Here is a 134,514-nt window from a genome sequence, read left to right as displayed (position 1 = left end):
CCAAAATAATATGACTCCAGAATAATAAGGATGAACAAAAGGAGGGAGATGTAGATTAAGTTTATGGTACTTAGGTCACTCTCTACCTTTCTCCTAAACATCTCTTATTTTCATTCTCTCCGTGATTGATGTCTCACAACCTCTGAAAAGAGCAGAACCAGACTTATGGAGAGAAGTCTCACTTGTTAAGTGCATTTCCATCGTCAAATTTCATATTTTTCTTAGAATTAGATGCTCAGGGATTTTGTCCCAGAATTCATAGATAATTCATCTTTATCCAATCATGTCCACCTGCACTCTACAATTGTAGACAAGACCATGGGCCCCAGGAATATAAGGCCTAATATTTGCTTAGCTCATTTACCAGCTGGGAGATAAGATTTCCCGCACAGAATCCAGAGAGAAGATGGCTTCTCTGATGATCCTCCTCTACTACTCAACTTGTTTTTATCCTTCATTTTTGAAGAGGAACATGACATCAGGGAGATGATGACAGGACTTGCTCTTGATTGATTTGAGTGAGGGAGGGCTGTGCATTCACTAGCCTCACTTTCTCCTTCAAAGCCATCTGGATCCAGGGGCCAGGTATTCACCAGGATGACTGGAGATAGCCCAGGATGCAATGGGAAACCCTGGCCCTTTTAGGCAAAGGTCTTTTCAGAGTCTCACTTTGAGTGATATGAACTCATTCAGTGAACAGGCCTTTTAAGTAGTTACTCAAGGAATGACTCCTTTAATCCAAAAAACAAAATCAAGCTGGGAGGGGAAGACCCTCAGGGTTCCTGGACAAAAGAGAAATCGTTACTATTTAGTGGTTTTCTGGATAGTACTGTTTGTACTGACATTTTACTAACTGTATCCATCCTTTGACCACTACAGGACTTCCTTCATGAGACCCACTATCCTCTAAAAGATATCATACTAGCCATCCATACAGGAAAAATAAAATGGATGAAGAATTCGTGTTGTCCAAATAGTGATGTGAAGTTTTATGGGCAGCCATTAAGCAAATTCATCTGCTGATAACTATGCTCACCCATCTTGGATTGGCACTCCAGCTGGAAAATGGTTCCAGAATCAAATAAGAAATTGGAATTGGTTTTATTAATGATCCCACTTTTTTAATATCAATATTTTCCTAGTAATGCTGTTTGGCTGCAAATCATGGAACATCATGTTCTCAGAAAAATCATAGTTGTAGGTCATTGCTAAATACAAGTAAGGAGTCTCAAGGAGCTATCTTATCCTTGATGACTTGAACATGAGATGTGTATAGTGTCAGATTTAGACTGAAGGGGACCTTTGAAGGAATCTGGTCACTTGTTAGACAGATTAGGAAACTGAGGCGCAGGGAGGTCAAGCAACTCAAAAATATCACTGAGAACATTATGAACAAGAAAAGGTTGAGGGGAGAGAGTATGAATGAATCATGACCTGCACTGGGGGAAGGAACAGCCACCCTAATGAGGCTATAGAGTCATGGAAGCACTTCCATTCATGAGTACACGTGACCTTTTCAACTAAAGTTAGTAATGGCTGTTGCAGAAAGAGGAAAACTGAGGCACAGAGAACCACAGAATCTCAAAATTGGCAGGAATCTCAGCACAAGAATCTTCTTTACATCATGCCTAACAAGTAGTCATCCACTTAAGTGACCGCCTCAAGGTTAATGGGAGATCTGACCTTGAACCTAAACCTCTTGACTCCAAGTCTGGGAATGCTTTCATTGAAACACCCTAGCTCTCTTAGAGATTTTTATGATGATATTCCGATCCAATCAGACTCACCGAGTATGAGAGTTAGAAATAAATCTGCACATGAAAACATTTTAATTAATTTATTTGTTTTCAGTTTTCAACAATCACTTCCACATGTCTTAAATTTTCTCCCCCTCCCTCCCTCCTCTCTCCCTGAGACAGCAGGCAATCTTGCATGTGTTCTATACATACATTCTTATTAAACACATTTTCACATTAGTCATGTTGCATAGAAGAAGCAGACTATCTTGTCTTGTGTTTTGTTTTGGTTTGGTTTTTCTCATGAAAGCATTTTTTTTTTAAAGTTCAAAATGTGGTCGCCTTGTCATAGAACTCTTCAGAAGTGACACACATAGCCTTGTTTGGTTAAATGTTTGCCGAGGCTAAGTCCTATCTGGGACCCATGAAAATAAGGGTAGAACCTAAGTTCCTTGAAAGAAAAGGTGGTCTCATATTTGTTTTTGTATCCCTAGCACCTGGTACAGGACCTGTAACATGGTAGACACTTAACAAATACTTGTTGAATTGATCGATGCATTGAACTGGTCAATTAATGGCATTTCATTCTTTCAATCAAAAACATTTTTTGCCAATTCAGCAACTAAAGAAAGACAGCGAGAAAATTAGCCTCCATGCAGGAAGTCTGATTTGTCCTACTTTCATATTGATTTTGTTTGTTAAAGCAAACATTTTCTCTTTTCAACATTGATCATTTTTTTTTCATTTACAGAAATCCTAAATACGAGTTTAAAGTAAGTACATCTAAAGATCAGATGTAAATCCATGTAGACAGAGATAAAAGTGGAGGTGTGACTTAAGCTGTTAACATGTGGCAACTAGATATCAATGGAGATATCGTGCATTTGTCCTTCGTTCTCAAAGAGGACCATGACATCAAGATGATGACATGACTTGAAGTTGACTTTGATTTGAGTGAGGCAGGGCTGTGCAAGGTCACCAGCCTCATTTCTCCTCTGGAGCCATCTGGGTCCTTCCTTCCTTCTATCAATGGAGGTAAGGGTGAGACAGTAAGTGGGACAACTTGGTGGTGAAGTGCATAGAGCCCTGGACCTGGAGTCAGGAAGACCTGAATTCAAATCCAGCCTCAGACACTTACTAGCTGTGTGACTCTGGGCAACTCATCTTACTTCTGTTTGCTTCAGTTCCTTCAACTGAAAAATGGGGATCATAAAAGTTCCTGCTTGATAGAGTTGCTGTAAGGATCAAATGTAAAGCACATAGTAGGCACTTAATAAATGCTTGTTTCCTTTTTTTAAATTGTGTCTGACAATAAATGGAGTGATTCCAAAATCTGATGGAAGCATAAAACAATTGTAAAGCTGAAAGACTTAAGAACCATGGACAATTCAATGACCAATCATGACTACAAAAGAATGATGACAATCATGCTTCCCACCTCTTAGCAAAGAGGTGGTGGACTAGGGGCACAAAATGAGATATACATTTTCAGATATATGTAAGGCCTGGGTTTATTTTGCTTTACTATATGTATTTGTAAGAAAGGAAATCTTTATCCTTTGTGGGGGTAGGTATGAGGATGTATGTATCAGGAGCGTGGAGGGAAAGTTGTAATAATTGAGCCAAAAAATAAAGAAAAGAAACAAAAAAGCACCAATTAAACATTTTTAAAATACACAACAGAAATCAGAAAGGAGTTTAGAAAGGGGAGTTCATACTTTTGCTATTGTTGTTTAGTTATTTTCACACTTCATGACCCCATTTGGATACCATTTTCTTCTCCATTTCATTTTATAGATGAGGAAAGTGAGGCAAACAGGGTTAAGTAACTTGCCCAAAGTCACACAGCAAGTCTCTGAATCCAGATTTGAACTCTGGACTCCGGACGCAACACTTTTTCCACCACACTGCCTCACTGCCCTATGGTTAGTACCACCATGTTTAATTGCATATATATACATACACATATATTTATGTCTATTTAAAAGGAACTGTCCATAAGAGATTCAGTGTTTCTGTTCTTTTTATATGAAAATGTTCATGTTTGTGGATGTCTGTCAAGTTCACAATAAAAATGATATTTTTAATAGCATGAAACAGTGTTTATGGAAAATGGCATATTGAACAGAAACCAAAAAATGGGAGATTTTGGCAAGAAGAGGAGAAGAGAAGAAGAGAGGGGAAGGAAAGGGAGAGGAGGGGAGGAGGGGAGGGGAATGGAAGAAGGGAGGGGAGGAGAGGAGGAGAAGGGATGCATCCGCCTTGCATCCTGGGCCATCTCTAGTTGTCCTGATGAATATCAGGCCACTGAACCCAGATGGCTGTGGAGGAGAAAGTGAGGCTGGTGACCTTGCACAGCCCTCTCTCACTCAAATCAAAGTCAGCTGATAGTCAGGTCATCATCTTGATGCCATGGTCCTCTTCGAGAATGAAAGACAAACACAACAACAACAGGAAGCCTTTCCTGATCCTCCTCAATGCTAGTGCCTCCTCCCTGTCACCTCCATTTTGTCCTGTATATATCTTGTTTGTACATAGTGGTTTGCATGTTGTCTCTCCCATCAGACTGTGACCTCCTTGATAGCAGGGGCTAGTTCTTGCCTTTCTTTGCCTCCCCAGTCAGCATTTAGCAATGCCTGGCAGATAATAGGTGCTTCATAAATTCTCAGGATAGCTGGATGGCACTGTAGTGCATAGAGTGCCAGGGCTGAAATCAGGAAGACTCATCTTTTTGAATTCAAATTCAACCCCAGACACTTACTAGCTGTGTGACCCTGGGCAAGTCATTTAGCCCTGTTTGCCTCAGTTCCCTCATTTGTAAAATGAGCTGGAGAAGGGAACAGCAAACCCCTCCAGTACTTGGCCAAGAAAACCCTAAATGGGGTCATGAAGAGTCAGACAGGACAGACACAACTGAACAACAAGCAACAATCAATTCTCATTGACCTGACTTTACTGCTATATTTGGTGCTCTATGCTAGGGCCCAGGGACTCTGAAGACAGATTTAACACAGACTGTTCCGGAGAAAATTACAGTTTATTGAGAAGGAATAAATACAGAAAAATTGTTATAAAAGGGGAAATGCGATAAGAGCAAAAGAGACAGCCATACAGAATGTTCTGAGAAATTTAATGGAGAGGAATTGTTTTAAAATGTATTTATTACAATGACAAAAAGAGATAACAAACATCAGAACAAACCCATTTACAAAGTAAATTCTAAGAAAATCCATTTATCTGTTGTTTGTTAGTAGAAAAAAGTGTCTAATGCATGGGAATTTTGAATCTACCTCATACAATTGTTGTGAAGAAAGTACTTTAAATCTTAGTGCTGTACAAAATGTTGCTATCAAATTATTCATTATAATTAGAGTATTAGATATTTAAATATTAATGATAATAAATCCTTCCACCTTTTTATTCAGTCTGATAAATGAGACATCAAAATTGAAGTTGTTAATAAACATATTATTGAATATTAGCATTGTTATTGTTTTGTTTTGAGGAAGAACATGTAATTTAGAGACTTTATTAGTCTCTGTAACTTTATCAGTGTCATAAACTCCCAATGAGAAAATCTCTTAGCAACTAATCTGCATTTTATAGACCAGTCATAGGGAGCACTGAGAGGTCACATGACTTCCCGAGAGTCACAGAGCCTGGATGTAGAAGACAATGAACTTGAACACAGGTGTTCCTAACTCTGAAGCCAGCTCACAACACTTGTTCCTAGCTAAGCCAGACACACCCAGCATAGAATTTGTATAAACTCCAGAGGTGGAAAATAAGAATTAGATAGGGGCATGTGTGTGCACGCTTTCATTGCTTTTGAAATCTATGACCTAATAGGCCAAAAGAGAGATGCTTTAGTATATTGGTGGTCAGGTTTAAAATGTGGTTTTTTTTTCAGTTGCTTCTATCCCATTGTCATCATTGTAGAGGGTAGGGAGGAGCAGCCTAGAAGTCTAGATATAGCACTTGAGGGAAAAGATTGAAAAGCCAGAGAGGGGACTAAGATGGGGTAAGACCTCAAATGTGAAGCCAAATAGAGATCCATTAAAGTGGATGATGGATGAAGCAGATGAAGTGCTGATGTTGATTTCGAAGAAGAGGAGAAACATATGGTGGTCATCATCTTCATCATCATCACTGTCATCATCATCACTACTGTTATTATTATAGAAATTTGTGTTGAACGATTTATATACGTTTCAAGGGCTATTCCACAGAAAACAGATTAGTCTTGTTCTGCTAGAAAGCAATGAAAAGAGGAAGTTTTGAGCTCAACAAAAAGAAAAACTTCCTTAAGAAAAAATAAACACAACTTCCTTCCTTACTTCCTGGCAGTTAGGTAGCACAGTAAATTGAAAGGTGGGCCTGGAATCAGAAACACTTGAGTTCAAATTGAGACTCAGATACCTACTAACCTAGGCAAGCCACTTAACCTGTTTGCCTCAGTTTCCTCCATTGTAAAATGGGGATTATAACAGGAAGGATCAAATGAGATAATATTTTAGCACAGTGCATGGTACACAGTAGGTGCAATTTAAATGCTTATTCCCTTCCCTAACAATTAGACCTATCCAAAAATAGAACAGGGGGAGTGGGCTGTCCTATACTGGTGACCTGCAAGCCATTGTTGGATGACCACTGATTGAGTGTGTTGAAAAGAAGATTCGTATTCATGTGAAAGACTGAAAAGATGGTCTCTGAGATTCTATATTTCTCTAAAGTCCAAACTCCAGAACATGTGTGTTCTTTCTTCCTACCCATGGTATAGTGGAAAAATCATTGGTCCTGGAGTCAGAAAACCTAGGATCCAAGTCCCAGGTCCAATGCCTACTGGCTGTATGACTACATTCACATGGCCTCACCCTTCTTAATCTGTAAAATAGGTATACTTACTACATGTCTAATTTTTTACTCACCAGCATTTATGTAGCAACTATTACTGTGTGCCAGGCACTGTGCTTTATAAGTATTATCTCATTTTACCCTTGCAACAACCCAGGGAAATAGGTGTTATTATCTTTATTTTGCAGTTGAGGAAACTGAGGTAAATGGAGATTAAGTGATTTACCCAAGGTCACATAGCTAGTAAGTGTCTGGGATGGGATTTGAACTCAGATTTACAGAGAAGTGATGAATTCAAGATGGAAAATGAGATGTACATTTTTGGGGCATGAACAATGTGGAAATTCGTTTTGCCTGATTATGCATATTTATTACAAGGATTTTGTTTTTCGTTTTTCAAAGAGAGGAGAGGTAGAAGGAAAAGAAGATAAATAGTTGTTGATTGAAAACACAAAATTAAATGGAAATAATTAAATAGAAAACACAAAGGTAAATGGAGATAATTAAATCAAAATGGAAGTACTCATCCCTGTAGCACCTACTTTCTTGAATCGGTCTGAGACTCCAGTGAGGGGCTTTGCAAACTTTAAAGTGCTTGAGGATAAATATCAAATAACAACTAATATTTACAGAGCATTTCAAGCTTTTTACATACATGACCTCATTGAATTCTCATAATATTTTAATAATTATTAAATAAAAAATAATTATTGCTATTAATGAATTAAATTATCATTAATCTCATTTCTTGATGTCTTTTAAAAAGACTGCACTTTCACCGTCTTCCCTGAGAGACCACATGTCTTCTGGTCTCAATCCCCAAGCATTTTACTAAGCTCTGCCTGTGTGCCAAGCACTGTGGTAGGCGCTGGGAAAGCAAAGCCACAAGCGAAGCAATTGCTACCCTCAGGAAGCTCCCATTCCATCAAAGGTGGCTTGTCTTTGTGAATCCTCCTCGTCTGTTTCGCTGAAACTGACACTGGGCAGCCAGGGAAGGGAACTACGGCTTGCACACAAAGGGAGAGGCAGGCATGTGCCTCGTCCGTGTTCCTTCCGTTTATGCGGTTGGTTTACATACGATTAAACCACCCATCTGATCTGTAACTGCAGTCCTGCTGACACCGCCTGACCCAGGTTGACAATCTGGATAGAAATCGTAGGGCCGGCTGTTCAATGACTGTGACTTTCACAGCACTGCTTTGGGCCCGGAATCAATTCTCTCTGTTTACAGACCATTTCACAGCCCTTTGCCTGCAACATCACTTGTGTCAGTCCCATAAATACTTTGGTGTATATAATGCTTGAATTAGCATAATGGCCCAGGCTCAGGGCTTGCAGCACCAAGAAGGACATGTCAACATGTTCCCTTCACTTAAGCAATTAAGAGTCATTAGGCGGCTTCCCTGGAAATACCGTCAAGGTTAAAGACAATCCCAAATACCCCCTCTAACCTTTTTATTCTAAGTCTAATAAATGAGGCATAGAAATTGAAATGTTAGTAAACAGTACGACTTGCCGGCTCTTTCTGTATCATGTTTAATCAGAGCTTTCGCCCACGGTGGGCAACGCTAAGGGGTTCGGAGAGGTTCCTAGGAAATTCAACCATTGAAGGTCAAGGAGGGAGCCCTCAGGTTTTACTTCAAAGGCAGCATAAGCAACAGTTTCCTTGGGGAGAATTTCCTTCTTAGATGCAAGACTCTCCCGTGAAAGGGTAAGCCCAGCACCTCCTCACAGGACCATCGGGAGGATCGATGAACTAATGGGATACAAGGCACTTTGCAAACCTCGTAATATCAGATCACCATGAGTTGTTATTATCATCATCATTATTATATTTTGGGGGAAAAGAGACAGTATGGCATTGTGGATAGAGGACTGGTCTCAAAGTGAGGAAGATACAGGTTTAACTGCAGACTCTGATACATTCTATCCATGGGCAATTTTTTTTTCAGTCAATTCTCTAAGCTGATGACAAGGTATCAGGTTGCATTGGTCTTTAAAAAAAAAACCCCTCCTCAGCAGGAGCTCACTATATTATTAAAATCATGAATTCATTAAATGAAATCTATGTGATAATACCCTAATGGGCCAAGGGGTGTGGGTGTGGCTAGGAATGCTCTCCTCCACTAAGGGATCCTAGTTCTGGGTTGATGTGGAAAAAAGGAGCCTGTCCTGGAAAGCCTGGATTGTAAAGGAGGGGGTCAGGCACTTTTTCATCTCTGGTTCCTCATCTGCTCAACCCTAGTCCCTGAAGAAAATAATTTTTCACTTCAAGAAAATCACTTGGCTCTTGTTTAAAGTCTATCCAAAACAGAGTAGAAAGGTACTAAGTGGACAATATAAATCAGACATACAACAGCTATTTAGTTCCACCAAATAGAAGAAAGGGATAAAACACAAAAGACTCATAAGCATGAATTGAAAAAAACTTAAAACACAAGATAATAACTCATAACTTATTCTATTTTCCCAGGAGGTTAATACTTAAAATATTAAAATGTGAGGCATTTAGTTGAACAGATATAACCTTTACCTTATCTTTGCAAAGTACAAACAGCTCCTTCATTGTTCATGTTTCTTAGCAAACCAGGTTATAACTTGGACTCATCTGCATGTCAATGGTTATCATCTCTGAGAAGAGCAGAAAAGCAGAAAATTCCTCCTTTTCCTATCAGTCAGCTTCAATGGAAGCATCCAGAGATTTCTACCCTATAAAACTTACAAAATAGAAAGTTCATCTCAGGATTTCTATTCAGTCACCTATGCTCCAGGAAATAATCCCTAAACAAAAGACTCTCTGCTTCCTTATGGGAAGTCCAAAAGAGAAGCTCATGGAGTTCCAACACATTTGACAGAAACAGAGATAGCTGTAGGAGAAAGGCATTCCTTTGTGGTCCACTGAGTGGTATTCCCTTCCTGGCCCAGAATCCAGTCCTCTCTGACAAAGTTTCCTCCCCCTGATGCTATCACAGGGACCAAAAGTTGTTGTGTCATCCCAAAGTCCTTGAGTACTAAACTCATCTCCTAGGACGTAGCCAGTAGAGCTCAGTTCAGCTCCATACATATTCCATGGGATGCACTCAATGCTCATTACACTCATATTGTTTGGGAAGAAAGCTGTACATTTCTCAAGTTCTCCTAACGGGTCTTTCTAATTGTGATCTAGCTTGCATTGTAAACACAAGGAATTTTGTTGCCTTTTCATGATTCTCAAGTTTTGTCTTCTCTCTTAAGTAGGATTTTAAAATGACTTCAGTTATCCTAAAGTGGAATGGGTTGCCTCAGAAGGTAGTGAGATCCCCTTCACTGGAGGTCTCCAAATAAAGTCCGGATACCTATTTACTAGGCATGGCAAGAAATGGATTCTTGTTTAGATAAAAGTGAACTAGAAAGTCTTGAGGTTCCTTACATATTCAATAATTCCTTGATTCAAGAATGGTTTCGATAATAGATGGGAAGGGATGAAGCTTGAATTCTCTCAACTCTTGTTCTGACGTAAAATGGGTTAGACAACATTGGTGACTAATAACACTCATTACCACAAATGGATATTTTTCTAGATGACATTCACAGTCAAAAAGGGTTCAATACCTGTAGTAAATTGGCATCTTAGGAAGAAAGCAAGTGGTGTTATTCCACTAAGACTTGAACTCCATCCATCTGTCCTGGCAGAGTAGTACAGTGTGGGACAATGGGGAAAGCAGGCAAGTACAGCTGGAAGAGCTCACAGCTGTGTCAGAGAGCCTGGATTATATGTTTATTTTATAAACATATTTGTCCATTTTCAATATATTAATATATTCTATGTAATATTTGTCTATCTCCCTACATTAAGGTAGTATAGGATCATATACACAATGGATTTTATAAATTTCTGTATTTCTATATACATTGTTTTAAGGTAATATATATTGTTTTTCACTTTATTTTGCACTTTTGGTGGTGTTTTCAAACAATCCTTATCATTTCATACAATTACAAGATCTCAGTTAATATATCATCCAGTCCAACATCACAGGCCATGCAAGAATGCCTTCATCAACACCCCATGAAAAATTGTTGCCCAGTTTCTACCTGAATATATTTAGTGATGGGGAGTTCATTACTTCATGGAACAGTTCATTCCATCTTCCAAGAGTTCCAGTGATTAGGAAACTCTTCTTGATGCTGAATTCAAAAAGACCTGGGAGTTTAATGGATGGGAAGATCGCTATGACTCAACAACATGATATGGCTGCTCCCCAAAGTTCATGGTTGTTTAAATGCATTAAGAGAGAACTTGTTAGAGGGAAGTGAGATTCTTGCCATCCTCTCTCTTGATCAGAACACATTGGAAGGACAGTGTTCGGTTCTAGGTGCCAAATCTTAAGGAGACGGAATGACTGGAGAGCATCCAAAAGAGAACACCATCCTGGTGAAAAGAAATCAGGGATAAAGGATAGTTGATTGGTCTGGAAAAGAAAAAGCACCAGGGATACATGATGCCCATTTTCAAGTATATGAAGTGATCTTTCATCAAAGAGAGATCAGATGCTATACTGGGCCACAAAGGGTGGAACTGGGAACTGTAAGGGGTGAAATTTGTACCATAAACAATAACAAAGCTAGTAGATACATAGACAAAGAGAAAGACAGATAGATAGACTGACAAATAGATGGATAGGTAGATAGGTAGATAGGTAGGTAGATAGATTAGATAGATAGACAGACAGACAGACAGACAGACAGACAGACAGACAGACAGATAGATAGATAGATAGATAGACAGACAGACAGATAGACAGACAGGAAGACATAGATGAAGAGAGAGATGGATAGATGAATGGATGGATGGATTAGATGGACAGACAGACAGGAGCATAAATAGATAGACAGGAAGACAAACAGAGAAGGTGGGATGTATTACATAAAGAAAACTTCTGAAAAATAAAGGCAAGTAGAATGGTCAGCCAGAAATAGAAAGCAGAATTCCACCTCTCCTTGCCAAAAGTCTTTGGTCAAAGGCTGGATGCACACCTCTCAGGTATGTCGCAGAGGACATTCATGCTCAGGGACAGGTGCAACTGGATGATCTCTAAAGTTCCCTCCAATTCTGAGCTTCTGTGAAATCTATCCCTTGAAACATCTTCCCAGGCTCTAGTTCACCTGTCTATGGAACCATATAGAAAATATCCAATCCGTCTTTCCTATGACTTTCCTTTAAATATTCAAAGGAAGCCAAACATTTTCCCTCTAAATCTTTTCTTCTTTTAGCTACACATCCTCAGGTCCTTCAAATGATTTGCATATGTCAAGGGTCATTTTGTTTGGTTCTGTTTTTCTCAGTTCCTTCACCATCCTGCTTTCTTCTACCCAGACACTCTCTAGCTTAAAAGTGACGCTCATAACATGTGGGACCCAGAACTTAACAAAGCATCCCAGCTGTGATGTGGCCAATAGCAGAATACATGGGATCATTCTGTCAACAAATACCTATTAAGTGCTTAATATATGCAGGGGAGGATGCTACACAATATAGACTTCTAGACAGCACAGTAGATAGAGCACCTGGCCTGAATTCAGGATACCTATCTTCTTCCTGAGTTCAAATCTGACCTCAGACTCTTAGTAGATGTGTGACCCTGGGCAAGTTGCTCAACTCTGCTTGCCTCAGTTTCCTCATCTGTAAAAATGAGTTGGAGAAAGAAATGGCAATCACTCCAGTATATTTGCCAAGAAAACCCCAAATGGAATCACAAAGAGTCAAATGTGACTGAATGACAACAATAACAAATGGAAGATACCTTCCGTCAAGGAACTTACAATCAAGTAATAGTGATAATGACAATAATGGCAATAAAAATATGATTCTACAACCAACCACCTTTCCACTGTTTCTTTTCCACTTTAAAAATTCCTTGACTTTTCTAAAATACATAGAGAATTGAGTCAAATTTACAAGAATACAAGTCATTCCCCAATTGATAAATGGTCAAAGGATTTGAAAAGGCAGTTTTCAGAGGAAGAAATTAAAGCCATCTATAGACATATGAAAAAATGCTCTAAATCACTATTGATTAGAGAGATGCAAATCAAAACAACTCTGAGGTACCACATCACACCTATCAGATGGGCCAACATGACAAAACAGGAAGATGATACATGTTGGAGAAGATATGAGACAGTTGGAACACTAATTCATTGTTGGTAGAGCTGTGAGCAGATCCAGCCATTCTGGAGAGTAATTTAGAACTATGCCCAAAGGGCTTCAAAAATGTGCATACTCTTTGATGAGATACTCAGCAATATCACTTCTAGGACTGTATCCCAAAGAGATCATAAAAATGGGAAAGGGTCCCACATGTATAAAAATATTTATCACAGCTCTTTGTGGTGGCCAAAAACTGGAAATCAAGGGTATGCCCATCAACTGGGGAATGGCTGAACAAGTTGTGGTATATGAATGTAATAGAATACTATTGTGCTATAAGAAATGATGAATAGGCAGACTTCAGAGAGGCCTGGAAGGACTCATATGAACCGATGCTGAGTGAAAGGAGCAGAACCAGAAGAACTTTGTACACAGCAACAACCACAGCATGCGAGGAATTTTTCTGGTATACTTAGTCCTTCACAGCAATGCAAGGACCTAAAAAATTCCCAATGGACTCTTGAGGCAAAACACCTTCCACATCCAGAGAAAGAACTATGGAATTGGATCACAAAATAAAGAAGACCATTTTCTCTTGTGTTATGTTTTGTTTTGTTTCATGGTTTCTCCCATTCACTTTAATTTTTCTATGCAGTGTGACTAAGGTGAAAATGTATTTAATAGGAATGTATTGTAGAACTTATATAAGATTGCATGCCATCTCAGGGAGGGAGTGGGGGGGGGGGCAAAAGGAGGAGGGAGGAGGGAAATCTAAGATATATGGAAGTGATTGTAGAAAACTGAAAACAAAAAAAAAAAATAATTTTTAAAAAATAAAAATCCCTTGACTTTGATTTTCCATCCTGGCAAGACATCACAGTGAATACTATTGAGAAATTTTCTCTCCCTCAAAGCCTCAAAGTCCCGTACAATAAATGCCTAAGTGTCCAGAACTATTGGGAAATAGGTTTCTATGGTAAAAAGTCCAACACACAGTGTAAAGTAAACTGATAGTGAAGTGTCCATGGACTAGACATTGAAAGACCTGGTTCTTATCCTGAATCTTCCTCTTACTAGCCATGTAATCTTGAGCAAGTCATAAGAACTCAGATTTCACATCTGTAAAACAGAGGAGGAGGGGAAATTATATTTAACTTATCATAGGATTGAGGCACAACATGGTACAGTGGATAGAAGGTTAGCATTGGAGCCATGGAGCCCTGGGTTCCTAAGATCATAAGTTTCAACCCTGACTCATATTAGCTGTATGACCCTGGACAAATCACTCTCTAAGGTTAATAAGAAGGGTTGGACTCCAAAGACCCTCCTAGTTCTATGAGCCCAAGAAAGTTGGAATCTTCTGACCTAGACCTTTAGAAAAAATAAACATTCCTTCATGCTCTGTTTTTAAACATTACTGTCACTTCCCAATGACTCTCACCTACCCGACAGCTCATTAGAAGTGTACCTTGTAACAAATAATAGCTCATCATCATTATCATAGCTAGAATTCATATAGTATTTTTATGTTTGCAAAGGGCTTTATATGTAATCTCATTTGACCCTTACAACAGCCCTGGGAGGCAGTTGCTATTATTATTGCCATTTTACAGAAAAGGAAACAGAGGCAGATGAAGGTACAGTGACTCGCTCAGGGTCACCCAGATAGTACGTGTCAGAGGTCAGATATGAAATCAGATCTTTCTGACTCCAAATCCAACATTCTCTCTAGTGTGCCACCTTGGTAGCCCAGGTATCACCAAAACAAAACAAGTCAACATGTTGGCCACATCTGACAGTGTATTCCACACCTATTGCCTTTGATCTCTCTAGGAAAGAGCTCTTGGAAGCCCTAGTTGGTCACTGCACTGATCAAACTTCTGACATTATTCACCATGCAGAGGTTCATGTCTCTAGAGTAAAAAGGGTCCTTTCCAACACATTGGTCATGTAGTCCAGCCCAGAGATGTTCAAAGTGATTTACCCAAGGCCACATGGAGATTAAACATCAGAGGCAAGATTTGAACCCAGGTCTTCTGACTCTAGGACCACCCACAATGGTTCCCTTGAGCTGCTTCTTATCCTTCCCATCAATGTGCTCAGAACTTTGCCAAGCAAGCTATAAGAGACAGGCCCTCCATTATTCTCACAGCCCTCCCTAGCTGTTAGGTACATTTTCAAGTCATATTTGAAAATCTCTCTATCATGACGTTCTTTTCAACAAACTAGCAGCAGAGCAAAAACAAGACTGGGGAAAGAAATGTCAGGCAATGGCCAGTTTCCAATTTTGTGCTGCCAACTCGGAATATGCTCGTTTAGGGGGTTGGGGGGAGGTGACGGATTGTCCCAGGAATTTCCCCCTACACTATGTTTAACTGGAATTTCAAAATAAATCCATTCTGCTCCTTCTTAAAGACACATCACAAAATGATCATGGGGTCATTTTGTTTCACTCCCAGCTGGCCTTCGAAGAGACACCACTGTGAGATCCACTGGAATTGGAGCAGGGACGATAATAAGCAAACATTGCTGCTTGGTTTGATTTAGGCTAACTCTTGTGTAATAACTTTCCTTGAAGAGTGGGTTGAGGAACAGGTTAGAGGCCTGAGGCCACCAGCTCATCACATTCGTGTTACAAGTCGCCTGCCCTGCAGTCCCTGTACTATATATCAGAGGGCTGGCGCCGGCTCTGGGCTGATCAAGAGGGGAGCCCTCTTTCCTAGCATGGCTGAGCTACCCGAGACAGCAAGCACAAGTCTCGATTTCCCTTAGAAATATTCCATGAGGAAATGACAGGCATGGGCCCAGGAGAGGCCTAGGAGCCAGGGGAAGTCTGTATGACCTCTTCTCCATTCCCAGGAAGCACATTCCCAAAAACAATCGTCCCAGTGGAAAAGCCAGTGATGTCACTGAAGAGAAGACATGATGCCTGATTGCTGCTGCTTCTAACTCTGCCAGCTCCAGGACTGCTGGGACAGCTCAGACCCACAGGACTTTTTTAATGTCTTTTTTAATGTCTTTTACACACACACACACACACACACACACACACACACATACATATACACCCCAAGAAATCTCCTTATGGACTTAGATTGGTCCTACATTCCCCAACAGCAAAACTATACCTCAGCTTTGTTTAACTCTGAACCCAGATGTTGGCTCTGACTTGATTACAAGAGAGCTTTGGTGTTGTTGAGTTGTTTCAGTTGTGTCCAACTCTTGCTCACCCCATTTGGTGCTTTCTTGACAAAGATACTGGAGTGTTTGCCATTTCCTTTTCCAGCTCATTTTACAGATGAGGAAACTGAGGCAAACAAGGTTAAGTGACTTGCCCAGGGTCATATAGCTAAGTATCTGAGGTCAGATTTGAACTCTTAGCCAGGTGAAAAGAAAGTGTGCACCATCATTACTCCCCTTCACCTGCTCTACATTCTAGATAAACTGGCTCCCTTGCCATTCCCAGACAAGAAATGAGTTCTTTCCTCACCTTCACCTCTTAGGATTCCTAGCTTCCTTCAAAGACTAATTCAGATGCCAGTTCCTCCAGGAAACCTTTCTTAATTCCCCTTGTCTTTAGGACTCATTTCCCCTCAATTTACACTGTTTTATTTTATTCTGTTTCTCATCTGCTGACAAGCTCTATCCCAATCCACTCCCAAGGAGAATGGAAGATCCTTAATGGCTGGTATTGTTTTTACCTTGTGTTTGCATCCCCAGCACAGTGACTAGAAAACAGTAGGTGTTTAATACATGCTGACTGAACAGAATTGCTTTTGAATTAAATTAATCTGAAACCACCAACAGAATTTTATCTGACTGGTTAAACATAATAATCAAAATGATAGTCACCTCTGCTATTTCCTATAAAATCCAGAGGAAATGGGAGCTATGGAGAAAGCAGCCTGGCTGTTGACCTTGGCTTCCTCTAAGATTCAGTTCAAATGCCATCTGCTGCCAGAGGTCTCCTCCTTCCCTACTAGCTCCTTTTCCTCTCACATTCCCTTCTACCACCTTGATGGGGCTCTTGTCCATACCTAGATAGATGAATGCCTCTTCCTCCATTAGAAGGTAAATTTGCTGAGAAAAAGGACAGTTTTTGCTTTTTCGTACCTCCAAAACTTAGCAAAGTGCCAAGCACACAGTAAGAGCTTAATAAATGCTTATTGACTGATTCACCAAAGGATCGTCTAATAGCAGACAAATAATTCTAGCAGTGTGACCACATCAGAGGTCATGCTGGTAAGATCTCAGGCGATGAAGGAAATCGCTACTTATCAAAAGATGCAACCAGGACTTAATTCAGGAAATTATCAAAACAGTGGGACATTGTACTCCCAAGCCAAGAATGAGTTGGTTTCTGTCAATCAATCTATCAACCATTTATTAAGCACTTATTACGTGCCAGACATTGAAGATACAAAGAATAACTGTAGTGTACACTAAAGAAGCTTACATTCTAATGGAGAAGAAAACTTGTGCATAAATCAGTATATTCTTGATCCATGGAAGGTGACCTGAGAGGTAAAGGCACGTTAGCTGGAGACACTAGAAAAGATTTCATGAGAAAGGAAATTACATCGTAATAGAGAAGACAGTGTGTACATATGTAAGTATATTGAGAATATATACAAAATAAGTAAATAAGGGGAAAGGATGCTAGCTGCTGGGAGGATCAAGAAAGACTTCTAGAGGTGAAACTTGAGTTGAATCTTGAGGTCAACTAGGGATTGAATCCAACCAAGAGTGTACCAGTAAATCTCCTTCTGGGTAAGAAAAAAGCAAAGGGATGAACCAAAAGGAACCCAAGAAGCATCTCTGCTCATTATCAAGTTCTGGGAAAGAAACTGAAGACCTGAAGGTGGTGTTTTCAACAATGCTTTGGGTTCAAAGTAAACTTTCTACAAAAGAATGGATATGAGACAGGAAATTAACGGCCAATGATACTATGAGAAAACTACATATAAATCCTAAAGCAGATACCACAGAGAAAAGTATGTACAAAATCAGATGAAGATGATCAATAGAGGAGCCTAACAATTTTGAGGAGATAATTAATAAACATGTGGTCAGCAGTGAAACTGATCATTCATTACATGGTGGAGCAAATAGAGCTCTGGACCTGGAATCAGGAACACCTGATTTCAAGTCTGGCCTGAGACACTGACTAGCTATGTGACCCTGCACATGTCACTCAAACTCTATCTGCTTTAGTTTCCTTGTGTATATAGAATGGGGGTAATCATTAACCCCTACCTCCCCAAGGTTGTTATGAGGGTCAAATAATATGACATGTAAAGCATTTTGCAAACCTTAATGTGCTATATAAGTGCGTTATTATTATTACTAGAAATAATAACAAAGTAAAGTAGAGATAAAAGTTCAAGGAGGCAAATTAGACATCACAGATACTACTAAGATTTAGGAGAATATGGCTTAAGAGTGGTCTAAGGCAATGGAAGGGTATACATATTCAGGACAGCCAGATAAAATGGAAGGAGTGGTATTGTGTACAACAACAATAACAGCCAGTATTTCTGTGGCACTTTGAAGTTTGCAACATGCTCTATGTATATTATCTCATTTGACCCCCACAACAACTCGGAGAGGTAGATACTATTATCACCCCCATTTAATAGATGAGAAAACTGAGGAAGAGGGAGGCTACTTGGCCTTCTAGGTCTATACAGTGTCTGCAGAGAGTATTACTTGATAAATAATTTTTGAATTGGATTAAAACACTTAGCTAAACCTAATGAGATGAAATTTAAGTGTAAAGTCCTACACCTGGGCTAGAAAAACCAACTTCACCATTACAAAATGGGAGAGGAAAGCTGGACAGCAATTTTTCTGGAAAGAAAATCAGTGTTTTAGTGGAGTAGAGTGTTAATATGAGTCATCAGTGCAACATGGCAGCCCTACCCTCACCAAAAAATAAACACCTAATGCTATCTAAATGGCATGAAGAGAGCACAATGCCTAAAAGAAGTGAAATGAGAATCCTGCTGTCCTTTGCCCTGCTCAGAACATAGAGGGAGCCATGAGCAATACTGGACATCACCTTTTAGGAAGCACATAAATAGGCTGGAGACCATTCAGAAGAGAATGCCTATGATGTTAAAGAGCTTCAGCAGAGGAAGACCTCGTGAAGTTTAAAAAGCTGAGAAATATTGGGTTCCCCATGGGACTCCTAGTGATGTCCCCAGAGTAATAGTGGCATTTGGCCGATCTGCACAGGAGCTAAGGACAAACAAAGCAGCCTGAAGAAAGAAAGCCTCCAGACTATAGAAGAAGCCCCACACAGGAAGTTTGGCCATATAGAAGGGGAGTTACAAGGGTCCTCCACAAAGGGGGAAAAGAGCTTCCAATAATAAGGAACTATGAGATCCCTTTGCCACAAGAGGTCTTGAAACTTGACACACTATCCTTAGGACTCTGTGTGTACATGAAGGAGAGTGTGTCTCAAACTGTGGGGAGAATTTTTGTACCAATTCTTCTTGCTACGCAACCTTAGTAAAAATCTCAAACTAAAAGCTAAATAACTCTGGTTGGCTAATTGATATAAGCTGACAGCTAATGGGGGAAACATGCCAGTGAGTCCTCTTCAGTTACAGTAGTAGATAACTACCTCCCAGTCTCTCAGACTAAGCCCCTAGCATCATGAAGTCATAAATAGCCAGCCTTCTTCTGGGGACCCAGCGTTCCAGTGGGAACAAGAACTTGGAATAGCAGCCCCAGCATCTTGCTACTGAGAAACTGGCTTTCTTTCTTTCTTTTCGCCTTTCTTCCTTTCTTCTTTTCTTTCTTTCCTTCCTTTCTTCCTTTCTTTTTTGTTGCACAGCTAACTGATATGACAAATAGAACATAAATTCACAACGTAATAGGTAAATGGGACCTTGAAGACCATATAGGCAAATGAACCCATACCTGAACACAACCACACAACATACCTGCCATGTGCTCATTCAGCCTTTGGATTCTTCCAGTGAGAAGGAACTCACTCCCTGACATACAGAGGAGACAGTTTCCACTTTGGAACAACTTTCATTGTTAAGAAATCTTTCCTGGTGAAGCCTAAATCTGCCTGTAGGTAACTCTACATTACTGTAGAGTGCATAGGGGTGGGGGTGGAGGTAATATTAATAAAGATTGGAAAGGTAGATGGGAGTTAGACTATGAAGGACTCTAAATGCCAGGCTGAGTATTCTCCATCATCTGATGTAGCTCACAATCCCAACATGCCACAGGATAGAGATTCCCAACCTGCAGTTATTATAAGGAGTTGCAAAATCCATAAATAAGCAATCGTACCTTCTGTGGACTGAATAATGAATGAAAAGCATTGATTAAGCACTTCCTGCATGTCAAGAACTGTGCTTATAAATGATATATCTCACAGACATATATATTACTATTTTTCAAGTACATGTAGATGCTGTTACGAGTAGGAAAAGTACAAATTCATTTTAAAGTGTTCCTGGTTTCTCTGATAAACGTCTCATTTCTAAGATATATAGAGAACTGATTTAAATTTATAAGAATAAGAACCATTCCCCAAATGATAAATGGTCAAAAGATATGAACAGGCAGTTCTCCAAGGAAGAAATCTAAGCGATGAAGAGCCTATGAAAAAATGCTCTAAATCATTAAAATCAAAGAAATCCAAATTAAAGCAATTCTCAGGTTCCACCTTATACCCATCAGATTGCAAAATTGACCCCCAAAAGGAAACTAACAAATGTTGGAGAGGCTGTGGGAAAACTATTGGTGGACTTATAGCAATTCTGAAAATTAATTTGGAACTATTTCCAAAAATATTAAACTATGAGTCCCCTTTGACCCAGATATGCCAGCACCAAGTCTATACCCAAAAGAGATCAAGAGAAAGATAAAGGACTCACATATACAAACTTTATGGCAGCCCTGTTTGCAGTAGCCCAGAACTGGAAACTAAGGGGTGCCTCAATTGAAGAATGGTTGAATAAGTTATTGCATGTGAATGGGATGGAATATGATTATGTTGTAATAAATGATGAAGGGGACAGATTCAGAAAAGACTGAGAAGAGTTTATGAACTAATATGCAGAAACATGGGCAGAACCAGGAGGACAATTGAAACAATAACAATAATGTTGTAAGGGCACCTTTGAATGACTTAGAAACAGATCGTCTCAATGACCAACAACAATTCCAAAGGACTTCATGAAACAGGTTGCCTACCTCCTAATAAAAGAGGTGATGTACTCAGAGGGCAGATTGACTCATTTAAATATATATAGCCAATGCAGAAATTTGTTTTTCTTGACTATAAATGTTTGTAACAGGATTTTGTTTTTCTTGCTTTCTCAATTGAGGAAAGAAGAAGAGAAAGTAGGAAAGCAAGAAGGAAAGAAGGAAAGGAAGGGAGCTGACACCTACTATATGCCAGGCACTGGGCTAAGTGCATTGCAAATATCATCTTATTTGATGTTGACAACAACCCTGGGAGCTAGGCGCTAATAAAGTGGACCTTCATTTGAAAACATAAAATAAAATTTAATTTAAAAAATAATAGTCATGTCACCAAATTCATGGGAACCTTTTGTCATTATCACAGAATTTCAGAATTGGAAAGGAATTCAGAGGCCAACCCAGGCCTGAAAACAAGCATCACCATTAAAACACTTTCTACAAGAGATCATGGAGCTTTTGTATAAAGGCAGCCAGATGGCAAAATACAGTCTAGTAGCCAGGGAGATCTGAGTTCAAATCGAGCTTTAGAACCTTATCAGCCACTGCCAGTCCACCCCAGCAATAAACGGATGACAATGTAGGCTTGGTACAGCTCAGCAGATCAGTCAGAGCTCTATTGCTATCCTGGGTACATATTAACCAGGCCTGAAACAACGTCCATTGGAAGTCTTAAAACCTTAACCACTAGTTTTACTTCTAAAATTAAGTAAACTGCCAAAAGTTCTGATAGAAGTGACAATTTATATTTTTAAGTGGTACAACTGGAAATTTCCTATCACTGTAGACAAAGGAATTCTTCTCTCGATAAGTAGAAGAGCACCAATAAATTTAAGGTAGCTTATGCAAGTTAGGCACTAATGAATGTCATCTTCTGTTTTGTCATGAAAAAAGATCTTTCTCCTGCTAAAGGAGACGGATTTAGATTATGAATAGCTGTAGTGATTTGCAAAAATGGCTCCAGAGAGATAGAATGAGACTCCATATACTCAAGACACTTGAGGTTTCTGCCCTTTTTGTTGGAAATTAATTTGTCCTGTGGGTTATTGGATTCAAGCTCAGCCAATGTATATTGCTCAGTCATCACAAATTTACTTAAAATTTAGTGGCGCTCAAGTTCATTCAACAAGACAAAAGTCTACAGTTGAAAGCTTCTAAAAATCTTTTTTAAAAACTGGCTAACAGTGTAATTGAAAGTGCTGGAATCTAAGTAGATTCACACAATGTTTTGCAGGTATCAATATATGATCTTTTATTAGGTTAGAAAGTGATTTTTTTTTTCACTTGTTTTCCAAGAAGTCACAGAGAGAAGAGGATGGCGCTCTCCTGTTAGAAGCAACCTGGTCAGGGTGAGGAAATTTGGGTTTGTGTTGTATGCTTTAAGGAAAAAAAACACTAATCCTTCTATTTAGATTGAGTTTTTTAACATACAACAGTCATTCAACCTGTTCACATGAGACTGGGGGTGATTTTTTTAAACCCCTAAACAATCATTTTTCAAGTACATAGAAAAGGCAATAGCCAACATCCAGCAGATTCTAATAGATTTGGGGCAAAGAATTCTGTATTTAAATTTTTTATTTTTATTTGACAAGAATTTACTAGAGGCTCCTCCTTTCCAGCTTAGCAGAATGAGGCGTTGACATTTATGGTTTAGAAAGACCAGAGTAAAGGCAGTTGGCACTTTAAGTAGTGTTTAAGAGTGGAAACTATTCGTTTCTCAAGAGTACAATGGTTGGAATATAATAAACACCTAATAAATGCTTTTTCATTTATTCACTCATCCAAAAGGGGAAATATTTCACTACTCAAGTTCGTCCATGGGTGGGCAGATGTTAATGATGATTTGGGCAAAGAAAGCTTTTTGACAGGTCTTGGAAGAACAGAAAGGCTTTTGTTAATCCTTACAGGACAACAAATTTTCTTTAAAGTAATTTCCTTCCTGGAAGCCACACCTCTGAAATAGATTTGTAATCATTTGATTTTGAATCCTGGGTTTATTTTGTTCTCAGAAATACAAATGGATGCCACGAAACTTGCTTACTAACACACACACACACACACACACACACACACACACCAATATCCACAACTGGTTGCCTGTAATTAAGACCACTCAGATGGCTCATAATTAAATTAATCATTCACAGAACAGAATGTGCATCAATTGTGTACTTCTCATTTGTAGTGGTGGATTATTAGATCATAAGTCTACATTTCTATTCAACAGCTTAACGCTGCAAATTAATTAAGAATTAAATCTAAAAATGATCAGACGGAACGTGACACACTTCATTAAGAAAACAAACACTATTTGAGGCCACCCAGGCCTGGGTGATTGGACTGTTTCCTTTCTGAGTCGTGGTTCGAGCTTTGTTCTTGGCTTTGGAGTGGTAGCTGAGCCCCACTGGAAAAGTTCAAGGCAGAAACAGCGCTCGCTCATCATGTCTTTACTTGGGGTACAATTCCACGAAATGAGATCGAGAGAGCTAACCAAATCATGACACAATGGACTGGAAATTTTTAGATTAATAAACCTCTTTCAGTGGAGAACTAAATAACTTTTACAGTTTTATCTATGGTTATTTGTTTCTTTGAAGATTTATGGGGCTCGCCACCGATATGCATCTTCTCCCTCACTCTTCAGATTAAAGGGAGGTGATTTTCAACAGGCTTCTGACTGGCATAATCTGGAATTGCAGATGATCTCAATTTTTTAAAAAATGCTAAAAGTGAACTTGCAAGTCAAATGAGACAGGTTTTGCGCATGTCGAGTGTAAAGGCGCACACACACACACACACACACACACACACACACACACACACACACACACACCTGCATCTCGCTAAACAAGGCAGATCCCTGTTTACCAGGCACAGCAACCATTCTCCTGCCTCACATCATCCAGCTGCAATCCATGGGTGCTTAACAAGGAATTAAGACTCTTTGAGGCTGCTGTGGCTTTAATTGAAGGGTGCTCAAAGTTTAGAAAATAAAGCCTAACCAGCTATTCCACGGGGCGCCCTGAACCAAGCCTTCGCCTTTGAAAGCAAGATCTTCAATTGGAAGTGGCAGCTCACATTTTTAGGTTCCGAGCAGCTCTGTCATTCTACAAGGAATGTGCCTGCCACTTTACACGATAGCTTGAGCTGAAAGACATGTACTTGGAATCAGAGAATCAATAGAACACTTAATGGACAATTAGGAGAACAGCCGTAGAGCTGTCAGAGACCCATCTGTAGCCAGTACAAGCAGGCGAGCCGGACAGGGGATGGAAAACAAAGTGGACTGCTCCGGGGCACTGGCCCCATTACAAAATCTCCCTCTCATTTCCCATTTCATGTTAATCTAGTATTCTTTTCCATTACAAATTTTAACACGTGTAGAAAATTATGGAAATTGCCGAAGCCATTTGTCAACTTATATCATGCGAATTGATCAATAAATTTCACTACTTGGTTGTTAATGTAGATAAATTTTGGCATTTCATTAAGCTCCCGTGAAAATGTGGCCACTTTTAATTTCGGCAGATGCTGTCTTTTCGTTTGTAATCCATAACTACAGGGTAAATACAACCCCATCATGAGTTAGCACCAAATGTTTACGGACAACACAGCAATTCTGAAAATAGACACCAAAGAATTTTACATCGAAACAATTACTCTGCGTAAAATCTGAAATAGGTGGTGATGAACTCAAATGGAAAGCCGTGAAGCGAATTTTAATCTTGTGGCTCTACAAAAGAATTACGGATGTGTATTTTTCCCACTTATGACTCTGCTTCTCTGGATGATATCTATATTCTCAGAAAGCTCATTTCTACATCCTCTTGACAAAATTATCACAAAGGTTAAGAAAGAACCATTCTCAAAATGTATTTTAAAGCTTTTGTAAGCTTCCAAAGATTAAAAAAACCACTCGCGATGCATCTTCTATTTATTTTGACCAAATTTTTTTGAATTTTGTTGATTTTTTTTTATTGCTCCAAGGAGACAATTTTATTGTGATTGATTCCTTTTCTTCAACAGGATAAAATGTTAAAGATGTCTTTGATTTTTAAAACATAGCTTTGTATTTGAAGCTCAGGGTAGCAAGGGGATGAGATGTCAGACAATGGAAAGCAGGACTGAACTTTCTAGGCTCTTTCCCTTTGGCCTGAGGGGCCCCCAAGATGAAATCCCACTCTTGACAGCCAGAAGCCCTATAGCCTTAACCCTCCCCAGCGCAGTTTGACATGATAAACTGCCAGAGCTATTTCGAGGGGGGGAATGGGCTGCCTCTTGGTGATTTTGCAGGTGCCTTCGGGGAAAAGGGGGATGCGAAATCATAAGGCTGGCTGTCTTCACTGTGTAATCCACTCCCACAACTCGGATTCCCATCATTGTCTAACCAAGGCCTCACCAGCTGCACAAGGACTGAATTTTTAGCCAGAGAGGAGTACACTGGTCTGCACACGGGCATAGGACACTTGCACATGCCTATTTCCCTCTAGGGAATCAAAAGAGGGAGATTGGGAAAAATCAAAACTGAAACTTTGGTCTTTTTTTTGACACTTTTCACCTTAAATTGGCAGTGACTGCCAAGGCCTTTGGTATGGTCTGTTGTCCTGGCAGAGGGTGACGTGTTCAGATGAGACAGTCCTCTCAATTCAGACTTCATCAGAGAAAGCAGAGGTAAGCAGTAGCTAAGTGGAAAATAGATTTTTTTTTTCCTCCTATTTATTCTAAACTGGGCCTTCTTGCTGCAGCAGTCCTAATCATCCAAATTCACAGCAAAAGTTCTAACTTTGGTTCATTATCCTTTTTCAAATTTCAGCCTAATATATAAGTATATATGTGTGAATGTGTGCATATATATGTGTATATATATATTATATGTGTGTTTATATTTATGTGTGTACATATATATGTACAAATACATATATACACACACACACACACGCACACACACAGTTTGTATGTATGTGTTATTCCAAGGCTCCTGAAATGTAGAGTGGCTTTTTTCCAAATTATTGGTAGATGTTTATATATGGTCAAATTATACTATAATAAGCGAATATATGTTAAACCCCAAATATACATGTATGTGTACATATGTATGTAGATTTAGATGGCTGGTTCTTGTCCTTTGTTTTCGAAGAGGGTCAAAATGACGTCACCATGATAAAGTGAAGTTTCAGTGTGCCTGACTGTAGCTGGTCAGACCAATATGAACTTGGAATGCTCTACCACAGGTTGGGCACAGATAGTCCATATAAATTTTGGGGGTATAAAGAGACTAGAAATACATCAGCAACTACATCCAATGAAAGACACTAAGTGTTATAATTATTTTCCAATTTCTGAATATGTTGAGCTTCATAGAGGCTATATTCTTAGCATTCTCTACAGAGATAGTTATGTCTGTGTCCTTCTCTTTGGAGAAATAGGTATTGTAGGACCTTGTAATCTGTGATCACAGGATCGTAGATTTCAAAGATGAAAGGGACTTAGTTTTTCCCCCTCATGTTACAGATGAGGAAACTGATGTCAAGAGAAGTAACTTCACTGGAAGAGCCAGAATTCAAACCCAGGTCCTTAGATTTCAAATCCAGCATTCTCTTCACTGTAGGTATCACAGTGCCTCCATGGTCCAGGAAATGCTTAGACATTTGTTGAATTAAATGGATGACTGATCAGACTAATCTATATTGGGGTTCATTGAATATTCACGATGGTCATTTAAATATTCTTCCACTACAGTATTCCTTGGATTACACTTCATGATATAACAAACAGTGACCTAGGTTACCAAAGGCTACTCGACAAGGAGTAGCACTCACCAACTTTGTTAAACCCTACTGAGGAGTGGGAAAGTTCCCAGTCCTGGTCAAGTGTCAGACTGTGTGTCCATCATCTGAGGACTAGGTCCATTAAGTTCCAGGAGGTGCATGCCCAGCTTATCTGCAGAAGAATGGATTCCTCATGCATAGCAACTCTTTAAATGGCCTAACAGGTGTCAAAGCATTGTGTTCCATGCCAAGACAAGGAATACCCACGTGAATCCTTGCAATATCTCAAGTGCTAAGAAAATTCCCTTTGCCTTCGTTTCAGATGGCACCTTCTCTAGAATAGATCAGGTTTATATGGTATCTTTTTGTAGACAATTGGGGTTGAGTGACTTGCCCAGGGTAACAGAGCTAGCGTCTGAGGCCCGGATCTTTAACTCAGATGCTCCTGACTGAAGAGGATGCTGCATTCGCTGCGCTAGCTGACTGCCCTCAGGCGTATACAATATCAAAAATATTGAAATCCAGGGGGAAAATTAGCATTTTTAAAAATTAAATGAACTCTGGGTTTCCATCTCAGGTCCTCACCATATCACACTTAGTATATACCAATCAATCCACAGCATTAATTAAATGCATCCTATTGCCAGGTGTTTTGCTAAATGCTAAGGATACACGGAAAGGCAAAAACTGTCTTTGACCTCAGGGAACATATATTAAGAGCTGGAAAAGACCTTTAACATGATTTGTTAACCTGGAGACCATGAGCTTTTTTTTTAACATTTGAATGACTGTACTTCAATGTAACTGAAAGTTTCCTTTGTCAATCTTATGTATTTTATTTGATTCATTTAACAACATGACCTTGAGGAGTCTAGAGGCTTTACCAGACTGCCCAAACGGTCGCTGACTTAGTCCCCGACTAAGTCTCTCCTAGAAGCCCTTGAGTCAGTCACCAGGCAAGGACCCTAAAGACCAGAAGACTCTAGACACTTCCACAGGTCAGCTAGGACAGTGGCAGAGGCAGGATGTGAACCTACCATCTCCTCAGATGAACTGTACCCCAGTGTCTCCCACTTCCCCCAATGGCAGTTGCTGCTCACGATGGAATACAGCATTGCTTATCACTTTTCTTAAGCTCTATAGAGCTTAAGAATCTCTATAAAGAGTCAAGACTCTAAAAAGCAAACTAAGAAACAAATGTCAGAGGCCTTACTCTAAAGAAATTCAAGAGCATTCCTCCTATACATTGATGTACATTGTGCATTGATGCACATTGATGCAATGTGCTCTTAGAGCTTTAGCCGGGCTTCTAAATCTGTCAGGACTTCATGGCTCTCCCAAAAAGAAAAGAAGCATCAGCCCCCAAAGTTTCATTAGCATGACATCCTCTCCGAAGAGACATTGAAAATCAGCTAAAATATAGGGTGACTTTCTTTCCAAATTATTGGCAGATTTGTATAGTCAAATTGTACCGCAGTAATCTTATACCCTTCCTAGAAATAACTAGGTAATGCTGGCTGGACCTGGAGTTAGGAAGACCTGAGATGCTAACCACCTATATAATCCTAGGCAAGTCACTTATACACTGACTGCCTCGGTTTGCTCAACTGTAAAATGGGGATAAAAATAGCATCCACCCCAAAGAGTCATGATGAGGATCAAATGATTTGATATTGGGAAAGCACTTGGCACAGTGCCTGGCATATATTAGGTGCTTAATAAATGCTTGTCTCCTTTCTTCCTGTCCTCCATTGCTCCAACAGAGCTGTGGTCTCATGAATGTGGGTAATTCTCACAACTCACTCATAACTATCCATCCTGTGAGTCTCATTCATGCTCTCCTATAAATCACCTACAGGTGTGCTGTAACCCAGTGTCCTGGGCCCTTCACTCAATTCTCATGAAAATTGTCTGGATAACAAGGATGCACCCAATTGGTCATCAGTTCTCCCTCACTCTTGCTCTGCGACAAGCCCAACTTTGCTTCCATTTCCAATTCCACCATTTCTCCAGTGGCACTCTTTCAACTACTCTCTCTTAATCTTGCCCAATGTGTTCCTTTCCATTGCCCTTTGGATGAGTCTTCTCTTCTGTTCTTCAGAAACTATTCCACAGGTGTAGAACATGGCCAAAAACTGCTTGGTATTGAAAAGTCCAGCCATCCAAGATAACTGATTTCTCTAATCTAACAGAAATATGTACACAATGATTTGCACGAGCAGCTGGTTCAAAGGCTAACTGAACTTTGCAGCCTCATCTCCCACGAGAACAGATCAATCCACAAGCATAGAACAAGTTCCTACTATGAGCCAGGCACTATGATGGGCACTGGAGATAAGACAATCATTCAACAAGTATTTATTAAGTGCCTACTATGTGCCAGGCACTTTGTAAGATACTGCGGATAGAAATACAAAGGATCAGCTTTATCCCACATGAAGGAACCCTGTCTCCATATGCTCATGGAGAAAAAAAAGAAAGGAAATAACAAAAGTTTTGAGTGTGACGTTCTCCTGAATTTCAGAGGACTGGATGCCTCCACGACTTTCTAACCATGAATAAAATATAATCGAAAAGTATCATTGTTTTGGGGTCACCATTTGCCTCAGGTAAAGCAAGCTGTTTTAAAGAGAACAGAAAACACAGGAAAATCTACCCCATATCTTGTTCCAAAATACACAGCTCCTACCCAGCTCCTTTAAGGAGAGTAAGGGTAGCAGGGCCTGTCAAAAAGGACCTTGCCCAAAACAAGCTACAAATTACTACTGCTTGTCAGGCACATGGTAAACACTATATAAGTACTAGCAATTATTATTATCATTATCATAATTCTTACTAATTGTCACTCAGTAAGTTCATCTACAGTGACCAGACTGATTTGTCCAATTGAACAAATTCAATGCACTATATGTTTACTGAGTGACTGCACACAGTGGCCAGAGTACTTTACTAGATGTGGCACTGCAGGCTTCAAGTTTAGACATAGCACATTTCCTGCCCTCGTGGTGCTTCACTGTCCACTGGACAAGAGACCAAAGAGAATACAAAATAATGCACCAAAAGTAAGAGTAGGTCTTTCTATGTACTTATATTCATAATCAAAACTTCATGTTCTTTTTTCTGGATTTGTTTTGGTTTTCATAAACTATGAGAGTTTCAAGATCATCTAACTCCACGGTCCTTAACCATTTTTTTTCCTATCAAGGACCTCTCTGGAAGGCTGGGGAAGCCTATGGACCCCTTCTGAGAATCATGTTTTTAATGTGATTGCAAAGGAAACAAATTATAATGAAATACTCTTATCAAAATCAAGTTCATGGACGCAATGGTAAGAGCTGCTAATCTAGTCCAAATCCCTCTTTTTATCAGTGAAGAAACTTGAGTCTAGAGGGGAGCAACCTAGCGACAACTTTAGGAGTGGAAATCAGGTCTCCTGACTCCCAGCCCAGTACCACAGCTTGATGCCTTCCCACTCCTCTCCCTTCTGCTTAGTTTCCCCCATTCATTTATCCAAGCTCATCTGGCCATCTAATAACACTTTCTAATAATCTCAATTCATATTTGACTTGTACTTATTCATGATTTTTTTTAATATTTTATTTCACTTCCGTGATTAGCCCCAAGCAATTTAAGCATCTATTAAGAATTCCAAAAGAGTTCCCTACTCCTTCACAACCTCGGCAGTCTCCAGTGTTATGCGCATTTCCATAAGAAAGTGAGATAGATTCTCATTGTTCTCCATAGACATCCATGAAAATTTAGCAGATGCATGGCAGGAACCCCCTTTAATTCAAACTTTCAATACTAAAACCCATGGAATCAGTCAATGTCATGCAGTGTTTTGACCATGAGAAAGGACTCAGGAGAACCAAACAACTGGGAGTAGATGCAGAGCTAAGCAATGCCACTTCAGAAACCTCGCCTTCCTATGTAGCATATCTCAGTGAAGATGAGTTTTTTGTACTTAGTAGGCGGGATCTTCATGAGAAAGTTACTGAACTCCAGTGAGTTATCCTTCCCCCTTCCTTTTCATTTCCTCTCCTCTAACCTCCCTCCAACCCACCTTCCAGATCGGAAGAGATTTAAAGTGAGAGTCATCAGCTACAATTCTGCCAGTAAGATGAAGGTACACCAGGCATTGGTCTATTCTACTCTATTCTAAGGTCCTGTCTCTCTGTCCTACTGCTTTCTCGCCAGAACTCGGGCACTGACATCTGATGCACCTTGAGAACCACCAGGTCTTTCCATCCACATTGCAACTGAACTCTCTTACATGCAGAGTCTCCCCCAATTATATGGTGAACTTCAGAAGAGCAGGGACTGTCCTTTTCTATGTGTATCCCTAGTATATAGTACATATTAAGTGCTTAACACTTTTCATTCATTCATTCATTTATTCATTCATCTTACTGACTCATGAGCTCATACCTAAAGTGACCTATTACTGAAATACATGAATCTGTTCAATGCAGCCACATGACCTGCTCTGTTTTACCTTAAATGACAAGACAAACAGAGCAAAAAATTTCTATCAGCACTTTTTGTGATAGCAGAGAAGGAAGTGCCCACTGGGTGGGGAATGGCTACACAATGGTAGATGAAAGTGATGGAGTATCCTTAAAAGTTCTGGATAAAGAGAAGCATGCAAAGATTTGTATGAACTCATGGAAGGCAAAATGAGCAGGACCAAGTGAACATTCCATGAAGCACTGACTAAAACAAAGTAAATACAAAGATCAACTGGGGAAAGATGAATTCTAAAAGAAACAACGGTCCCAGAAACATTCCCCCAAGGGGTGTGCTAGAGCCAGCTCAAACTGATTTGTGAGAGCTGATTGTTAAGTTTTGAGTGTGATCGCATATGCACCAGAAGCCTGCAAATACTGCAAATCAGGGCTTTATTGTTTTGGTGACTTTCTAGATTTTTTAAAGTGATGAAGAAAATGTTAATTATGTAGATCAGACTTAAAGTGCATTTTTTTAAAAGAGCTGTTTGTTAAACATTTTCCACCACACTCCTGCATATATTCCTTCTTTTGATAAAGAAGGGGAACTAAATGAGCAGAATATTGCCTGTATTGTTACAATGTTAGTTAACAAACTTCACTGTTTTCCCTAGTTACAAGAGAGAGTTTAATTCTTGGGTTGGTGCTTATCAAGAGATGAGAGTGATATAAAAACAAAAGGTAGCTCTAAAACTTATTTTAAAAATAAATAAGTGAAATAACACAAGGAAAAGAGACAGTCTGAAGAATTTCAATCCATTGATTGCCCCGAACTTCACTTTAGTCAACAGATCCAATCTCTTCCCGCTAAAACTGTTACTCTCTGGGTCCAACCAGGAAAACCAACTCACTCAAATTCTGCTTATTCTCATGGACTTTGGAGCTGGAAGGACCTTTGGAGATCACCTGATCTGGGGTGTTCTTAGTCCTTCTTATGTCCTGGCCCCCTTTGGAATTCTGGTGAAGCCCTTACATCTCTTCTCTGAATAATCTCCATAAATACATAAAATAAAATTCATGGAATTTTACAAAAAAAAACTAATTATACTGAAATATTTATCAAAATATTTTTTTAAAAAACAAATTCATGAAACCACTGGTTTAGGTCCAGTTCCTCATCAAAAGAGAAAACTGGGACAAGGGAATGACAATGTCTTGTCCAAGACCACACTAGTGGTGGCATGTCTGAAACAAACCCAAGTCCTTTAACACTTCATCGAGTTCTTTCTCTTCCTCCCCTTTCCACATGACTGATCCAAACATAAATAAACAAACACAACAAGAGTTTATATATACAGATGAATCTATTCCCCTTCAAAGACTGAGGCTACCTCCTTCATCTACTCATGTTTCTACTGCCCCAAACCCTTCTGACTGCCTTTTTTGGCATTGCATTAGTTGGAACTGGAATATTGCAGTAGTGACAAATCTGTAGTATTGTAGGTTATACTAAAGGCAGAAGGAAGTGAGCTTGTGGAACAAGGTGGATAAGAGATGCAAAGGGCAGAGGCTTGATATGAAAAGAAAAAAAGGCTTCCCTAGAGTAAAATAGGCAGCCTTGGGCTTATTAGGACCATTCTTTTTCTCTTCCTTCCTTCCTTTTTTTCTTCCTTTCTTTCTTTCTTTCTTTCTCTCTCCCTTTCTTTCTTTCTTTTTTCTTCCTATAAGATTAGTAAATTCCACTGACATATTGGGAACCAGAATGATATTTATGATGGAAAGAATCCTGAACCTGAATTCAGAGGAACTGGACTAATACCCTGACTCTGCCATTCATCATATCTGTAACCCATAAGCAAATCACAGTTTCTCTGGGTTTCAGTTTCCTAGTATACAAAATAAGGAGGCCAGACTAAATTGTATCTAAAATTCCTTAAAGTTCTAAATCACAGAATCTCAAAGAAAAGACTTCAGGAGATGAAAGGAAGGAAGGAAGGAAAGAAGGAAGGAAGGAAGGAAGGAAGGAAGGAAGGAAGGAAGGAAGGAAGGAAGGAAGGAAGGGAAGAAAGAAAGAAAAAGAAAGAAAGAAAGAAAGAAAGAAAGAAAGAAAGAAAGAAAGAAAGAAAGAAAGAGAAGGTAGAAAGGAAGAAAAGTAGGAAGGAAGGAAAGTAGGAAGGAAGGAAAGTAGGAAGGAATGAAGGACGGAAGAAATTATGATAGTTCCCAAAATGACCCTAGGAAAATTATTTATTCTCTCAACCTCAGTTTCCTCATCTGTAAAATGAAGATACTTAACAGGGTTGTTGGATACAGTAAACTAAAATATGTAAAGCATTTGCAAAGTTCAAAGGGGTATATAAATGTTATTTATTATTATTACTAGTATAATTTTAAAGGATTCTTAACATGAAAGAGGGAATACATTTGCTTTGCTTATCCAAGAAGCAGAACTAGAAACAGTGGAAGGAAGTTATAGGGGAGATTATTTTTGTTCAACATTTAGAGCTTTCCAAAAAATAGGATTGCTTTGAGTCCAAATGAGCACTTTCTCTCTGGAGATCTTCAGGCAAAGGCTGGATGCTCATTCATCAGGGATGCCCTGCACAAATTCCTGCAGAGATTCCTGCACAAATATTGATTGGATCAGATGTCTAGGAGATTTAGGGTTTAGGTATCATGATTCGGATGATCTTCAAGCTGGCCATCAAAGACTCCATCAGAACTGGGGGAGACTGGTGACAGGGAAGGTCCTAGGTGGTAAACTCAGTGCTGATTCAAAGATGCAGCTCAGGGTGTACATGTACTACCAGCTGATTCAAAGATGCAGCTCAGGGTGTACATGTACTACCAGTATGACCAATGTTGGTTTTAGATAAAATTATACAGTTTGAAATTATAACAAACTGCAACCAAGCTGAGAAAGACGTCTTCAATAACCATAGCTAAAGAGCACTAAAATGCTAAGTATTAAAAAAAAATGAAACCAACCCAAAAAACCACCACCCTGGTATATGTGATCAACTCCTTCTCCAGTCCCATTGACCAGGTTCCATGATGTGGGAGTGGGGTGGGGGGAGTAAGTCTGGGGTGGGGTGTATTACTAAGAAAAAAAACAAGAAGAAGAAAGAGAATCTAGAAATGAATTCTAGGAATGATTGACAATATACATGAAGATGGCATCCATATATGTGTGTGTGTGTGTGTGTGTGTGTGTATAATATACATACATATATATTATATATATACACACACACTAAATGGCAATATCCGTTTTCAAGTAGTTTCAGGCAGTGCGAAGCAGAGAAAAGCATTTCATTTCAATAAACATTTATTAAGTACCTACTGTGTACCAGACACAGTACCAGGTTCTTGGGGATACAAGGCAGAAATAATGAACCGGATCCTGCCCTCATGGAACTTATATTCTACTGGGGTATATAATATGTAACAGATGAGTACCAAAGCCTATTCAAGGTTATAATTATCATAATCATAAAAAGAGCCAACATTTATATATCAGGCCATTCTTCACTCAGCTGTCAAACTGGTCATCTTGGTCTGACCACATCACCTCCTTCTCCAACAGACTCCAGTGGCTCCTTTTCCCTCCAGGTCAGATATAAAATCTTCTGTTTGACTTCATAACCTGGCTACTTCCTACTTTTCCAGTCTTTTTATACCTTCATCCCCTTCACTTATTCTGCCACCAAGTGACATTGGCTTCCTAGCTATTCCATATAACTTTCCATCTTGCAGCTTTGTGCATTCTCATTGGCTAGCCCCTGGGCCTGGAATTTTCTCTCTCCTCGCTGCCACCTCACTTCCTTGGCTTTCTTCAAGACTTCGCTCAAGCCCTACTTTCTATAAAAGCCTTTCCCAGTCCTCCTTAATCTTAAATGTCTTCAGTCTGGGATTATCTCGAATATCTCCATCTATTTTGTTGGTACATAGTTGTTTGTATTCTGTTTCCCCCCCTGGACTGTGAACTCCTTCAGAGCAGGAACTGATTTTTTTTTTCTTTTTTATATCCCCAGTGTGAACTGCAAATACAGACAAGGAAGACACTCTCTGTCCTCAAGGAGCTTACATATAATAGGAGAGACCAACACATAAAGAGGAGCTGAAAGGAGAGGGAGAAAGGAAGTGAACACATGGTAACAAAGTTCAAAGAAGAAGCAGATGTGGGAGAGGGGTGGAGGAATGGATGATGGTTAGTCTGGGTCCCTCCCCAACATGGAGGCTCTGGGAAGAACTCACCCCTGGGGGAAGGGAGCTGTAGGCATGGACGGATGAGACCTGGCCAAGCACAAGCATTACTGAGCAATCCCAGGCCAGCCCAGAACACCCAGAAGGACCTGAGCTCCAAGATTTGGGCATATTTGGGGATTGTAAAGGGACCTATGGAAATGGAGTAGACCTTTTATTCTTAAATGCTCACTAAGTGCCAGGCTCAGGGGCAAGTACCAGGGACACAAATTCAAGAACACCAACAAAACCAGTTCCTGTCCTCAGGAAACTTACATTGTGATAAGGGAATATAACCCTTAGAAGGAAGTAACAGTCAGGGAGGGAGCTTTGGGGTTCTGGGAAATTGCAGGATGAGTGAATGAAGGCACGTGACAGTGCATGGACTTCCTTTTCAGTAGAGGTAGTGTTGATCCGATAACTGTTTGCAAAGCTAGAAAGGAAGATGGTGGGTCTAGGTAGGGCTAGATAGGGTGAACTCGCACCAGTCAGAAATCCCCGCCTCAGGTGGGAGGCTGCAACTTTCTCCTAGGAATTCTAATACTATGGTAACCCACAGGCCCATTTGTGCAAGGCTTAGGAGGGAGCTGCCAGGCATCAGATGAGGGCCTGGCTGCATTGTCGAAGCGCTTGGAGCCCTCTTCACAGATTACCGAGCACACCAGTACCTCGTGGCTATGCTACTGTATACACTTATATTAAACGTACATAAAAAGTATCTTAATCCAATTCTATCTCAACAGATTTAATTCTTAAATGCTACATATAACACTTGTTTAATCTCTCATTTTAAAAGTAGAAAAGGTTAGATTATAACATCAGGTTAGCTCTCTTTGAAGCAGGTAATAATTAAGTTGATTCACTGTTGCAATTACTGTCAAATCCCCCTTAATTACCCCAGGTTTTATAGCAGCTTCATTATACGTCTGCTGTAATGCATCGTGGCCCAAAGGAGAAGGGTTGCAGGAAATTCTGCATGGCATGTATAATTCTAAGCTGCAGTTAGAGCTTCCAGTGAAAGCGCTGGCACTAAATTTATCTTTTTTTGACATTTCCCCCTGTAACTTAAGCAGTTTAACTGGAGTAACATCGCTAAAATATCTGCCTAACTTTGTAAGGGAGAATTGATCTCTTCATAGATATTAGATACAAAAATGAGATAGATTTAGGGTAAATGAGCAGCTAATTATTTCAGGAAATGTACTAAGTCAAACGTAATAATGAATCTCAAATGTGGGATTCAAATAGAGATGGGGGAGGGGTGTTAAGCCACCCACAACAACTGTTCTATATTTCTATTTCTCTAGATTAAAAATGATCTGTGATCATCCAAATGGTTTTGAAAACATTACACAATCATGCTGAAATAATCCTTTATGTCTTATATACCCATTCCAGAAAAATGCCCTAACCCCCCTGCACACACACACACACACACACACACACACACACACACACACACATCACCCCCACCTTCCCCTGTACAGCTGACTTCTCAACTAAGTTCTCAGAAAAGCAACCCAAAAAAAGGCAGTTTTACAGCTCCCCCGATCCCTGCTTGTTTCCACTGGAAAAATCTTTACAAATCAGAGCCTGTAAATTGTACTTGCAACAGTTCAAAACAGATAACTGAATAATGTCCTTTACAGATCCCATTTTAACCAAGGAATTTATCCCCCCAAATATATGAGATTCCGAAGGGCCTGCAGTGTCCATAATCCCACTGGTCGCTGTGTTAACAGTAAGGAGCTGGCTTTGTAAGGCAGCACAGTTATTAAATTTCTCCGGAGACCATGACTCATTAATCAAATATTCATACATCTCTGTAAATACACACGGAACAGAGGATACCCTCAGAGCCCAGCATCCTCCAGCACAAGCAGCCTTTCATAGAGCCCTGACAGGATCAGGAGAACACGCAGTCATGTTTTGCATTTCTAATGCTCATGTCCTCTTTGGTGCCCCATTTCCTAAAAACAGGACACAAATGTACTTACTGATCTCAAGTGTTAGAGGGGTACAATTAAAACGATTCTGCTATTGCTTCATCCCATCTTTTTTTAAAGAGAGGACAGGGGACCGATTCTTCTACCCTCTGTTTACCATCTCACCAGTAACTTTTTCCCATACAGCTGAAGGAAGCCCAGGCCAGGCTTCTATGAATACAAGAATTTGTGTTAGCATGAAAACAAGCCACTACTCAGACCGAACGAGCCCATGGAGCTGCCTGATCAGCAGCTGGGAACTTGCTATATTTTGCAAAGTTTTCAACTTGCTTTGGGTTCGTGGGGTCTTAACAGCTATTGTTAGGAAACAAAAGGGTCCCTCTTGACTCTGAACAAGAAAGTGCTGGAGACCTAAGAAGGGTCAGTCACCCTACAAAGGAACAGGAAGGCCAAGGGCCTCTGGCACCAGGTTCTCTAGTTCAGGGCAGGATAATATGCTCCAGAGAAGGTGCTGAGAAAAGAGGACTCTTTCAGCAAACATGATGCCTTTAAACAAATACAGAGCCAGTATGGGCACTGATTCTTTTCCCCTATAGCATCATTTGAGTGAAGAAAGATACTTCAGATGGCCAATCAGAAAGAAAGAAAGAAAGAAAGAAAGAAAGAAAGAAAGAAAGAAAGAAAGAAAGAAAGAAAGAAAGAAAGGAAGGAAGAAAGAAAGAAAGAAAGAAAGGAGAGAGGAAGGAAGGAAGGAAGGAAGGAAGGAAGGAAGGAAGGAAGGAAGGAAGGAAGGAAGGAAGGAAGGAAGGAAGGGAGAGAGGGAGGGAGGGAGGGAGGGAGAGAGGGAGGGAAGAAGAAAAAGAAATCTATGTCAAATGGTGAAGGTTCAAAAAAGAAATCCTTGTCAGAGTAAGACCACAAAATATTTCCACTAGTTTGGTTTGGAAATATTTGGATATTGTACTGACAAAGACAACATGCATACATCTACCCAGGGGAGGTATTTCTAGGGGAAAAGAGATGATTAACAAAATGGTCATAGATTTGGAGCTCCCAGGGACCTTCGGGGTCACTGAGTCAAAGCCCTTCATTCAGTGACTTGCCTCCGGGCTCACTACAGGTCAGTGTCTCAGGTCTTTCTGACTGCAGGACCAGGGCCTTATCCACTAAGTCATATTGCCCCAACCCCACATTTTACAGATAAAGAAACTAAGGCCCAGTGATTTGCCCCAGTCCACAAGATGTCATTAGAATGCATTTATCTGTAGCCTGGAACCAGTTTTAGTACCATTTCATGTTGATTCTCCAATATGTTTAACCTTGACAAAAATAATATTCTCCAGACCCTCTGACTCATTGGTTGATTAGCACATTCTGACAGGAATAGTCACAAGATGACAGGGTCATAGGATCACAGAACTGGAAGGGACCTTAGAAGACATTGAGTTCAATCCCTCTCCATTTCAAGGCTGGTAAAATTGAGGACCATTGAGGTGACGTGAATTGTCCACTGTCACACAAGCAGTACATGGAAAAGCTGGGATGCAAATCCAGGTTTTCTGAATTTTTCCACCACACCACACTATTTTTAGTCCTCAGCTTTCATTTAAAAGGAAAAAACCCACAAACACAAATGGATATTGTGTAATACGTCAGGTCCTTCCAGGGGGATTTGTGAGACGGCACTTTGGGCAAACATGCTAAGACCTGCCCACACCTCATTATGACATGGGTCCTGCTATAGCATGCCCCACTGACATGGAGTTAGGAGTCTGCCTCCTGAGCCTTGAGAGTATCATAATTAATAGCTGCTGCCCCTCGGGCTGTTTGGAAGGGTTGGGAAACTTGAAAGACAGGGATAAATAATTTCTTACCCTTCTCCCTCTAGACTCTGTTTAGAACAAGAGTCATCAGCTACTCTTATGGATGCAACTTTATGTTGATTCGGCTTTGTATCATAATTAAAGCAAGACCTCCTTGATTCAAAATTGGCTCCCTCCTTGGAATGGGGGAATGGTCATTGCCCCACCAAGCTTGAAATATACACAGGAAGCCCTCCACCCATGAAGAAGGCTAGATCCTAGCAGAGAGCAGGTCAAGGAGTATATAGAACTTGAAGATTATGGCCTTCTTAGGCATCTCTTCCTCATCTCTTCTCCAGCTAAGCCAGGGGGTTCTTCACAAGGTTTGTGTTGTAGACCTCTTTGGCAGTCTCAAGAAGCCTGTGGTCTCCTTCTTAGAGATAATATAATAAAATATAATACTTAATAAAGTAAAAGACAAAGGATGATGAAGGAAATTGATTCTATCCAAGTATTGTTAACAATATGTACATGTATGTATGTGTGCGTGTATATATATATATATATATAATATACATATATGTAAATAAGTTCATGGACCAGAGGTTAAGAATTCCTGATCTAAGGCAACCCCCTTATTTTCAGATAAGGAAACTGTTCCCGAGAGAAGTAACTTGTCTCAAGGTCACACAGTTAGGAAATGGTGGAACCAGGATTGAAATTTAGGATTGTTTTAATCCTTAAAATATAAAGCCAAAGAAGCAACCACCCTTTAAAGCCACTTAAAATGGACATTTATAAGCTGGAGAATGCCCAGAGGAGTTTACCAGACCAGTGAACGGCACTAGGTTTATGCCCTATGAGGAAACAGCGTCTACTCCAGAGGAGAGAAGCCTGGGACACAAGATGGCGGTGTTCAGTTATCTGAAGGGCTTCACATGGAGGGATCAGACCTGTTCTAATTGACCTCAGAGGGCACAAATGAGGAGCAATGGGTGGACAAAGAGACTTAATAGAAAGAGAATCTTAATAGCAATTAAAGTGAGTCAAAAGGGGAATGCCTCCGTAGACAATAGGCTTCCTTTCTCTGTAAGAATGTAAAGTAAAAGTCAGATAACCACTTCTCACATTGGTATAGAGAAAATTTTCTGTCAGTTACAAGTTGGACCAGACACCGACAAGGGCTTTTCCAACGCTAAAGTTCTCTCCCTCCATCTGTATCACTTTTTTCTCTTATGAGGGATAGAACAGTAGGGAGCATCATAGTTCCTTCATCATCTTTGTAAAAAATATTCTTTCTCTTCTTTCTTTTCTTCTCTCTCTTCCTCCTCTTCCCCTTTCCCTGCCTCTTCCTCCTCATCCTCCCTCTCCTTAACAAACAAAAATAATTGAGATTTATATGACACTTTATTGAGTATCTTCTATCTGACCAACACAGGGCTAGCCATGACATGGAATACAAGGATGTATAAGCTCCTCAAGGAGCTAAACGTCTAGTAGAATGGGAAAGGAATGTACCAAAGGAATGCTAATAAAAGGAACTTTCTGATAAATGATGTAACAAAAGTACCAAGAGCTATGAGTTCAGACAAGAAGAAAACCCTTCTATCCTTGGGGATAGGAATGTGAAATCAGGGAAGGCTTGAGGAGGAAATTAGGAAGACAGTAGCATTTGAGCTGGACTTTTAAGGATGAGCAGGATTTCATCAGGTACAGGTGATAGAAAGGACTGGGGAAGGGAAGAAGCATTTATTAAACATTTACCTGTGCCAGGTAAAAAACAAAGTGTGGAAGCAAGAAAGCAAAGGTCATGTTTAGAGAACGGCAAGTCTGTTGGGATAACGTAAGAACGTAAGTATAAAGAAGATTAAAATGATGCTGTAGAGGGCCTTGATGTCAGAATCATATTTTATTTCATAGTCAATAGAGAGTCACTGAGGGATTTTGAATAGGAGAGAAATATGGTCAGAGCTGTGCTTCAAAAAATACATGTTGCTTTGAACATAATGGGTGTTTAATAAATATTTGTTGAAATGAAAATTATATGAAACTTGGTGGTGAGGAGTGAGACGAATTGGATGTGAGGGGAACTACACGTTGGAAAGGTCAGCAATATGGTGAGTGGAGACTACTTCTGGTTGGTTGGTTGGTTGTCGTCCGTCATTTTCAACGAGGACCAAACTGACATCACCATGATAGTGAAGTTTCAGTGTGTCCGACTGTGGCTGATCAGACCAATACGAGCTCGCAATGCTCAACTACAGGTTGGGCACAGATAGTCTGTATGAACTTTTAGGGTGGATACTCCAAATTTGCACATCCTACATTTACTTTGTGCTGTCTCAATTCTGCTTTGCTTATAGAGCACAGCACCCTTTCTGATGTGGGTACACCATTCTGAGCAGTCCTGTGCCAGTGTCTCCCATGTTGCATAGTTAAATCCAAAGTTCTTGAGAGAGACCTTGAGAGTGTCCTTGTATCACTTCTTCTGGCCACCATGTGATCACCTGCCCCATGTGAATTCTCCATAAAATAGTCTTTTTGGCAAGCATACATTTTGCATTCGAACAACATGGCCAGGTATTTGGAGTTGTGCTCTCTGAAGCATAGTTTGAATGCTTGGCAGTTCAGCTCAAGCAAGGACTCTCAGTGCCTGGTACTTTATCCTGCCAGGTGATCCTCAGAATCTTCCTAAGACAGTTCAAATGGAAGCGATTCAGTTTCTTGGCATGGCACTGGTAGACTGTCCATGTTTCACAGGAATACAACAATGAGGTCAACACAATGGCTCTGTAGACCTTCAGTTTGGTAGTCAGTCTAATACCTCTTCTCTCCCAAACTTTTCTTTGGAGCCTCCCACATCAAAGATGTCAAAGTTATCCACTGCAGCCTGAGCCATCGGCAGCCATCTTGACTCTATCCTGCCACTGGACTATGATGGCTCTGGAGCAGAGAGTGAGGCTGATGACTTCATGCAACTCTATCTCACTTAAATCCAATTTACGCATGAATCAAAAGACATCACCCATACCATTTTACTACTATGCTTCAAAGTCCTCTGGCGACAGGCAAGTGATGAAGCAGCAAGTGTGGCTTCACTGGAACTGTAGTCACAACCCTGCACACAGGCAACCCAGGCCATAGGGTCATTTCTCACTGGAAGCAGCAGTGGGACTTGGCAGTCCCCTGGGTGTCTGCACAGCCTTTTAAGGATCACACTGCTCACCTCCTGGTGTGAGGAAGAGGCTAGAAAAGGTGCCCTGAACATTGGAGAACATTCTAGAAGGGAGTTGGGTGGGGTAGCAGCATCAAGATAAGGCTAAGGGAGACCTGAGCATATGAGTAAGCACAGGAGGAGAGGCCAGTTGATTAGTTGAAGACTGAAACTGTTGCTGGGAGGGGGGGGTGGGAAATGAAAGTAGAGAATAATTGATGGAAAAAAGTTTGAGAAAACTCAGGTAAAGGGATCAAATTGACAGCTCAAAGAACTCTTTGTGTAAATGTCATCTTTCAGAAGAAACACTTTCAGAAGTGGAATGAAAGAGGAGAGTAGGGGAAAAAACACTAAAAGATACTAAGGTAGGACAAGGGAATTTGGGAGCAATCCCCATCTTGGGAATATAGGAAATCAAGCATTACCTATTCAGAGTAAGGCACAGGGAATTAGTTGGGGACCTCAGGGAAAAAGAAGGCTTTTGGAACAACCAGTACAGAGAATTCAAGTAGGAATGTTTACTTCCATTCAGTTCCTCTTCCCAATATTGGTAGTACTAGCACCAAGAGGCTTCTAATTCACATTTTCTGACCTGTGTAACAGTCAACATTGATGCCATGCACCCAGTGGGCACTCAGATAACTGACGATGCCAGCTTTCTAATCTTTTTATTATCAGGATTCTCTATTGGATCTCCATCCTGAGCTAGCTTTTCTCCTTAACATTTCCTGAAAATGAATTCTCATTGGTCATGAATCTGGTTGGGCTGCTTTCCAATGGTCAGCCTGAAAAATGATGCTTTGTTGAATATTTTCTTTTACGATCAACTCTGAGATGTAACCCAACACTTGCCCTTTGTTGAGGGAACACTTACCTCCTAAGCTCTTCAAGGTATAAGAGTGAGGGGGCATCAAAGGAAGTGTTTCTACTGAACTGATAATACCCATGTATCCCTTCCAAATAATCAGTTTCTAACCAATTTTTCCTGTCATAGTGAGGGAAGAAGTGAAATTTTATAACTGCAGCTGTGAATGTTTTGGACCATTGCTTGCCACCAATAATGCTGAAGAGGATTGTAAACGGAAAGAGAGGAAAATGCTAGCTCAGAAACATATCTGCAATACTGGCTCTAAATATAATATTTTTCAAAGTTTATAGGCTAGGAGAAAGTCTTTAAATAACTATGAAAACCACACAAAAGTGCTTAGGCTTTCTAAACTGACTTAGGATTCAAACTAAAATATGACAGGAATTTGTTTTGCAGGACTATTAGGCTGTGTCCAATTTCTCCCTATCTGCTATTTCACCTTCTCAATCTGAGATCCTATGAAACATTGAGGAGAAAATTCAGACTTGGCCGAACAGCTCAAGTGAACAAAGTGTGCGATCACCACTGATTGTCGGGATTAAGCCAGAGATGATGTCAAATGATAAACGTTTATTTATCTAGAATTTCTTTGAGACAGAAAGGTACTTTTCATGGATGGTAATTTCCACTTCTCTATCCTAATAACCGCTTGAATAAGGCATCATGAATAGCCCACTTCTATTTCTCCATCATTTTTTTTCTCAATTTCCCCATTACCTCGTGTCTATTCCATTTTCACCTCTCTCATCTTTTTCTCCAATTTTTGCAAGTCCTTCCCAGATAGGATATTTTGATGTTTTCTTTCTTTCTCCCTTTTCAAAGTTAGTGGAGTCTTTATAGATGACTATGACCACTATTACTTATTTCATATCTGAGACACAGCACATCACATACATTATCAGTGGTGAACCTATGATAAACCAGGACAATTACATTCTTATGTATGCAGCATTTCTGAATAGCAAATAATAGGAAATAAAAGCAGGAAATTGTATATGGTGCCAGGTGCTATCCTAGGTGCTACAGATACAAACATAAAAATGAAACCATCCTTGTTTTGAAGAGCAACATTCCACTGGGAAGAAACAATATACACAGAGAAGTCAAGAGAAAATATACACAAAGTATTTTCCACAAGGTAGAACAGACCCTAACAGATCTCTAAACAGACAAGGCAGCTGAGCCAGGAGCTCTGCTACCAAACATCTACAGTTAGGCAGTGACACTGTCTTTGTAGATTATGTGGATAAGAGCCTAAAAAGGTTCAGAAATCTGTTTCTCTAACTCTTAAAACAAAATCCCCAAGTGGACACCACCATTTTTAGTTACTGTGATTCTGAAGACTTCGTTGGACTTGGGATTGTTGTTCCTCCTCCCTTCCAAGGAGGCATTCAGAATTCATTCTCCTTATTTCAAAGCCATAAGATGCCAAAGAAAATGGAAAAGAGACTAGCAAGCAAATGAACCAGTGAAAGTTGTTCTTTTAATTTTAAAACAATAAAAGCAGTGTAAACTTAACAGTTTATAAATATATATATATATTTATACACATACACACACACACACACACACACACACACACATCTAAGTGCATTTGCTCTTTATGATGTTAAGTCCTATAGGGAACAGAATATAGAAATGACCTTAATTTTTAACCCTCTGAAGTTTGCTCTTTGCTAGTACAGATGTAATGGGGTTGGTTAATGTAAAGACAGAAAAATGGATACCTCTAGGAAAAAAATTTTGATATTACTTATACTATAAAGAATCTTTTCATTCAGTCACTCAGTAAATGATAACTCTCCAGGTTGCCTGCTGGTGGTTAACACATGACAAAAGGGAATTTAAAGTATCAAATCTCATGAAGAACTGGGAGAAGAAATCGTAACCATCCAAAAGTCCCATTAAGAATTTTAAAAATTCATTTTTGAAATGTTAATGCTCAGATCCTGAGTCTCACAATTGTTGCTTAAGCTGAGGGTTCTTCTGATGTGATTTTTCATAGCACACCTGTCTCAGACTCCTGTCCTTTCTGACTTCCCTTGATTCCTAGCTGAAAAAGACCATCCATCAGTTTTACTGAGTTTACCCACTGTCAGAATGTGAAGGAAAAAAATCTCTGAGTTCAAAACAAAATCAAAACCCAGAATATACAGTACCTCTAAATCAAGTGATAGGAAGGAAAAACTATAACCAACCATCATGTGCCTTTATCACAATCTTCACGACATTTGGTTGGCCCTCTGTAGAGAAGTTGTCTACAAGCATGAACCATTATCATGCAGGTTCATATTTCCTAAAGACAGTGTTATACTCTATTATACTCCAGAGCCATCACTTAGAATCATAGGATTGTAAATTTGGAGAAGGAGGATACCATAGAAATCATCAGATTTAACCCTCTCAACTTACAGGAAAACTGAAGTCCAGAAAGGGTTGCCTGAGGTCATACAGATGGTCAGGAAGTAGCAGAAGTAACATGTGAACTCACGTCTTCCAATTACAGATCCTCCCCCATTTTCCACTATGTAACAATTACAAGAATCTCCACATTTCTGGCCAGGTAATAAATGCCATTATAAGAAAATCCTAAAGCAATACGCAACATACTTCTTTAGGGTTGGGTGGGAGAGGAAAGGTTCTTAGGTTATTGGGAGGACTCTGAGTAAATACAATACATGAATTTTTGGTTTTGTTCAGTCGTTTTGATTGTGTCCAGCTCTCTGTGACCCCACTGGGGTTTTCTTGGCAAAGATACTGCAGTGGTTTGCTATTTCCTTCTCCATCTCATTTTCAAAGTGAGGCAATTCAGGCAAACAGAGTTAAGTGACTTGCCCAGGGTCACCCAACCAGTAAGTGTCTGAGGTCAGATTTGAACTCGGGATGATGTCTTCCTGACTTCAGGACTAGTGTTTTATGCACTACGGTGCCACCTAGTGGTTACTTGACTTTTCTTTCTTTTTTAAAAGGTGCTTTCGTATTAATCCATTAATTTTTAAATTAATAAGGAGAGCCATATGGAAGTTTGCAAGAAACAGAAGTATAACATATATGAGCAGCGGGAAATAGTGGCTAGAAACTGGTCTCAAAGCTAAGACCTCTGTCACACACTTAAGTTTTCCATGTTCTAGCCGGCTGAGACTAAGTTGCAGAGGAAATGCCAACCTGCACTGGAAGAGGAAATTCCTCACTGGGAGCTGTCTGTGCCATGTCTTTCTCTTTTAAATGTCAAATACTTTCATGTTGGGTTGCCTGATCCATTCATTTTTATTAGCTTTTACAAAGAAATATTAACTTTGAAAGCATAAGACAAATACACAAACAGCTTAGCTCAGTTCCTCTAGGCAAGAGGTCTAGGTCAGTTTAAATATAAAAGAAATGAAACATGAACATTTCTACTAGACAGTGGCAATTTATTAATTTTTAAATCAATAAAAGTAGTCTTGTTTGAAGAAATTCAACTATGGTCTTAAATATAGGCAGCTAAGTGGCTCCATGAAGAGAACATTGGACTTGGAGTCAGAAAAGCCTGAGTTCAAACCCTGCCTCAGATTTATTAGCAGTATGACCCTGGGCAAGTCACTTGGTCTGTCTCAGTTTTCTCATCTATAGAACAGAGACAGTAAAAACCTACTGCAGAGGTTTGTTGTGTGATAACATGGGTACCACTTTGTAAATCTTGAAGTGCTATATAAATACTATTAGGCCAATAAAAATCAAAAGTCTGGTCCCTAACCCTATCACGCAGAAACAAGGAAACATATATGGGCTGCCCCTTTGTATCTTGTTTGCTCCTCAGTGGTAGGCATTTGATAATCCAGTTTTCAATCATCAAATCCACCCAATCCTATTTATCGTAAGGGACTAAACTGTAGTGTATTTTTGTGAATAAAAATGAAAAGAAAAAGAAATGCCATGTCTTAGGAGATCGTTTACTGTCTCGCTCAGGGAGATGAATGAACGCATCAGCCTCCCTACCCACACTCTACCCACACTGAGCTCTCCATGCACAGAACAGAGTCCATCTCCTCACTGGAACCAGAATCACAAAATTTCACAGTTCAAAAAGACTTCAAAGGCCATCTTCTGGTCCAGTCTATTATCTGGAAAAGAATCCCCTTTAAAACATCTCCAGAGGTGCAGTGCCCTGGAGTCAGGAAGACCGGAGTTCAAATCCAGCCTCAGATACTTCCTAGATATGTGACCCTGGGCAAGTCACTTCACCCTGATTGCCTTAAAAAATAAAATAAAAGATATCCAACAAAGATGGGAGGTCTCCAGGAAGGAGGAGCCCACACCCTCTAGAGGCAGCTCTCATTGTCCTGGGAAGATTTTCTCGATGTGAACACGAAGCTTGCCTCTGTGCCACATCCTGCCTACCTCTGCCTCCTGGGGCCAAGAGGAAAAAGTCTAATCATCTCCCTGCCGATAATGGAAAATGACTCTCACATTCTCCTTGCGTCTTCTGTTCTCTGGGCTCAAACCTCACAGTTCCTTTAACTGATCTAGATATGGGATCACCTCTCAGCCCCTCACCACCCTGATTGCCTTCTGTGGGTGCTCTTCCAAAAGGTAGCTCCCAGAACTGAACATACTACTACAGTTATGGTCTGACCAGCCACTCCATCACTGCCTAAATTTCAGGTGCTATCCCTATCATTGTGTTGTGTCATTGTTTTTGTTTTCTTGACTGATGGAGCACCTAATTAACTCATATTAAACTTTTTGTGCCCTAAAATCCCCATATATCTTTTTCAGAAAAAGTGTTGCCTAACCACATTCCCCTAACACAATACGTATGAATGTAATTTCTTGAACCCAGATGTGGCACTTCACATTTATCCCCATTAAATTTCATCTTATTAGATTCAGCCCAATGCTCTAGCCTGCCAAGATCATTTTTGGATCCTAACTCTGTCACCTAGTGTATTAGTTATCCCTCCCAGCTTGGTATCATCAGTGAATGAGATAACTATGCCTTTATCCAAGCAATTGGTAATGATGTTAAACCAAGCAGGCCTGGGTCCTCTTAATGAAACCATGCAACCCCCATATTGCCATCCCCTTCTACAAGGAAAGCATCAGATATTATCAAATACTGTGCTGACATCTATGAAGACACTATCTACAGCATTTCCTTACCCCTAGTCTAGTGACCTGGTCCAGTAGGCATTAGAGCCAAGGTATGCCATGACCAATTCATGACAAAATCTTCATTTTCTCCATGTTTCCCAACCAACCCTTCAAGAATGCATTCTAGAATTTCTGCCAAGAATCAAAGTCAAGGCTACTGACCTCTAGGTTAGACATTCCACTCTTCTTTTTTAAAAAATAAAATAAAATAAAGACATTTCCCCAGCTTCAATCCTGTGGAAACTCTGGCCAAAGATCTTTCTCTGTCCAGGTCTTTCAAAGATTCAATGACAGGGACTCAATAATCCCATCAGACTGTGGCTGCTGCTGCTGTTGCTGTTGCTGTTTTCCATTCCTGAGGATAAAGTTCATCTTGGCCAGGTGATTTGAACTCATTAAGTTCAGGTAGTTAGGTGTTTTCTGACTCTCCTCCTACCTATCTTTGGTATGACCTACCTGTTAACATTTTTGTTTTAGTCATTTCAAAGTCAAAGGTCATTTTCCTTGGCAGAGAAAACAGAAACAAGAGATACACAGAATTAGAGTTCTGTCTTTCCTTCATCATCCATTGTCATTGCCAATTCAAGCCAGCTAAGTAGTACTGTGGATCTCCATCCACAGTTGGGCCTGGAGTCAGGAAAACCTGAGTTTGTCTGGATACTTACTAGCTGTGTGACCTTGGGCAAGTCATTTTACCCTGTTTATCTGAGTTTCCTCATCTACAAAATGAGCTGGAAAAGGAAATGGAAAATCACTCCAGTATCTTTGCCAAGAAAATCCTGCAAGGGATCAGGAAGAGTCAGACACATCTGAAAAGCAGCTGAACAACAATAACTTCTCCCCAGCTCGGAATCCTGACTTCCAGTATTTCTCTAAAATGCCCCAGAAGCTTCTTTGACCTGGATACTTGACCCACTCCTGCAATTCACACACTGAGAATGCCCTCTACCCTTGCCGTGTTCGCTTCCTGTACCTTGGTTTCTCAGCTCCCTTCTGACATCCCCCATTAGAAGTCACCTCCTTCAGTTCAGGCAACTGTGCTTCTGCTTGTATAATCAGAGGAGTTTGTGTCTGATCCCAAGGCAATAGGGAGTCACTGGAGTTTGTTGTCCAGGCTTGAGCTTAGGGAAAATTTTTTTAGCACCAGTGCATGTGGAGGAGCATCTGAAGTAAGAACAAACAAGGTAGCCAGTTCAATTAGGTTTCTGAAATAATGCAGGGGATAAACGATAAGTATCTAGACTAGGGGTATGTTAGTAAATATTTAACAACTGACATGCCGAAAAGCAAAACAAACTTCAAAATTTTAATCTGCATTATGAATAACTTTTCTTAAGTCTAGTCCAATAAGAAAACAACATACCAAGCCCTGATTGACAATGGGTGCTGATTTCCAAGAAGTAACCGCTCACACTGAAAATTTAACAATTGGCTCAACCAGTAAAATCGGGCTGTCCAGCACGACAGTAGCAGCCATGTGGATGGAAAAAAGAGAGCAGCTGCTAGAGACGTTGAGCATGAAGAAATAACAAGATTTGGCAAATGACTCAAAATGTAGGGAATTAAAGATAACATAACAATTGGAAGATTTAGGGACTCCAAGAGAAACAAGAAAGTCTGGAAACGGAAAACATTTGGGGAGAAAGATGATGACTTCCACTTTGGACATTCTGAGTTTGCAGCATTGATGGGTCAGCCAATTTGAAATGTCCAATGGACAATTAATAATGAAAGATTGATGCTAAGGGGAGAGTCAAGGACCTGACACACAGTTCTGAAAGTCACTAGACTAGCAATGATAATTAAGCCCCTAAAAGTGGATGAGGTCACCAAGAATAAAACTGTAAGAGGGAGGAGAGAGCCTAAGAAAGAGCCTTAGGAAACATGAGGGACAGGGGTGACATGAATGATTAACCAGCAAGGAGACTGAAGAGTAGTCAGAAAGGCAGGAGAACCAACAGAGAGGAATAGCTACCAGTCAAATGCAGCAGGTAGGTCCAGAAGGATAAGGCCTGAAAATGCAATCAGATTTTACAAAATTAAGAGATCGTTAGGAAATGAGGAGAGAATAGGGTCAGATAGAAGTCAGATTGCAAAGGGTGGAGAAATGAGAAGAGGAAAAGGGGGCAGCAGTTTGACTGGAAAAGGGAAGAGAAGTAAAGGAAGACAGCTCAAAGGAATGACTGGGCTTCGTAAATATGGGCAAGTTTGGAGGCAGTAGGAAAGGAACCAGTAAAAAGGGAGAGGTTAAAGATTAGAGAGAGAAACTGCTTGCCCACTGAGATGACAATCAACTGGAGAAGACAGGAAGGGATGGAATTAAGGGTACATGGCATTTTCCATCTGACTGTATTCCTTTGGAGTTCTCCATCATGGAGGCTCTCCATCATCCAGGAGCTTCATTGTCATGAACTTCAACATCCTAGAAGAGTTCATCAGTCTTGGTACTCATCCATCATCAGTACCCTCAGAATGCTCTGCCCCCAGATTGAAGGTGTCAAGAGCTCCTCAAAGCCTCCATTTAAGGAGGGTACCCAGGTCTGCTATTTCTTCATTTCCCACCCCACCTGGACTCCTTTGGTCCCAGGAGGACCTTTCTCTGTCCCTTTTCAGTTTCCTTTCATGTGTATCCTTCCCCCTTCCAGTTATATTGTAAGCTCCTTGAGGGGAGGAGTGTCTTTCTCTTCTGTACTTTTGTACTTCTATCTCTTAGCATGCTTCTTGACACACAGTAGGCAGTTATTGTTTATTTATTATCTATCTGGCACACACAGAAGGTTTAGCCTTGGCAAGAAGGACACCTCATTGTCAGAGATGGAAGGAGGAAAGAGGTAGGGATGATGACATCACGGGATTTTGAGATGAAAAGAAGGGGAGAAGTGGGAGCTTACATTGAATGGCTTAAGTAAAATGTTGAGATCTTTAGGTAAAAGAGGATAGAAAGTATGGGAGGCTTGGGGAAAGGAGAAAATATTTGGGAAAGCAGGCAGAGAGAGAGAAAGAGAGAGAACCAATTAGGGAGGAATAAAAGAATCTCTTCACTAATTGAAGTTGATTAAGAACGTGTTTAGGACCCAAACGACATTCCATTCAGCAGCATGAGCAAGAACAGAGACAGATGATAGGTTTGTCAAGGGACAGGACAAGGAGACAAAGGATTTCAGTAGAAGCCAGAGTTGAGGTGAATTTGCTAACTATGGGGTAAAGGCTGGAGAGGAAGGGAAGTCAGAGAAAAAGTAAAGAGATAGCTTGAGAAAGTACTGAGGGGTGGAAAGATCAGCAGTTTCGAGGGCTAAGTATGGATTTAGGAGGAATGAGGTACAGGCAAAAGGAATGAGGGGAAATTGTCATCACATAATGTCAAAAGCTTTTCTTTAGGGCCGTAATAGTGAGATCTAGTGTGTGATGAATGCCCCCATTTTACAGATGAGAAAATAGCTACTCTAGGTTGTGATTTGACCAAGGTAGCAAAGGCAAGTGCCAGAGGAAGGATCTGAACCCAGATGTTCTGACTCCAGGGCAAGCATTCTTTTCACTGTATCACGCTGAGAGGCTGAGGTTAACGCCCAGGTTACCAACCAGATGACGAGGAAAATAGTGGTACCCTTGAGACATAGATAGACATTCTGAAGAAGGGCTGCTTTCAAGAAAAATAAATTCAAATTTGGACATGAGGTCATAAAACTAAAGCTGAAAAGAAGACTAGAGGTCTTCTGTATGAAAAAACTTAGACCCAGAAGTGACTTGCTCAAGGTCACACGTGTTAAGTTTGAGATGTATATTGTGGACTGCATCAGCTGCACAGAGTTGAGATCTGAACTCAGGTTCAGACTGAGTCTTCAAGAAATTTCAGAGATACAGGTTTAAGATACAGGGGCATAGATGTGGGTGCAGGGCATGCACAGTGGTCCAGAAGAGGAGACTTAAGACAGGTTGTAGCAGAACCAAGAGTTTAATGTCATAAAAACCCTTCTAACTATACAGTCCTAGGCACTTTTTAATGCAGAAATCATAAAATCGCTCTTAGCCCTCTAAAGACTTTGATGAGTTTGATGAGTTTACTGCTGAGGACTGTGACCAGGACAGCCATGATACAACAAAAAGGCAGAGGAAGCTAGGAGGGGATGCCCCGCTCTCTTAAACATGGAGCGTCACACATTATGTATGACCTTGAAATTCAAGGGCTTAATCTATAGTAATCGTGCCCAGCTCTGGGTGCTGTACTTCAGGAAGGGCTCTGATAAATGGAGAATGTCGTGAGGAGGGCAAGCAAAGCCCTTTGCAAAGGGCTTTGAGTCCATTCCAAATGAGAACAAGAAGGAAATGCGGCTGTTTGGCCCAAAAAGGAGACACGGAGTCGACGTGATGGCTGCCTTTAAGGACTTGAAAGCCCTAATGTGGACCAGGGATATGTCTTCCTCAGCTCCGTGTCAGAAAGCAGGACAGAGTGAGAAGTGATGAGAAGAAATTCAAAAGACTCAAATTTAAGCTTCATATCGGGGAAAGCTGTCTAATAATTACATCAATCTAAAGTGGAATAAAAGAATTTTTAGAGTTGGGAGGCCCCCAAATGATCTTTAGTCCCACCCAACCCCCAACAAATGGTCATCCAGCTTTTGTTTGAAGACCTCCCTGCAGTAGGAATGGGCTGCTTCAAGGGGCAGTGGGCTTCTCCTCAAGGAGATCCCCTGGGACGGGCTGGACAACCACTTACTGGATTGCTCCTTTTTACGTTAAAGGAGACAGTTACCAAAGTCCCTCCCAGCTCTGAAATTCTGCGGCTCTTTGGCCTAATTTTCTGGGATATTAGAATGTTTTCTTGATTGCAGCAAACCACCTTCAAGCCAAAATGTTGCATTGGCCTTAGTAGAAAGCAATCCACCCACACTGTCATCATTCCAGCTGTGGTAGACTTAACAAGCAGCCTTTGTGATAAGAGACAATGACTTCAGAAGACACGCAGGCATCTTTACAAATGCACCACCTTTTCCACTGAGCCATAGAAGCTCCATAAAAAAGTTAATATTTTGCTTGTACAGCAATAATACTATTTGCCTTTATTACAAATCAACAGGATTCATTTGAGAAATGATTCTCTCAAATGAAAGGACTAAAATAATCCCAACATTAAAAGCAAAGCAAAGGCATTTAATGTTCTCACATCTTTATTAATACATTTGTTTTACAATCCTGGCTCCACAATAGCTCTGGTACTTTTAAATCACAAATTTGCTCTTAGTGAAAGCATACTACAACTTAAGGAAGATTTACCTCGCAGATAGCCTCGGTGACTGAACACCCGCACAAATGCTGATTTACAGGCACAGCAGAGAGACCAGAGGATGGACAGCTCCCAAATAAGGATATTTACTGGTTTCCCCCTCCAGGTTTTCAGTTTAGATTGTAATGCTAAGGCAGCACAAGTAGAGTCTTAATAAAATTACATGGTTGAGACAGGAAACAAACATCATTCCCAGGTAATAATTGCCTTTATCTGGTTTGATTGGTTGCAGTTAATATTAATAACGTCAGGTTTAAAAAATGTGGGGAAAGCCAATACTTCATAGCCACTTCTCATAAGAAGGTTCCATGTTAAGCTTAAGGAACGGCCATTATGAAATCACACTGCTAAGGAGTGTCTTCACTCACAATTCTGCCGATATAATTGCACCCGTTACAGTGAGTAATTGGTAGTCAGACTGAACAAGGAACACCTGGATGGACCCTTTGGTTGTGTTAACATGTGGAGGGGAAGGCTAGATGGCATCAGGGGTTAATTGTCCAGTCTCGTCCATCAGCAAGACAAGTTTAAATCTTGGATAGTGAGTAGTCGCCTCAGGCTCCAGGATCACAGATGGGCAAAACAAAACCCCCAGGCCACTCACAGTAAACGGGTCCAAGATCTACAGGACTGTGGGGAATTCATTCGGAAAACATCTATACAGATCATCCACCACCCACTCAGCAACATTAGCCAGGACTGCCAGACTTTCATTAGCAACAAAGATTCTTTCAATCAGTCGCTTTCAGAAATATACACATCTTTAAAAATGTATACTTTCAAATGCTCTTTTGTGAAAGAATGTAAAAAAAAAATCACTAAAATATTTACAAAAATAGATCAGTTTCTGCGTAGTAGGTTTCTCTTATTTTTTTTTTTATTTTCAAAGAAGTGTTCTGAGTAACTATGAATACTCTAACGTAAAATGTCCTCAGAGCAAGACAAACTCTTCTGTGCTAAATCTTTTCAATCTTTTCTTTTCATCTTCTGAGAAAAGGTCATCTTCATTGGCTGGAGTGGAGGTAAAATCATAGTCTCTGGCATGACCCTTGACAAAAGTAAATAAAGGGTATTTCTCTCTGGAGGAGGCTTTCAGTACCTGCAAAAAAGACAGAGAACACACCCTTAATTGGGACAGAATCAGGCAATCAGCCTTGTGGTGGACAGGATGGCCCCCCTCTGGGGTCACTGCAAGGAAATCCCTTTGTCAATGATGGTTGTTTCCATATCTTTGATAGTATTTCTCCTGTAATGCCATAACAACATAAGCTAGTAGATTATAATGGATATACACCTTCTTCTTTGTGCATGTCCTCCTACACAGATTTCCTCCTACCGAGGCATGCGTCCTTTGGCAGCAGATTTGTACTTCCTAGAATTTTTTTAACTGTTCAAAACTCAAATGACCAATGACAATAATCCACCACCTTGGAAATCGTCATTAACTGATTCAGCAGCTCATTCTAAGTTAAACCAAATTCCATTAGAAAAATCAATCAACTTTCATGAGCATATGAGGTAAGACTTGAATTAAGACTAACCGTCAAAACCCAATTAACAACAGAAAACACATTCTCTGCTGAAAGCAAGGTTCTGCATGGGTTCTCTGTACAGGAGAAAACAGTATTGAAAGCAAACTGACTGTGCAAGTTCTGACTATGATCACCTCAATTATTATTTGTTTAAAAAAAAAAAAAAGAGACCACTTCAGTGGATAAAATTAAATCCCCTAAAATGTCAACATACTATGTGGAGGACCCTCAACAATGTTTTTAAATTTTTTTTACTACTTCCTTTAAAATTTAAAGTACATAGTTTTATGTATAGTGTAATATAAATATGTAATCCCTAATTTAAAAAAAACAAACTTGGATGAGATTGATGAAATGCTAAGATACCCAAGCAAAAATTTGGGCAGTTAAGTGCTATTTAGAAACCCATCAAGTATTGTAAAATCAAACTTGAAGTAAAAATCAGATTCTACACTTGTATAATGCTTTTCCATTTTACACTTTAGTCTAATCTATTCTAATTACATCCTACCAAAAGAAAGAGGAAAGGGGAAGAAAATGAGTAATCAAAGAGAAAGACCAGAAATGTGCAGAAGTTTAAACAATAAGAAAATGGGGACAGCGGATGAACACGCTAGTGACTAACCAAGGATTCTCCCCCTCCTGGCCACTGATTCCAAGGAGATGCCTGGGATTCTGCCCAAAGTTACTGTCATTTTATGGACATTCCATGGCATTGATAAAAATCAGTACCTAATGGGCAGGTATCCATATCATTTCTTCAGAGACAGTCAGGGGAAAGCCAGCAACAATCAGTGCTTATGGGACTTCTTTCAAGTTCAAGAAAAGTCTTTGGTTCACAAGTATAATTTCCAAGTCTGGGAGAGTTTACGGTACATGCCCGGGGTCACACAGCAAACAAGGATGGAGGCAGCCTTGAATTCAGGTGTTTGTGCCTCTGAATCCAGCACTATCCACTGGGCCCTCTCCTCTGGAGACTCTCACTTGGTCCTTCCTAGAATGTCTTCAAGAAGTCCACATGATACTCTAGAAGTGGTGTGAGCAGGACAGAGGCCAGGGGCCTATATTCCCTCCTCCCTCTCTCCCACCCTTATCCTTGACACCACACTTCTCTAAATGCCAGCTAAGACCTCACCACCTTTTCTGGTCCCCATCTCATATTACTCTGCACATGACCAAAACAGCCAGGTATCTCTCAGATGAAAAGCTGAAGTCAAGAATCAAACATGCTCCCCACAGCCCACAACACTGTCAAAGACAGCCAGAATCAGCTTAAAGTATCATCAGGATATTTGTAACCAAATAACTAAAGCTACAATGAGAGACACACAATATTAGATTTTAAGATTAAATCAATGTGTCCTGGGGGCACAGCGGAGGTGTCATCCCTTCTGTTTCACCTGGTCACGTCTGCTCTAGGCCACATCTCTGTGGCTTGTCCACTAAGAACACGGGGCTCAGAAATCCAGTGGTGGCCTCATTATTCTCTAGAATACAGTCCTCAACCAGTATACTCCCCTAAATGCGGAGATCTGCTCCCCAAAAGCAGTCTTGTTTTTGTAAATCAGATCACATTTCCCTTTTGGTTGACATCAGAATTTCCAATAAGCTTCTCCTCATTTTGGATTGACCTTCAACTGTCAGAGGATTCAGTGCTTAGCTTGGTGATCCTTCATCTCCGTGGAACTTGGACACATGCTAACAGAACTTGCTGTTACAGGAAATCTTTGTAGTGCAAATCATCGCCCCAGGATTCATCTGTTTTGTTGTAAATTTTAACTTTCCTCTCCGCCTTTTTACGAGGCAAAGAAGGACCTGGGCTTAGGGGTCACGGGGGTCACAAGGCCTGCTTATGGGTCAGCCTCTTCTACTTACCCTCTATGTCATTTGAGGACAAATCTCTTCATTTCCCTGGGCCTCACTTTCCTCAACTGAATAATAAAACCTATTCTAACAGAACCTAGATTCTACAGAGAGCTGGAAAAAAAACCCCCAGGATGGTTCAATAAAGCCTGCAGAATAAGGATGGCATGGGAAGAACAAACGGACAGAGTTCTACGCCAGAGAAAGATTAAAAACAAACAAACAAACCCCACCCCCCACCACTAGAACTAAAATGACAAGACCCTATTTGTATAAAAGGCTCAGCTGCGGAGCTGGGGGTGGGAGGAGGCAATGCTGAGACATGTTAAGGGGGGGGAGTGGAGCCTGCTTCCCTCCTGGCCGAAATCCCACCAAAGCATCCCCTGACTCCCCCATGCTAGTGCCTGGCCCCCTGCGGGGAGGGTCATGCAGCCTCCCCGCTCCACCAAAGGCTTTGCTGTAGCATCTCTGCTCTCCAAACTCCTCTCAATGATCAATTAATGAAACCTTGGCAGGTAAATTTCCTTCTTTAATATGACCATCCAGCATATGACAGTGGAAATGCTCAAGGTCAGCCCTGGGGCTGAGCTCCCTTTCTGTAGGGCCTCTCCAGGTCTGGCACCCCGCTTCTTGTAAAGGTCTGTTTTGAGGTGGGGCCACTGACTGAAGAGAGGCTTTGAGATGATCCGTATCCATGTGCAAACGTCGCATTATTATTGTAAGTCCTAGAAAGACTAGCGCTGGGATCCTACAGGACTTACTCAGGATACCCAGACTGTGATTTAAAATGAAAACTCTCCCTGATCTGGATGCCCATGTGGCAGCTACACCATGTGTCCACTTCAGGACCTCTCTGAATTAAATAAAAGCTAGAAGGAAGCACTGGGTATGAGCTGAAGGATCACGGACGCTGCTCCATTTCTCAAGCCCTCTGGAGTTTAGAAAGCCTCTTGCCTTCCACAACCCTGAGATTCACAAAACAAGCATAAATCTTGCAGTTTTATCATTTATCAGTAATGATGAACCAAGTCTGTGGAAACTGACTGTGGTGGAGTACAAGTGCAGACAACTTTGAATCAGAAGATACGGCTCAGGGTCCTTGTTTCATCATTTGAGAGGATGGAGACAGGGAGACAGGTTCAAATCCTGCCTCAGACAGACTAGAGAAGTCACTTAACCTCGCTGGATAAAACGGGGATAATAATAACACCTACATCACCGTGCTATCCTGACCAAACCACATGTACATAAAACACTCTATGAACGTAAAGCTTTACATAAATGTTAGCTATTTACAATCAGACTACGGGGAACTCATCTAACCTCTCTGAGCTTCAGTTTCGTCATCTGTAAAGTGACAAGATTTGACAAGATAACTTCTGAAGTCCAGCTCTAAATCTATGAAAAATATGAACTGAAACCCCAAATAAGTGAGACTCAGAGCAGTTCCATGACTGGCCCATGGTAAGGGGTGACCACTGACTCCAACCCCGACCTGATTCAACATGACAATTCCTGCTGTGCCACACGGGGATCTCTGCTGTTTTTCAGATAGAATTTCAGTAATTTCATCACTCTAGAAATAGGATTTAAGCTTTCTCCTTCTTTGCTGTCTAGACCTTTACTCCTAAAACTATCGTCATAATGTAGTTTCAATTATATACTTTGATGCTGTTTTTTCTTAAATTTGTAAGAGATTTATTATCAAAATGATACATTTTGATCACATATTCTTTACAGCATATCTTTGAAGAACAGGGTTGGCAAGTAAAATCTAAAGATTTATAGATGAGGAATCAGGATCCCAGAAGTAAAATCATTCACTCAAAAGCCACACAGCTAATTAGTGGTAAAGGGGTGACCAGAACAACCCAGTGTTGCTCAACAACCATCATCTCCAGGACACTGCACTTTCCACAACACCAGGCCAGCCTACACCAGAGCCATATGCAGCACCAAACCGTTCAGACCAGACACACCATGCTATTACCACCCACTTACCCTCTGACCCCTTGCCTCCATCACTCTCCTGATGGGATTCTAGTCATCAAACGCTTAAATCACTGAAATCAATAAACTTTGCGGTCCTCACTCACACAATCACGGGATCTTATACTTGGACAAGACCTCACAGACCCTCAAGTTCTAAGAGGAGAAAATGAGGACCAAAGAGATGCTGTTCTTTCTCAAAATTTTCTCCAAATTTCAGGCAAAGCTAGACAAGGGAGACCCCAAAGAGCCTCAATGATGCCTTAGGATGAGCAGACATTTGGACATATCTTAAGAAAATGGGTTTGTGGCACTGGAGAACTCATGGACAGGGAAGACAAAGGAAAAAGGGGGTTATGTGAAGGCGAGCAAGATGAGCCTGGCTCTGAGAGCTAGAACTATCGCAAGGGAACTACGTGACCTCTGGACCAGCTGAGTCACCCAGAGAAAGGTCTGGAGCATGACTGAGGAAGTTAACATGCTAGCCTGGACAAGAAAAAGCTAAAGAACTCGACAACTGTCCGTAAGAATCCAGAGTGGATCGTGTGGAAGAGAGAGCAGCCTTGTCCTGGCTAGGATCAAGGGGAAGAAAGTACAAGGAAACCAACTTGCCTTCCATATGAAGCTCTGGTGAGTCACCTCCTCAACAACAGCACTGACCAATCAGTTTAGGACACTCTAAGGACTCAAACGGAGGCCAAGGGACCATCCGTTCAGAATGCCCTTGATTCTCATACGACCTAAGAGATCACACTACATGACTTGAGTTCCATTTCATCTCTAAGATCCATTGACTCAAAAATAAATTTTATGACTCCAGAAACCTAGGTTACACATAACACTATCCAAACCGTGGTCCATTCTATCATCAGGTGATTCATCTCCAACTTTCGTTTTCTGTTTTTGATTCATTACATAGTCTCAAACTCAAGTACAAATCGGTAAATAATTATGCCATGCAAAGTAAAATTATTCTGTATTGTAAAATATGAAAGCTAGTCTGAGAACAAGTGAAATAAGCGGTAAAAAAAAAAAAAGCAAGTTCCCATGAGTTCCCCAATGCCATTTTTAAAACATTTAATATTGTCTGTCGGGTATTTACATGGTTATTAACCTTAAGAAACTTGCTGTGTAATGAAGGACAAAGGACAAAAAGGGAAAGCTAGTTAAGAGACAAGAAATGATGTCTTTGGGGCCTGTGTTCCCCATATGAAGCCACCTCAGGACAAGCTCCGCTTCTTGCTCTCAGTGATAAATCCCTATGTATAAACAGCAGAGATTTGATGAGATGGAATCTAGCCATGGTAGAGTAAGCAGGTATAAAGAGAGCACAGAACACAGAAGGGAAGGGGTGGGAGATGGACAGCATCAGGGTGAAAATGGAAGGAGGACGAGACAAAGGCAGGGGGCAGTAGAAGCACCCAGAGGTAGCACCATTGTTGGTGCCCTCTCCATCCCAAAGTCACTTTGTGCTTTTCTTTTCTGCAGCTGTATTGTATCCACCCTGTAGAACATTAACTCCTGCACAAGAGGGATGATTTTCACTTTTTGTCCTTGTATCCCCAGCACCTTGCACAAAGTTAGTGCTTAAATGTCAGCTGAATTGAACTGAACCAGGCCAGAGGAATTGGATGACGAATTCCCAGTCAGGATCCCAAAGCTGTAGACATCCCATGCTGTCACGAGGAGGGACTTCACCTGGTGGCACTGGATCCAAACAAAGCAGCAAAGTTCTAGATTTACCCCTAGACCAAACAGAGGAACAGATAACACCCTGGAAGACAGACTGTGACATGTAAAAACCTCCATCAGCTGAAGCTTCCTCCAGAGGAGAGGCCATCTTACCAGTGTTGGCTTTCTTCCAACAGAGCCGATCACAACCCAGCCTTCATCCATGCCTTCTCATTCTGTACAACTCCTGACCCAAGGTCAGACTCCTGAATGGTCTCAGGGGATCTGCCTGACATGCTGGACCCCCCAACATTACACGGGCGCTGCCTGTCATCCCACCCTCTTGTCTCTATGATCAGGCAGACGTTCGAAGGTCTATTTCAGTGGCTTCTTCATCAACACTAGAAATGTCCACTGCTGTTTGGGAGACCCACAATTTTAATTCTTCAGATATTAGTGTTCCATGATTTAAAGTGTCACTGGAAGAATTCTGGTATTAAAAGATAGGTTTTATTTCAAGGACAAACTTTAGGTTATTGGGGTGAAAATCCAAAATAGAAAATGCCTTTTCTCCAAAACACTTCCCTCTTCTCAAATTCCCTATGGAATCTTCCCTGTGGAAGAGTCTATCACCTCAATCCAACAGGCTCAGGCAGCATTATGTTCAGTGGCTCACCTCTCCCTCTCCCTTCATAACCAACCACCTGACAAAACTTATGGTTTCTACCCTTACAACCTCTCTTCCACGAGGCTGTTCTCCACTCACCTAAATGTCCCCATTGTTCAGGCCCTGCTCATCTCTTGACATCTAATTGTCCTCCAGAGAGAGGAGGGGCTGCCAATATGACCATGTCAGCCTCCTCCCCTGCCCACCACACACACCCAAGAAGCACCTGGGTATCTCCTCTGTTGGCTGCCTAAATCCTGGCTAATTTGGCTTGTTCCAAAACTTATTCCACTCCTCTCCCTTCCATGTACCCTACAAAGTCGGCCTGCCCTCTACTCCGCTGTCTCCCATGTCTCCCCTTCATCCCTTCCTCACCTCCACCATCTGTTTTCCTTGACTTTCTTCAAGTTTCAGGTCAAAGGCTCCCACTTCCCCAGCTGTTGGCACCCTCTCCCCTGAGGCTTCCTTCCATCTCCACTGTATGTGGTCTCCCTCATTAGAATTTGTGCTCCTTGGGGGTAGGGGCAACTGGTGCCCTTCTTTACATCTCCAGCCCTTGGAATGGGCCTTCTACACAGTAAATAGTTGCTGAAAGTTTTGCACCACTTTCCAGTGGCCCACCACCCACCTGCAGCAACTGTCTGAGATAGAAACACTTATAGACCAGCTCAATGAGCTGATCATCCAACTGTCAGTCATGACTTGGACAGTCTGCTTCCCTTGGTTTTGTCTTTGTGGGTTGTTGGGCTGAATCTGTGTGTGTTTGTGGATATTATCTTTGCAATATTCTGGGATTTGATGCAATGAGCCCAATATCCATCCAAACCATTACATTATAGATTTGGAGGTGCAAGGGACCTTGGAGGCCCTTTCCACAGATGAGAAGACTGAGGCTCAGAAAGGTTAGCTTATTTGCCCAAAGTCACTGAAGATACACTGAAGAGGAACCCTGGTGTTGATTCCAAGAACCCTGCATATATTGGGATTCTGAGTGTGTGCCCTCCACGCCAATGGCCAGCACCTTTGGCAAGCACATGCCTCACATGTCTATTTTCTTGTGAGGTCTACAAAGGAATCTCGTATAACCTGAACATACACACAGTGACAAGGAGGCCAAAGGCACATAGTAGAGACCACTTGAGTCAAGACATAACTTGCTCTCAAAGTACAGAAACAGGGCTTCCAGAGCACCCTGAGGCTGGAAGAGAAACTCCTTTGTAAAATCCTACAGAAGGAGGCAGAGGGTAACAAATGATGTGACTGAGAACATAAAATGCTGTGAAGCTCTTGGGAAGCTTGTGACATGTCCAGTTCTGTGAGTCCATGAGGTTAAGGAAGGTACTAACAATTCCAGGAAGGTGCCTAGGATGGTGAGCGGCCCAAAGCGATGCCATCGACAGTCACACTGCAAACAGCTGCGGCAGCCACTGGGTCAGCTCTGCCTCCTAAGAACCCCCTCTGGAGTCCCCCAAATAGGTACCAAAGATGCCATGGGGGAGAACCTTCTAGGGGAACCAGTATCCTTGGGGAAGCCTTGACTGTTTTTCCTTACATCAAGCTAAAATCCTCTTTTTTGACATACAACCTTTGCCCCTCACCCCCAGTTCAACCCTCCAGGGCCAAACAGAATGAGACAAATCCTTCTTCTAGAGGACAGCTCTCAGGCTCCCCCTAAATCACCTACTTTCCCCTAATAATCATCCCCAGTTCCTTCAACTGCTGCTCCTCTACCAAGGCCTGCAGGGCCTCTTCCAGACACTCAACAGCTTGTCGACCTCCTTCCTAAATACGAAGCCAGAACTGAGCACAAGACTCCAGAGCTCTGGGCCCAGAGCCAGGAAGACTGGAATTCAAATCTGGAAGAGACGCTTTCTAGTTGTGTGACACTGGGAAAGTCACTTCACCTCTGTCTGCCTCAGTTTCCTCAACTGCGAAATGAAGATAATATTATCAACTACCCTTCAGAGATGTGCAGATCGAACAAGATGTTTGTAAAGTGCTTAGTGCACATCGTTGCCCAGTCGTGTCTGATCCTACCTGGCCCTGAGGACTTTTGTCTATGGAGTTTTCTTGGCAAAGATAGTAGAGGTGACATTTTCTTCTCCAGCATGTCCCTATTTTACAGATGAGGAACTGAGATAAAGAGGGGGAAGTGACTTGCCAGGGTCACACAGCGAGCATCTGGGATCAGATCTGAATTCTGCTCTTCCTGACTCCAAGCCAGGTGTTTCATCCACTGCACCACCTAGCTGCCCGCAGCTGGCACACAGCAAGTGCCTCAGAAATTCTCATTTTCTAACCCTGCCCCAATCCCTGTTAACTTTCACTGTATCAGGTTCAGCTTACCTTTCCATTCTGGTTAACAGTGGTTCTTTGGATTCTTACTCTCTGAAAATCTAAAACTGCTAGCTCCTCTTCCTACCTTTGGGACAAATATTTAACTGAACTGGTAATGACTTTTCCCATCTTTGTGTCACCTGACCATGGAAGTGGGTGGCCCATGACAAGCACACACCTATGCCTTTAATCAAATCACTGATAAGGCAAAGTGCTTCACGACCAAAAACAATCCCTGAAGGCTCGCCACCAGACACCCCAAGCTGGCATCAAATCATCAGTTGTCACCCGGTGGAATCACCCTTTCCATCAGGCTTGAATCCACCTAATTAACATTTATACATAGCCTACCCCTCTCCATTTTTTCCACAAAGAAAAGCATGAGAGACGTTATTGACAATCTACCAGAGTCCCCTTAACTAGTATCTAGAGACCCTGTCAAAAAGGGAGTGAGGTTTGCTAAGCATGACTTCTTCTTGACAATGCCATGTTGAGTTTTTAACCTCAGACGTGATCTTCCAGATAGTTACTGACTATCCCACAATAAGAGAGTGTAGAATTTTGCCAACCTCGTTGGGTTACAGTTTGTAAGTGCTGTTCTCTTTTGAAAATCAGAGCAACGGACCTCAGTTTTGTGTCTCCCCTCCTATTGAGCAACCACATACACCCAAGGGGGAGTTTGTCTGAGCTAGTGGTTTGGGCTGGCTAAGTCATGGCTGGCTAAGTTCTCTAATTATATTCTCATTTATCTTGAGATTCAACTCTATATTAACCACTTTTGTCTTGCTGCATTTTATACTACAAGAACCTTTCTCCTTAACAGAGAAAACAGACACAAAATAAGAGTAATTCTAGCTTCTCAAATTGTCTGCTACCAATACCCCATGGATCCAGAATAGGATCCGCTACATGAATGGCCTATCTCTGCAGGCAGAGAATTTCAGCAATGGACACCTACATGAACAAACTTGATGACCACTCATCAAAGACTTCTGTGGAAAAGATCTCTGCTTAAAAGGAGTTTAGATCAGTTGATCTCTGGGGTTCTTTTTAGTTCTGAGATTCTATGATTCTAGGAACCCCTTGGATTACAAAATTTCTATTTTAAATGGTCAAGTTATTAATTGAGAATGGATTTTTAGTTCATTGCCAAAGTCATTCATTTCAATTTAACAATATTATTACTTAATAGAAGTTAGCTGATTCTAAAGAAAGAATACCTTTCTTCAATAGATGCCTTAATTTGCTTTCTGCCTTTCTCCAAATTTTCCTCCTAGTAAGCATTAGCATTAAAAGTATAACATTCTCAATCGATATGATGCGAAGAAAGTCATTTCAAATGTCCATCCCATTTGATGAGCCCAAATACGGCATAAGCCCCAAAAAGAGGAATAATAAAAAGAAAAGCCACAAACACCACAAAACTTACTGCTGAATGGTTGTACTAGCAAAAACTGCAAATAAAATGATGCCCCTTAATGGGGAAAAGGCTGAACACAGCACGGCGCCTGAATGAAATGGAATGTTCCCGGACTTTGAAGAACTATGGCTGAATAAAAAAACACTTATTAAGCACCTGTTGGGTGCAAAGCTCAGTCACAAAAATGCAGAGAACCAGGAGAAGACTTCTATGAGCTGATGCTAAGGAGAATAAACAAAACCACGAAACCACAGACACAGCCATGAAATTAGAAGAACAGAGAAGGAGGCCTCCAAACTCCTCCCTCCTTTGTAGAGGTAGAGGGTGTGAACATTACACAAAATGTCAGACTTCGCTGATGTGTTAGTTGTACTGAACTGGATTTTTTTTATTCTTACTTTACAAGGGATGGCTCTTCTGGAAAGGGATAATTCAGAAATCAACACGATGAAAAAGTAAATGGCAAAAATAATTTTTAGAAAGTGATGCAATCCAATTCTCTCCCCTCCAGAAAGACCACAACTGCTTGCTTATTACAGAACCTCAGTCTATGGGCCTTGCCGCAGGATCTCTGAGCCAAAGAGGAATGAGCCACAATACACAGTTCCTTCCTGCCTCAGGTTTCTTATTTGTTTCCACCTCAGAGGTCAGATAAGTCTGTTGAATGGTCTTAAAAATACCCTCTACACGTTTTGCTGCGTAAGAATTGCACTTGACCAAAGTATAGATTTCAAGCTGTAAAGGACCACAGAGGTCACCGAGCCCCCCATCACTTTACAGATCAGAACATGGAGGCAGAGAGAGTAGAAGTGACTTGAGAGGTTGGGGGAAGGGGGGATCCCCCAGAGAAGGAGCAAGCCCAGGCTCTTGGACTCTGCCCACTGTGTCAGGAAACCCAATCAGGCAGTATTTCACAGCTTTCCAAACATTCTTACAAATATTATCATATCATTTGATCCATATATCTCTCCTAAAGGCAACAGACACTATTAACCCCATTTTACAGGTGGAGAAACTGAGACTGCACAGAGTCAAAGAGCAAGCCTGAGGACACGGGCCTTCTGAGGTCATGTCCAGGCCTCTCTTTGTTTCATATTACATTTACCAAGTGAGAATGTAATTTGCCAAAACTAGGGAGTTAAAGGATAATACACACACACACAAACACACGTGTGTATATATATACACATACAGAAATAGATCTAGATATACATAGATGGATAGATAGACAGACAGACAGATCATTCTCAAGGAAGAACACAGGAGGGGCCAACCGGCATGACCACAGAGCCATCTAAATACAGATATCTACACTGGTAGCACAGAGTGGGGGCCATAGTGCACAGATCCCTGGGCCTGGAGTCCAAATGCAGCCTCAGAGCCTGGATGCGCTCTGCTTGCCTCATTTTCCTCATCTGTAAAAGAGGAAAAATAATAGCACCTTCCTCCTCAGGCTTCTGTGGGAAAAGGAGATCATATCTGAAAAGCACTTTGCAAACCTCAAGTACAACATAAACGCTAGCTTGTAATATTACTACTATTATTACCTAAGTGTTTCTATCTGTTGTAGCACATGCTTTACAGTCTTATCAAGGCCAAAAAAAGGCCCGATCCTATTCACTAATAGTTTCCAAGAGAGGCTCTAGCTACTACTGTCAAAGAGTAGATGCCAGAACCAGGAGAAGAGACACTTCAGCGTTCCTGGCCTGCCATGCTGAAAAAAGAGGCTGAAGGGGAAGACAACTGAAAAATGAAGCATAAGAAAAGGTTCTCACATATCTCATTTTCTCCTCTCCTCATTCACTTTTCTGTCATGGGCCCGTTAAATTTCTTCTTTTACATGGCAGGTCATGTAAACTAAACGTAACTTATAGGAAACTTTTGATTTAACTTTAGTCATCTGATTTTTCTCACTGCTGAAAAATGGGTTTGTATCGTCAGAGCGAATTTTCGGCTTAAAAATTAATTGGCAATAAAAATTAGCGATAAGCTATAGACCACTGTGTCCAAACTCAGCTTCAAAAACATGACTGCATTTTGTTTCCTAAAAAAGCCAAGCACACACCTGGCAGCGAATGACAACGGCAGCAGCCCCAGTTCCTACAAGCCCTGGCTCCCGGGGAGCCAGCTCTCTTGGCGCCCAATAGCATAAGCACCAAAGGTCAGGCCAGCTCAGGTCCTCAGAGAAACCAGGAGAACGCCCAAGTGGGGAGATAATGAGAAGGACTTAGATCCACCCGTCTCGGATATCCTTTAAACCAAATAGATCCAGAAGTTTACTGGAAGCCAACAATCCTCCTTAGTCAGAATCCAAAAATACCATTTTCTCTTTTAAAAATCAAAGAAGCACTTGGACTAACAAGAAATAATGCACAATTTGGTTTGATCAAACCCTTCATTAATTTTTTCCTCTACCCCTAAGGGACTGCCCTTTTAAAATCCTCTTCAAATACAATAGAATCTAATTGCTTGTACAAGGCAGCAGTTTGCAGAAGGATTTCTATTTCAACAGTGCCACCTAGTGGTTCCTAGACGCCCACTGGTTCCCCAGTTGGTCACTCTAAGTGGTTTAACTGGGCTCCACCTGAAAAAACCTTTTTTTAGTCCATATTTGTCTACTTGTGTCTTGTGATTTATCACCAATTCCACCAATACTGTTAACAAGTATGTGCATGTATATATATGTGTGTGTGTATACATACATTTTGTGTGCGTCCTTCGTTGACAAAGACCACACCATCAGAGAAATGATGACGTGACTTGCACTTGACTTTGTTTTGAGTACATATACACATGTGTGGTTAAAGCACATATTGTGCGTATACAAACGCGCAGGTCACCATCTTTTAAGAAGTGATCCCTCAAAACCCCATGATAATTTACTTCCGTTACTGCAGCAGACACCCCCTGAACGGATGGGTCTCGAACGAGTGCTAGCTTGTTACCTTCGTGATTTCTTCCGAAGCTTGCTCAAAGTCTTGGGTGTTTCTACAGTAAAATCCCACAGTACAACTGGGGTCCATTTTTCTGAACGACATCTTTTTTGGAGAAGGACAATGAAACGACTGCAATGGAAGAAAAAATTCCTTTAGGAGATGAAAGTGACATTTCTTCTTATGGTTTTACATAACGGGAACCATCATTTTGGCTGGTTAACACAAACATGCTCCTGTTTCTCAGACTTAAATTCAAAGCAACCAAACCTTTCCAAACCTGCCTTGTTCAGCACAGAACTACGTAGCTAGTACTGTATGCAGATTCAATTCCACACAAATCTACTTTATTTGTTATTAATTATTAATGTCATCTTGCAGAGTAGGGGAAATCTAGCCCCCCAAACAAGTGTGCAGTCCTAACACTTCCTACTGTCATTCCTCAGCACCTTTCACACATGCCTTGCTCTTCCCCCTTTCTCCTCCCTCCTCCTCCTACTTCCTCCTCCTCTTCCCTCTTCCTCCTCCCCAGATCCCTCCTCCTGCACTTCTCATCCATTAGGCACTTAGAAAATACTGGTCACATTAAATTACAGCTGCAGGAGAAACATGCCCACATAACTAGTTCAGGCCAGGGTGTCCCAGAAATCTTGGTGCCATCATAGTTTCACGCTGAGCTGAGACGGTTAGGACACCCTGTACTTACATCTCCAGTTTTGAAACCAAGGTAGATTATGTTAGGTAAAAACCTGAGACCTTTCATTCTATGGTACAAAGCTGGAAAGTTTAACAAAAATTCTCAATAGCACCTAATTTATTGATGGATTTACTTAATAAGTTTACTTGATATACTGGTCCCAAGGAAACCGATTAGTTTTCCTAAACCAATGGCTCCTACACAAGCCAGCCTAAGCTCTTCCTGAGCTCCTAACACGTTGGAGGAATTTCAGGCTCCATGTGGTGCCAATGGAGGGCTGGAGACAGAGGAAGAGAAGGAACAGAAAGAGGAAAACTCCTCCCTTCATACAGCTCCTCTCTGCCTTCTTTGCAGACCCTTCCTTCTGCTGCTGCCCAGGCCCAGGCTGACAGGAGTGGCACTTCCCCCTCTTGTCAAGCTGATCTGCAGGGGACTGTCCGGGGGTCTCTCTCCTGGGTGCAACAGGATTTTCTTGGTAGGCAGTGGGTAATGTCACAGACTCCAATCTAATCCATGGCCAGGGAGCAGAAGGAAAAACAACCATTCCCATAGCTTCTGTGGTTGTAGTACCAAGCACCTGGAGGTTCGTGAAGGACTTTGCACCCAACAGCCCAGGTATATGGTGTACACAGGAGCTCCAGCTTACAGCGGACAGATGCAGGCTCAGCACGGTTAGGGGGTTTGCTACCTAGGGCTACGGATAGTGTCAGAGCCAAAATTTGAAGTCGGCTCTCTCTCTTGACTCCAGCTCCAACACTCCACCCCCTCCCCCCCCGACTGTCTTTCAACTTCAAGCATTAGCCTTCTGCTCAAATGATCTGAAATCCTTCCAAATGGTGAATTTTAGTGTATGGATCACTTTCCCTAAACATACCAAGTTAATTTCCCTTAGCCAAAGAATTAACCTAGTTAAGAATGAACCTGGGCTATCTTTAAACACACAGACTCAAAGGGCAACAAGACCACACACTCCATGAGGCCTATTTAAGAGTCTAATATTTGGGTGTTAAAATCAATCATTTAAATATTTGAAATTCTTGGCTCTTAGACACCTAATAGTCAGAGGCAGCTACAGATGCTATGAGATTAACGAACTTCTCTTCTTCCTGGTCTAATGAGTGGTGCATAAGGACAAAACACACAAATACAAATACTTTCTTTGGTTAAATCACTTCAGCTGTTTGTTAAGACTGATCACATGCCTTGTCAAAAGACAGCAACAGAGACTATGCAGTGAATCCTGGTTATGGCAGAAGGCTTTGCTGAGATGGCCTCTGTGCAACGAAACTCAATCTGACTCTTCTGGAAAAGCAACAGGAGTTTCCAGGGGACAAGGGAACACCCGTGTTCTCCTCAGTGGAAGTGTCCTAACACAGTCCAGCTTTCTTATTGGTAAAGCTGTTACAAAGGAGATCTGTGAATTATACAAGTTAAATAAAATCATCCCAAAATCATCACCACTCCATGCTTCCACACTGACTTAGCAGCACCACCCAGCTGGGTATTTCTAGTCATTCGACTTGCATCCAGCCATGGAAATCACCACCTGTACAACTCGTGGGAGAGACAATAATATGGCCTTTCTGTGTAATTCACCTTGCTATCTATGGACTACTTGAGAAGCTATCTTGCACAGTGGGGATGGCACCACAAAGACACGGATTCAAGTTCTGCTGTGTGACCCTGGCAAGTCACTGAATTTCTAGATTCCTCCAGGGAATCCCTAAGATTCCAGGCTACCAAGAAGGCACCATCCGTCATGGTGAAGGGAGTTTCCTCCTCTAGAAGTTTCTCATGCCAAAGATATCCCAGGCCTTGCCTCTCACCCCATTCTATGCGTATGAAGAGGCCAGATTTGTGGTAGCAGACTGTTCTCAGTGGAGAAAAGAGGCTTAACCAACATGCAACATAGTGAGAAGGGAGAGTTTGCAGCTGAGGCAATCAGGGCTGACTTCTAGAAGGAAGCTTCCAGATCAGGGCACAGAATGAAGAGAAAGAGTTCCATTTTCATTCAAAAAGCAGCTTATCTAAAACTAGCGCCTGGAGCCTGTTCTGTCTTAGCAGAGGGAGGTCTTCCTAGAGAACTACCGTGTTCCAAAGAAGTCCCAGGGCCCAATAGGAAAGAAGGGAGAGAGGAGGAAGGAAGCAAGGAAGGGAACGAGGGAAGGAAGGAAGGAAGGAAGGAAGGAAGGAAGGAAGGAAGGAAGGAAGGAAGGAAGGAAGGGGCAAAAAAGCCCATCCACTAGCCCTGCTAGGAACTCATCCTTCACATCATCCACATTCCAGATGAATAGATCTAGTGGTCCAGCTTCTGACACCCTGCCTTGGTACAGGTTGCTGCCCATCCCTGGACTGCCCTCTCTCATCTTCCCCTCTTAAAATCTCCCATCTCCTTCCAAGTTCTGCTCATGTGTAAGGGCATCCTCCCAGTCCAAGCTTGCTCAGGCTCATCAGCTTACTTATTGTAACCTCAATTAGAACGAATGATCCTGGAAAGCAAGGAGTCTTTGATTGGGTCTTTGTAGTTACAGTGCCTCACACATAGTTGGTGCTTAAGATACAATTACTGGATTAAATTCTATTGGGGAGAAAAAGTAGTATATAGGTCAATATTGTGCGTGTTCACCCACAAGGTGAATTCTTATCCAGATAGCAGAGCACCTATGTTGACCAAGCATTTACACTGGGAGAAACAACATACAATGTTCTTTGGTCCATTTCAATGCCATGCTATCCTTAGACTGACCTATTATCACCCAGAGGAATGTCAAACACTAAATTTTTCTATATGATTGCTTTGATCACTGAAATAATTACATGAACATTAAAACTAAAACTCCTTTCAAAGCATTATGGGGCATCATTAATTCAATACCAGGACTTGACTGAAATTGTTCAAACCTGAGGATATATATACAGTTTCTTTTCATTAAAGCAGATTCTGAATTCAAAGAAAACAAGACAAATTTACACTTCAGACTGATTTTCATTTATTACAGGCCAAGTCAGTTCTCAAAATACTGCCCAATCACCCATAAGAGACTCACCACACTACGTTTAGACACCACCCTATGGTACCTGGGTGCCAACTTGCACCATGTAATCAACATGGATTATATCGCTGGCAGTCAGGTTCCAGGAAGTTTTAAAAGCTTCAGTCTCATATTTTAAGAAGATTAATGTCCAAAATGTATCCCCTTCCTGTACTGCTTTTTGACTTACTTATTTATTTAAAATTAAAAGCTGGCCTGGATTTGAACAGCTCGTATTCATTTCTGTGGAGTGAGAGGACTTGCTCGATTGTCACTCTCCCACTCAGACAAGCACTTTTCCTTGCTACGTTATAGAAGTGATTAGTGCGAACCTTTCTAAGAATCCTATGGAAAGCATGTCTATTTACACACCCTGAGCTGCTACAGTTCTGATTCTCTGGAGTGTTACTGACGTTTGTAACTTTTACTAACAAGTGTATGCATCTGCCTCCTCATCTACTTCTACCACAACGTACAGTACAGTAATATTCACCCCCACTGTCCTTTGGATGAGAAGATTAATTCCCATTAACACAGCATCTTCAGACTTACAAAGCTTTGTCCTCACAACACACCTATGAAGCAGGTGGTGGAAGTGCAGTTCTCATTCTTGTATTCATAAGGAACCTGCAGGCTCAGAGAGGGCCAGGTGACCACATAAATGCCTCATCCAAGGACCCACAAGTGGGCATGTAAACCCCACTGGCATCACCAACATCTCCCACAGCCAATGCTTTTAGCCCTGGAACTAAGGACTGGAGGAACTTACCATCCAAACTCAGGGATGAGGGACAAGGGATCACCTGGTCCCTTCTGTTCATCATCTCTCAGAACTTGGGGGGAAGGCCAGATGTTGCCACCCAAAGGAAGTGTCCCCAACATGGGAACAGCTTTCTCACCACAGACTCATCAATGTCCCCCCCTGCTCTGGGTTCCTATCACTGACTCCCTGGCCCCCCTCCACCTCTTCACTGGCAGCACCAAAGCTCAAATTCCCATGACTGGGGCTCTCCCAAGAGTTTTTACCCCATCCTCAGTTCTTTCAGAGCTTCCTGTTCCCCTCCAGGCCAATTCTGACAAACACAGTAACCAGACTGTCCCTGTTAATAAATACAGGATGGAGGGCACACCAAGGGATGTAACCTGAACCCACTTACCCAAGATTGTCCTGGGCCCTATGCCTACTTCAGGATGGACCAGGTATTTGACTCAGGTTACCAAAAAGCCTGACTGCATCAGATACCAATGGGAAATGCCATGCCTACCTAGCAGGGAAAGCTAGGGATGTCAAGTGGTGTTTCCTCAGAAATCAGTATGAATATCACCTGGACAAAAAACACACTGAGCCTCCTCTGTTCTTCTGTCCACGGAAAATTCACAAAGATTATATCAAATGTGAAGCATTCCCCTCCAATAAAGGCGAGGAAAATTTAGAGGCAACTTTCTAGTGTTACATTCCCTCCAGAAATGCAGAGCCTGACCCTGACAAAAAGTACAAAGTCAGGATGGAGGCCAGAAGAAAATGCCAACAAAAAAGAACCCACCATCAAAATCGACAGTGGTGACAAAGATGCTTAAGAAACCAACCCATAAGAAGAGGATGGCTCCAAAACTTCTACTAGTCAAACCCCAAACACAAACTCTGGTTGGACACAAATTCAGCTCAGATTCCCGGAAGAGACGAAGCAGGAGTTGTTTGTTTGCTTGTTTTCTTTAAGAGTTAAAAAAAAGTTTTTACAAACGAAATGAGAAGACTGAAGGAAAAAGTAGAAAACAAATAAGAGCTACGGAAGGAAAGCTAAGAAGGAAGCTGACAGTCTGGTACAAGGAATGCAAAGCTTTACCCAAGCAGCCAACGCCCTGAAAATCAGAACTGGCTAAACAGAAGTCATGAACTCCATGAGACATGCAACATTAGAGCAGAATCAGGACGTGTGTGTGTGTGTGTGTGTGTGTGTGTGTGTGTGTGTGTGTGTGTGAAAGAGATCACAGAGAAAAACTTAAGAATCAGACTATCCAAACACCATGACCAAAAAAAAAAGAGCCTGGACAATGCATTTCAAGAAATCTGAAACTGCCCATATCTCTTGGAACCAGAGGGCAAAGGAGAACTAGAATGAATCTACCAGTTACTTCCTGAAAGAAGCCCCAAAATGCAAACTCCCAGGAACATTACAGCCAAAATTCAGAGCTTCCAGGTTAAAGAAAAAACAACGAAAGCAGCCAGAAAGAATTCAGGTACCAATGAAAAATATGAAACTTGAATGAAATAGAACATTTCTAAGCATTACTGATGAAAAGATCAGAGCTGTGTAGGAACTCTGAAGGACAAACACAGGAGTCAAGAGAAACACAGAAAAGTTAAACATGAGCCAGCAATCACAAAGGACTAAACAAGGATAAATGTTTACAAGATGATACATGTGCCACCTCTGAGCTCGAGTACTATCAGGGGCACAGAAGGTGACTGATTCAACAGCGGGCCTGGTAATGATATGTCATCATGATCTTACATGAAGAATGGAAGGGAAGAAAAGGCATTGTAGAGTGGAAGGGAGAGGAATCGATGGAGAAAATAACCCAATAAGAATTACATTCAATCAAGGAGGAAAAGGTTCAGGGATTAATTGATACTTAAACTTAACTGAATTGGTCAGAGGAGGGCAAAGAACACAAACACACACACACACAGAGTTAGGCACAGAAATACATTTTACTCAAGATGGAAGCAGAGGAAAGAGGAGAACAAGAGGGCAAGAAGATTAAAGGAGGGATCAGTCTTAAGGAAAACAGCGCCAAAAAATGTGCAAAAATATCCACAGCGATTCTTTTTGTGGTAAAAAAACAACTGGAAACCGAGGGGGTGCCTACCAACCCAGGGAACAAGGGATGGAAAACAAATGCAATGGAATGTTGTACTGCAAGAAGTGAAGAAAGGGGAGGGGTTTCAGATGAACAGGAAGGTCAGCAACCAGGAGAACAACTTACACAAGACGCACAACTATGACAAGCTCTGGAACTCTGCTCAATGGAGTGATCAGTCATGATTCCAGGTCTCATGATGAAACGTGCTCCTCACTCTCTGACAGAGGACTGATGTACAGTTACTAAGACATAGATTTTTGGACATGGCCAATAAAGGAATTAGTTTTGCCTGACAATTTATGTTTATAAAAGAGGTTACTGGGGCTTTTTTTCCTTTTCTCCTCAAACTGGGGGGAAAACAGGAGATGGGAAGTAGAAAAGGCAGATTTTTATTGATTAAAAAAATTAAGGAAAAAAGAAAATAAGACTAAAAGACATCCAAACTGACCGATACAATGACCAGTCTGGCCTCCAGGGAAGTGATGATGGAATGTACCTCCCACTTCTCTCAGACGTGAGTAAGATGTGTTTGTTTCACTTCTTTATCACAAGAAATGGTTCTGAGAAGACAGTGGTTTTAAGGAGTGAAAAAAGGCTAAAAAAAAATAAAACTTATTTTTGAAAGAGAAAAACAACGCCACCGTGGAATGCCCAAGACAGTCGAGCACAAATATCACCAGGCATTGCTATTAGCCAGTACGCCACGAAGCCTCCAGCTTCACATCAGGCCCTTGAAATTTACTGATCCATTCAGGTAACGCAATTAAAAAGAATTAAAAAACATCGACTAGAGCCCAGAAAATGACACAGTGACTCCGAAGAGAACGCTGCAAAGTTCCCAAAGTGACTCTGCAGAGTGGGGAGGGCCCTGGCTATGGGACGCTGCACACACTTCCAGAATTTCTGAACATACTGATCAGTTTTTTCTTTTCTTTTTCTTTGAGAACATTATTTTCAAACATTATTTCCTCTCTGGGAGGAAAGAGGGAAAAGGATATTGGGGGAAATTTTAGTGATATTAAAAAAAAAAATCAATAAAATTTATTTTAAAATTTTTTCAAACCCTGCTAATAACCAGGCGCCTCATTTACATACACTCCAAAATGTCTAATTTATGGCACTAGATAGAATGAGAGGCATAAAAAATACACGACGGTGCAGATACTTAACTTGGATTATGCAAACTTGCTTTTTAAATATTTGGATAATGATTTCAACAGAACTGATTTCCTTTATGAATTTTATTTTATGCACTGAAAAATATTACTGCAAGAAAAGGTGCACAGAGGCTTCCCCAGATTGTCAGGCAGAAGGGTCCAGGACACAAAAAAGGCAAAGAACCCTCAGGCTGGAGCAAACAACCAAAGCTAACAGTTTAAAACCTCAAAAATTCCTTTTAAAAAGAAACCAAATTCTAATTAACATATTACATTTAAAACTAATTAAACCAACATGCCTGTTACTTAACAAGATACATTTTCCTCCCTTGATCGATCATCCCAGACCTTCTCCCACTTTTGTTCTCTTTATATTTTTCCTTTTTTTTTCTTTAAATCTGCCTAACACTGTAAGGTCTTTGGTACAACCCAGCTGTCTTTTCAAGAAAATTACTTGGAGTCTTGATCATTTATATTAGGGGATTGGGGGGAGGTAGGGGAGCAGGGAGGTTCCGGTATCCACAAGAAAGAGACAGAGATAAATGAAGTCTTAAGTATATCATAAATTAAAATTCTGCATCGAGTATTTAACCTTTGGTCATTTTTGTTTATTATGGTTTTACGAGGAGTAAAGCAGTGATGAACATCGGTAACCCTAACGCCATCAATGCACCACTCCCTGGAACAACTCTAAATAATTAGCATTTGATTCGTATGGAAGGAAAGCAGGACCAAGTCTTTATCCATAGTACCTCAAGAGGGAAATCCTTTATGCTGACATCTACAAAAGACTGGCAGTAATGAGGGTCCATGTATATCAAACTGTCATCTACAAGGACAAAACAGAAGACAAGTAATTCAAAAAACACCTTATTATTACACTGCTTACAATCCAATTTCTATGTAGAACAGTTTTTTTAAACCTCCTACGAGTAACAGCTTGCCAGACTGATATTCATTGACTGAAACATAGGTTTTCACAGGACAGATTAACTTTTGCATAATCAAATATGCTTGTATAAGCAGAATTTTTATAAAGTGATGAGACTGTCATTTAATTTTTGGTGATAAAATTACTTTTACAAACACACAATTATATTCTAGAGTTTGCATATGAAAAATGTCTTGAACTACATTATCCTGACAGGAAACTCATACTGCTTGTCATTTTAACATCAACTAGCACCACTAAAAATCACTAAAAAGTAAATCTGTAAATAATGACCGCCAGTCTGGAACAGCAACAGCTTCGAAAGTTTTGTGAAACCATCAATTCTGCCTTGTTTATGCAACAACTGAAATTAAACATACATTTTACAGAATCCAATTACTTTGCGGGGCAAATGACAAATGAGTGGACTTTAGGGAAGCCGATGAATTAATAAGGCCCTCATTTCGCTACTTTAATCATCTTGTTTCCAAGTGATCCCATATTAACTTCCTGGGTTTTTAAAGAAAACCATAAAGAAACATAATCTTATTAAATCACTAACCTTGAAATCCAGCAAAGTAATATGACTGCTTGGGTTTTCCACCAATGATGCCCACACAATATTCAAGGCTTAAAATTCCCTGCCAAGAAAAATTAATTCATATTTAATGAAAGTCAACAGAAAAAATGAAAGTTAATTTTTTAAGATAACAAAGATGTTTCTACCAAGATTTTAATCAGTGTTATGTTCATTATGCAAATATTATTTACACTGAATCATTTGGGGTAAAAATCAAGACTGAAAAATAAATGAAGGCATTCATTTTAATAATGAGGATTATCATTTCATTTATTAGCTCTACTTAAAGACATTTTGTCCTACCAATCCTAAAAACCCAGGGACTCACAGGATATAAAGAAAGAATTGGAAGGGCCACTAGAGGCCACCAAGCCCAACCTCTTTATTTCACAGATGGGGAAACTGAGACACAGAGAAGGCCCCCAACTCTCCCCTGCTCACACAGCTATCCCAACTGGGCCCAGAACTCCCAGCCTCACATTTAGATCAAGTAAATCGAGTAAAAAATGTCCACACTTCCCAAGCAAGTTTTTAGATTTCCTACAATACCAAACAAAATAACAACAGGTTATCTCTTAGAATGAGTGGGACTAGATTAACTAGTTTCAAAATATAGCAATGATGACAAAAACTCCCTGGATTCTAAATTCTGTTCCACTGGGCGATTTCCCCATTTTTCCAGTACCAATGTGTACAATGTTGACATTTGATAAAAAAAAACATGTTTGAAAAAAAAAAACAAACATGTTTGAAAGTCACTAGTCAAAAAAAAATGGGGAAAACTGGATAGTCATATGGACAAAAACAATACTTTGCATCTATTTCTCATACTATATGGTACAAAAAATGTTAACTAGATAAGTGATTTAAATTTTTGTTTAATTTTTTTATTTCAAATTGGAAGAAAAAGGAACGAACTTGCCCCACGTATGAAACAAAGAAAACTGTTAACCAAATGGAAGCTTTAGAGACAAAACTAATGGGTTTAATTTTTTTTCAAAAGAATTTTGCATAAGGCATAAAAAAAAGAAAGGAAAGAGACTGGGGGATATATTTGCAGTGAATACAAACAAACAATACAAAACTTATAAGAAACTGCTATCACCCTTAGCCTCTGTATACCCAGAAGCAAGGACCAGGCAGGCACTGAAAAGCTGCTTGCTGACTGTCTGGTTGTTTGATACATATTCCCAAGAGTAATAACACACATTTCCCAATAGAGTAATGGTCAAAGTACATGAATTTATGTTTATGAACTTATATTTATAATTTATCATAATTAACTTATTAATTAAATTTATATTTATGAAAGAAGAAACCGCTAACCACAAAAAAAGACATGTATCAGCAAGGACCCTGTCACACACAGGAGGGCCTGTGTGTGACAGGTTCTTAGACCTGCAGCTTTTGAGGGGTCAACAATTACTTTAACCAAGCACATGTATCATTCACATGTTCAGGAGAAAAAGTCGGCACCCTGAACTTCAGAGAAAATACAAACAGAGAAATAAAGACCGACAGACAGGGCTTCCAACCGTCTGACCATAAGCAATACATACATCACAGATCAACAGACAGAGCTAACTGTCTGACCATCACATACATACATAGTTACCAGAGAGAAGCACCAACATCTGGGTTTTCACAGCCGGGGGGGCCCCTCAGCAGCTGCCCAGAGTCTCATCTGGACAAACAAACACTTCCAGTGAGTGAGCCCCAAAATATAACCTCACCTCGGAGTACACATACACTTCTCAGAGCCAGAGGGCATCACAACCCATGAGAAGCAGTGTCTCATCAGAATTAACAGAAGCTGTGGGTCTTCCTACAAAACAAATGTCCCCTAATCAAGCTCCCCTTAATGGGCAGGGGAAGATCTTTAACTCTCATTAACATAATTAACATTACAAGATGCTCTTCATGTTTCAAGTCCACCTTAACATACCAGCTTGTGACTATAAGAGTGACAAAAATAGCAAAAAACACTCTATCATTCAATGTTGCTGAGGCGACAGGAAAGTAAGCATGACGATTCCATTTGTGGTAGGGCTGAAGATTAGTGGCCAGTATTTCAGAGAGCACCAGGACAACATGCAACACAAGTCACAAAATGGGTCACATCTTTCGGCCCTGAAATTCACAGTCTTAGGACACAAGCCTAAAATTATAGAAAGAAAAGTCCTTCTCATTGGTCGTATTCATCGGTATTTTATTTGTAACAGGAAAAAAAGCAATAACAAACACAATGCATTTTTACATATATACATACATACATACAATGATTAAAAAGTGATTGAAAAAATTATGGTGTGTTAATATAATAAAATATGGTGTGAGTATAAAAACATACCAATACCATGAGGAAATACGGGAAGACCTCTGTGAAATGATGCGAAGTGAAATCAACATAAAAGACACCATAGGCATGTTCTTGATGGTAAGGTAAAGAAAACTTCTGATAGACTTGGAAAGGGACTTAGACTGCATTGATTTTTTTGGACTGACTTTCAATTCATTTGGCTCTACTTTGTTGAAGGTTAAGAGTTTTATATAATATTTTCTTTAATTATTTGATTTTAATGGTTATTAAGTTTCTAATAATTTTTTAAATGAAAGGAACAACTCAAAAGATTATATAATACACCCCCCCTCTACTTACAGTAGAATTCCACCTAAGATTTTCCAGTTCACTAAATAATTTATTCTTTAAAATATCCATGAAAGATTCCTATTGTATAAAAGAATCCTACCATGTAAGTAGACCCTACATTCTTTAAAACAGAGTCTCAAAATTTTCAATATCTGCAGTCTATTGTAGAATACCACTAGTACCAGGTCAGGTGTTACCAAATCCCAAGAGAACCAACCAGTCATCTAAGCCACTATGCTTCAAACATAAGAAGGGGCGTTTTCTTTAAGAGGAATAAAAATAAGTTGAGTATGTGCTCAAAGGTCTTAACTAGCAACCAAACAATGGTTTCCTTTGAAAAGGCATTTTTAAATTTTGTTTTAAGTTAGAGGAATTTTAAATCAGAGGAATCTTCCTAATCATTCCATAATTAAGAAAAGTAAATGAGATTGCAAATTTAGTAACATCATAGGACTAGATAAAATCACACATCAGACAAAACTACTTCCTGCTGACTGGGTTACTCACCATGAAGGATTCACTATCACTACCCATTTTTTCCCCCTCTAATCCTATCTTCCCAGCCCTTTCTTCCTTTCACTTGAAAGTGAGACTAGACTGAGAGCTCCTGGAGGGCACTGTATCCCCAGTGCTTAAGCAAGTGCCTGGCACACAGTAGGCACTTAATAAATGGTTGTGTACTTGACTGAGAGAAGTTTTGGATCACTTTTCTTTCATGATGGAACCTAGGAAGTAGAGAGAAGGCTTAGTCTCTGGGCACCAGGAGTCCCTGGCAACCCTATGCAGAAAGCAAAAGGTTCTAAGAGATGGAGAGACGAAAACTGATGGTGCTGGACAACTTAGGTCCCATTTACCTTTCCTCTGCAGTAAATCAGGGAAGATTCAGCTGTAAATCAGGTGCAATTTAGGAACCAGAATGCCCATGGATTCACAGGACCTTGCCTTTGTAGAGACCCAAAGACTGGCTTTTACACCACAGGCTTCTTTCCTGCTCCTGGGGGATGGGGATTCACTTAGTCACATGCAGGAGGCTGTAAATAAGGCTGGAGGCCTCAGTAAAGGACAGGCCTCATGCTTTGTGCTGCCTGAAAACACGCTGGATGTCCCTCAATGGGCAACCACTAAGGAAGCCCCACCTATTGCCTGACTGCCCGCAGGGAACAAGACAGCTGCTGAGGTAAGTTCTCTTCTCTTTCTCTCTAACGAGGGTGAGCTCTTGGGAACTTCTTTGGTGTTTCATGAAAAGATGAAAGGTGTGATGGAAAAAGATGAACATTAATGGCTATGAACATGGCTGTCCTCCAGCTACTGGCAAGAATTCATGATGTCACATGCACTGGACCCCAACTTTTGACACTGTGGTTACTTTTGCTCCCCATCTACCTTTATCCTCTGTCATTGGTGTTTTAACATAAACTCCACTTATCAAGGCATCAAAGTCACTCTTTAATTTCAATTGGATATTTCTCAACAGTCAATGTTTTGTAGGCACAGTTAATCAATGAATACTTATTAAGCACCTACTATGGGCCAGGAACCCTGTTAGGCAACAGGAATATTTAAAAAGAGACAACAGACCCTGCCCTCAAGTATCTTATAATCTAATGGACAGGAAGGTTGGGTTGAACAGATGAAAGAAAGAATATCTGCCCCAAAATTTAATGGATCTTTTTTTAATCAGGTTCCTCATCACCTCGGACAGCACAACTTCACACAACACAACCATTTGTGGATTATCAAGAAATCAGGTTCTGGTTAGGTCAATCAGAAAGTACTTGGTTACTGGTACAGGCATCAGGAGAATGGCAGAAAGGCTGTGGAGAAACAGCCACAGGCAACAAAATTATTTATCTTTGCATAAAAGGGGCTGGTGATCATGAATCCCAGAAGCTGAAAATAAAGGCAGGACCTCCACAGTTGCTGGGTCCCATCCATCCTCAGAGGAATTTCCTCATACCATGCCTCATGGTGAGCAGCCCTGCAGCTTCCGCTGAGGCCCTGAGAGGATTGGGAACCCACAGCCTCGAAGAGCAGCCATTCAACTCTGGGACACCTCAAATGATTGACAAGTTTTCCCTGGCTTAACTCCCACTCACTACTCCTGGTTCTGAGGAACATTCATTTAAAGGGGTGTTTGGTTCTAGCAAAGGAACCGGTAATCACAAAGCATCAACAGCCTTTCATCCAAATCAGGTCATGATAGGCCACCCTATTTCCTTTTTAATCAGGTTACCAAGCTAGCAGTAGAGAAGGCCACAATAGCCAGTGCTGATACTGCACCTTAAGGTTTTCAAAGCATTTTACAAGTGTCATCTCATTCTATCTTCGTAACAACCCTATGAGGGAATTCCTATTATTATCCCCATTTTACAGATTAGGAAACCAAGGGTGAGAAAAGTTAGGTGTCATGCCCAGGATCCCACACCTGGGCACTGTTTGCAGGAGGATTTGAACTCAGATCTTCCTAATTTCAAGATCAACACTCTAGCTCCTAAACTATTCAAGTCCTATAGGTATAGTTGACCCAGATTTTAGTCAAGCATTTGATAAAATATCTTTTTTCTGGGGAAGAGATACTGAGATCTGGACTGTATGGCAACAGAATTAGATGGCTTTGGGAGCTGGTAGAAAACCTCGATGCACAGAGTACTAGGAATAGGTCCACTATCAAGATGGCGGGAGTTTTCCAGCAGCTCACTCCAGGCTATGTGCTGGACCTGAAGGACTTATCATATTTGTCAGTGAGTTGAATAAAATATAGATGGCACACTCACTAAACCTGGAGCTGATACAAAACTGGCAGGGACAGCCAACTCAGTGAGAGATGGAGTCAGGATTCACAAACACCTTCAGAGACGAGCGTCTTGGGCCAGATCTTAGAAGCTGAAATTTAATACCAGTAAGTGTAGTCCTATATGGTTTCCATAAAATCTGCCTCACAAACAGATCCAGGAAGACTTGGTTCTATGCCAGTCTGCCTGAGGAAGTTCTGGGCATCTCAGAGGACTTCCCCCTGCCTACATCTTAACCATACAACGCCACTCGCATTAGCCTGAGATCTGGGCATCTCAGAGGACTTCCTCCTGCCTACATCTTACCTGTACAACGCCACTCACATTAGCCTGAGATCTGGGCATCTCAGAGGACTTCCTCCTGCCTACATCTTACCCATACAACGCCACTCACATTAGCCTGAGATCTGGGCATCTCAGAGGACTTCCTCCTGCCTACATCTTACCCATACAACGCCACTCGCATCAGCCTGAGATCTGGGCATCTCAGAGGACTTCCTCCTGCCTACATCTTACCCATACAACACCACTCGCATTAGCCTGAGAGCACCTGGAGAGCAGGGATTGTTCTTTTGTTTCTTTATTTGTATCCTCCGTGCTTTGTACAGGACCTGGCACACAGCAGGTACTTAATGCTGGCTTCCAAGAACAAAAGGGCCACAGTTCCTCTGTATTCTGCCCTAGTCAGAACAAATCTGAAGCCCTGGACTCAGAAATGAATGCCACAGTCTAAGAAGGACGAAAACAGGTTGAACGTGCCCAGAGATGGGCTGCCAGGTTGAGCTATCTGAAGGTGTCCAAAAAGAGAAAGCTCAGGAGGGAACAGAATAGCCATGTTGGGGCATGAGAAGGGTTGTCCTAAGGACTACAGCTTCCCAGAGGTGGAGGAGGCTCTCAGAGTTGGGGGGAATACCCTGGGGGAGGTCATCAAGCAGAGGCCCTATGGACAATCACCAAGTACCTTCAATTCTGTTACTGCATAGTATGGGCAAAAGCAGGAAACACAAACCACAGGCTCACAATCTTTGTCAGGGATATATTTTTTTAAAAATAGGAACTTAATAAAAAACAGTAGCAGAGTTTTATACATGTTAAATGGCTAAAATCTAGAAATGCTCAAGTAAAGAGCAGCAGTGTCTGTGGCATGGGCTGCACCCCAGTTCCCAAGGGCCAGGCTGGCAAAGTCCACGGCTACAGGCCAGAGGGCCACCTCACTGAGTGGAATGGCAGAGGCATAGTGGGAGGTGGGTGAGGCAAAGCGCATGGGTACAGACCAGTCTTACTCTGCCCACAGCCCCTACTATACCAGAAGATAAATAATCAGTGTAGCACTTTACTCAAGTTTGCTTGTAGAAGTGGATATGAGAAAGGCTGTCACTTGTGAGTTACTGTAAAGTGGCACAGTTTTCTGTATTCTTGCTGTTTCTTGGGGACATGAGTGAGCACAAAGACAAAGTTCCAAATTCATATGATACTCAAATCAGACCCTAACATATCAATCACCCTGGAACAAAACCAGGGTTAGAGCAGAACTGACTGCGTTATGGTGACAACTTCCTTAAACTCTGAATTGAACAAGACAACTCCCAAGGTCCCTTCTGACTCACAAATTCCACAATTCTGTGATTCTGTGCAAGCTCTTGTATTCTTATTTCTTCAGTATGAGACATGTAGTGTGGGGTTGGAGTTCTGAATGTGCTACTTACCAGCTCTATTGAAGTGACAGTAGGGAGCCGACAGAGCTTACAGGGTGTATGTGTATATGGCAGGGCAGGGGAGGAGGGTGCCATAGTCAGACTCAAGCTTTGATGAAGACCATGTAGGAAGAGAGAATAGTCTGGAGAGGGCAGAGACTCGAGGCAGGTGGAACCACCAGCAGCTAGTGTGATGGTCCAGGCAAGAAGTGAGGAGAGTCTGTACCAGGATGGGGACAGAGGTAGAGAGAGGAGCGGGCTACACAAGAGATGTTATGAAGGCAAAATCAACAGGCCTTAGCAACAGGTTGGACAAGTGGGATGAGGGAGTCAAGAATGACACCTAGGTTTCAAGCCTAGAGAAGAATGATAGTCCCTTTGATGGGGATAACAAATTCAGGAAGAGGGGAGACTTTGAAAGGAAAGAGAACAAGTCCAGTTTTGGACATGCTGAGTTCAAGATATCTATGGAACATCCAGTTCAAAATAAAGCCATCCCAATGACTCCAAGGTACCCAGAGACCACGTCAGCTGCTTATGGGCATGGGCAGGAGCTGGCCCAGATTCCAACCATCTCCTGGTGGGAGGGGACCACTGAAGATTCAGCTGAGATGCCTTTAGAATTTCACCAAGAGCTATCTGATGGCATACCCTAGAAGTCACAAAGCCATCTTCCTCCAGATCTCTCCAAGAACACCCCACAGTTACTCTCTTATGGGCATGGACCAAGTTCAGCCTACACTTAAGCAAGTATGGGTTTCAGCCCTGAGATGCCTCACATGAGATTACTGGGGACACTGTACTCCCTTTAGGGTGAAAAAAGTGACTGTTTCATCAGAAACACTACTCTTTCTAAAGAGTTTCTATATGCCATAGACCTACTTCTCAGAAAGCATACCCAATCCTGAATCCCCATGCACAGCAGACACCAATAGCCCAGGACGTACACAGTGGGTGCAGCACTGTTACCACAGAGGGGAAAAGACCCAGATGCCCCTCTAGAGCACTGAGTCCATCCTCGACAGAAGAATCACTAAAAGATCAAGACAACGGTACAGGAAGAAAAGCCCCTTCCCCCCGCCCCCCGTGGAGGGGAGCCCCCACTGTGTGGCTACCAGTGCACGGAGAGTCCCTTTACCACAGAGAGCAAGTGATCAGGCCTTCAATGTTATAAGGAAATAACGGGAAAAGGGGTGCCTGGGCACAGCTAAAGATACTTACTGAATAACTAAGAGAAAACACTCTTCTCTGTACCTTCCAAGCTCTTAGGAAGATCTGAGGGTTTAGAAAAAGAAAACCTCACAAACCTCTGGGAAAGATTCATCAGTGAGAGGAGGAAGAACGGTTACACTGTACATGATTCCTTCATTCAGGCTAAAAGAGACTGCAGGGCACAAAGCGAGCGCTATTCTCGAAAACACGCTGGGCAGTCAAGAAAACAAGTCACATTCCACGAATCACAGAAGAGAATTGGACCAAGGCCCTTGGTGGAAGGAGAAAGAATTAAACATGGTCCCTGGAAGGGCCGCCGCTCTCCAGGTGTGGAGTCTCCACATAACAGGGCACAGCCCCTCTACTGCCCAGTCCATCACCCTGCAGCCAACCTGAGGAGGCTTCTGGGGCTCAGGGAGGCAAGGCCTCAAACAACAAACATAAAGCTGGGGTCACAAGCTGGAGAACTCTCCAGGAGTGGCTGCTCAAACCCCAGGGTCACTTCTGCGCCCCAAAGTGTGTTAGGGTAAGGCTTTAATGGGAGATGGACCAGTGTTCAAGCAGATGTCAGTGCACCCAAGTGGCCCTAGAACCTGACTAAAATGTCACTGAGAAATATTTAACATAGTGAATAAAAATACCACAGAATATAGGTAATTGTTCATTTGTGGTTTTCCAAGTCAATATGCAGCCATCCCACAGGGATCCCTATGTGTGGCTTGGCAGCCCATTTCTACTTGAGCTAGACACCACTGCTTTAAATCATAATGTTTAAATCACACTGAAAAGCCAGAACATTAAGTCTGACTAATTAAAGTTAAATGTAGCTTTTTTCAGCTCTCTTTCTTTGCCTCCCACAAGCATTTCTCCCTCACATCAGCCCCAGCTGCGAGCTCCCCTCATCATGTCTACCTTTATAAAAAGTCATTCTAATCTTTCTTATTGACCTCATGGTAGCATCAGAAAACAAATCAATAGTAAGAAAAATAATCTGATGTTGACAGAAAAGTCTATGTTTCAATATCTGATCATATTAAGGTGGTTTAATTTAGATTTAAATTATACACAAAGGCGTTATCTACACCTTTAAGTCCCAAAGGCAGGTGATCTGAACAGTAACTGAAATTGGTTTGTAACTATTGCTTCTCCTCAGGTAGCTCTGAAGAAAATAAAGTAGGTATTTCCACTTTACCACAGAACACTATGTGCTCCTCAGTATACTGAAATGTAAAATCTCTCAAGTCAAACTTGACAGCTTAGATCTATAAAATCATCACTACACATTTACTAGAAAGAAGACTGGCAAGTTTGTATTCTCTCCCATTGGCCAGTATGGCTGTTTTTTAAAATGCTACAACTCTTCTCTCCTACCTTCACAAACTCTAAGTAATCCGTGTTGGTTCTCTCTCCTCCAAGTCGAACAGGAACTAAGATAATGACAGCTTTGTCTTCTGTATTCTCAGAGCCCGTACAAATGCACTGTTTGTCAATGACATCAGCCTTGTAAACTAGAAAAAATACAATTAGTACTCGTTAGATTTCCACACAAATGACTCCAAGATCACTTTTCTCTGGACTTCTTTTCATTGCCCAGTTAAATGCCTCCCTCTATCCTCTGAGACAGAGACAACAATGTCTCAACCTCCTTTTAAGCTAAATATGGTAAGATGCTCAAGTGTCCCCTAAAGACTCCTTGGTATACAACACCACAGTCAGTTTTCCTCGACTAAACACTTGGGCTCTTCCAGAGTCTAACTTCTGATTACCAAATACCTCCATCAGGATCTCAGATCTGGACTAAGGAAACCTACTCCAAGGCCTTTCCGGTTCCATGCCCTCATCCTGAGGCTAAGACACGTAGTATGGGATTTCCTATCTTTGGCTTCTACCTCACCTCACTTTCTCAGAGGGGCTCACTGAAGATAACACAGTATAATGGAAAGAACACCAGATTTGGAGTCGTGTCCCTTCTCTGACTTGCCACTCTGTGTCTTGGCTTCCTCATCAGTTCAATGAAGGGGCCAGAGTGGCTGAGCCCCAAAGCCCCTTCCAGGTCTAAATCCATGAAACTATGATGGTTTCTTATGCCATCAAATTCAAAACTATTTATTCTGGCTTTCTGAGAGCCTCCTCACTTCTGCTCCATTCTCCCAATTCATTCCTGTCAAATGAATCTCCATTTCTAAGAGGTTTCTATTATCTATATAAATCAGCATTCCAACTAATGAGACAAACTAACAGTTCTAGAGGCATGCCCAACAAAGAGTGGCCTAGAAAACGTCACTGGTTTTCTTCCAACTTTACCAATATTCTCCATTGCCTTAGCACAAGCAGGCTTCGACAGCAAAATCTTTAAAAGTTACTTCAAATAAAGGAAAAGAACTCACACAAATTCAAATTCAGCAAACATCTATTAAGGAGGGAAGAAACAAGTATTGATTATGCATCTACTATGCACTAGGCACCATGCACCATGCCAATAAGCACGTTACAAACAGTGTCTCATCCAGTTCTCACAACAATCCTTCAAGGTAGATGTTGTTATACAGATGAGGAAACTGAGCCAGAAAAAGATTAAGTAACTTGCCTAGAATGACACCATTAGTAAGAATCTAAGGAAGGATTTGAACTCAGGTGTTCCTAACTCCAGGCCCAATGCTCGGTGTACTGAGCCACTATCTGCCTCTATTAACTTATTATGTCAGGAACTGGGGTTACAAAAATGAAAAATGACAGTCTATGACCATCCAGTAATTTGCAGTCTAATACGAGGATGAAACACATAAATAAGTAAAATTAGAAAAGAAGTCCCTTGGAGAGCCTGGCTAAAGTAGTCTGAGATATGGTGTGGATTGCTCCTCTATGAATGTGGGAAAGATGATTGTGAAGTAGCCAGGATCTAACAGATGGTGAAGGAGAAGGTCAGCAGCAAAGATGGGAATGAAAGAAAGATGGGAGGGACATCCATTCCATGCGTGGAGGGCCACATACACAGCAGAGGGGCTGAGATCAGAAAAACAGCAAGTATTCCATTTGAGCTGGAATGAAAGGGAACATTCTGCAGTGGGGCCAGAAAGGTAGGAAATGGTCAAGTTGTGGGAGGCTGTGTCTATACTTTACTTAGTGGTCAACAGAAAGTCAATGAAAGGGTTTTGAGCAGAAGAGTAGTGAAGTCTGACCCACTCATTAAAAGATTATATTAACAAGCTGGAGTAGTGTACATGCCTGAGAAATATAAGAACATAAACTTTAAAGACCAATTATAAGGCATTTAATAAGGTCAAACTGTTTACTTCTTAAGAATTATGTCATTACTTGGGTAATTTGAAACAGCATACGCAGACAAAAGGCTTGGGATTGAGGTGAGTATGATGAGATGATCCTAAAAACTAAAATTGGATAGGGAAATGTAAAACTGAGCAATTATCTCTTACAAAAAAGGCTTGAATGGAAGAACTGCTACAGCGGAGGCAGGAGGAGCTGGAGGGCTGGCAGTGCTAGAAACTCATTCTCATCAGAACAATTAAATAAATCAATTAATTAATTAAACAGGGAATAACAATATATCTAAAAGGGTATAAAATGAAAAAGTCTTAACTTACAAAGAAATAGGAGGGCAAGGGGATAGGATGCCAGAGAGACTCTTAAAAGGGTGTGCAGATCAAGAAATAGGAGGGTAAGGGAAGAGGATAAGGGAGGGATTGTTAGAAGGGGTGTGGACTGGGAAGAAGCTGTGGTTACAAGTAAATCAGAGCTTTGAGGACGGACAGGGTAAAAAGAGAGGGAGAGAAGGACAAACAATAAGGAAAAATAGGAGGGAGAGAAATACATAACTTGCAATTATAACTCTGAAAGCGAATGGGATGAACTCACCCATAAAACAGAAACGAATAGCACAATGGATTAAAAACCAAAATCTAACAATATGCTGTTTAAAAGAAACACATTTAAAAATAAAAGATACACAGAGTTAAATAAAGGGCTAAAGTAGAATTTATTATTCTTCAGCCAGTGCAAAAAAAACAAGGGTAGTTATCATGATCTCAGAAAAAGTTAAATCTAAAATAGATTTAATTAAAAGAGGTAAGCAGGGAAACTATAACATGATAAAAAAGTACCACAAATAATGAAGTAATATCAATACCAAACCTGTATGCACCAAATACTATATAGTATCCAATTTTTTAGAGGAAACGCTAAATGAATTACAAGTGGAAATAGAAAGCAAAATTATAATAGTGGGGGACTTCAACCTTCCCCTCTCACAACTAGTTAAATATAACCAGAAAATAAAGAAGTCAAGGAGATGAATAAAATCTTAGATAAACTAGATATGACAGGCATCTGGAAAGAACCAAATGGGAATAGAAAGGAATATACCTTTTATATATGAGCACATACTGGGGCATAAAAAAACGATAGTTAAATGCAGAAAAGCAGAAATATTAAATGCACCCTTTTCAGATCACAATGCAATAAAAATTCTATTTAATAAGGACCATGGAAATGCATTAAAAATTAATTGGAGACTAAACAACCTAATCTTAAAGAATGAGTAGGTTAAAGAACAAATTATAGAAATAATCAATAATTTCATTATAGAGAATGACAATATTGAGACAACATACCAAAACCTATGGCATGCAGCAAAAGCAGTAATCAGAGGAAAATTTATATCTCTAAATGCTGATATCAATAAAACAGAGAAAGCGTAGACCAATAAATTGGGTATGCAGTTAAAAATCTAGAAAAAGAACAAATTTAAAATCTCCAATTAATCATCAGATTGGAAATCCTAAAAATAAAAGGTGAGATTAATAAAACCGAATGTAAGAAAACCATCGAATTAATAAATAAAAGTAGAAATTGGTTTTAGGAAAAAATGAAATAGGTAAATCATTGATTAATATGATTTTAAAAAGAGAAGAAAATCAAATCACTAGTATCCAAAACGAAAAGGGTGAATATACCACTTATGAAGATAAATCAAAACAATTCTAAGGAGTTATTTTGCCCAATTATATGCCAATAAATTTGACAATTTAAGTGAAATGGAAGAATATTTACAAAAATACAAACTTCCCAGATTAACAAAAGAATAGAATATCTAAATAAACCTATTTTAGAAAAAGAAATTGAATAGGCCATAAATGAGCTTCCTAAGAAAAAAGCATCAGAACCAGATAATACCAGTGAATTCTACCAAACATTTGAAGATCAATTAATCCTGATATTAAATAGATTACTAAAGCAAAGAAGGAGTCCTACTAAACTCCTTTTATGAAACAAATACGGTGCTGATACCTAAACCAGGAAAAGCAAAAACAGAGAAAGAAAATTACAGGCCAACTTCATGAATGAATACAGATGCAACAATCCTAGGTAACACATTAGCTAGAAGACTGCAACAATGTATCACAAAGATTATACATTGTGGCCAAGTGGGATTTGTACCAGGAACGCAGAGATGGTTTAACATAAGGAAAACTATTAACATAACTGATTATATCAATAACGAAAGTAATAAAAATCATTTATCAATATATGCAGAGAAAGCTTCTGACAAAATACAACACTCATTCCTATTAAAAACACTTGAAAGCACAGGTATAATTGGATTCTTCCTTATCTACCTAAAAGCATCCCGCAAGCATTATCCGTAATGAAGATAAGGTAGGAGCCTTCCCAGCAGGGTCGGGAGTGAGGGATGCCCGCTGTCACCAGCATGATTCAATCTTGTATCAGAAATGCTAGCCATAGCAATAAGAGAACAGTAAGAAATGGAAGGAGTCAGAGTGGGCAAGGAGGTAATAAAACCACCTCTTTTTAGAGAAGAGAAGATGATATACTCGGAAAATCCTTGAGATTCAACCAAAAAGTCAGTGGAAATAATAATTTTAGTAAAGTAGCAGGATATAAAATAAACCCACCTAAATCATCAGCATTTCTATATATTGAAAGCAAAACCTTGCAAGAAGAGATAGTAAGAGATACCCCATTTTTAAAAACTGTAGAGAATATAAAATACCTGGGCATATAACTGCCAAGGCAAACCCAGGAACTACATGAACAAAATTATAAAATATTTTCTATTCAAATAAAATCTGATTTAAATAACTGGATAAATATTAATTGTTCATGGGTAGGCAGAGCCAATATAATAAAAAGTCAATATGATAATAAATTATAATTATACCTAATCTACTTATTTAATGCCATTCCAATTAAATTGCCAAAAATTATTTTATTGAGTTGGAAAAAATAATAGCAAAATTTATCTGGAAAAACAAAAAGCTAAGACTATCAAAGGAATTGATGAAAAAATATAAAAGAAGGAGGTTTAGCATTGGCAGATCTTAAACTATAATGAATGGCAGGAGTTATCAAAACTCTCTGGTACTAGTTAAGAAAAAGAAAGGCAGGTCAGTGGAGTTTGCATACAATACATAGTAGAAAATTATTATAGTAACCTTTTGTTCAACAAATGTAAAGATTTAAGCTTCTGGGATAAAAATTCATTATTTGGTAAAAATTATTGAGAAAACTGGAAAGTAGTCTGGCAAAAATTGGGTATAGACCAATATCACCATTTACCAAGATAAGATCAAAATGGATATATGAGCTAGATATAAAGGGAGAAAATTAAGAAAATTAGAACATGGAACATATTATCTATTAGACTGACAGATAGGAGAGGAATTTGTGAATAAACTAGAGATGAAGAGCACTGAGATATAAAATGGATAATTTTTATTATATTAAATTTAAAAGTGTTTGTACAAATAAAACCAATGTAGTCAAGATTAGAAGGAAAGCAGAAAATTGGCGGGGGGGGGGGGAATTTGAGAGACAGTTTCTCATATAAAGGTCTCATATTTCAAATATATGGAGAACTTTTTCAAATTTATAAGAATATGAGTCATTCCCCAAATGATAAATGGTCAAAGGAAATGAACAAGAAGTGTTTTGATAAAGAAATTAAAACTATATTATAGTCATATGAAAAAATGCATAAATCATTATTAAAGAAATGTAAATTAAAACAACTTGGAGATATCATTGCATACCTATTAGATTGGCTAAAATGATAAAAAGGGAAAATGACAAATGTTAGAGGGGATGTGGGAAAATTGGGACATCAACATCCTGGTGGTAGAACTGTGAACTGATCCAAACATTTTGGAGAGCAATCTGGAATTATGTCCATCAAAGTAATAAAACTGTGTATACCCTTTGGCCACTATTGCTTCCCAAGATGATCAGGGCAAAAGGAAAAGTACTTGTAAGTTCTAAAGTATTCATAGCAGTTCTTTTTATGGTGGTGAAGAAGAGGAAATTGAGGGGATGCCCATTGATTGGGAAATGGCTGACTAAGCTGTGGTATACGCTGTGATGGAATACTAGATGAGCAGAGTGATTCTGGAAAAACATGGAAAGGCTTTTAGGAAATAATGAAGAGTGAAATGAGCAGAGCCAAGGGAACACTGCATACAAGCACAGCAACACTACTCAAAGAACAACTGGGAATGACTGTTATTTCCAGTATTATAAATACTCCAATCAACTATGAAAGAAGATACTATCAACCTCCAGAGAAAGAAAAAGAAAATATAAATATGCATAGTAAGGTTTTACATATAAATATATATATAAAATATGTGTGTGTATGTGTGTGCGCATGTGTGTGCATGTGTGTGTGCGTGTGTGTGTATATGTGTGTCTAATTGCAGCCTTCTCTAGTGCAGGCTGGGAAGGGAGGGAGGAAACAAATGAAAAGTACAGAGCAGAGAAGAAACGAAAACTCAGAAAGAGGCAGATAAAAGCAGAGTAGCTTTGATAAATGATGGGTAATGTTTACTACGTAGTTAAAAAAAAAGTAAGCCATCCGTGGTTTCATATTGAATATTCTCTTTGTGTTGTGGTGTATGCATGGAAATGTTTTTGTCTTTTTGTACTTAAGTTCAAAATGAATTAAAAATTTTAAATAACAACAAATTAGTCTTTGTAGAAGACCAAACCAAACACAACACATTTGCTGACCTTCCCTCAGTAACCCAAGGTACATGATAGACCTAAGAGAACCTAAGAATTCTCGCAGCCTGAGTCTCTAAAAGGGAAGCTGGATAACAGGCAATGAAAAATGTCCAAGAACAAAGCCGTACTCAGACAATCACTGAAGATGAGAAGAGGGAGGTGTCTAAAGAGACAGAATGGCCTGCAGAGATAATGTGGGACAAGCTCAGATTTTAAGAAGACACACAGAACAGCCAGAAAGTTAGGGTGACCAAGAACGAGCACAGAAAATGTGGTGTGGTCTTGTGAGAATGCTGAATATCAATATCATGACAGACCTTTGGGGGAACCAAGGCCAACCTAGCACAGGACAAATCAGATGAAGGCGGTCTGCTGAACGATGAAGAGTGAGTGACCTTCCTGACTCTAAGGAGACTCTAATAAGAGCCAAGGGAGGAAATCCTAAGAGTATTCAGTGACCAGTGCAACAGGGCAGACTGAGTAGCCCCCATTCCATCTTGGGCTGCACTCACACATATCTAGAATCCAGAATGAGGGAGACAACAGGGCCTGGTAGATCGCTCTGGTGAGGACACAACCTCCATCTTGTATCACAAGCTGGAACACGTCCACAGGAGAATGCCCAGGATGGTGAGGCCATACAAGGCCTGGCTGAAGCAACAAGGGGATGCAATTCTACCTCTGAATATTTATCACATGAAGGGGGAACAATCAGATTCCCTCTGTTTGGTACGCAAAGGCAAAACTAGGCACCATCAGTGGGATTTGTATAGTTCACTATAAAGATGACCTGTCCAAAAATGCAACCAATTGCTTCAGTAGTCACAGGAAGGTTTAAAGCAGAGGGTGATGACCACATGCTGAGGACACTGCTGTACAGGGGGTGAACACATCAGATGCAGTTTGCTTTAGGACGGCTCCAACGTTCTACTGAGCAGCCTCAGGGCCATATCTGCTCTACTTTAAACACCAAGAAGCACATCACAAGCACTCAAATATGATACATGACAAATAATATTCAGCTTTTAGAATATTCAAATGTACAGAAGGCATTAGTATTATTCTGGAAAAAACCTAATCTATATGGGGTATCTACATTTGGACATGTTTTTTATTTTCTCAGGAAATCAAGGTCTCTACTTCAATCCCAACAAAGTTTCAAAATATTTTTCTTGATTAACAATTAAATAAAATATAACACAGACAACAAGAAAGAAGCACAGATAAGAGTCACAGACAGCAAGATTTTACTGCCAAACCACAAAACAAAGTTCCTTGAAAGATGATGTCAGAATATCTGTTCTTCCCTAAAAATCATTATCTTAGTGAAAAGCTACCTAGCAAATGTTTTTCTAGATATATAATAAGTAATATTTTACTGTTAAGCTCTTATGAGGGAAATTAATGTTACAATATTGACTTTTTAAATCAATAAAAATTTCCTGAATGTATACTATGTGTGAGGAACTAAGACACAGCACCCCTTCCCTCAAAGAGCCTAGAAGTGCTATTGAGATCTCAAGCTTTAAAACACATGAAAAACTGAATAAGTAAATTTAATAAAGGCCAGAATTAATTGTCCTACCCACCTGTACAATCCTGAGCAACATAAATTGTTATTCCTTGTAAATCGGGATGTCTTGCCTCTTCAACTGCTTTTCTATAAAAAAGAGCAAACATATGATTCTCCTTTAAAATATTAAACAGAATTTTCATGCAGTAACCAAAGACCACTAAACCACAACCAAAGCAGTTTTTATTTCTAGCAGAGTGCTGGACTGATATGAGACCAAGCACTTCCCATAACCTCTCTTGGCCATGGTCTTCATCAGCAAAGTAAAGGTAATAACAGAATTCACATCCCAGTGTTGTTAGGAGGATCCAGTACCATATAAAGCACTTTGCAGACACCTTCTGGTCATTTTAAGTTATCATTCCAATGAATTCAAATTCACCAAAAGCATTTTTAAGTTCCTCCTCTGTGCAGGGTAAACAATACCAGAACTCCTTTCAAAGGAGTTCAAATACTACATTAAGCTATCCAAAGAACAGCACAGCTGATCTCATTTCATATGCTAACAAGACCAAGTCCTGCTCCAAAAGCCTGCGGCACAGAGATAAGCATAGGCTCTCAAAGGCTCTGCCAACAGAACACAGACTCTGGCGGGATCTACCATGCTTTAAAAAAAAAAAAGTTTTTGTGTGTGGCCCCCTGACAATAAATCAGGTCTGCTTTCCAAGGGTCAGAGCCAGGACACTGGCCTTGGTGCTGAACTTGTTGGCTATAACGGCCCATGAACCGAAGACCAATAAAAATGAGTTGCTACGGCTCTCTTTGCCAACACTGAAGGTTGCATAAAGGTACAGAAGAGGTCAGAGGGTGCTAAGAATCTCAGTTGTTGTACCATCTCTAACTTCAACTTGGCTGTCAGTCTACAGAACAATTCAATCTAGAGAACATAAAGATAGCCTTAAAAATATGATCTCATTTAATCCTCTCCACAACCTTAGGAAGTATTATCATTATCTTCATTTTACAAATGAGGAAACTGAGGCAGATAGTGGTTAACTGACTTGCCCAAGGTCACACAACTATGAAATGTTTAAGAATAATTGGTAGGAAAACTCTACAAAAAACTTCAAAAGACCCTCCAATTAAATTGACAAAAACTTTGATACTTGGTGACTTCAATACAAACATGGTTAAAAAATAAGCAAGGATGGCAAAAATTATATCAGAAGCATAGGTTCAGAACAATGAATGAGAGACTCAAAAGATCTGTGGACTATCCCAAAGTCTTAAATTACTATATCAGGAATATAGATTTCTAAAAACAGAGGGGGAACAGGGGGGAGGGAGGAAAGAAGCAGAAGGGAAGAGGAGGCAGAAGAAAATGAGGAAAGAGAAGCAGAAGGGAGGGAGGGAGGAAGGAGAAGGAAGGGAGGAGAAAAGGGGGAGGAAAGAGAGGGGAAGGGAAAGAAGAGGGAGAGAAGAGGAGGGAGGAGGGAGAAGGAAGGAGAACAAACCTATTAATCCAACAACAGTCTGCCTCAAGATGAGGAGATGGTTCAGGTTTATCAATGCCCAGCCACCAGAGAGCCAAGTCTACCAATTGGTCCCAAGCTACAAAGGCTTCAGCCTGGGGACCAGGAACGGTACAGATATGTTGTGGCCAGGCTGTGGGCACTGTCCGAGGTCTAGCTTGGCTAAGTGCCGACAGTCTTCTTATTAGGGTGGCTACAGGGCAACCTCTCTCCAACCCCACTCAGGGAGCACCCATTCCAATGGCATCAGAGATCTCTGAGAAATAGAAGCAGGAAGGGAAATATGTGTCCATGGGGAGTGCCTATTCCATATTATCTCTGCAGTCTTTTCCCAAAGCTCTTTTAACAGCAACAGTATTTGTAAAATTTATTCAGGAGCCCTTATGACCTGAAGAGGCGAGTTTCCAACTGAAGGTATACAAGTTGTGATGAGATTAATATGGGAAATGACCACAAAGAGAGACTGGGTCAACTCCCCAAAAGTATTTCTAGGGATGTTTCCCAAGTCATCTTTATTTTCTACTGATTAAATGAGGTTCTAAGAGATCTGTGCTGCATTCTATTCTATCCCAATGGAAGGGAGAAATGAGCCTTATGAATTACCATGCTTTTCATAAATCCTGTGCCACCTTGGGGATAATAAATATCACTTGATTATTATGCTGATGAAACAAAAACTAGACAACAGGAACTAATCCTCCCATTTTAATGGTTTGGTTTGTAAAATGTCTAAGTGTAGGAAGTCATGAGTCAAGACTTAAGAAAAATTTTAAATTGATCAATGTGTCTAACTGGAATAATTTACATCTACACCTTGACCTCTTATACTTGGATGACATATTAATGATTCAGTTTATGACAATACTGGGACATGCACAGAACACCTAAGACCATAAAAAACAAAAAATCAAGTAGTACCCAAATAAATGGCACATAAAAAGGCAAAGTATAGTGAAATTTGACTTTCGACTTTTTTCCGCCCACATTGAATGTCACAGACCCTTTACTTTTACTATGATATAATTATAATATTAATAGTCCCATACATTTACAGTTCACAAGAATTTGATGTGTGCAAAGAAATGCTGAAAACATCAATTTTAGCTCTGACATTTCATTACACTATCAGTACATTACAGCCCCCAGGTTACAGTATTAAAAAAAAATCTATAATGTTATGCATGTTCCAAGGTTGAAAGAGTTGTTAGTTTTTAGAACATTTCAATAAGGTGCTCTATCGACTGAAAGCCTGAGCTTTAAAGAGACCTTGGCCATTTGCAACCAACAAGGGGGAAAGTGGCCTGTCTCAGTAAATAAACTGAGCAGGGCAAGAGCAGGCTGCAACTCAGCTGAGCTTTCTCTGCTTCGCAAATAAAAAGAATTCTTGATAGTAACGTCTTATAACTGTTAAAAATTAAAAGCTCTACTACATCTAAAGCAGGGGTGGGGAACCTGCAGCCTCGAGGTCACATGTGGCCTTCTGTGCGCCTGGGTGCAGCCTTTTGGCTGAGTCCAAGTTTTACAGAAAAAATCCTCTTATTAAGGAGATTTGTTCTATGAAGTTTGGATTCAGTCAAAGGGCTGCACTTGGGGACTTAGGGAGCCACATGTGACCTTGAGACTGCAGGTTCCCCACCCCTGATCTAGAGGAAAACTCAACATCCTCTCTCTGCACCCCCCATGTCTCTCTCTGTCTCCTTCCTTCTCCCTTCCCCTCTCTCCTTGTCCCCTCAGACATCTATCTGACAAGCTATAGCACATGATGAGAATTTTAAGAGAACTTTACCTTAAAATGTGGGCAACCACAGCTGGGCCGTACCAATCTCCAGCTGTTTTCCCAGATTTTTTCCCATATTCAATCAGCTGATGCAGGCCAAAACAGGCCAGTGGAAAGTCACCGAACCATGAGATGATTCTCCTGTGGCAGATCTCATTTCTGCCTTCCTCATCAGAGCTCCTCCTGCATATTTCTTTAAGATCAGATGATGGGCCTTTGGGTGCTCTTTCTCCCGCAAGCGATGCTTCAAATGATGCTGTGAGTTTTTTTACAGTGTGAGAAGTCCATGACTCAGAATCTGAGTTTTCAATGTCCAGTGCATCTGGCCAGGTCCAGGCTAGAGCAGTTTCAAAAGGAGGTGTTCATTTTTTTTAAACAATCAAACTTTAACAAGACTAAACAGAGACTAAGCCTATTAAAACCAGTAACTGTACCTTGTATTGAGTAGACCACAATTTTCAAATTATACTTTCAACTATCTCATAATTTAAAAGTTTCAAAACTCAGTTCACTAATACATGCTGTGGTAAGTAAATATTAGAGCTACAAAAGCAAATAACATAGTTATCCTAAAAAAGATGTTCACTTTTTTTAGGATAACTACATTATGTGCTTATGTAGCTCATGACTAACTAAATTCATGACTAACCCATGAATTATATCTCAAACTTTAATAGTAAAAAAAAAAATGCTAGAGTAGATAATAATTAAATAAGTCAGTCCAAAATATACCTCACTATTTAGGCAGGAAAGATTCCAAACTAGCCAAAATATCATAGGGAAAAAACACTTTCAAGTCAGACTTCCACATGACATCCTTGAGAATGCTGGAAATCACAGAGCTTCCTAAATCCTGAAGATGGGCAGGAATTTCGTAATGAAATGGCTGATGATTAAAGCATCTTTCCAATCAATTCACAAGAAAAATGAAAATCACTTAAAAGTAAATGTGTTACAAAAACAACGATGCTTAAACAGCAATGAGGGACAGACAGGGAGAGGCACGGTCCTGGGGCTTCCCAAGGACTGCAGAGGGGCACCTGCCCTTTCCCTCCAGTTTAAACTTATACAGCATCTGGAGGGACTTGCCCACCATCACGCAGCCAGGACAGTCAGAGGCAGGGCTCGAACTCTTGTCTTTCCAACTCTGTAGCCAGGTCTCTCTGGCCACTCTCACAAAGTCCCTCTTCCAAAAACAAAAATGGCAAGTGATTGTTTGGGAAAACACGATTAGGGAACAAAGCCCAGGAGGTGCCTGGGAGACACGAGTGAGGCCTGGCACACAGGCATGGGATAAAAGATAACTTCCAGGAAATGGACAGTCTGAAGAGGACATGACTAGTTGGGCAGGAAAGAGAGTGAGCCTGAGGGCCATGCCTGGGCCCCTGAGGCAGGCCCCAGCACAAGGCCAAGAGCCAGGGATGGGCTGCTGCTTGCACAAGGAGAAGTGGGAGAACACGTCCATCGCAGACGCAAGAAAAGACTAAAGAAAAGCCATACATTACAGCAGGTTCCATAAAAGAAGCACAATGACTCTATTAATGATAACTCCTGACTAGCGATCTGATTAACCTCAATTACATAAGTGGATAATGAAAAACCTAAAGCAGCACAGTCAAAGTGCCTTCCTACTCAACATCTTTTCGGCTCTCCCAGTACCTGGACACGGGAATAGGAAGGCCATCCCTCAGATCTCACATGGCCAAAGAGGAACCCAGAAGCCTTGTATGAACCAAAGGAAGCAGAGCCAGGAAAATCATACACCCAAGGATGAAAGACAGAGAGGAAGAAGAGGAAGAGGAAGGGGAAGTGGAAAAAGGGAAGAGGAAGGGGAAAGGGAAAGGGAAGAGAAGAGATGGGGGGAGGGGACAGAGAAAGAGAGAAAGTAGACAGAGAGAAAAACAGAAGAGACAGGAGAGAGAGAAAGAGAGAGACACACACACACACACACACACACACAGAAAGGGGATGGGGGACTATGGGGTAGAAATGCTGCATATGCCATCAGAAGTGGTCAATGTTTCAGCTGTTTCTGCTAAATATTTTTCTTCATTGCCAGGAAAACTGTTGGGGGGAGGGAAGGCAGAAATACAGTGAAATATTTTAAAAGGCTTAGATAAAAAAATTTTAAGAGGAAGGCAGCAGGGACAAGGAATACTACCAATTGAACTTACCTGAGGCCAGGTGTTACTTGCCACAGGCTTGCTAGTAAATTCAATTTGCAGAAGCTGGAATCCAGGAAATAACCATCAGGGAATGTTAACGCCCTGGCTAGAAAGTTTAAGGAGCTCACAAAAGAACAGGAACAATGAAAGGGAGATGGCTTTACCTCGGCCAAGAAAATGGAGAACTAGCCCTTGTGCCAGGAGCATCTGGCCAGTTCTCAGGGTGCAGCCCCACCCGCAGTCTGTGGTCAGTGCAGAGCCCTCAATCTGGGGGAATCCTTCTCTGTAGGTCAGCCAGATTCTAGAAATGAAATCTCTACGAAATTCTTCTACATTCCCAGAAATGACGAGCTGGTCATTTTCCATGGGCCATCCTGATCCGACAGGTGCCGTTTCATTTTCTTCTGTAAGACAAAAAGCACAAGACTGAACTCCACACAGGTGACCACCGTGTGATGGGGACCATTGGTGCCTAAGCACAGACAGCGGAGCATTCCAGCAAGACCACTACTGGTCCAATGGGCTCCTCCCCATCACCAACACTGAGTAAGTATGGAGTAGCAGGCAAGTCAGTGCCCTTTATAAAACAAGCATATCATCTGCCCTACTGACTGCACAAGACTGTCGTAAGGGCCCCATAAACAAAAGTGTTTTATAGACTGTGAGGCATTATACAAACACAGAACATTACTATGAATTTCATTTTCGTAGTAATTACTACTATTGATCTGTTTTATTTTATACATCATCAACTCTAAGATGACAGGAAGTCATTTCAGTCATTGGTTTATGATACAGAAACTGACGTGCCCTGATAAGCCTATTGTACATGAGAGTAAGCTTTCAATGGCTCACACTGTACTTGTGTCATGAATGCCCACACTAAGACTTAAAAAATTCATCATGGTAGGCTACCATGTGATATAATTAAAGACAAGTTCTCACCATTCATTAGTATCTAACAATGATCTGTTGCACTGGTGTTAGCCCTGAAGAGTCTCTGGAGCCAAGGGGTCTCTCAATTGTTTGTAAAAAACATACTGGATTCCAGGGCAGATGCAACCACAAAGAGCACTCTATCTCTGTTCAACAACTTACTGAGAGCTGACATGAAACAAGGTTATGTCCATCAGAGAGACAGAAGTCCTCCAAAAGAGAAGATGAGAAATGTTCTGGGTAAAATCTAAACACAAAGGATTTCCTGCTCCTTCTCCAAACCTGCAGAGGAGGAGAGGCTAATTGCCCTGAGCTTCCATAACTCCACCCTTCTGACGAACTCTTGATCCAGTCAAATTGGTCTCCTTCCTGTTCCAGCACCCATCCCCAGGTTCTCCTCCCCCAACACTTGAATGCTCTCTCTCCTCTCTGCATCCTGAGGTCCCCTAACCATCCTCTGCCTACTTCCAGGACACCAGGTGCACAGCCTTCCCCAGAGATGTGATCAGATCACATATGCCACTGCTCCAGGAAAGGCTGTGTCCAGGTACTCTCCTGGACCTGCTCACCATCCCCATTACTTTCCAACAGAAGGGCCCTTCTTGGCCATGCTCTTCTCCTACATAAAAGGTCTCTCATCTCTGTGGTTTTTGTGGCTCAGTCTCCTTCACTGTTTACATTTCCCACTCAGTATCCAGAAGAATGTCATCCTGGAGGGTAAGGACTGCCTTGGCTTTTGTATTTGGAGCCTCAGGGCTTGACACATGCTTTCTAGGCCCACAGTAGGTGCTTCAATGCCTTGGCTTTTGTCCCTACACTTGCTTCCACCTCTGGGAATCCCTCATTCCATTTCCAGCTCAGTCCAAGTGCTGCCTCCCACAGAGTGGTTTTTCTGGGGCCCAGGGCCTCCTTCCCATCCCCACCCTTGCATAAGTGTGAGCTGTCTCATCTGTCTACACATTCTCTACTCCAGTTGCACGTAGGTTCCTTGGTTTTCCCAGCACCTAGCATACCGTCTGGCACACAGTAGGTACTTTATAAATCTGTTCATTTAAACTGTTGGATTTAACAATACAAAACTTCCTTGATGGAACTCGCAGCAACAAAAAAGAGATTAGTGAATCTGCTACAGAAACTAGCCAGATTAAAAATGCATATTGCTCAGATAATGACATGCAGCTGGACAAGAGCCCATCTAATTAGTCCATCAATATGGGAATCTTGGATAAGCACTCCAGATGGAGAATAAACTGAGTCCAGAATTGGGTAGGAAAAGGACATCCGGCTTGACTTCAGTTGGGAAATTCTGAAGTATTTCCAAAGACTCCAAAGAGAATGCTACCACAAAATCCTTTCTCATTAACACCAGCACTCTGCAGGTGACACCCAATGGCTGTACATCCCACAGGGCTATGGAAAGATGGACAGCCGTCAACAGGGTCAAATGTTGCAGAGAGGTCAATGTCAGAAGAAAACATAAGAGTTAGCAATCGAGAGCTAATTGGTGATTCTGGAGTTTCAGCTGAATGATAACATTAGAAGCCGGATTGCAAAGGTTCAAGAAGTCAATCAAAGCCCATTTGCCATGAGCTTCTACATCTCACAAGGCCTTGACAGCATCCCCCACACACAGCCTTCTCCTTTATTCCAAGTCCTCCTGCTCCAAGACTCCCTCAAACGCTCTAACCCTGACCTGGCTTCCCCAGCAGACTGTAAGTTCCTTCAGCATATGCGCTCTTTCTTTTTTCTTATTTGTTTCTCCAGCACTTAGCAAAGCACCTGGCACACAGTAGGTGCTTAATAAATGTTTACTGACTCCTAATCTCCAGAAATAGAGGAGGTACTCTGAAGGATGCAAAAGAAACAAGACTGGGTTCCTGCCTCATAGTCTTGTTATCCAGGTGGAGAAAAGAGAATATGTTTGAAATGAAAGCAAACAGAAGAAGGCAGCATGTTATTAAGAGCAAGATGTTGTTGATGAGTGTAGCTACTGAGGAAGATGGGCCCAAACCAACCATGGAACAACAAAAATCATTTAAGATAAGTAAACATTCACTATAAATTACTGGAAAAAATTTTGAAACTGTTTACAAATTTTGGACTCTCACCTTCAGACTTGAAATGATAACATTTTCCCAGCAATAATACTGGTGAATTTCTGCTGAAATATGTCTTTGTTTTCAACACCCAGCCTAAAAAAAGAGAAAAGAGAATGCCTCATCACGAAAATATGGCAAGTGAACATGACAAAAGCACTTGCTCTGCCCAACTGCACAATATTAACTGACAATTATCCTTGTATGGGTGAGAAGGAGGGGAGATATTTGAACACAAATCAAAACAAAGGTCTTTTATGCGCATTCATTTTCATTAAAATCAAGTGTTCTAAAAAAAGTCACACTGTATCAACAAAGGGAAAATGGCAGACAACTAAATGTGCCTTCTGTAGAAAGGGCCAGAGAACTCAGGCGAATTCTCAGCTAAGCCACATTCCGATGAAGCATCTCAGAGCACAAAGAGATTGAGCACGAACTGAGCCAGCACCAGTCTCCTAGTCTGGGCACCCTCTTCTCCCCCTGTGGAGGGAGGCCTTCCCAGCCCCTTGGTCTCTTCCCTGGCTCAGGCTCCTATTCCTCTATATGGTTTGCCCCTGAGGGCAGGGACTGCTTCAGGTTTTCTTTGTATCCCTGGCACAGGGAAAACACACATCATAAGCATCGTGGGTGGAGTGATCCCCTTCCCATCCACCTGTTCTCACTGCATCCCTGGCCACCCTTCCCAGCCCTGGCTGTGCCTTCGCTCCCACAGCCCCAATCCACTGGACCATTACTCCCTTTCCTCATACATTTCCAGACTTGCCACCATCCCTCAAAAGCTTGTCTTCTGACATTCACCTGAAGCCCTTGGCTGAGCAGCTCCCTTTCCTCCCCATCCCTGCCCTTCACTGATCCTGTAGAACTCAAGCAGCCCAGCCCACTCAGCTCCTCAACCTTCTCAGTCCCCCCAAACAAGTCCTCCTCTCCATCGTGGCCATGGTGACACCCTAGAGCTGACCACAGGGACTCCGTGCCCTTATGGAAGTCTCTGACGTTCCTCTATCTGACCTCAACCTCTCCCTGTGCCTGATCTCTCCTCAGCCTTTTCTTCCCCCTTACTATGATCCTGAAACCCTTCACCTCCCAGCTCCTCCTGAAGCCTCTCTCTCTTTCCTGGATTTCACTTGCTTCCCATTATAATCTCAACCCTATGATTGCCCAAGTCAGCTCCACACTCTTCTAATTACAAATCCCTAGTACCTTTGCCTCACCACAGCCGAGCCCTTGCCAACACCAGCCCTGTATGACCGCCACTCTCGACCTCCTCAGATCCAACTCCCATGCCACTAACCTGAACTGGAGAAAGTCACGTAAGCATGCTGACTAGGTACAATACAAAACTGTTATTTCACTTCAGGTGAACTCTCAAGGCAGCAAGGGAGTACTTTTCACTTCTCTCAGCTGATTCCCTCAATCATACCCCACAGCCATCTTCCAGACTTTGTCATCCCTCCTCAAGCCTCCCATCCATCTCCTTTTCCACAGAGGACCTGCCTCCTGCTTTTCTGAGAACACAGACCATCCACAAGTCCTTTCCCCCCTACTTTTCTCAAACATTCAACAAGCATTTATTAAATGCCGACTACATTCCAGGCACTCTCCCACGCTTTTGTCTTCCATCAGTTTCTGACAGAGGTGGCCCTTCGCTGCCAAGGCCAATGGCTCTGCCTGTGCCCCCAAGGACACCCCCGCCCCTATCTCCGCCAGCAGACAGTCCTCTTTCTAACTCCCTCCCCTGGGTCTTCATTACTGCAGCTTGCTTCCCTATTGCCTGGAAGTGGGCCTGAGCTTGCTCAATTCTAACACAACCTTCCATCATCCTTGCTGCCCCTCCAAACTGTAATTCTCTTTCTTCTCTATTTGTCAGTCAAACTCCTAAGAAAAATTTGCCCACGCTCACTGCCCGTGCTCGCCGCCCGCACTTGCCACCTCCACTTCTTTCCTCCCATTCCTCAGCAGTTTACAATCTGAGTCACTTTACAATCTGCATCTCAGAGTCCCATCGATCTCTTAACTGTCAGCCCTGATAGTCTTTTCTCACTTACCTACTGTGCACGTGCCCCCAGACTGCATCCAGGAGCCTCCTCTCTTCCTGCTCTATTCTCCCATTCCCACACATTAACTTGTCATCTCAATGCGATGACTCACAGAGCTACACATCTAGCACCAGCCTCTCCCTGGCATGTCCCAAAGGCATCTCAAACTCAATATTTCTCAAACCAAGCTCTTCCATTCCCCCCATTCAGTCCTCCTCCAAATTTCCCTAGATCTGTCAAAGGTACCATTCTTTAATACTCCCAGGTTGGCAGCTACCATGTTATTGGTCAACTCCCAAGGCTCACTCTTTCTACCTCCACAACCTCCCTTCTGTTTACTCACACAGTCACCCCCTTAGCTCAGCTACCATCACTCTTCCTCGGCCTATTCCGACAGCCTCCTCATTGGCCTCCCTGCCTCAAGTCTCTCCCCATTCAACTCCATCATCCCACATCACTGCCCTCTCCCAAGGTATTCCCTCCTCTTGGCTAAACAGCCATAGTTCATTCACCTGATCCTGACATGTCATCGACTTCAGCATCCCCTTTGCTCTGCTCTGAAACTCTAACACGCTAGACAAATGTTAACTCTTCACCATGACCTCACTGCCTTTTCCTAATGAATTAAGTCATTGTGAAAGTCGCCACACTCTCACAGGTCAACGTTCCCTACCAGTAAACACTGTTCACAAAGGATCACAGGAACATCACTATGACACTCCATCCCTGGGGACTTACAGAACAAGTGAACCTCAGAGGAGAATGCAGTCTGCCAATCATTTTTTATTTGAACTGGAACACTGACCAAATGATAGCTAACATTTCCATGGCACTTTAAGGTTTCTAAAATACATTTCTTACATACATTGTCTCATTTGGTTCTCACAACAACCCTGTGAGGTTGGTGCTATCATGATCGTCATTTTACAGACAGGGAAACTGAGGACAGGAGAGCTTATGAGTCATGCAGCTCATAAATGTCTAAGGAAAGGTTCAAGCTCAATTTCTTCTTGACAGAGAGTCTGACCCTTTAGCCACTCGCTGATTTGTTCAGAGAGATTACAAATGGCATCAAAGACTTTCTTTTGGTTTAAATAATTTCACTGTAACGACAATGACACTTACTGTATTTCATGTTGTTCCATGCGGACATAAATTTAGTTTTTAGCTTGTCTACTTCATCTGTCCCAGTGGCCTCCATATTCAGCTAGAGAGAAAGCCATCCCTTGGTTGCATCCTGTGGAGAAGCTTCCTTATCTTCCTTTACACACAAACACAAAAGATCAAAAATGCTCATAAACATTTATCTAAAATACATACATATGTATACATATCTATGCATATAAGCACACACATGTAAGCGCAGTAGATGATGCCAACTGTCCTCATGGCACTTAAATGATAAACACAACTAGGAAAGGGGCTATGAAAAGCTTCAATTTATAGAAACAGAAAGTGATCATATGTTCTATGAATATTTAAGTAATGAAAACATTTAATTCCAAATACACAACAATAAAATTATCACATAAAGGCAAACAAAAAATCTCTTCCAATCGCTCTCGACTGCACAACAAACCTGGTTAGAGTATACATCCCCTACTCAGGGGCTCGTGAGCTACCCTCGCCTTGATTTTATTTGTATTTAGAGAAGCCTACTGGAATCCTCATAAAAAATAGGATATTTTCAGAATGGAACCATTTACTTATATGAAATAGATCACTGTTTTCATATGAATTGGAAACATTTTTCAAATGGAGGCATTTCCTTGCATTCCCAAACTCTCCATCGCTGAAACAGATGTGCAACATGGAGCAGATCTAAGCACTCACCACCCCACAGCCTGTGGCTCAGAAACAGGCCCTCTTGGAGATTTCAGAGATAAGTCAGAGTTAAAAAAAAGAGTGGGGGTTATATTTGGAAGGGAAATAAATTCAACCGGAAAATATTTGCAGTTGTTTTCAATAATACATAGTTTGCTTTTCATGGAAAGAATATTTCACAGAACATTAAAGTTATAAAGACCTCCTCAAAAGTATCGATAAAATTATTTTTTTAGCAAGCCACATTCTATTTTACAATGTTCATTTTAAAATGCTACTAATTATGCTTTTTGTTTTGTCAGAAACTTCCTTCCTCTTGGTCTTAAAATGAGCTATTCATTGCGTAATCAAGTTGTTCACTCTGGTCAGTTTCTGGCCATCAGCAGCGCTGCCCCCACCTCGCTGTCTCCTAAGGCATATTTTCAAAGATGGTTTTGGATTATTTTCCTCTTCCCAGCACTAGCACTATTTTACTTAGTGATCAAGGAAAAAGGAGAAAAAAAGGGGAGGAAGGAATACCAAAAACCACAGAACTGATTCACAGAAATCATCCTATAAACAGTCAATTGTCTACTTACATAAACTGACATGACCAGGATAATTACATAATGATTCATATGAGGTAAATGTTAAGAGGACAATGATATAGAAGAAGAAGAACAGCATGTATTGAGAACTTTTAGGTTTGCAAAATGCCTTACACATCTTAACTCCTTTCGCAACAATTCGCAATAACTCTGGGAAGTAGGTGCTATTATTGTTTCCATTTTACAGATGGGAAAACTGAGGCAGAGAGGGTCAATGACTTGCCCAGGATCTCACAGCTAAATGAGTGAGACCTGAACTCGGTTCTTCCTGATGTCATACTGGACCCTGCAAACTAAAGGCCAGAGACAGAATCAGGAGCGGTACAGACAGAGAGAACTTCTGTGGGGGGAACCCACCTACCAGAGCAGGCCAACGGCTCCACTAAAACCTCACCCTAGAAACCTACCTAGAACCTAGGAGGGGAAAAACCTCTCCAAAGGGGCAGGCAGGAAGGAGTCAAAGGCACACAGGCACAAAGGATGCTCACTTTCTTCATTCCACCACATGAATGCCTTCACAGAAAACAGGCTGCCACATAATATTACAAGTCAGTAGCTTAGTCACAAGAGAGCTTGAGGGTTCAATTCTATAACTTAGGCACCAGAAATTTAACCCAAACTGCAAACCATTGTCTCTATGATCCCTACCACAGCTTTGGTCCCAAAGATCACATGTAAATATTTTGTTTAGAACTTTTATGGGAAAACCCATTTTTCCAGACAAATAATGTTGCCAATTTTGTAGGGACCTGAGCTAGCCCACAAAAGCCTATTTAAGTGACCAGCTAAAGCAGGAGAAAGCCTAGAAAACCAAACTCCTAGAATACAAGCAAGTAAATCAAACAGGAAAATAATAAAACTTAAAAATAGCTTTTTATTCCTTTTGTGAATGCTGACAGGAGAGAAGAAAACAACTTTAACTGGAGGAAGATGAAAAGGTGGGAGGAAATTTTGAGGAAGATTCTTTTTTTTTTAATTTTATTTTTTTTAATGTTCTACAATCACTACCATAAAACTTAGATTTTTACCCCCCCACACTTACCCCCATCTACCCCCTCCCTCCCCACGATAGCATACAATTCTATATAGGACCTACATATACTTTCCTATTGAATACATTTTCACTATAGTCATGCTATGTAGACGAACTAAAATAAATGGAAGAAATCATATAACAAATCAAAACATAATACACACACACACACACACACACACACACACGATCTGCTACATTCTGCGAATGACTTCCATATTTCTCTCTCTGAGTGTGGAAGGCATTTTGCCTTGAGAACCACCTTTGGGATATTTTTTTTTTATAAGAAGTTTTTGCGTTATTACGAAATTCCAAGTCTACCAGAAAAAACTCTCGCGCACTGTGGTCGTTGCTGTGCACAAAGTTCTCCTGGTTCCGCTCCTTTCACTCAGCATCAGATCATATAAGTCCTTCCAGGCCTCTCTGAAGTCTTCGTGTTCATCATTTCTTATGGTGCAATAGTATTCCATTACATTCATATACCATAATTTATTCAGCCATTCCCCAATTGATGGGCATCCCCTTGACTTCCAGTTTTTGGCAACTACAAAGGGTGCTGCTATAAATATTTTTGTACATGTGGGACCCTTTCCCATTTTTATGATCTGTTGGGGATACAGTCCTAGTAGCAATATTGCTAGGTTCAAAAGGTATGCACATTTTTGTAGCCCTTTGGGCATAGTTTCAAACCGCTCTCCAGAATGGTTGGATGAGCTCACAGCTCCACCAACAATGAATTAGTATTCCAACTCTCCCACATCCTCTCCAACATTTATCATTTTCTTGTTCTGTCATGTTTGCTAATCTTATAGGTGTGATGTGGTACCTCAGAGTTGTTGTGATTTGCATCTTTCTAATCAAAAGTGATTTGGAGAATTTTTTTATATGATTATAGATATCTTTAATTTCTTCCTCTGAAAATTGCCTGTTCATATCCTTTGACCATTTATCAACTGGGGAATGACTTGTATAGTTATACATTTGAGTCAGTTCTCTATATATTCTAGAAATGAGGCCTTTATCCCCGAGATTAGCTGTAAAAATTCTTTCCCAATTTACTACATCCTTCCAAATTGTGGTTGCATTGGTTTTGGTTGTGCAAAAACTTTTCAGTTTAATATAATCAAAATTATCTATCTTGCATTTCATAATGTTTTCTATCTCTTCTTTAATAAAAAATTCTTCCCTTCTCCATAAATCTGATAAATACACTATTCCTTGCTCTTCCAGTTTGTCCATGGTATCAATCTTTATACCTAGGTCATGTATCCATTTGGACTTTATTTTTGTGTACAGCATCAGGCATGGATCTCTCCCTAGTTTCCACCATACTGTTATCCAGTTTTCCCAGCAATTTTTGTCGAACAGTGAGTTCTTATCCTAGAAGTTGGGGTGGAAGACTCTGCATATGATCTCTGAAGAACATTAGAGTATGTCACTGATTCTTTTCCACATCTAATTTCATTTTTTAAAAAGTTTTCTTCTAGGCATGGTGTAGTAGATGGTGTAGTAGAAAAACGGACTTGTAGGAGCTCCCCCACATAGCCCATAAAATATCTGTAAAAAATGACTCTAAACAAATTCTAGAGCAGCAGAAGCCACAAAACAACAGCATGAAAGAGATTTCCAGCCCAAGATAGCTGGAAGGCTGACAGGAAAGGTCTATCACACTGGATGCGAAGCAGAGCACAGCCCAGAGTGGGCCACATGGCACAGCAGGGACAGGACCCAGAACAGATTTCAGGGAGCCACCAGCAGTACCAGTTCCCAGATTGCACAACCCACAAACGACAAAGACATCTTCAAAGTCAGTGAGAAAACTCCTTCACCCAGGAGAAGGGAACATGGTCTGGATGGCTGGCAGCAGCCACTGCTGCAGCAGCATTCATTTTTGAAGTCCTCCCCTTAAAGTCCCTGAGGGAATTGAGCTGCTGATCTGAATCTCAGCCCTGAGCACAACCCTGGGGTGAGGAAAAGCACTGGCATGGTAGAGCTGGAGGTGGTTGTGGAAAGGGAATTCTACTCACAGATTCTGGGTAAAAAAGTTTTTGGTTGCCCCCACATCAGTGCGTAGGCCAGGAGATGAGTAAACTCCTCCCCCTTGATTGTGCCACTTTGCCAGAACTGAGTACTTACAGGTCCCCAGATTATACCCTCCTCTTGACAAAGGACTCAAAAGTCAAGTAACTGGCTGGGAAAATGCCCAAGAACGGGCGAAAAAATAAGACTATAGAAGGTTACTTTCTTGGTGAACAGGTATTTTCTTCCATCCTTTCAGATGAGCAAGAACAATGCATACCATCAGAGGATGTCAAGGCTCCTGCATCCAAAATCTCCAAACTAAATATGCAGTGGTCTCAGGCCATGGAAGAGCTCAAAAAGGATTTTGAAAATCAAGTAAGAGAGGTGGAGGAAAAACTGGGAAGAGAAATGAGAGTGATGCAAGAAAATCATGAAAAGCAAGTCTACAGCTTGCTAAAGGAGACCTTAAAAAATGCTGAAGAAAATAACACCTTTAAAAATAGGCTAACTCAACTGGCAAAAGAGATCCAAAAAGCCAATGAGAAGAACGCTTTAAAAAGCAGAATTAGCCAAATGGAAAAAGAGGTTCAAAAGCTCACTGAAGAAAATAGTTCTTTAAAAATTAGAACAGAGCAGATGGAAGCTAATGACTTTATGAGAAACCAAGAAATTACAAAACAAAACCAAAAGAATGAAAAAATAGAAGATTGTGTGAAATATCTCGTTGGAAAAACAACTGACCTGGAAAACAGATCCAGGAGAGACAATTTAAAAATTATGGGACTACCTGAAAGCCATGATCAAAACAAGAGCCTAGACTTCATCTTTCATGAAATTATCAAGGAAAACTGCCTTGATATTCTAGAATCAGAGGACAAAATCAATATTGAAAGAATTCACCGATCACCTCCTGAAAGAGATCTGAAAAGAGAAACTCCTACAAATATTGTAGTCAAATTCCAGAGTTCCCAGGTCAAGGAGAAAATACTGCAAGCAGCTAGAAAGAAACAATTCTTGTATTGTGGAAATACAATCAAGATAACACAAGACCTAGTAGCTTCTACATTAAGGGATCAAAGGGCTTGGAATAGGATATTCCAGAAGTCAAAGGAACTAGGACTAAAACCAAGAATCACCTACCCAGCAAAACTGAGCATAATATTGCAGGGGAAAAAAATGGTCATTCAATGAAATCAAGGACTTTCAAGCATTCTTGATGAAAAGACCAGAACTGAAGAGAAAATTTGACTTTTAAATACAAGAATCAAAAGAAGCATGAAAAGGTTAACAGGAAAGAGAAATCATAAGGGACTTTCTAAAGTTGAACTGTTTGCATTCCTACATGGAAAGATAATATTTATAACTCTTGAGACTTTTCTCAGCATCTGTGTAGTTGGAGTGATTATACACACACACACACACACACACACACACACACACACACACACACATATATACACATATATACATAGAGAGAGACAGAGAGCACAGGGCGAGTTGATTAAGAAGGGATGATATCTAAAAAAAATAAAATTAAAGGGTGAGAGAGGAACATATTGGGAGGAGAAAGGGAGACATGGAATGGGGCAAATTATATCTCATAAAAGAGGCAAGAAAAAGCTTTTTCAATGGAGGAGAAAAGGGAGGAGGTGAGACTCTCTTCACATTTGGCTTAAGGAGGGAATAATATGCTCACTCAATTTGGTATGAAAATCTATCTTACACTACAGGAAAGTGGGGGAGAAGGGAACAAGTGGGGTAGGAGGGATAATAGAAGGGAGGGCAAATGGGAGGAGGGAGTAATTAGATGTAAACACTTTTGGGGAGGGACAAGGTCAAAAGAGAAAATAGAATAAATGAAGGGCAGGATAGGATGGAGGGAAATATAGTTAGTCTTATACAACATGACTATTATGGAAGTCTTTTGCAAAACTACACATACACAGCCTATATTGAATTGCTTGCCTTCTCAGTGGGGATGGGTGGGGAAGGACAGGAGAGAAGTTGAAACCCAAGTTTTAGGAACGAATGCAGAGAATTGTTAAGGGAAGGGAAGGGTATGATAGAAGGGAGGGCATATTGAGGAAAGGGGTAATCAAAATGCAAGGTGTTATGGGGTAGGGAGGGAGAGATGGGGAGAAAATTTGGAACTCAAAATTTTGTGGAAATCAATGCTGAAAACTAAAAATAAATAAACTTTCTTTTTTATGCATTGAAGAAAAAAATAAAAATAAAATGTTTTCTTCTATACCAAAATAGCACTGCAGATATTTATCAGACATTCTGATCAAAGGAAAATGGCTAATAGAATGTGTAGACACCAGAAAACGATTGCCTTAATAAGCACTTCAAGCCTAAAGTGTCAGAAGAGGAAAATCAGGGACTGAAACCTGGAGTAAGGCAAGTCTCTCAATTGGCTCCCAGAGAGGACCGGCAGATCAGGGCACTTGGGTTACTGCTATCCAGAAAGGAGTGGGAGCTATAGCAGTTTTTGGGCAGCTGGGGTTGTGGGGAGGCAAAGACCACAGAAAGAAGGCAGTAAACAGAAGGCCACTTATATAGAGGAAGTTCACACCTTGAGCACAGGGCCTGGAGTCAGGAAGACTCATCTTTCCTGAGTTCAAACCCAGCACCAGATACTTACTACCTGTGGGAGCCTGAGCAAGTCACTTCACCCTGTTTGCCTCAATCTCTCATCTGTAAAATGAGCTGGAGAAAAAAAATGGCAAACCACTCCACTGTCTCTGCCAAGAAAACCCCAAAGGAGGTCACAGAGTCAGAAATGACTGAAAAAAATGACTGAATAATATGTGTGTATACATATATATATACATATACACATATAACAGTTAACAGATACATGTACACATATATGTGTGTATATATACCTATACACATACAGATGGATAGGCAGATAAATAGATAGACTGATAGATTAGATAGACACACAGAGAGAGGAGAGAGAGAGAGAGAGAGAGAGAGAGAGAGAGAGAGAGAGAGAGAGAGAGAGAGAGAGAGAGAATGTTAATTGTGTATATATCTGGGATACCAAATCCTTATCAGAGAAATTCGATACAAACTTTTTTTTTCCAATTCAACCACTCCCCTTCTCATTGTATTCATTCATTTTGTCTATGCAGAAGCTTCTCAGTTTCAGGTAATCAAAGTCAACCTTTCATTAAGAATGTATCTCCTGCCCACAGCTGTAGTACATGATCAGCTTCTCTGCTAAGTTCTTTAAGGTGTGGTCTTTAGTATTAAGGTCATGTATCCACTTGAAATGTATCGTGGACTGGCATAGGTGCTGATCTAAATAACTGATCTAATTTCTCAGCCTGCTTTAGTTTTCCCAACAGTTTGAATCAAATAGGGAGCTTTTGTTTTGTCCTTCCTTGAACACTGGATCCTTAAGTTCCAGTGACCTACCTTTGTTTTTCAATCAGCACCAGATGGTTCTGATGACTTTTGCTTTATAAAATAGTTCAGGTCTGGAAGTGCTGTTCCCCTTTCCTCCCTGCCTCTTTTCATTATTTCCCTTGATATTTTAGATTCTTTTTCTTCCAAAGGAATTTGTTATTATTTTATCAAGTTCAGTTAGGTATCCCTTTGATAATTTGATGTAATATTAAAAGTAAAAATTAATTGGGGTAACATTTGCATTTTCATTATATTGGCATGACCAAGCCATAAACATTGAATATTCTTCCAGTCATTTATTCTTTTTATTTAGGAGCATTTTTTAATTGACTCTATGAAAGTATTTTGTGTGCTTTGGTGTATCAATCTCAAATACTTTATGCATTCTGTAGTTATTTGGAATAGGATTTCCCTTTCCATTGTTGCCTCCTTGATTTTTTTATATTCAAATGCTGTTGATTTTGAGGGACGGGGGAGTAAGTGACTTGCCCAGGGTCACACAACCAGTAAGTGTCTGAGGCCAGATTTAAACTCAGATCCTCCTGAGAACAGAGCTAGTGCTCTATCCATTGCACCATCCTGCTGCCACAGTGCTGACGACTTCTGAGGGTTTATCTTTAAGCCTACAACTTGCTAAAGTTACTGTCTCAATTTGTAAGTTTTTTGATTCCCTTGGATTTTCTAAGTTAATCATCATACAATCAGCAAACAAAAATAGTTTTTAATTTCTCTTTACCTGTCTTTGCACCTTTAATTTCTTTCTATTGTCTTATCGCTATTGCTATATCAAGCAATAGTGGAGAGTGTATGCACCTTTGCGCTTTCCATATGGAATTTACTGCTATATAGAATATATATAATACTAGAAAAGGTTCTAGGGTATCCTCCTTCCATATGATACATGTTTTTGGTTTTGAGTACTTTCTATGATATTTTTTCAAAAGGTCTCTCTATGCCTACATTCTGTAGGCTGTTTATCATAGATGAGGGTTGTATTTTATTAAAGGCTTTTTCTGCATCTATTCAGATAATTGGGCAGCTTTGGATTATTTTTTTTCTTTTTCATACAGTCACGTTGATCATTTTCCTAATGTTGAACTATCCTTGGGTCACTGATACAAATCCAAGTTGGCCACGATAAATGATTTCTGGAATGAATCGCTTTAGTCTGTTTGATAGAATTTTGTTTAAATATTTTGAATCAAGATTCATTCATCATACTGGTCTATAGTTCTGTGTTTTGTCCTTCCTTGGTTTGGGTCTTAGGGCTATCTTAGTCTCATAAGAGGAATCTAGTAGAGTACTTTCTTTCTTAATTTTTGAAAATAACTTTATAGCACTGGCACTATGTAAGTGCTCTTTAAAAGGTTATAGAATTCAACTGTCAGTCCATCAGGAAAAGGAGCTTTGTTTCCCCACTCTGGTAAGCCTTTGTAGCTGGTTTCTATTTCCTTTTCTAAGCTTGGATTACTTAAAACCTCTGCTTCTGTTAGTTTAAGTGTTTTGCATTGTTAAGGTATGCCTCTAATTTGTGTTCTCGGTCTTGTTAGGATTAAATGGGCTGATAATTCTTTCTATTTCTCCTTGTGTTAATTCACCTTGTTTGCCATTTTATTGAGCTGATTTTTGTTCTTTTTAAAAAATCAGACTGGCTAAAGGTTTATCAACTTCATTAGTCTTTCAAAGAATCAGTTTTTGGTTTTACTTCTTCCCATAGTTTTTTTGGTTTCCAATTTACTTCCCCTATAATTTTTAACATGTCCAGTTTGGTGCTTGTTTTAGGTTATCCAGTTCATTAATCCTCTCTTTTTCTATTTTGTTAATATCTGTTTATAGAGCTTTGTTCTCCCTAAGGACTGCTTTAGCTTCTACCCCAACATTCTGTATGTTCTTTTATTATCATTTACTTTAACAAAATTATTTTTCTATAATTTGTTTTTTGACTCATTCATTATTTAGGATTTCATTAAGTTTCCATTTGAGTCTACCTTTTGTTCATGCTCCCTGAGACGATTACTATTTTTAATTATGTTGTACCCAGTAATGGATGTTTACTAGTTCTACCTCTTAAATTTTTTTAAATTTATAAATTTTATGTTGTAAATATCTCTATGCCCTAATGCACAGTCAATTTCTGCACATGATACTAAGTCCTATATCTTTAACAGTTCCATTTTAGCTCTAGTTTCTCCACCAATTTGTTGAATTCCATATTTTTCCCTTTCTTACACTTTCTTTTAGACTTGCCCAGAACGGAGAGGGGGACACTGAAACTTTCTAGTACTCTTACATTACTCTGTGTCTTTGTGTTGTTCAGTTCATCTTATCTTTATAAATTTAGATGCCAAGGCATTTGTAGCATGTCGGTTTGACATCTGTATTCACACTCATTTGCTGTCAATGGTTCCTTTCAGCAAAAGGTAATTTCCTTGTTTATTCCTTTTAGTTGTGAATATCTGATACATAACTGTAACACTTGCTTTTTTGGATTTATCCAATACATAATAAATTTTTCCACTCATTTTTATTCTGCATATCTTTGGGTTGGTTTTTTTTAATGTTTCTTATAAGCAACAGAATACAGGGTTTTGTTTTCTTATCCAATCTTTTTTTTGTATTTTATTGTATTGTTAAGTGCATTCACATTTAAAATATGAGTTGGGATTATATTTTTCCCCATTTGCCTCAAATAGTGGACGGTTCTAAACAAGGCTCTATGATACTGTCCTACAGATGCTGCGCTTCACTCCTTCAGGTGATAGAAAAGATATTGTCTTATGATAGGAATCTTCCTGCATCCCATAATAATGCACTTCATTATCAATCTGTGCCTTCCCCATCATCACTTTTTTCCATTTGTCATTAAATTTCCTCTCTAGGTCCATGCCTATCTACTCTGCTAGAAGTCAGACTCTCCTCCTGAGGCAGCCTCTGTAAGCATGAAACCACTGCTAAGGTCCCCATCTCCCTGGACAGAAGATCTCCCTCGTGGGAGCACTCAGCAATGGCACACCCTCCCCACCACCAAATCAAGATGTCCCCTTTCTTTCTTCCTGTTTCAACCTTTCCTTTGCCTCCTCACTCATTGTGCTGTAGGTTTTTTTCTTCCTGAGAAGCATACGTTATTTTCCCTGCCCTGTTAAACTCTGACTTCGTTATACCACAACTTCTTCCCCTCTCTTCTTTCCTGTCCCCTCTCACAAAAACACAGACTCATCAGGAGGCAAGGGGCTTGGTTGGTGGTGGTTCAGATCTATTTCTACATCATCACTTCTATTTGGCTTTTGCTCTCAATCCCCGTCTCCCTGTATACTTTTATGAAGAACTCTCAATAGTCTCTCTCTTATTTGTTGTTGTATTTGGTTGCTTATGAGGGCCATTACCTAGACCCCTCTTATCTTTCTAAATTTCTTATGCCTGCTTCCCCAACACGTATTCTTCAGTCCAGTGACCCCAGCTTCTGGGACACTCCATGAACAGGACACTCCCCCTCTCAGATCTGGGCATTTTCTCTGGCTGTCCTCTGTGCCTGGAATGCTTTCCTTCCTCTGCTCCAACTCCTGACCTCCTTGGCTTCCTTGAAGACCCAACTGAAATCTCACATTCTACAAGAAGCCTCACTGTAACCCTTCTTAATTCCAGTGCTTTCCCTCTTTGAATTATTTGGTTTTTATCCTGTACACAGCCTGTCTATATATATATTTGCTTGTCGTCTTCCTTATTAGACTATAAGCTCCTTGAGGGCAGACACTGCCTTTTGTCTATTTCTGTATCCCTAGCACTTAACATGGAGCCTGGCTCAGAACAGATGCTTAATAAATATTTATTAAAGTGAATCGTTTCCTCTCTTGTATTCCATTGTTTGGGGTGTTTGAAAAGCAAATAATTTATTTAGGTTTCATTTTCTTTGTAGGAACATTTCAAATGCCTCTTCTTCTTTAATGTTTCTCTTTGTTCATTAATGGTCAGGCTTAGATTTGCTGGGAATGTTACCTTGGAATGTTTCTGGAGCTTCAGAACACATTATTCCAAATCCTCCCACGGTTCTCTTGAGTACAGAAGAGCATTGTGTTATACAAAATGTCTTTGCTGTATATTTGAGGGAATTTCTCCAGACCACTTGCAGGATCTGTTGTCTATCAGAAAAACTATTCAGTTTAACCACGTTCCATTAGAGTTTGCAGCACGTAGGTTTGTTTTATTCTGAAGGCAATCTGTGGGGCTTCTGATTGGCACATGATATCTTGCATTGGGATGTTCAGATTTCTTACCTGATGTGTTCTTCTAGGAGAACTCCAGTTTCTCTATGTATCCTGTCTTTGAGATCAGTATGTTTTGCTAGAACAGAGATCATGCTTTATCTTAACATTCTTGCTTTTTGCTTCTCCTCTTCAAGAGTATCCTTCACTTCTGTGGATCTGAATTCCCAACTGATTTTCCTCTCTTTTGTTTCTTTGGTGAGGTTTCCCACTATGGATTCAAGTTATTCTATTCTGCCAAGTATTTCTAAAATGCAGGTCATAAATCTTGGTTTTACAATTCTTATTTCCCTTTTAAACCATTCAGGAACATCCCGATGTGGTTCCATGCTCTTGGGAATCCACAGGGTCTTCTGCTTCCTGAGTTATTATACCACAATATTTATTCAGAAATGTCTGGTCTCTTTTAGCTGATCTAGAGGCCCTATTCCCTTCTGTTATTAGCATTTTCCCTAATGGTTTTTCTACTTATGCTCAAGGTCTTTAAATGAATTTTCTATCTCCTGAAATCTCTGTAAATTCCTTGAGGGGCAGGACTGTCTTTTACCCCTTTTTTGTTTCCCTAGCATTTAACTGGGGAGAGTGGGGGTGCGAGGACAGCAAGAAGGAGAGGGAGAGGGTAGAACTGAGTTCTGTTGCAAACCCACTTGTGCAGACTTGATGGACTGCAGTGGGTGGCAGATGAGAGGTTAGGGCAGATGTGTGTTAGGGATTAGAGATTAACCTTCTCTGCTGTTAGAGTATTACCTCATTAGGGTTTTTGGTGTCCTAGACCATGAAGGCAACTGAAACTGTTTTATCTCTTGTGCATAATTCCTACTTTGGAGCTTTGAGAGGTCATGAGAATCAAAGAAAATGTTTAGCCCTACATTTTGTTACTAATGTGACTAGCCATCGATCCAAAACAAATTCTTTTAGCTGTGTTATATACAGTTATTTGGCTATGCTAAGCAAGAGGACCACAATGGTTTACACTGCAAACTTTATGCAAGCCTGTAATATTCCACCTGAAAAGCCAAGCTCAGGAAGCATAGCAGCTATCATGACAACTGAACAAACCAGGTCTCTTGCAAAAGGATTTCAATTCCAGTTCACTCGAAGGAGACCAAGTGAAACTTCCCCCTTTATTTCTCCAGCAGAAAATAAATTAACTCTTTTGAAAATCCTAAGGCTGAGAGTTGATGACTTAGAACTTGACAGGTGCCCTCTCAACACAATGGGCATATCTTTAAGTCAACAAAAACAGAAAATTGCAATAGTTTTAAAAAGGGTTGTGTTCCATTACTTAGGTACACCGAATTATAACTATATGCAAATTGTTGCTCTAAATCTGTATTAAGAAAATATTCTACAACAAAATTGCATTCAAAAATTTCCAACCAAGCAGTGGAAAAAGAAAAATTGCTGAGACAAAGGGGCTCCTTCCCTCTTTTTAAAGACAAAAAATGGTATTCTCATAACATTTAAAGATATGTGGTTCAATACTGCAGACATGTGGAAAATTCAAGTTCCTCAATTAAGTTTCCCAGTAACACTCTGGTCAAACAAAGTAATTTGGAATGTTTGATGATCCACCATTTTGGTTTCATTTTAGAACAGATGTGGTAGAATCTAGACAGAGTTACTGCTATAGCCCACACATTTAGCCTCTTATTGCATTTCCTTTATCTTTATTTGGAGATGAAGTTAAGAAAAGTCCCTTCCAATGACCACTATCTTCTATTAAAAGCAGCTGAGCTGAATGCAGCAAGTACAAAAGAAACCACAGTCGTCTACACAGCAAGAACAAGGGTTTCATTGCAAAAATTCCAAACTCTGGCTGAACCCACAAAACTACTCCTCAAAAGTCTACCCCATCTGAAACTTGTTTTGCTCATAAATCACAAATTAAAGTGATGATCTGACCACCATCTACTCAATGTTAGTCTCTTTGCATCTAAATATCTGGTTTGACTTGACACACTGACCACACAGATTTCACAACTACAAAAGCTTTAGTCCATTTTATGTAGTGTATACCTAAAACAACACCAAAAGAAAGTAAGGGAGATTGTTCACAATTTCCAAATTACTTCTTGGGAAGCAGTCACTGCACCAGTATTCACCATAATTTTAGTGACACTCCTGTCTTAAAATAATGATAAGATGATCAAGGATATCTTTGGTAATGCATGCTTCAAAAAATCTTATCCACTAAAATAGCAACATCACATTTTTCACCTCCTTGTTCACTGTACAGAGCCACATTTACATTCTGACAAATTCATTTTTAATTAGAAGATAATGCAGTTAGAGTTGAGCAAACTGGATTCTCTTCTGCCCCAGCACTGACAGAGAAGGCAGCCAGCTAAGTGCTGATTCCTCAGACCTTATCATTAGTGAGCAGGGAAGCACAATCAACTACAAGGAGGAGTCAGACTTCAGTTGGAAAATTTGATATGGAAATCATTGCTTGGGCCCAAGATGCCTTTTTTACAGAATCAGTTTGCTAATGATAAGAGAGTCAATAAATTAGGAACCAATCAATGTAAAGAGCATTCAAGGCAATGTCCTTGATGAGCAGGGGAAGGAAATCAAGCTTTTTTTCCTTCTGGCAATAGGAGATGGGATGTTTTATACATTTAGGATTCAGCACCAAGTCAAGCTTTGACAGACAGACCTTTAGGAGCTGAGGCTATGCCCTTCACATCATGGCCCCTGGAGCTGAAGGCACAGGGTCTTAATTCTACCCAAGAGTTCTCAGTCACTGAGCACAATGGATAAGAGACACTGCAGACTTCTGGGACTCGCTACTGCTTTAAGCACACTCTCCAAACAGTATTCTGTGGCAAGGTGAAATATAGATATTGATTTAGAATTTCTGATGTGCTTTGAGCTACATGCTCAAATAAAATATATGGTGAATTCTGCCACAGAGTTTTATATCTGCTGGAACCCTTTCTGCATGCTTGCATTTTTAGTAACAAATGTCAATTCCTCTCCTGACCTTGACGGCCCTCAGCCCCCATGGTTGATTGTTTCCAGAAATGCCAGTTACCTTCTTTTTCCACTCTGTCTCATGCTGCATTCTTCCTCACCTGACAATCTTCTGACCCATCCCTTATTGACTAAACTGATATCTAAGAGTTTTCAGTCCAGAACCCTTTCTGACTACCATGCAAACCCACATAACAACCCACTCCAAAAAAAATCAAGGGGCACTGTGAGGGTGCTAACGGGCAATTGCCACTCCATTAAAAAAGGAAAGATTACCAACATCCTTTCTTTCTTTTCTCAGCTACAGTAAATGAGCAATTAGCAAACTAAAGCTAGGTTTGGGTACGAGAGGGAAATGGAGCTTCCTGTCACAAATGATGACTGAGAATCTCCAACAAGGAACAGGATAAAGAGTGAGAACAAGATAGACAAGGAAGTGTGAAAACTCTCCAGGAAAAGGGAAATAGAGAACACAATAAAACTAACAAGGAAGCAAAGAAAAGATGGACAGCTCTCAACACAATGCATAGTATTTATTACATAGGTTTTCTTGAAATGGAAATTTATTGCCATCTATTTTGAATCTCCTCTTATGTTCTGCTCTGCACATAACATGCTTTTTTCTCTTTTTATTTTGCATTTAAGTTTCAATATTTAAATTTTTAATGATAAAAAAGGGAAATAAATGCTGGTTAGAAATCTGCATGTCCAAAGGTTATGCCGGTGGTACACCGTCTCTGGCAAGTTCTAAAAGGATGGAAGGGGTGACATGTCAGGAGAATGAATGTCTTGTCTCTTTCATCCTCATATTTTTGGTGCCTAGCACAGAGCAAGCACTGAAACACTTGGTAAACTGAACTGAAGGCCTCAAATACAATGCCAAAGACAGACAGCATCTCCTGTCCAAGGAACAGCCTCACTAAATGTCATTATCAAGAAATCTGACCCTGGGCACTGTGAAGGCCAGATGCTCTGAAAGAGGAAAAAGTGAAAAAAGGGCCTCAACACTGTACATCCACTGTGACAGGGACAAAGTAGCAAGAGAAAAGGCAGTCCCTGGGAGCCATGTGATTTTTAGAGAGCCTTCAAATAGTGATTTAATTTTTGGAACTCTTAGCATGGACTATTTTCCCAACAATGAACAAGGTCACACATCCACTACCCAAGGAACTGAAACCCATCCATACTGTCAGTCCTAAAGAAGGCAGGAAGATGTCATGGGCACACACCAAATGGAAGACTTCAGAAAGATCCAGATCCACACCTTGCCCCTGTGCTTACTGGCTCCATGACTCTGGGCAAATCATTGCGCTTTCTGGAGCCTTGACTTCCTCAACTGAAAAACAGTACCTGAAAGTGCTGTTTTACAAAAGACATAAAAGCTACCAAACCACATGTCTGCCTTAGGAGAACAGCTATAAAGCCCTTATGAGAATGGTCAATGTATCCAACAAGAGTATCCTGGATGAAAACCATAGGGAATGAGGGAACAGGCAGGTGGCTGGAGCAGACTTTCTATAGTTTTCCACGAGTTTATAGTCACATGATCAACAAAGGTACAGGTTAAACTCTGTCTACTGGTTCGCTCATTGTTTTTTTATGCATTCAACACAGTAGAAAAAAACTAAGCCTTGGAGATGTAACTCCACCATAAAAGTATCCCAGCCCTCAGCTTATGTAAGTCAGCAAGAAAGGGAGCCCTGTCTTCAAGCTGAATGTAAAAAGGGAAAATGTGCTCAGTCACAATGTCATAGGAGCGTTGGGCATTAGGATTCGCTATCAATGGTGAAGTTCTTCTAATGCTCCTATCCAAATGTGACATTATACTAAATGCATCCAACACTACAAAGTTTCTTCAGTAAAATTCACAGCAGTGTAAAATAAGGGTGTTCCAGCCATTAAAAGAGTCAGACAACAAGCATTTACTAAGTCTCTGCTATGTGCCAGGCCCTGTGCTGAGAGCCAGGGAAGGCAAAAAAGCAAGGCAAAAACTAGAACCTGCCTCCAAGGAACTCCCAGTCTACCTGGGAGGTCAACATGCAACATGGACAAATGATATCTACAGGACAAATTGGAGATAATTAACAGAAGGAAGGCAACAAGATTAAGGGGGATCAAGAAAGGCTTCTTGTGGAAGGTTGGATTTTAGCTGGGACTTGAAGGAAGCCAGGGAAAGCACCAAGAGGCAGAGATGGAGACCTGAAGGGCAGTCAGAGAAAATGACCAGAGGAGAAGATGGAGGGTCTTGTTGAAGGGATAGCAAGGGGGTCCCAGTCACTGGATCCCAGAGCACAGGAAAAATAAAGTATGACGAGCCTGGAAAGGTAAGCTCTGAATTGTAAATGGAGAATTTGTATGTGACCTTGGAGGCAATAGAAGCCCCTAGGGCTTACTGAAAAAGGGGAAAGGAATGACTAGGAAGGTCACTTTGGCACCTGAGTAGAGGATGGACAGTATGGGAAGGGACATGAGGCAGGGAGAACAACCAGCATGATGAAAACCCATAGATATCATGGATGATGATGCTGGATGGATGAGAATGCACACATAGAAGGGATAGCCTTTGGGAGCCATCAGGAGTTCTGAGCTGTCGTTGAGGTAAAGGTGATACAGTGTCTACAGGATGTCTGGCAGTAGTTCCCAAAACTCCAACCCCAGGAGGGTGGGCAGAGACCAGGTTGCCTAAGAATGAACAAACTGGCCCAGATCAAATACAGAGTGATCAAAACTTCTAGGCCAACTGGCAATGGGATTAGACCTATGAGTGCATTTTCAGCCTGGGAGGAAAAGTGGTAAGAAAGATATTAGGACATGTAGGATCAGAGAAGTAGGTGGGCTGATCTTGTGCTGAAAATTAGAGACAACAAGAGAAAAGTCTAAGTACTATACTATTACCTCCCGGATATAAAAAGAGCAAGACAAAGGCCTATTTCTAGTGCACTGGTTTGAGCCTGTAAAAGGAATTCAGGAAAATATATGGAGAGGAATCATACATGGTAAGGCACAAAAAGGCTGGGATTTCCATATTGATGACATCACAGATCCATCAAATCAAACTAATACTTAGGGGCAGGGATTCTCTGCTTTGTACTACATGAAACATATCAAGAAGTCACTATCACAAGGAACGCTAACAGGAAATAAAACGTCAATACTTTCAACAGACCTGTAATCTCATCAGCGTAGGGACACTGTGATAAAAGGTAATAAAAACTATTTAAATAATACAATCATTTGGACAGAGGCTAAGATTTGGCAGTCTTAGCTAAGTTCTACCAATGTTCTTTTTCAAAGGAAAGTAATGTTTCTTCTGGTTTGATGTAGGAATTTTAATCATCTGAGAAGGCTGGATGAGTACAACCTTGGACACCAAGAAGCTCTGATAATTCAAGCCAGAATGCAGATGGATGGAGAGGGACTTCTTGCCCACAGTCTTCCTATGAGGACCACCATCCAAGATCAGGGAGTACCTGACAGTCACATGGCATTGTTAAAGTCTACAAGAGTTCACATACGTCATCTCATGTGATCCCTACAACAACCCTAATAAAGTCAATACAACAAGTACTGTCCTCATGTTACAGACAAGGAGACGGGCTCAGAGAGAGGAAAAGACTTGTGCCCCTCACACAGCTCAGGGGGTGTTCTCATCCAGCTCTGCCCAGAGCCAGCTGAGAAGTAGCCATGAAATGAGTCATTTACTGCGTACCTCCCATGTGGAGAGCACGGCACTAGGTATGCCCTGAAAAAGATATTTTTTTAAAGCATCAATGCTTCCCCTCAAGAAACTGAGTCTAGCTAGAGAGAAGGTATACACAGAAAACGATCGTTAACAATAATGGCAGGTTAATGAGGAGTGCTCAATGAGCTGTACAAAATGTAACTGGGGGAGCCTGGAGCAGCAGAATGGACTGCCCTTCAATGAGACTCTTCAGACAAGGCAAATGTGTGGCAGAGAGGTTTCTGTTCAAACATAGGTGAAACTGGATGCTCCCTGAGGTCTCTTCCAAAGCTGAGATTCTGTGAGTCTGAGATATTATCAGAAAATCTTAGAACTGGAAGAAACTTTGGATACAACCAGATATCAAAATCCTTATTTCACAAATAAGGAAACTGAGGTCCCACAGGTTAACTTCTCTGACGTTACATGGTTATCTGGAGGCCAAGTTCTGCTTGGAATCCAGGTCTCCTGACACTAACATTTCCTACTCCACCATCTTGCCTCTACCCCTTGTTGCACACTCAGGAGGAATCCTCAAGTAAGTCTTTACAGAAGAGGTCCATAGAAGTGGAGTTCCCTGGGGCCTAAAGAGTATCTTGAGGGTCAGGTCTTGAGAGGGAAAGGACCCAGGGAGATTATGCAGGTGATGATTACTCTGCAAACCTTAAAGGGCTCCCCAAAAGCCAGTTCATTATTATTAATAGAATTGGACAGGGAGGGCAAGCAAAATCCAAGGGGAGTTGGCACAGCTGGGAGGAGAATGTGGTAGCAATGCTGGATGCTGCTGTTCTGAGAACATGACCCTAACTCCACCTTGCTGTCTCATTAAGAATCCAGCCGTCCATGCAAGTGCTTCTTCAGGCTTCATGGGGTATTAAATTCAATGTTTACTCGCTTCTGCCTAAAAATGTGCTTCCTTTTACTTATCCTAAAAATACCTCTGTGAGGGAGTTGACAAAAAAAGTTGATGTTTATCTTCTAAACCTGAACAAATCCATAGGCGTGGTTTCTTACTTTCTGACCTTCTTCCAGACTGACAATCCCTAATTCTTGGGTCACACTGGTGCCTGGCATGACTAGAGCAAGGAGCAGTAGAGGGAGTACCAGCCTCAGAAGACAGACTCCCACACCAAACTGGCTCAGTCTCCTCACCCATAAAATGGGCACAAAATCATTCTGTACCATCCTCACAAGCTGTGGTAAGCACAGCTCTTTAAAACCCTTGGGCATCACGGAAAAATGAGCTTTTATGAAGGCTCAGTTAAACAGAAGCTCAAACGATTTCTAAATAACACATACACCAAATGAGGCACTTAAAACACCCTGGGCCTTCCTTGTGTATCCTCTCTCCAGAAGCAGCCTCCAGCCCCCAGGGACTTCAGAGACAGTGCTGAGGAGCTGCAGCAGTCAATGATATACTTGGCAATGGGTCTCAATTTAGCCAGGCTGGACTTGGATGACAGGAAGACTGGTATTGCCCCCCAGCCAAAACCACACCAGCTGAGGGTGAGCAGCACAGGTTGTCATGACGTTGTAGAGGAAGCTACCATTGTGAGAGCAGAAGCATCGTGTCTAGGGAGGAGAGTTCTCTATGTTCTACAACCAGCTTCCCCACATTTCCCAAGGGTAAGAATGATGAAGACAGCTAGCCGCCAGGTCCCTGACAGCCAAACAGCCAATGCTTGAACAAGATGAGGCCCCACTATCACTTCACTCTTCAATCTGGCTTTCAATTCTATCACTTCTGAGACTGCCATCTCCCAGGTCACACCAGACATTTTAGCCAAATCAGAGGTCCACATCTCAACAGCTGGCAGAGACCTTAGAGACCCTCTCATCCAAACCCTTCATTATACAGATAGGGCTGGTTATTTGAAATAAATGAAAGATTCTGAAAAGATTCTGCACTGGAAGAGACCTTGTCACGTGTATGAATCCCTTCTATAACACCCCAGATGGTGGTGGAATACGTCCAGTCATGGGGAGCTCACTTCTACCCATTAGTTCTACTTTTGCCCTCTGGATTTCAGAACAAGTCTTGCTCTTATCTTTTTAATATCTCTTCAAATATTTGAAGATAATATTCATGTCTCTTCTGTAGGCCTTCACTAGGCAAAACATTCTGTTTCACTTTGATCTATGACATGATTTTGATACAGATCTGGGTCAGCAAGCAGTCAGGTGATCCAGTGGACAGAGCACTGAGCCTTGTTTTAGGAAGACCCAAGGTCAAATCCAGTCTCCAGATTCAAGATCTATGTTGCGATGATCCCAGTACTGTCTACTCCAGTGGTTCTCAAAGTGTTGTCGGAGGATCCCAAGAGTTCCCAAAACCCTTGCAGGGGGTCCATGAGGTCAAAAGTAGTTTTATAATAATACTAAGAGGTTTACATTTCTAAGATGGTAAATATTATTAACTAAAAGCTCTTTGTGAGGGTCCTCCGTAATTAAGAGTGTAAAAGGGTCCTAAGACCCAAAAGTCTGAGACCCAAAACTGCAGCTGATCAGCCGACATTCTGCTCTGCTGAAATAATGGTAAGTTATAGCTGCAGCACTGCCCAAATCTACCAGGTCAGTGACCCTTTCAAAAAGGAAGTGAGGTCAAGCTGGAATAACCTACTCTCTGGCTGTAGAGATAATTACTCCCTTTCCTAAGAGTTCCCCAACCACCTCTTTAGTAACATATTCTCAGATCTGTGCAAGGATTGCTATAAATCCAGCTCACTGACACAGGTCACAGATTCTGCACTTGTCCCTTCTCTGAAAACCAGGGCATTTGCTCTTCTCTAATCCTACAAAATCTTCCAGGATGCTTCTCATCTCATCAATCTTATCTGCCAGTTTTTTAAGTTCCCTGGGAGCCTGCCCTCCCAAGGTCAGCTGGGGACAGTCTCACCAGCTCCAGGACATGCTGAAGTCTGTTAAGGAGCTTTGCTTTTCTTACCTATAAAATGCAGGAAATGACAACCTCACAAGAACAGCTGTAAGGAATGAGAAGGATTATAAAGCACTTCATTAATGGACTATTAACTAAAATGATCACTAAGGAAAATAATGGTTTGATTCTATTTGGGAGGTTTGGTGTCTTCAAAAAACTATTCGAAAAGCTACAGTTTTATCCCTTATTTCATTCAGCTAAAACCAAATGGGAGAAGGAAAGTCACCCAAACAACCAATAGTCTCTGGTGTGCCAAGTCAACACGAACCCTAAACTTCAAGTTCCAATATCTATTCTATTTCCTCACCATTGTCTGTCTACAAGACTTTTTTTTAAGACAACTGTACACATACATTCACTGCAAGTGAGCTAGAAACATGCACAAAAATCCAACCAATGGGTAACTCAGATCAAAACACTACCCAAATCCCCCCATTGCAAAAGAACAAGACCTAGTCCCCTGAATTCAAGCCTCTGAAGGCTGAAGGTTCAGCAGCTCCTCTCAGACAAAATAAGAGACATCCCAGGCATCTCCCACAGCCCCTGAACCCACAGGAGGCTGCCAAAGAGAGGCCATTTCACTTAGTTAAAACATCAGTGTCTTTTTTTTTTTTTTTGGTCCAGATGCAAAGATGTCATTGATGTGGGAAACATCCTGTGTGTAAATTCACCCACTGGCTCCTTTGTACCTTAGTCTTAACGAGCTGCCGCAGCCTCTGAAACACCAAGCAATGGGCCCAGGACCTCACAGCTGGTCTGTATGTGGCACAGGCCTCCCAACTCTGTGTCTGGCTCTCTTCTTGGGTCATATGGCACTGAAATGTCCGTCACAATCACAGAAGCATATCTACAGTTGATTTTGTCATGGAGGCCACGTATCTCTTGGACTACTTCCCCAGAGCCATATCTGTTGAGTCCTAAAGCCCTTCTCTTCAGAACCCCTCCCCGTTCCATCAGTGCCTGGTTAAGGCCTCACCGCACCTGCCTCCAGGCTGGGCTTCTGGCCTCCATGTCCTCCCCTGCTCTGGTCCACCTTCCACACCATCCCAGACATCCTCCAGAAGCACTGCCAAGGCTGCTTAGAAACTACCCACAGTGTCCCACTTTCTCCAAATAAAACTCCAGATCCAAAATGGCACCTCCCCCCACTTCTGGTGCTGCTTGTGTGTACCCTCTGCAGGTACATCTCACAGGACTTCAGTAGACAAGTTTACTGTTCCCCAAATACCCTCAGCACAAACTTCTTTTCATCCCTGCTCTTCCTGTAAGGCCCTCTCCGCCAATCTCCTAGAACCAAAGGCCCAGCCATCCTCCAAGGCTCTGCGCAGATAATCTTCACTAATCTGCAGATTCCTATGCTCCCCAAAATGTATTTTAACCCCAAAATCAATACTCAAGGTAGTTTCACAGATACGTGCAGAGCAGCAGAAAATCTGAGTCGCCTAACATAGGTGATCCCAGCTGAGGCCTACCAAGGCTACCATGTTCTGTATTGTTTCATCTCTCTTACTGTAAGCAAATCTTTTCCTTACTCCATTCAGTGCCATGTTCTTTGCATTTTTGTGCTTTTTTATTTAAAATGGCCCCCAGGTATCATGTTCCTAAGCCCAGAAGACTGTGAAGGGCCTTAAGGGTAAAATACACATTGAATAAGCTTGCTCAGTCATGAGTCACAGCACTGCTGGCCATGAGTTCAATACTCATGTATCAACAATGCAGAGGGGACATTCAGAAAAAGGAGGAGGAAATTCGCTGATCTGGAGGGAGACTCTCCAGAAAGTGTCCAAGTAAAGGCTGTGACCTGAGGCTCCTCCTTGGAGCAATGATTCACCGTGGGCTAATTTAGTGCTCACGGCAACCTGATGAAATAAATGTAACTACCTTGAATGCCCAGAATCAGCTGTATCACCTCCTCCTTGAAGCCCCACTGGATCTTTCCCTGTTAGAAGCGAGGGCTCCTCCTTGGGAAGTCCTCTGTCACTTGAATTTTTACACCATACTCACACACTGTGCAGTACTACTGCTGTTTCAGCGTCTTATTTCTGAATTATTTCTGCCACCAAAGACCCAGAAAAGAATGTTTTCACCATAGGGTTCCTTGGCACTAACCAAGTATTCAGCATCAGCAGTGATACTAAGGAAGATACCCAAGCCCCTGCTGTGGCTCCACCTGACTCGCAGCTGAAAGCTCTTAGCTCTGCCAAGCCTCCTATGCGAACAGGAGCTCCCTGGAAGCAGGGACTGTGCCTCAGCACAGTGAATGACACATAGAAAGCCCTTGGTAAATGATTTTTCATTCCTTCATCCCCCTCCCTCACAGGACCTGTTTTCAGGCCAGGTTCTCAGTTATGTAGATCACACACCATAAGCTGGGAAAATGAGCTTTTTGAGACCCAGGCCTGGATTTAATTCATCTTTACACAAGGAACTCAGTGGCTCATCAACTATAGGTATTTTAAAACTATTTACTGAATGAATGACAGAAAACCCAGAAAAGAACCCATATGTGTAGAAGAGGGCTATTCTCTCAATTTAAAATAAACATTCCCTCTTAATAATCACATTTCCCAAAGAGGTCACAATACACTGGAATTCCATGTATCAAACAGGACTGGATCAATTTTATATTCAATATATCCTTAATTTCAAATTAGTCTGCAAGAATAAGTATCTCCAGTTTTTCAGATCATAAATGGATAATGGATAACAGGCAGTATCTAAATTAATAAAGAAGTGTTGATCAAGGATTTTTAAGAGAATTAATTTTTAAAAAGTTGAAGACAATGCAGTCTTTGTCTCTACAAAAGATGAAGGCAGATCAGAGGTTTAAGAGCTGAAAGAGATCTCAGGGTCTATGGAGTCCAATCTCCTTGTTTTACAGATGAAGAAACTGAGGCTACAGGGAGTAGCTGTGTGCCTCTGGGTAAGTCACAACTTCTCTCAGGCTGAGTGTCCTCATCTAGGAAATGGGGATAAAAAGGCCATCTACACCTCAGGGTGGTTGTGAGAATCAAAGGAGCTAATGTATGCCATTGGTTGGAAAACTTTCAAGCAGTCTACAAAGGTTATATCACCCAACCCCCCCCAGCCCATCCCCCACTCCTCTCCTAAGAGCCCCCTCCTCCTCATCACCCCACCCCCCCTCCAGAGCCATGATCTAAATCCACTGAGAGATAAAAGATGGAACCCTGAGCATACCCAGGATCACCTGAGAAGAAGAGACCTGACACTTTGGGGGGGTAGAGGTGAGGAGGGACTGTGCTCCAGGTATGGGGCACAGCCAATGGAAAGGTACCGAGGATGACTATGGAATGCTGAGTTAGGTGGACAGCAAGCAGGCAGCTCAGTCACTGGTTCAGGAGCATGTGAAGAGGAATCATGTGAAAGCAGCCTGGGAAGGCTAGAGACACACTGGCGCTTGGAGGGCCTCAGGGGGCGGAGGCCAGAAGAGGAAGCACATGGGTGGCACACCGGCTCCCCTGCTCTAGAACTTTTAAGCTACGCACTAACAATTTTGCAGAATGGGAAAAACGGTCACAAATTTGAAAACTGCGCTAAATCTAAATATTTTTTCCTTTTCTAAATTCTACTTAATTTTAAGCAATCCCTGAAGTTTTAAAGAAATCATTGTCCTTCTTTGGCCATGAAGAAGACAGGACGACTCTGCCTTTCCAAGGCAGGATTTCCCAGCCCCTCCTGCCCGGCGGACCTTTCTAATCAGGTCACAAGCTAGCTGACCCAAGGGTCCCCTTCTCAACCCTGAATTATTCACTGCGCTCCAGCCCTACTCTCATCACCAAAGGCCTGCAGACGTTCCACAGCCCCTACCAGCCCTTCCTCTACCCAAGCTCATGGCTGCCTTGTTGCAGCCCCCCATCCTTACCACCTCCAGGTCCTCCATGAGCCGTCCCTCTGCACACTCCATCAGCTGCCAGACTCTGTCCACCCCCCAGCTCTCCACTCCACCCCATCCCCTGTGCCCCAGCACCCTGGTTCGGCCCAGGGCCATCACTGCCCGCCTGGCCTCCCACAAGAGCTTTCTCCTGTCTTCTGCCAGACAGTCCTCCCCCTACAGACCCGACCAGGGGCCTCGGGGTCATTCTGACCCTCTCCCACCTCAGGTCTTTGCTTACTTTAGACTCAAGTGAGCCTTTCCTGCCAAGCTTCGGGCACACCCTCACCAACCAAAGCACCACCTGACTTTCCCTCTATGCTCTGCAGACGTCTGGGGCACGGCCTGGCCCTGCCAGCTGGACCCCAGGACTGGAGCTTTCCTCTTCCTCTCCCCAGCGCCTGCGGCACAGTGGGCACTTCAGCACCTGCAGGCTGATGAAAAAGGAGGCCGGAAGGGTGGAGAGCAGCGCCTTCGAAGGGCCTGGGGCCTAGGGAGGTCTGGACTCCTCCGAACTCTGGGCCAACAAGCCCAGATGGGAGGATAGGGGAAGGACAAGAGAAAGACGGGCCACATCTCCACCAGGAGCCTCGGAAACACCACCGGCCACAAATGACCAAATCCTCCAGATGACAGAGACCCCAGACCCGCGATGACCGGAGGTGAGGCGAACCCCTGGCCCTGCCGGACACCGACTGGACACGGCGCGCAGAGGGCTCAGGGCTCCCCGGGCTGAGACTGTGGGGCCCTAAACCCCCCGGGGAGGGGGCTGCCCTGGGGGGGGGGGGGCAGGAGGTGCCAGGTCCGGACCACAAACAGTGACAGTGGCAAAGACGCGGGTCCCCCAAATACCGCCGAACAGGGGGGCAGGCGGGGAGGGGTCTGTGCTCCCCAGGCCCGGGTCACCCTGAGGCCTTGGGCACCTCCTCTGCTCTGCCCCCGGACCCGGAGCCTGAACCCCACCAAGCCGTGGGGGGGTGGGTCTGCTGCTCCTCCCCTCCTCACCCCCCCGAAGCTCTGAGACCCCTCCCCATTTGTCCCCCCCCCCGCCCCTGTCTTAGTTTCCCTGTCGGTCAGAGGATGGCCTCGGGTCCGGACTTGGGGGGATCCCCAGCATTCAGCGGGTGCTCAATAACTGTTGCCTCACAGTCTGCACCCACCCAGTGATCTGACAGGGAGGGGGAGGGAGGGCTCAGCAGACAGGAAGTATTGAGTTCAAGTCCTGCTTCGGGCACCAGCGGGGGGTGGGGAGGGGGGGTTCCCGTCTGCCCCAGGGCCCTCAACTCTAACCCCGCCTGCAAAGCGCTGGGCACACAGCAGGCGCCCTATAAATGCTTATTCCTCCGCCACCAACCCGCGACGGAGGGAGGAGTCAGGAGGTCAGGGACCCGAATTAAAGGGAGGGGCGAGGCCTGAGTTCAAATCCCGCTTCGGACCTATGGAAAGCCGCTCCCCTTCACTGGCTTCAGTTTCCCCATCGGAGAAAGGGAGGGGACCGGAATCCAGGAACTCCCAGGTCGCCTCCTTCCCTCGGCTCCAGCCCCGCCCTCCCTGGCGAGGCCGTGTCTGCCCCTGGGGAGAGGTGGGGGACGGCCGGACCCCGGGTACCAGAGCTGAGAGAAGTACTGACCCGCTGCAGCCTCTCCGCGGTCCGTCCCTCCGTCAGTGAGCAGCCACTGCCTTCGGGCCACCGTAGTCAGAAGGGACCGCCCCTCCCGGTCTGCTCCGCCCCCCGGGCCTGCTCCGCCCCGCCCCCGAGGTCTGCTCCGCCCCCTCCGGGCCTCGCTCCCCAGAAGAGCACACGCTCTCCGCTGAAGCCTTCCGAGCCACCGTAGGCAGAAGGGCCCGCCCCTCTCGACCTTCTCCGCCCCCTCCGGGCCTCGCTCCTCGGAAGGGCTAATAACCTCCCAGACCATACTTCCACTTCCGGTACAAAGGTGGGGGACGCTCTTCTAGGGCTGCTTCCGAGACAATGGCCCCACAGACATCCCTCCTTCTTTCCTCTCGGGGCCATTTCATCGCCTTCTTTATCCCCTTGCCCAATTAAAAGGCGAGTATCCGGTCCAGGGAAATATCTCTC

At 41.3% G+C, this 134,514-nt stretch overlaps 1 protein-coding gene across 1 annotated transcript; it reads right to left on the bottom strand.

The window, feature by feature from the left end:
- Positions 1 to 53,520: 53,520 nt before the first annotated feature.
- ATG4C (autophagy related 4C cysteine peptidase) lies at positions 53,521 to 134,281 on the bottom strand. Its single transcript, XM_072649716.1, has 11 exons — positions 134,065 to 134,281; positions 106,891 to 107,026; positions 103,742 to 103,825; positions 100,862 to 101,101; positions 98,542 to 98,869; positions 95,300 to 95,370; positions 87,048 to 87,184; positions 77,311 to 77,389; positions 76,570 to 76,646; positions 68,079 to 68,198; positions 53,521 to 54,753 (listed from the first exon to the last, which is right to left on the bottom strand). The coding sequence occupies exons 2-11, from the start codon at positions 106,964 to 106,966 to the stop codon at positions 54,586 to 54,588; spliced, it is 1,380 nt and encodes a 459-aa protein (XP_072505817.1). The 5' UTR covers positions 106,967 to 107,026; positions 134,065 to 134,281; the 3' UTR covers positions 53,521 to 54,585.
- Positions 134,282 to 134,514: the final 233 nt, after the last annotated feature.

The sequence above is a fragment of the Notamacropus eugenii genome, chromosome 2, assembly GCF_028372415.1.
Source record: "Notamacropus eugenii isolate mMacEug1 chromosome 2, mMacEug1.pri_v2, whole genome shotgun sequence".
Lineage (NCBI taxonomy): Eukaryota > Metazoa > Chordata > Mammalia > Diprotodontia > Macropodidae > Notamacropus > Notamacropus eugenii.
Note: the sequence above shows the minus strand (reverse complement) of the source record. Positions and strands in the feature narration are given on the sequence as shown.

Excerpts from the sequence above, each read along its gene's own strand:
- ATG4C (XM_072649716.1), bottom strand. The coding sequence starts at position 106,966 with ATGGAGGCCACTGGGACAGATGAAGTAGACAAGCTAAAAACTAAATTT. Across the intron at positions 77,390-87,047 it reads ATTACTTAGAGTTTGTGAAG|GGAATTTTAAGCCTTGAATA; the intron begins GTAGGAGAGAAG and ends TTTTCTTGGCAG. Across the intron at positions 76,647-77,310 it reads TTACTTTGCTGGATTTCAAG|ATGACAGTTTGATATACATG; the intron begins GTTAGTGATTTA and ends TTGTCCTTGTAG.